Raw genomic sequence first — 127,247 nt, 5'->3', positions numbered from 1 at the left:
ATCTTTTATGCTTATTGTTAATTGTTTACTGTGTGTTTGTGTTGTTACTTGCGAGCGGAGCGCCAAGGCACATTCCTTGTATGTGCACATACTTGTCTTCTCAGATTCTCAGCCTGAAGAAGGGTCCCGACCCAAAATGTCAGCGATTCCATTTCTCCAGAGATGCTGCCCGACCCTCTGAGTTATTCCAGCATTTTGTGACTATCTCTGGAGAACATGGAACGGTGATGTTTCGGATTGCGACCCTTCTTCAGACAAGACTTAAGGGATCGGACAGGCTAGATGCAGGAAAAATGTTCCCGATGTTGGGGGAGTCCAGAACCAGGGGCCACAGTTTAAGAAAAAGGGGAGGCCATTTAAGACTGAGATGAGGAAAAACCTTTTCACCCAGAGAGTTGTGAATCTGTGGAATTCTCTGCCACAGAGGGCAGTGGAGGCCAATTCACTGGATGCTTTCAAGAGAGAGTTGGATATAGCTCTTAGGGCTAACGGATTCAAGGGATATGGGGAGAAGGCAGGAACGGGGTACTGATTGTGGATGATCAGCCATGATCATATTGAACGGCGGTGCTGGCTCGAAGGGCCGAATGGCCTCCTCCTGGACCCAATTTCTATGATTCTAAGACACTCTGCACCACAACACAAGAGGTCGACCAGCACTGCACCGTGGGAGCTAATCCCACCCCACCCACTGTCACCACCATTAGCACCCTCTCTACTCACATGCCTGGCCATCTCCCAAACCGCTGACCTTCAGACCCACCAGGGTACATGGAGCTACGCTAGAGTCACAGTGATACAGTGTGGAAACAGGCCCTTCGGCCCAACTCGCCCATACTGGCCAAAATGTCCCGACTACACTAGTCCCACCTGCCCGCGTTTGGTCTAAAGAAGGGTCTCGACCCAAAACGTCACCTATTCAGAGATACTGCCTGTCCCGCTGAGTTACTCCAGCTTTTTGTGTCTATCCTCCAAACTTGTCCTGTCTATGTACCTGTCTAACTGTTGCTTAAACGTTGGGATAGTCCCAGCCTCAACTACCTCCTCTGGCAGCTCGTTCCATACACCCACCACCCTCTGTGTGAAAAAGTTACCCCTCGGATTCCTATTAAATCTTTTCCCCCTCACCTTGAACCTGTGTCCTCTGGTCCTCGATTCCCCTACTCTGGGCAAGAGACTCTGTGCGTCTACCCGATCTGTTCTCATGCCAGCAGCGATCAACAGTCAAAAGCCACTCCCACAGGGAGCGAGGGAGAGGGGGGACGGGGAGAGTGGGGACAGGGAGAGGGGGGACGGGGAGAGGGGGGGACGGGGAGAGGGGGGACGGGGAGAGGGGGGACGGGGAGAGGGGGGACGGGGAGAGGGGGGACGGGGAGAGGGGGGACGGGGAGAGGGGGGACGGGGGACGGGGAGAGGGGGGACGGGGAGAGGGGGGACGGGGAGAGGGGGGACGGGGAGAGGGGGGACGGGGAGAGGGGGGACGGGGAGAGGGGGGACGGGGAGAGGGGGGACGGGGAGAGGGGGGACGGGGAGAGGGGGGACGGGGAGAGGGGGGACGGGGAGAGGGGGGACGGGGAGAGTGGGGACACAGAGTAGGGACAGGGGGAGTGGGGACAGGGGGAGTGGGGACAGGGGGAGTGGGGACAGGGGGAGTGGGGACAGGGGGAGTGGGGACAGGGGGAGTGGGGACAGGGGGAGTGGGGGCAGGGGGAGTGGGGACAGGGGGAGTGGGGACAGGGAGAGTGGGGGACAGGGAGAGTGGGGACAGGGAGAGTGGGGACAGGGAGAGTGGGGACACAGAGTAGGGACGGGGAGAGTGGGGACAGGGGGAGTGGGGACAGGGGGAGTGGGGACACAGAGTGGGGACGAAGAGAGTGGGGACGAAGAGAGTGGGGACAGGGGGAGTGGGGACAGGGAGAGTGGGGACAGGGAGAGTGGGGACAGGGGGAGTGGGGACACAGAGTGGGGACAGGGGGAGGGGGGACGGGGGGAGTGGGGACAGGGGGAGTGGGGACAGGGGGAGTGAGGACAGGGGGAGTGGGGACAGGGGGAGTGGGGACAGGGGGAGTGGGGACAGGGGGAGTGGGGACACAGAGTGGGGACACAGAGTGGGGACAGGGGGAGTGGGGACAGGGGGAGTGGGGACAGGGGGAGTGGGGACAGGGGGAGTGGGGACAGGGGGAGTGGGGACACAGAGTGGGGACACAGAGTGGGGACAGGGGGAGTTGGGACAGGGGGAGTGGGGACAGGGGGAGTGGGGACAGGGGAGTGGGGACAGGGGGAGTGGGGACAGGGGGAGTGGGGACAGGGGGAGTGGGGACAGGGGGAGTGGGGACAGGGGGAGTGGGGACAGGGGGAGTGGGGACAGGGGGAGTGGGGACAGGGGGAGTGGGGACAGGGGGAGTGGGGACAGGGGGAGTGGGGACACAGAGTGGGGCAGGGGGAGTGGGGACACAGAGTGGGGACAGGGGGAGTGGGGACAGGGGGAGTGGGGACAGGGGGAGTGGGGACAGGGGGAGTGGGGACACAGAGTGGGGACAGGGGGAGTGGGGACAGGGGGAGTGGGGACAGGGGGAGTTGGGACAGGGGGAGTGGGGACACAGAGTGGGGACAGGGGGAGTGGGGACAGGGGGAGTGGGGACAGGGGGAGTGGGGACAGGGGGAGTGGGGACAGGGGGAGTGGGGACAGGGGGAGTGGGGACAGGGGGAGTGGGGACAGGGGGAGTGGGGACAGGGGGAGTGGGGACAGGGGGAGTGGGGACAGGGGGAGTGGGGACAGGGGGAGTGGGGACACAGAGTGGGGACAGGGGGAGTGGGGACAGGGGGAGTGGGGACAGGGGGAGTGGGGACAGGGGGAGTGGGGACAGGGGGAGTGGGGACACAGAGTGGGGACAGGGGGAGTGGGGACAGGGGGAGTGGGGACAGGGGGAGTGGGGACAGGGGGAGTGGGGACACAGAGTGGGGCAGGGGGAGTGGGGACAGGGGGAGTGGGGACAGGGGGAGTGGGGACAGGGGGAGTGGGGACACAGAGTGGGGCAGGGGGAGTGGGGACACAGAGTGGGGACAGGGGGAGTGGGGACAGGGGGAGTGGGGACAGGGGGAGTGGGGACAGGGGGAGTGGGGACAGGGGGAGTGGGGACAGGGGGAGTGGGGACAGGGGGAGTGGGGACAGGGGGAGTGGGGACAGGGGGAGTGGGGACAGGGGGAGTGGGGACAGGGGGAGTGGGGACAGGGGGAGTGGGGACAGGGGGAGTGGGGACACAGAGTGGGGACAGGCGGAGTGGGGACAGGGGGAGTGGGGACAGGGGGAGTGGGGACAGGGGGAGTGGGGACACAGAGTGGGGACAGGGGGAGTGGGGACACAGAGTGGGGACACAGAGTGGGGACAGGGGGAGTGGGGACAGGGGGAGTGGGGACAGAGGGAGTGGGGACAGGGGGAGTGGGGACAGGGGGAGTGGGGACACAGAGTGGGGACACAGAGTGGGGACAGGGGGAGTGGGGACAGGGGGAGTGGGGACACAGAGTGGGGACGGGGAGAGTGGGGACGGGGAGAGTGGGGACGGGGGGAGTGGGGACAGGGGGAGTGGGGACACAGAGTGGGGACAGGGGGAGTGGGGACACAGAGTGGGGACGGGGAGAGTGGGGACAGGGGGAGTGGGGACAGGGGGAGTGGGGACAGGGGGAGTGGGGACAGGGGGAGTGGGGACACAGAGTGGGGACAGGGGGAGTGGGGACAGGGGGAGTGGGGACAGGGGGAGTGGGGACAGGGGGAGTGGGGACAGGGGGAGTGGGGACAGGGGGAGTGGGGACAGGGGGAGTGGGGACAGGGGGAGTGGGGACACAGAGTGGGGACAGGGGGAGTGGGGACAGGGGGAGTGGGGACAGGGGGAGTGGGGACAGGGGGAGTGGGGACAGGGGGAGTGGGGACACAGAGTGGGGACACAGAGTGGGGACAGGGGGAGTGGGGACACAGAGTGGGGACAGGGGGAGTGGGGGCAGGGGGAGTGGGGACAGGGGGAGTGGGGACAGGGGGAGTGGGGACAGGGGGAGTGGGGACAGGGGGAGTGGGGACAGGGGGAGTGGGGACAGGGGGAGTGGGGACAGGGGGAGTGGGGACACAGAGTGGGGACAGGGGGAGTGGGGACAGGGGGAGTGGGGACAGGGGGAGTGGGGACACAGAGTGGGGACGGGGGAGTGGGGACAGGGGGAGTGGGGACAGGGGGAGTGGGGACACAGAGTGGGGACGGGGAGAGTGGGGACAGGGGGAGTGGGGACACAGAGTGGGGACAGGGGGAGTGGGGACAGGGGGAGTGGGGACAGGGGGAGTGGGGACAGGGGGAGTGGGGACAGGGGGAGTGGGGACAGGGGGAGTGGGGACAGGGGGAGTGGGGACAGGGGGAGTGGGGACAGGGGGAGTGGGGACAGGGGGAGTGGGGACAGGGGGAGTGGGGACAGGGGGAGTGGGGACAGGGGGAGTGGGGACAGGGGGAGTGGGGACAGGGGGAGTGGGGACACAGAGTGGGGACAGGGGGAGTGGGGACAGGGGGAGTGGGGACAGGGGGAGTGGGGACAGGGGGAGTGGGGACAGGGGGAGTGGGGACAGGGGTAGTGGGGACAGGGGGAGTGGGGACAGGGGGAGTGGGGACAGGGGGAGTGGGGACACAGAGTGGGGACAGGGGGAGTGGGGACAGGGGGAGTGGGGACAGGGGGAGTGGGGACACGGAGTGGGGACACAGAGTTGGGACAGGGGGAGTGGGGACAGGGGGAGTGGGGACGGGGAGTGGGGACACAGAGTGGGGACGGGGAGAGTGGGGACAGGGAGAGTGGGGACACAGAGTGGGGACACAGAGTGGGGACACAGAGTGGGGACACAGAGTGGGGACACAGAGTGGGGACAGGGGGAGTGGGGACAGGGGGAGTGGGGACACAGAGTGGGGACAGGGGGAGTGGGGACAGGGGGAGTGGGGACAAGGGGAGCGGGGACAGGGGGAGCGGGGACAGGGGGAGCGAGGAGGGTCAGGTCAGATAGAGGAGAGGCGAGGGGTCAGGAGGTTAGAGGGGAGGGGAAATGAGGGTCGGAGAGAAGGGATGAGGGGGGTGGTCCGAAAGGGGGAGGGGAGCAGTCGGCATGTCAGAAGGGAAAGGGGGAGGGTCAGAGAGGAGAGGGGGAGGGTCGGAGAGAGTGGAGGGGGTGGGAGGGTGTCAGGATGTCAGAGGGGGAGGGAGCGTCAGAGAAAGTGGAGGGACAGAGAGGGGGGACAGGGAGAGAGCGAGAGGAGGGAGAGGATCAGAGAGGGACAGAGAGCGATGGGGGGGAAGAGAGAGAGAGGAGGGTGAGAGAGAGGGGAGGATGAGAGAGAGAGAGAGAGAGAGAGAGAGAGAGAGAGAGAGAGAGAGAGAGAGAGAGAGAGAGAGAGAGAGATGGGAGGGGCAGGTTGCAGTGTGGGTCAGGGTGTGGGTCAGGGTGTGGGTCAGGGTGTGGGTCAGGGTGTGGGTCAGGGTGTGGGACAGGGTGTGGGTCAGGGTGATGTGTGTGTCAGGGTGTGGGTCAGGGTGCGGTGTGGGTCAGGGTGCGGTGTGGGTCAGGGTGTATGGTCAGGGTGTGGTTTGGGTCAGTTTGTGGGTCAGGGTGGGGGTCAGGGTGTGGGGGTCAGGGTGTGGGTCAGGGTGGGGTTTGGGTCAGGGTGGGGGTCAGGGTGTGGGTCAGGGTGTGGGGGTCAGGGTGTGGGGGTCAGGGTGTGGGTCAGGGTGGGGGTCAGTGTGGGGGTCAGTGTGGGGGTCAGGGTGTGGGGGTCAGGGTGTGGGGGTCAGGGTGTGGGGGTCAGGGTGTGGGTCAGGGTGGGGTTTGGGTCAGGGTGTGGGTCAGAGTGCGGTGTGGGTCAGGGTGCAGTGTGGGTCAGGGTGCGGGTCAGGGTGCGGTGTGGGTCAGGGTGCGGTGTGGGTCAGGGTGCGGTGTGGGTCAGGGTGCGTTGTGGGTCAGGGTGTGTGGGTCAGGGTGTGTGGGTCAGGGTGTGGGGGTCAGGGTGGGGTGTGGGTCAGGGGGTGTGGGTCAGGGTGGGGTGTGGGTCAGGGTGGGGTGTGGGTCAGGGTGGGGTGTGGGTCAGGGTGGGGTGTGGGTCAGGGTGGGGTGTGGGTCAGGGTGGGGTGTGGGTCAGTGTGTGGTGTGGGTCAGGGTGTGGTGTGGGTCAGGGTGTGGTGTGGGTCAGGGTGTGGTGTGGGTCAGGGTGTGGGTCAGGGTGGGGTGTGGGTCAGGGTTTGGGTCAGGGTGGGGTGTGGGTCAGGGTGTGGTGTGGGTCAGGGTGCGGGTCAGGGTGCGGGTCAGTGTGCTGGTCAGTGTGCGGGTCAGTGTGCGGGTCAGTGTGCGGGTCAGTGTGTGGGTCAGTGTGTGGGGCAGTGTGTGGGTCAGTGTGCGGGGTGCTGAGCCAGTGCTGGCCCATTGACCACGCTGGGATGAGACACTGTCAGCTTGATGACCGGACCGGCCACCTCAGGGCAGCAACCTCCGCTGACCGTCACGTAATGGCCGCCTGCCCTTGCCCCACAGGGAGGGCTGTGAACGGTCACGACCCCCCCACCTCGCGGCCAGAGCGGGGACGGACAGCAGACTCACCGGGGGTTGTCAGAGAGGCGGAGGTAGCAGCGAACAACGTGTTTCAGCAGCCTGGCCGATGGCTCTTTGGACAACTGCAGCACCATCTTGCCCTGCATTGAATCCAATTGAATACATTATTGTCACGTTAGTTTAGTTTAGTTTAGAGATACAGCGCGGAAACAGGCCCTTCGGCCAACCGGGTCCGCGCCGACCAGCGATCCCCGCGTACTAACGCCCATTCCTTCTCTCCTGAGATGCTGCCTGACCTGCTGAGTTACTCCAGCATTTTGTGAATAAATACCTTCGATTTGTACCAGCATCTGCAGTTATTTTCTTATATCAACACTATCCTACACACACTAGGGGCAATTTTTACATTTACCAAAGACAATTAACCTACAAACCTGCACGTCTTTGGAGTGTGGGAGGAAACCGAAGATCTCGGAGAAACCCCACACAGGTCACGGGGAGAACGTACAAACTCCGTTCAGACGGCGCCCGTAGTCGGGATGGAACCCAGGTCTCCGGCGCTGCATTCGCTGTAAGGCAGCAACACTACCGCTGCGCCACCGTGACCGCCCATGTGACGACCCACAGAGAAATTCTTTGCTTGCATCCTGTGCTTCCCCCTCCCTCACTGCGCCCCCCCCCCCCACGCCGAGTCCCCCATTGTTCCCTCCCCCCCTCGGCAGCGGCGTCCTCACTCCCACGCATCCGTCCTCGTCCGGCGCCATCGTCGACCGCTGCACCGACCTCTCCACACACACACACGAGACAACACTGCATTTAGACTTCAGAGACACAGTGCAGCCACAGGCCCTTCGGCCCGCCCTGTCCGCGTCGACCAGGGATCCACGCACGTTCACACTATCCCACACGCATGCTAGGGGACAATTTATATTTATACCGAGCCAATTCATCTACAAACCTGCACGCGGAGGAAACCGGAGCGCGATCGGGAGAAAACAGCACCCGTAGTCAGAATCAAACCCGTGTCTCTGTCGCTGTGAGGCCGCACTCTGCCGCTGCACCACCAGGGGCCGCCCCTACACCAGGGGCCGGCGGAACCCAATGCACCCCACTCCCCCCACAGTAGTTACGGCCGTCATCACCAGAGGAGTTGAGGAGTCAAGTTAGGAACGGGGACGTACAACGAGATCTGGGTGTCCTAGTGCATCAGTCACTGAAAGGAAGCATGCAGGTACAGCAGGCAGTGAAGAAAGCCAATGGAATGTTGGCCTTCATAACAAGAGGAGTTGAGTATAGGAGCAAAGAGGTCCTTCTGCAGTTGTACAGGGCCCTAGTGAGACCGCACCTGGAGTACTGTGTGCAGTTTTGGCCTCCAAATTTGAGGAAGGATATTCTTGCTATTGAGGGCGTGCAGCGTAGGTTCACTAGGTTAATTCCCGGAATGGCGGGACTGTCATATGTTGAAAGACTGGAGCGACTAGGCTTGTATACACTGGAATTTAGAAGGATGAGAGGGGATCTTATCGAAACATATAAGGTCTCGACCCGAAACATCACCCATTCCTTCTCTCCCGAGATGCTGCCTGACCCGCTGAGTTACTCCAGCATTTTGTGAATAAATACCTTCGATTTGTACCAGCATCTGCAGTTATTTTCTTATACAACATGTTCCCGATGTTGGGGGAGTCCAGAACAAGGGGCCACAGTTTCAGAATAAGGGGTAGGCCATTTAGAACGGAGATGAGGAAAAACGGAGATGAGTTGTGAATCTGTGGAATTCTCTACCTCAGAAGGCAGTGGAGGCCAATTCTCTGGATGCTTTCAAGAGAGTTAGATAGAGCTCTTAATGATAGCGGAGTCAGGGGGTATGGGGAGAAAGCAGGAACGGGGTACTGATTGAGAATGATCAACCATGATCACAGTGAATGGCTGTGCTGGCTCGAAGGGCCGAATGGCCTCCTCCTGCACCTACTGTCTATATAGTAGTTAGTTTAGTTTAATTAGTTTCATTTATAGTCACGTGTTCAAGGTACAGTGAAAAGCTTTTATTGCCTGCTATTAAGGCAGCAGAAACTCTTCTTCAGATCTGAAACATCACCTAATCACCTTTCGATTTAGGTTTATTATTGTCACGTGTACCGAGGTACAGTGAAAAGCTTTGTTTTGTGTGCTATCCAAACAGATCAGATCATCTGAGCGGCACGGTGGCGCAGCGGTAGATTTGCTGCCTTACAGCGATTCCAGCGCCGCACACCCTGGTTCGATCCCGACTACAGATCCTGTCTGTACGGAGTTTGTACGTTCTCCCCGTGACCTGCGTGGGTTTTCTCTGAGATCTTCAGCTTCCTCCAGCACTCCAATGACGTGCGGGTTTGTAGGTTAATTGGCTTGGTGTATGTATAAATTGTCTGAAGAAGGGTCTCGACCCAAAACGTCACCCATTCCTTCTCTCCTGAGATGCTGCCTGACCTGCTGAGTTACTCCAGCATTTTGTGAATAAATACCTTCAATTTGTCCCAGCATCTGCCGTTCTTTTCTTATAAATTGCCCCGAGTGTGTGTAGGATTGTGTTAGTGTGCGGGGATCGCTGGTCGGCGCAGACACTGTGGGCCAAACTGAAACTATTCACCTTTAGGCTGAGGTTTATTATTATCACGTGTACCGAGGTACAGTGAATAACTTTGTTTTGCGTGCTATCCAAACAGATCAGATAATACTGTACATAAATACAATCAAGCCAAACTCAAGTACAGTAGATGGAGCAAAGGGAAGATACAGAGTGTATACACTAGTATACACTGGAATTTAGAAGGATGAGGGGGGATCTTATTGAAACATATAAGATAATTAGGGGATTGGACACATTAGAGGCAGGAAACATGTTCCCAATGTTGGGGGAGTCCAGAACAAGGGGCCACAGTTTAAGAATAAGGGGTAGGCCATTTAGAACGGAGATGAGGAAGAACTTTTTCAGTCAGAGTGGTGAAGGTGTGGAATTCTCTGCCTCAGAAGGCAGTGGAGGCCAATTCGTTGGATGCTTTCAAGAGAGAGCTGGATAGAGCTCTTAAGGATAGCGGAGTGAGAGGGTATGGGGAGAAGGCAGGAACGGGGTACTGATTGAGAGTGATCAGCCATGATCGCATTGAATGGCGGTGCTGGCTCGAAGGGCTGAATGGCCTCCTCCTGCACCTATTGTCTATTGTCTATGGGGGGTAGGGAAGGGATGTAAACGGAATTTAGTCAGAGGGTGGTAAATATGGAATTTATTGCCACAGACGGCTGTGGAGGCTGTGAATGGATATGTTTAAGGCAGGAACAGATTCTTGATTAGTGCGGGTGTCAGGGGTTATGGGGAGAAGGCAGGAGAATGGGGTTAGGAGGGAGAGATAGATCAGCCATGATTGAATGGCAGAGTAGACTTGATGGGCCGATTGGCCTTATTCTGCTCCTATCACGAGCTTCTCAGCATTGTAGAACAGCAGTTCTGGTAAATGAACCTTTTGGAAGAAATCCGAGAATAGCTCAAAGCAGAGTAAGGAAAATCAGGAGGTTGAATCCGAGAGATGCGAACACTGCAGCGAGAACGTCCAAGTACATGAATAAATTCAGACTTTGTTCATAGTGAGATGGACATATAATCAACATCTATATTTTAGACCAAATTGTCTTGGGATAAATATATCAGACTTTAGTAATGGGATTATTGAAGGGAATTAATGCACTTCAGAAGCAAGAAAACAACAACGTAACTTTAGGGGGGATCAGGGTGGCACAGCGGTAGAGTTGCCGCCTTACAGCAAATGCAGCGCCGGAGACCCGGGTTCCATTCCGACTACGGACGCCGTCTGTACGGAGTTTGTACGTTCTCCCCGTGACCTGCGTGGGTTTTCTCCGAGATCTTCGGTTTCCTCCCACACTCCAAAGACGTGCAGGTTTGTAGGTTAATTGGCTTGGTAAATGTAAAAATTGTCCCTGGTGGGTATAGGATAGTGTTAATGTGCGGGGATCGCTGGTCGGCGTGGACCCAATAGGCCAAAGGGGCCTGTTTCCGCGCTGTATCTCTAAACTAAACGAGGGCTACAGCGTGGAAAAAGGCCCTTCGGCCCAACTTGCCCACACCGGCCAACATGTCCCAGCTACATTACTTAGTTTAGTTTAGAGATTCAGGCTGCGCCGACCAGCGATCCCCGCACATTAACACTATCCTACACACTTTAGGGACAATTTTACACACATGCCAAGCCAATTACCCACGTACCTGCACGTCTTTGGAGTATGGGAGGAAACTGAAGATCTCGGAAAAAGGCACGCAGGTCACGGGGAGAACGTACAAACTCCGTACGGGGAGAACGTACAAACTCCAAACCTGTCCTATCCATGTACCTGTTCAACTGTTTAGAAACATAGAAACATAGAAAATAGGTGCAGGAGTAGGCCATTCGGCCCTTCGAGCCTGCACCGCCATTCAATATGATCATGGCTGATCATCCAACTCAGTATCCCGTACCTGCCTTCTCTCCATACCCCCTGATCCCTTTAGCCACAAGGGCCACATCTAACTCCCTCTTAAATATAGCCAATGAATTGGCCTCATTGTTTCTTAAACAATGGGATAGTCCCAGCCTCAACTACCTCCTCTGGCAGCTGGTTCCATACACCCACCACCCTCTGTGCGAAAAAGTTACCCCTCAGATCCCTATTAAATCTTTTCCCCCTCACCTTAAACCTATATTCTCTGGTCCTCAATTCACCTACTCTGGGCAAGAGATTCTGTGCATCTTCCCAATCTATTCCTCTCATGATTTTATATACCTCTAATTAAAGATATAATTAAAATAAATTATTTAAGAGAAGGGAGATAAAACTCTCAGGCATTTAATCAACAAAGTAAGAGTTTACTGAGCTGTAGAAGTTTCATTAGAGGCTACATTGTGCACAGGAGGATGTATTGAAGGTGTACTTAGAACCCGTGCTTATAAAAGCAGGCAGATCTCATTTCTGGATCATCGATTTTAAAAATTAAGATGACATGGAAGGGCATTTAGATAAATTCAAGGTAATTAGGCAAAGTCAGTTGAGTGGTTGGTCTGATTGGTAACTGAAGTCCCAAACTATTATTTCTGGTTCATTCATAAGTTCTAGGAGCAGAATCAAGCCACTCGGCAAATCGTATACTCCGCCATTCAATCACGGCTGATCTATCTCTCTCTCTCAACCCCATTCTCCTGCCTTCTCCCCATAACCCCCGACACCCATGCTAATTAAAAATCTCAAGAAAGGAGCGTGAGAGAGAAAGCGGGGAATTATAGACCATTTACCCTGACATCGGTGGTGGGGAAGATGCTGGAGTCAATTATTAAAGAGGTAATAACGGTGCATTTGGATAGCAGTAAAAGGATTGGTCCAAGTTAGCATGGATTTATGAAGGGGAAATCCTGCTTGACTAATCTTCTGGAATTTTTTGAGGATGTGACAAGTAAAATGGATGAAAAAGAGCCAGTGGATGTAGTGTATCTAGACTTTCAGAAAGCCTTTGATAAGGTCCACATGCGAGATTGGTGAGCAAAATTAGAGCACGATATTGGGGGTAGGGTATTGACATGGATAGAGAATTGGTTGGCAGACAGGAAGCAGTAGGAATAAACAGGTCCTTTTCAGAATGGCAGGCAGTGGCGAGTGGAGTGCCGCAAGGCTCGGTGCTGGGGCTGCAACTATTTACAATATATATTAGTGATTGGGATGATGGAATTAGAAGTAACACTAGCAAGTTTGCAGATGACACAAAGCTAGGTGGCAGTGTGAACTGCGAAGAGGATGTTAGGAGGTTGCAGGGTGACTTGGACAGGTTGAGTGAGTGGGCAGATGCATGATAATGTAGATAAATGTGTGGTTATCCACTGGCAGCAAAAACAAGGAGGCAGATTATTATCTCAATTGTGCCAAATTAGATAAAGGGGAGGTGCAACGAGACTTGGGTATCCTTGTACACCAGTCTAAGGGTGGACATTGTCAGAGTGAGGCCCAGCACAAATTGGAGGAACAGCACCTCATATTTCGCTTGGATCGTTTACACCCCAGCGGTATGAACATTGACTTCTCTAACTTCAGATAGTCCCTGCTTTCCCTCTCTATCCCCTCCCCCTTCCCAGTTCTCCCACTAGTCTTCCTGTCTCTGACTACATTCTATCTTTATCCCGCCCCCTCCCCTGACATCAGTCTGAAGAAGGGCCTCGACCCGAAACATCACCCATTCCTTCTCTCCCGACCCGAGATGCTGCCTGACCCGCTGTGTTACTCCAGCACTCTATGAAACGTCACCTATCCATGTTCTCCACAGATGCTGCCTGACCCGCTGAGTTACTCCAGCACTCTGTGAAACGTCACCTATCCATGTTCTCCATAGATGCTGCCTAACCCACTGAGTTACTCCAGCATTGTGTATTTACTGCCGGGGTGAGGTCTGCTGTACAATGTTATGAGGTTGAACGCAAAACAAAGCATTTTACTGTACCTCGGTACATGTGATAATAATGTACAATTGAATCATTGAGATCCACCACCCTCTGGCTGCTGTAAGAGTTGCATGGTTTTCACTGTCAGTACACGTGACATTTAAACACTCGTTACTGTGTTGAACTCACCAGGATCATGGCGACGTGAGAGAACCGTTCGTACGTTTGGCAGATGTAAGCCAGCCCAGTGTCGTCCAGCAGAATCTTCTGCAGGATAAACGTTGCAACCTAGGGTGTAGAGACAAGGAGGTTACCCCAATCAAGGTCACAAGTGATAGGCACAAGGTGATAGCGGAAAAGTTGGTGCGGTGTGTTTCCTGCAGGATGTGGGAAGACAGGGACGTCGCTGGAGCTTCTGGGAGCTACACCTGCAAGAACTGTGTCCAGGTGCAGCTCCTGAAGGGACGTGTGGTGGAGTTGGAGAGGCAGTTGGATGACCTCAGGGCCATCCGAGAATGCGAGAGTTTCCTCGACAGGACCTATTGTGAGGCTGTCACGCCAAGGGTCCAGGTCGAGCGAAGGTGGGAGACTGTTTCAGGGGGGAGTGGACGTGGACGTGGACTACAGGAGACCCCAGTGGCTGTGCCTATTGCAAATAGGTATACTCTCTTGGGAACTGTCGGGGCAGAAGACGTTTCCAGTCCGAGTGGCGGACCTGTTGGCAAGGATACTCGACAGGGGAGACCGAAGTCTGGAAGAGCCGTAGTGGTCGGTGACTCCATAGTCCGAGGGACGGACAGAAGATTCTGTGGCAGCAGGAGGGACTTGAGGATGGTCTGTTGCCTCCCTGGTGCCAGGGTTCAACACATCACAGACCGGCTTCAGAAAATCCTAGTGAGGGAAGGCGATCAACCTGAAGTCGTTGTGCACGTGGGCACGAATGACGTCGGGCGGAAGAGGAAGGAGGTGCTACAGCGGGAGTTTAGAGAGTTGGGAAAAGCACTGAGAAGTAGGACGTCGAAGGTAGTTATCTCTGGACTGCTACCGGTACCTCGTGCTGGTGAGGCCAGGAACAGAGAGATAGAGGGTATGAATTTATGGCTGAGGGGCTGGTGCAGAGAGCAGGGATTTAGATTTCTGGACCACTGGGATCTCTTCTGGGCTAGGGGTGACTTGTACAAAAGGGACGGGTTGCATCTTAACAGCAGGGGAACAAACATTCTGGCAGGCAGGTTTGCTAGTGTGACACCTGTGGCTTTAAACTAAGTAGTGGGGGGGAGGGGTTAACAAATTGTGAATATGAAGATGAGGTAAAAGGGAATACAGGAGATATTGCAAAAGACTCTCGGAAGAATGGGAACAGAAGTTCTAGAGCGGAAAAGAAATTAAGGGCAGGGCCAATTGTGAACGATGTGAGAGGGGAGGTAAATACAGAAGTTAAAGTGTTGTACTTAAATGCGCGTAGTATAAAAAATAAAGTGGATGAGCTTGAGGCTCAGTTAGTCATGGGCAAGTATGATGTTGTAGGGATCACTGAGACATGGCTACAAGAGGACCAGGGCTGGGAACTGAATATTCAGGGGTACACAACGTATAGAAAAGACAGACAGGTGGGCAGAGGGGGTGGGGTTGCTCTGATGGTAAGGAATGATATTCATTCCCTTGCAAGGGGTGACATAGAATCAGGAGATGTTGAATCAGTATGGATAGAAATGAGAAATTGTAAGGGTAAAAAGACCCTAATGGGAGTTATCTATAGGCCCCCAAACAGTAGCCTCGACATAGGGTGCAAGTTGAATCAGGAGATAAAATTGGCGTGTCAAAAATGTAATGCTACGGTGGTTATGGGAGATTTCAACATGCAGGTAGACTGGGAAAATCAGGTTGGAAATGGACCCCAGGAAAGAGAGTTTGTAGAGTGCCTTCGAGATGGATTCTTAGAACAGCTTGTACTGGAGCCTACCAGGGAGAAGGCAATTCTGGATTTAGTGTTGTGTAATGATCCTGATCTGATAAGGGGACTAGAGGTAAAAGAGCCATTAGGAGGCAGTGATCACAACATGATAAGTTTTACTCTGCAAATGGAAAGGCAGAAGGGAAAATCGGAAGTGTCGGTATTACAGTATAGCAAAGGGGATTACAGAGGCATGAGGCGGGAGCTGGCCAAAATTGATTGGAAGGAGGCCCTAGCAGGGAAGACGGTAGAACAGCAATGGCAGGTATTCCTGGGAATAATGCAGAGGTTGCAGGATCAATTTATTCCAAAGAGGTGGAAAGACTCTAAGGGGAGTAAGAGACACCTGTGGCTGACAAGGGAAGTCAGGGACAGCATAAAAATTAAGGAGAGGAAGTATAACATAGCAAAGAAGAGTGGGAAGACAGAGGATTGGGACTCTTTTAAAGAGCAACAAAAGTTAACTAAAAAGGCAATACGGGGAGAAAAGATGAGGTACGAGGGTAAACTAGCCAATAATATAAAGGATAGCAAAAGTTTTTTTAGGTACGTGAAGAGGAAAAAAATAGTCAAGGCAAATGTGGGTCCCTTGAAGACAGAAGCAGGGGAATTTATTATGGGGAACAAAGAAATGGCAGACGAGTTAAACCGTTACTTTGGATCTGTCTTCACTGAGGAAGATACACACAATCTCCCAAATGTTCTAGGGGCCGGAGAACCTAGGGTGATGGAGGAACTGAAGGAAATCCACATTAGGCAGGAAATGGTTTTGGGTAGACTGATGGGACTGAAGGCTGATAAATCCCCAGGGCCTGATGGTCTGCATCCCAGAGTACTTAAGGAGGTGGCTCTAGAAATAGTGGAAGCATTGGAGATCATTTTTCAATGTTCTATAGATTCAGGATCAGTTCCTGTGGATTGGAGGATAGCAAATGTTATCCCACTTTTTAAGAAAGGAGGGAGAGAGAAAACGGGTAATTATAGACCAGTTAGTCTGACATCAGTGGTGGGGAAGATGCTGGAGTCAATTATAAAAGACGAAATTGCTGAGCATTTGGATAGCAGTAACGGGATCATTCCGAGTCAGCATGGATTTACGAAGGGGAAATCATGCTTGACAAATCTACTGGAATTTTTTGAGGATGTAACTAGGAAAATTGACAAGGGAGAGTCAGTGGATGTGGTGTACCTCGACTTTCAGAAAGCCTTCGACAAGGTCCCACATAGGAGATTAGTGGGCAAAATTAGGGCACATGGTATTGGGGGTAGGGTACTGACATGGATAGAAAATTGGTTGACAGACAGAAAGCAAAGAGTGGGGATAAATGGGTCCCTTTCGGAATGGCAGGCAGTGACCAGTGGGGTACCGCAAGGTTCGGTGCTGGGACCCCAGCTATTTACGATAAACATTAATGACTTAGACGAAGGGATTAAAAGTACCATTAGCAAATTTGCAGATGATACTAAGTTGGGGGGTAGTGTGAATTGTGAGGAAGATGCAATAAGGCTGCAGGGTGACTTGGACAGGTTGTGTGAGTGGGCGGATACATGGCAGATGCAGTTTAATGTAGATAAGTGTGAGGTTATTCACTTTGGAAGTAAGAATAGAAAGGCAGATTATTATCTGAATGGTGTCAAGTTAGGAGGAGGGGGAGTTCAACGAGATCTGGGTGTCCTAGTGCATCAGTCAATGAAAGGAAGCATGCAGGTTCAGCAGGCAGTGAAGAAAGCCAATGGAATGTTGGCCTTCGTAACAAGAGGAGTTGAGTATAGGAGCAAAGAGGTCCTTCTACAGTTGTACCGGGCCCTGGTGAGACCGCACCTGGAGTACTGTGTGCAGTTTTGGTCTCCAAATTTGAGGAAGGATGTTCTTGCTATGGAGGGCGTGCAGCGTAGGTTCACTAGGTTAATTCCCGGAATGGCGGGACTGTCGTATGTTGAAAGGCTGGAGCGATTGGGCTTGTATAAACTGGAATTTAGAAGGATGAGGGGGGATCTTATTGAAACATATAAGATAATTAGGGGATTGGACACATTAGAGGCAGATAACATGTTCCCAATGTTGGGGGAGTCCAGAACAAGGGGCCACAGTTTGAGAATAAGGGGTAGGCCATTTAGAACGGAGATGAGGAAGAACTTTTTCAGTCAGAGGGTGGTGAAGGTGTGGAATTCTCTGCCTCAGAAGGCAGTGGAGGCCAGTTCGTTGGATGCTTTCAAGAGAGAGCTGGATAGAGCTCTTAAGGATAGCGGAGTGAGGGGGTATGGGGAGAAGGCAGGAACGGGGTACTGATTGAGAGTGATCAGCCATGATCGCATTGAATGGCGGTGCTGGCTCGAAGGGCTGAATGGCCTCCTCCTGCACCTATTGTCTATTGTCTATTGAGTAGGATTAGGACATTCGGCCCATCGTCTACTCCGCCATTCAATCATGGCTGATCTATTATTAAGGGGTTGGACACGTTAGAGGCAGGAAACATGTTCCCAATATTGGGGGAGTCCAGAACAAGGGGCCACAGTTTAAGAATAAGGGGTAGGCCATTTAGAACTGAGATGAGGAAAAAAAGTTTCAGTCAGAAAGTTGTGAATCTGTGGAATTCTCTGCCTCAGAAGGCAGTGGAGGCCAATTCTCTGAATGCATTCAAGAGAGAGCTAGATAGAGCTCTTAAGGATAGCGGAGTCAGGGGGTATGGGGAGAAGGCAGGAACGGGGTACTGATTGAGAATGATCAGCCATGATCACATTGAATGGCGGTGCTGGCTCGAAGGGCCGAATGGCCTCCTCCTGCACCTATTGTCTATTGTCTATCTCTCCCTCCAAACCTCATTCTCCTGCCTTCTCCCCATAACCCCTGATACCTGTACTTATCAAGAATCTATCTATCTCTATCAAAGATATCCACGGACTTAGCCTCCACAGCCGTCTGTGGCAATGAATCCCTCAGATTCACCACCCTCTGACTAAAGAAACACCTCCTCATCTCCTTCCTAAAGGAATGTCCTTTTATTCTGAGGCTGTGACCTCTGCTCCTAGACTCTCCCACTAGTGGAAACATCCTCTCCACATCTGCTGACATGGATAGAAAATTGGTTTGCAGACAGAAAGTAGAGTGGGGATAAATGGGTCCCTTTCGGAATGGCAGGCAGTGACTAGTGGGGTACCACAAGGCTCGGTGTTGGGACCGCAGCTATTTACAATATACATTAATGACTTGGATGAAGGGATTAAAAGTAACATCAGCAAATTTGCAGATGATACAAAGCTGGGTGGGAGTGTGAACTGTGAGGAAGATGCTATGAGGTTGCAGGGTGACTTGGACAGGTTGTGTGAGTGGGCGGATGCATGGCAGATGCAGTTTAATGTGGATAAGTGTGAGGTTATCCACTTTGGGGGTAAGAATAGGAAGGCAGATTATTATCTGAACGGAGTCAAGTTAGGAACAGGGGATGTACAACGAGATCTGGGTGTCCTAGTGCATCAGTCGCTGAAAGGAAGCATGCAGGTACAGCAGGCAGTGAAGAAAGCTAATGGAATGTTGGCCTTCATAACAAGAGGAGTTGAGTATAGGAGCAAAGAGGACCTTCTGCAGTTGTACAGGGCCCTAGTGAGACCGCACCTGGAGTACTGTGTGCAGTTTTGGTCTCCAAATTTGAGGAAGGATATTCTTGCTATTGAGGGCGTGCAGCGTAGGTTTACTAGGTTAATTCCCGGAATGGCTGGACTGTCGTATGTTGAAAGACTGGAGCGACTAGGCTTGTATACACTGGAATTTAGAAGAATGAGAGGAGATCTTATTGAAACATATTAGATTATTAAGGGGTTGGACACATTAGAGGCAGGAAACATGTTCCCAATGTTGGGGGAGTCCAGAACCAGGGGCCACAGTTTAAGAATAAGTGGTAGGCCATTTAAAACGGAGATGAGGAAAAACTTTTTCAGTCAGAGTTGTAAATCTGTGGAATTCTCTGCCTCAGAAGGCAGTGGAGGCCAATTCTCTGAATGCATTCAAGAGAGAGCTAGATAGAGCTCTTAAGGATAGCGGAGTCAGGGGGTATGGGGAGAAGGCAGGAACGGGGTACTGATTGAGAATGATCAGCCACGATCACATTGAATGGTGGTGCTGGCTCGAAGGGCCGAATGGCCTACTCCTGCACCTATTGTCTACTCTATCCAGGCCGCTCACTATTCTGTACGTTTCAATGAGGTCCCCCCTCATCCTTCTAAACTCCAGCGAGTACAGGCCCAGTGCCCACAAACGCTCATCATATGTTAACCCACTCATTCCTGAGATCATTCTCGTTTAACCCACCAGTTCAGTCACCATGGTTTGTTCCACACTACAAGAAGACCATAAGATCATAAGAATTGGAGCAGAATTGGTCCATTCAGCACAATCGAGTCTACTCCGCCATTTGATCATGGCAGATCTATCATTCCCCCTTAACCACATTCTCCTGCCTTCTCCCTGTAAACTTTTGACGGCCTTCATACGGAATAGAACCATCTTGTAGGATCCATTTATGTTTTGGCTAGCTACTGTTGACATATTATATTATTTTGTCTAGATATATCTTGCCGTATTATTTTGGACACGTGGGACTGGTCATTAGATGCACAGGGTGGTGTATATGTAAGGGCATAAGGGACAGGGAGTGCCAGGCACAGGGAGGGAGAGCATAGTTATCACCAGACCTGGACAGACCAACCACTGGATGTGTAGGAAATAAACTGCAGATGCTGGTTTAAATCGAATGTAGCCACAAAATGCTGGAGTAACTCAGCGGGTCAGGCAGCATCTCGGGAGAAGGGATGGGTGACGTTTCGGGTCGAGACCCTTCTTCAGACTGATGTCAGAACTAGAAGGTGTGCCCCTCGGGACCGCCCCCTCCCCTGACATCAGTCTGAAAAAGGGTCTCGACCCGAAAAGTCACCCATTCCTTCCCTCCCGAGATGCTGCCTGACCCACTGAGTTACTCCAGCACTCTGTGAAACGTCACCTATCCATGTTCTCCACAGATGCTGCCTGACCCGCTGAGTTACTCCAGCACTCTGTGAAACGTCACCTCCCCATGTTCTCCACAGATGCAGCCTGACCCGTTGAGTTACTCCAGCACTCTGTGAAACGTCACCTCTCCATGTTCTCCACAGATGCTGCCTGACCCCCTGAGTTACTCCAGCATTTTGTGTCTGCAGACTAATGACCGGACAGACCTGAGACCTGGGACCCAGACCAGGGACAGAGCAGCCAGCTGTGACTTGTATGCGAAATAAGTATAGCCTGGCATGTTCATCTCCTTGTTTGTACAACTACTTCAATAAACAACCAATTAAACTGGAAATAACGACTGGAAGATCTGTTCAGTTGGGTCTGCGTAAGACCACTCCGACTCCCTGTGTAGTAATGGCAATTGCAAAAGAAGTCACTGGAAAAGACGGAAAGTTGCCATTACCACCTGCACCACCAGATTCAAGAACAGCATCTTCCCCTGTTATCAGAAATTTGCATGGACCTCTCATGTAAGATCATATGACATAGGTGCAGAATTAGGCCACTCTGCCCATTGAGTCTGCTCTAACATTCGACCTTGGCTGATCTATTTTTCCCTCTCACCCTGCCTTCTCCCCGCAACCTTTGATACCCGTACCAATCGAGTAATGATCTGTACACCTCTTACCGTTTTAGACAGTTCACTGCCCGACTCCATGATCCGGAGGCAGAGAGGAATAATTTCTGTGGTCAAAAGGAAGTTGATGACTTCTTGTTCGTCTGTTTTTACCAGGGCTCCTGCAAAGGAGAGGATTAAAAACAGTGAGGCACGGTGGTGCAGAGGTCGAGTTGCTGTCCAACAGCGCCATAGACCCGGGTTCAATCCCGACTACGGGTGCTGTCTGTACAGAGTTTGTACGTTCTCCCCGTGACCCATTCAGCCCTTCGAGTCTACTCTACTTTTCAATCATAACTTCATAGGTCATAGGAGCAGAATTAGGCCATTCAGCCCATCGTCTACTCCATCATTCAATCAAGGTTGATCTGTCTCTCCCTCTCAACCGCATTCTACTGCCTTCTCCCCATAACCCCGAACTAATCAAGTTTCTGTCAATCTCCGCCTTAAAAATACCTAATGACGTCTGTGGCAATGAATTCCATAGAGTCATCGAGTGACACAGAGTGGAAACAGGCTCTTCGGCCCAACTCGCCCACGCCGACCAACAATGTCCCAGCTACACTAGTCCCACTTGCCTACGCTTGGTCCATATCCCTCCAAACCTGTCCTATCCATGTACCTGTCCAACTGTTTCTTAAACGATGGGATAGTCCCAGCCTCAACTACCTCCTCCGGCAGCTCGTTCCATACACCCACCACCCTCTGTGTGAAAACGTTACCCCTCGGATTCCTGTTAAATCTTTTCCCCTTCACCTTGATCCTATGTCCTCTGCTCCTCGATTCCCCTACTCTGGGCAAGAGACTCTGTGCATCTACCCGATCTATTCCTCTCATGATCTTGTACACCTCTATAAGATCTCCCCTCATCCTCCTGCGCTCCAGGGAATAGAGACCCAGCCTGCTCAACCTCTCCCTGTAGCTCACACCCTCTAGTCCTGGCTACATCCTCGTAAATCTTTTCTGAACCCTTTCAAGCTTCATGTTCAAAAACTCTACTCAAGTATCCCAAAGCTTATCACTTTCTGTGTGTATATACCGTTTAACTTCCTGTAGACCCATTGTACTTAATTTTAGATTGAGAACGACATGGTCGCAGGTGGGACTGACCCGGGATACAAGTGGGAACGACCCGGGATACAGGTGGGAACGACCCGGGCTACAGGTGGGAATGACCCAGGATACAGGTGGGACTGACCCGGGCTACAGGTGGGAATGACCCGGGATACAGATGGGACTGACCCGGGATACAGGTGGGACTGACCCGGGCTACAGGTGGGACTGACCCGGGATACAGGTGGGAACGACCTACAGGTGGGACTGACCCGGGCTACAGGTGGGACTGACCCGGGCTACAGGTGGGACTGACCCGGGCTACAGGTAGGAATGACGTGGGCTACAGGTAGGAATGACGTGGGCTACAGGTGGGAACGACCCGGGATACAGGTGGGAACGACCCGGGATACAGGTGGGAACGACCCGGGATACAGGTGAGAACGACCCGGGATACAGGTGGGAATGACCCGGGATACAGGTGGGAATGACCCGGGATACAGGTGGGAATGACCCGGGGTACAGGTGGGAATGACCCGGGATACAGGTGGGAATGACCCGGGATACAGGTGGGAACAGGCTACAGGTGGGAATAACCCGGGATACAGGTGGGAATGACCCGGGATACAGGTGGGAATGACCCGGGATACAGGTGGGAATGACCCGGGATACAGGTGTGAACGGACTCACCTATGACACCCAGGCTGGTGAGGCGCAGGTACTCGAAGGGTCTTGTTTTGCTCACAGTGTGCAAGAACGGATAGAGGAAGAGCGGGATGTGAGCCGCAAGAAACGCGGACCTGCAACACAACGAGAAAATCCATTAGCATCAAGCCCACACTGCAGGCTGAAAATAAACCAACCATCAGAAATGTCCACTGGAATACCAATAAACAGACACAGAGTAATAATAATAATAATAATAATACATTTAATTTATATAGCGCTTTTCAGGAAACTCAAAGACGCTTTACAGAGCAAACACGACATAAAAACAAACAAACAAAAGATTTATCCAGACGGAGAAGTGGCGAACAAACAGCGCCAGCGTCCTCTCACGTCAGGGTCCGGCGTAAATGGTTGACAATAAACAATAAACAGTAAATGGTTGACAATAAACAATAAAGAACACAAGACACACAATTACAATTTAACACAGACAACCATCACAGTGATTGCTCCAGGCACACCCTCACTGTGATGGAAGGCAAAGAAAAGTCTTATCTCCTCCTCTGGAGTACTGGAGTAACTCAGCGGGTCAGGCAGCATCTGTGGAGAACATGGATAGGTGACGTTTCACAGAGTGCTGGAGTAACTCAGCGGGTCAGGCAGCATCTGTGGAGAACATGGATAGGTGACGTTTCGGCTCCCTTCCGACCCAAAACGTCAACCTTTAGAGTGTGGAAACAGGCCCTTCGGCTCATCTAGTTCCTGCTGACAAGCAATGCTGACAAGTATACTAAGTACTTAGTGTTCTTCAGTCTGAAGAAGGGTCTCAACCCGAAACGTTACCCATTCCTTCTCTCCCGAGATGCTGCCTGACCCGCTGAGTTACTCCAGCATTTTGTGAACAAAAACCTGACAAGCACACTAGCATTACCCTACACGTTAGGGACAATTTACAACTTTTACTGAAGCCAATTTACAAACCCGCAATTCTTTGGAGTGTGGGTGGAAACCTGGAGTGTGGCACCTGGAGAAGGGAGAATGTGTAAACTCTGTACAAACAGCACCCGTACTCAGGATTGAACCCGCGTCACTAGCGCTACAAGGAAGTAACTCTACCGCTGCGCCACCGTGCAAACCTATCCACATTCCAGAGATACTGCCTGACCCGCTGAGTTACTCCAGCACTCTGTGAAACATCACCAATCCATGTTCTCCACAGAAGCTGCATGACCCGCTGAGTTACTCCAGCACTCTGTGAAACGTCACCTATCCATGTTCTCCACAGATGCTGCCTGACCCGCTGAGTTACTCCAGCACTCTGTGAAACGTCACCTATCCATGTTCCCCAGAGTTGCTGCCTGACCCGCTGAGTTACTCCAGCACTCTGTGTCTACCTTTGTGACTGAGGAAGTGCTTGCTTCTGCCATTACCTGGTTTCTGGGTGTGATGCCACACATTGTAACAAAGCGAGTGCATTACAAACACGGTTGGATTGGTGAGCTGTCAGGGTTGGTGGGTTGATGGAAGGGTAAATATTTACAATCTCCTGGGGGAAAAAACAAAAGGAATACAATGTTAATCAGACAAGTGGGGAGGAGCAAAGAACTATCTTAACCTACCTGATCTCCCAGTGGCTCAACACTTCAACTCCCCCTCCCATTCCCAATCTGACCTTCCTGTCCTGGGCCTCCTCCATTATCAGAGTGAGGCCCAGAAAAATTGGAGGAACAGCACCTCATATTTCGCTTGCGCAGCTTACACTCCAGCGGTATGAACATTGACTTCTCTAACTTCAGACAGTCCCTGCTTTCCCTCTCCATCCCCTCCCCCTTCCCAGTTCTCCCACTAGTCTAACTGTTTCCGACTACATTCTATCTTTGTCCCGCCCTCCCCTGACTCTCAGTCTGAAGAAGGGTCTCGACCCGAAACGTCACGACCCGAAACGTCACCCATTCCAACGTCACCCATTCTCTCCAGAGATGCTGCCTGACCCGCTGAGTTACTCCAGCACTTTGTGAAACGTCACCTATCCATGTTCTCCACAGATGCTGCCTGACCCACTGAGTTACTCCAGCACTCTGTGAAACGTCACCTATCCATGTTCTCCACAGATGCTGCCTGACCCACTGAGTTACTCCAGCACTCTGTGAAACGTCACCTATCCATGTTCTCCACAGATGCTGCCTGACCTGCTGAGTTACTCTACCTCCCAACCATCTGTAACAGGATCACGGCAGCTTGGTTGCACTACAGAGTTTCCAAATCAAAGCAAGTCTGCGCAGTTTGCCTCTCACAGGGGGCTTCCCCAAGTTTTGTTTTGTTTAGTTTAGAGATACAGCTCGAAACAGGCCCTTTGGCCCACCAAGTCCACACTGTTATTCCCTTATCATGTATCTGTACACGGTAAATGACTCGAATGTAATCATGTATTGTCTTTCTGCTGACTGGATAGCACGCAACAAAAGCTTTTCACCGTACAACAGACAACAGACAATAGGTGCAGGAGTAGGCCATTCGGCCCTTCGCGCCAGCACCGCCATTCAATGTGATCATGGCTGATCATCCACAATCAGTACCCCGTTCCTGCCTTGTCCCCATATCCCTTGACTCCGCTATCTTTAAGAGCTCTATCTAACTCTCTCTTGAAAACATCCAGTGAATTGGCCTCCACTGCCTTCTGAGGCAGAGAATTCCACAGATTCACAACTCTCTGGGTGAAAAAGTTCTTCCTCGTCTCCGTTCTGAATGGTCTACCCTTTATTCTTAAACTGTGGCCCCTGGTTCTGGATTCTTAAACTGTGGCCCCTGGTTCTGGATTCTTAAACTGTGGCCCCTGGTTCTGGATTCTTAAACTGTGGCCTCTGGTTCTGGATTCTTAAACTGTGGCCCCTGGTTCTGGATTCTTAAACTGTGGCCTCTGGTTCTGGATTCTTAAACTGTGGCCTCTGGTTCTGGATTCTTAAACAGTGGCCCCTGGTCCTGGATTCTTAAACTGTGGCCACTAGTTCTGGATTCTTAAACTGTGGCCCCTGGTTCACGTCGTTACAGGTGACAATAAACTAAACTGAACTAAACCATAGGTTTAAGGTGAAGGGGGGAAAGATTTCATAGGAATTTGAGAGTTAACTTTTTCACACAAAAGGTGGTGGGTGTATGGAACAAGCTGCCAGAGGAGGTAGTTGAGGCTGGGACTAAACAACCATCGATCACCCATTCACACTAGTTCTACGTTATCCCACTTTCCCACTCCCTGCAGACTAGGGGCATTTTGCAGAGGGCCAATTAACCTACAAACCTGCACGTCTTTGGAATGTGAGAGGAAACCTGAGCACCTGTAGGAAATCCACGTGGTCACAAGGAGAACGTACAAACTCCGCAGACAGTACCTGTAGCTAAAATCTAACCCGGGTCTCTGGCGCGGTGAGGCAGCAACTCTACTGGTGATGCCCAGATGCTCGATTCTTTAAGAATTTAAAGCATTTGGATAATGTTCAACAACTTCTCCTTTGACTCCTCCCACTTCCTCCAAACCAGAGGCGTAGCTATGGGCACTCGCATGGGCCCTAGCTACGCCTGCCTCTTTGTCGGGTACGTCGAACAATCCCTGTTCCAGACGTACACTGGCCCCATCCCCGAACTCTACCTCCGCTACATCGACGACTGCATTGGTGCTACCTCTTGCACCCATGCAGAACTCACTGACTTCATACACTTCACCTCCAATTTCCATCCTGCTCTTAAATATACCTGGACTATCTCTGACATCTCTCTCCCGTTTCTGGACCTCACCATCTCCATCACAGGAGACAGACTAGTGACGGACATTTACTACAAGCCCACCGACTCGCACAGCTATCTGGACTACACTTCTTCCCACCCGGTCCCTTGCAAAAAGTCTATCCCCTACTCCCAATTCCTCCGTCTACGCCGCATCTGCGCCCGGGATGAGGTGTTTCAGACTAGGGCTTCCGAGATGTCCTCGTTCTTCAGAAAACGGGGCTTCCCCTCCTCCATTATAGATGAGGCCCTCACTAGGGTCTCTTCTACATCCCGCAGCTCCGCTCTTGCTCCCCCTCCCCCCACTCGCAACAAGGACAGGATCCCCCTCGTTCTCACCTTCCACCCCACCAGCCAGCGGATCCAACATATCATCCACCAACATTTCCGTCACCTACAACGGGACCCCACCACTGGCCATATCTTCCCATCCCTTCCCCTCTCTGCGTTCCGCAGAGACCGTTTCCTCCGTAACTCCCTGGTCCACTCGTCCCTTCCTACCCAAACCACCCTAACCCCGAGCACTTTCCCTTGCAACCGCACGAGATGCAACACCTGTCCCTTTACCTCCCCCCTCAACTCCATCAAAGGACCCAAACAGTCTTTCCAGGTGAGACAGCGGTTCACCTGCACCTCCTCCAACCTCATCTATTGCATCCGCTGCTCTAGATGTCAACTTATTTATATCGGCGAAACCAAGCGCAGGCTCGGTGATCGCTTCGCTGAACACCTGCGCTCGGTCCGCATTAACGCAACTGATCTCCCGGTGACCCAGCACTTTAACTCCCCCTCCCATTCCCAGTCTGACCTCTCTGTCATGGGCCTCCTCCAGTGCCATAGTGAGGCCCGCCGGAAATTGGAGGAGCAGCACCTCATATTTCGCCTGGGCAGTTTGCAGCCCGGTGGTATGAACGTCGACTTCTCCAACTTCAGATAGCTCCTCTGTCCCTCCATTCCCCTTCTCCTTCCCAGATCTCCCTCTATCTTCCTGTCTCCACCTATATCCTTCCTTTGTCCCACCCCCGACATCAGTCTGAAGAAGGGTCTCGACCCGAAGCGTCACCCATTCCTTCTCTCCCGAGATGCTGCCTGACCTGCTGAGTTACTCCAGCATTTTGTGAATAAATGGATAATGTTCAAACTGCATTTAGGCTTATTAAACAGAAAATGAGATCAGCAGGCAACCAAGGCAATCAGACAGAAATCATTCATCACAGTTACACACTCGTGCCAACAAATGAAATGCACTAGCCCTTAAAAATCTCTTTACAACAACTTTTCACCATCACCCATGGCTTCCTACCATCAAGTTTGTGTCCAATTAGCTAAATCTCCTCGGATCCCACAGAATAGACACAAAATGCTGGAGTAACTGAGCGGCACAGGCAGCATCTCTGGAGAGAAGGAATGGGTAACGTTTCGGGTCGAGACCCTTCTTCAGACCCGACCCAACACGTCACCCAGCATTGTGCGCAGTTTTGGTCTCCCAATTTCAGGAAGGACATCCTTGCTATTGAGGCAGTGCAGCGTAGGTTCACCAGGTTAATCCCCGGGATAGCGGGCCTGTCATACGAGGACAGATTGGAAAGACTGGGCTTGTATTCACTGGAGTTTAGAAGGATGAGAGGGGATCTTATAGAGACCTATAAAATGCTAGATGCAGGAAAAACGTTCCCAATGTTGGGCGAGTCCAGAACCAGGGGCCACACAGTCTAAGAATAAAGGGGAGGCCATTTAAAACTGAGGTGAGAAGTAACTTTTTCACCCAGAGAGTTGTGAATCTGTGGAATTCTCTGCCACAGAAGGCAGTGGAGGCCAATCCACTGGATTAATTTAAAAGAGAGTTAGATAGAGCTCTTGGGGCTAGTGGAATCAAGGGATATGGGGAGAAGGCAGGCATGGGTTACTGATTGTTGATGATCAACCAAGATCACAATGGCGCTGCTGGCTCGAAGGGCCAAATGGCCTTCTCCTGCTCCTATTTTCTATGTTTTTATATTTGTATTCCTATCCAGAGATGCCGCCTGTCCCGCTGAGTTACTCCAGCATTTTGTGTCTGTCTTCGGTGTAGACCAGCATTTGCAGTTCCTTCCTGCATGCTGAATCCTATGGGATCTGACCTTTCAGACCAGCCTACCATGCAAGACCTCATCAACAACCTTTCTAAAGTCCAGTTAGGTATTGTGCACCGCCCAAGCAAAAGCTTGTCACTGTACCCGATGTTCCCCATGTTGGGGGAGTCCAGAACCAGGGGCCGCAATTTAAGAATAAGGGGTAGGCCATTTAGAACGGAGATGAGGAAAACCTTTTTCACTCAGAGAGTTGTGAATCTGTGAAATTCTCTGCCACAGAAGGCCAATTCACTGGATGCGTTCATAGAAACATAGAAAATAGGTGCAGGGGGAGGCCATTTGGCCCTTTGAGCCAGCACCGCCATTCATTGTGATCATGGCTGATCATCTACAATCAGTAACCTGTGCCTGCCTTCTCCTCATATCCCTTGATTCCACTAACCCCACTCTCTTTTAAATTCATCCAGTGAATTGGCCTCCACTGCCCTCTGTGGCAGAGAATTCCACAAATTCACAACTCTCTGGGTGAAAAAGTTTCTTCTCACCTCAGTTTTAAATGGCCTCCCCTTTATTCTTAGAATGTGAACCCTAGTTCTGGACAACCCCAACATTGGGAACATTTTTCCTGCATCTAGCTTGTCCAGTCCATTTTATAATTTTATACGTCTCTATAAGATCCCCTCTCATTCTTCTAAACTCCAGTGAATACAAGCCCAGTCTTTCCAATTTTTCATCATATGACAGTTCCGCCATCCCGGGGATTAACCTGGTGAACCTACGCTGCACTGCCTCAATAGCAAGGATGTCCTTCCTCAAATTAGGAGACCAAAACTGCACACAATACTCCAGGTGCGGTCTCACCAGGGCCCTATACAACTGCAGAAGGACCTTTTTACTCCTATACTCAAATCCTCTCAAGATGAAGGCCAACATGGCATTAGCTTTCTTCACTGGCTGCTTCGGGATATAAAACACCCTTGACTTGACTCTTGATTAATTTTCCTCTTAAGTGCACTCCCCACACTTCTTACACTGAGGGATTTGACTGATCTAGATGGCTTCAACCTAACGTATGCCTCCTTTTTCATGACCAGAACTACAATCATCCATCAAAGATAGACACAAAATGCTGGAGTAACTCAGCGGGTTAGACAGCATCTCTGGAGAAAAGGAATAGGTGACGTTTCTGGTCGAAAGAAGGGCCTCGACTCAGAATGTCATCTCTTCTTCCTCTCCAGAGATGGATGCTGCCTGACCCGCTGAGTTGCTCCAGCATTTTGTGTCTATCTTTGGTTTATCCAGCATCTGCAGTTCCTTCCTACAGATATCTTTCATCTAACATAAATGTCCTCCTCTTGCCCGCCTTGCAGAGTACAGCTCCTCCTTCATCGGCTCATCACACAGACAGTGATTAGTCAGAGGGTGGTGAATCTGTGGAATTCATTGGCACAGAGGGCTCTGGAGGCCAAGTCTATGGCTATTGTTAAGGAAGAGATAGATAGATTCTCAATTAGTACGGGTGTCAGGGGTTATGGGGAGAAGGCAGGAGAATGGGGTTGGGAGGGAAAGATAGATCAGCCATGATTGAATGCTGAATAGACTTGCTGGGCCGAATGGCCTAATTCTGCTCTTATCGCTAATATCTTGTATGTGTATCACTAATATCACTGCACATCTTGTATGTGTATGTGACAAATAAACTTGACTTAACTTGACTGAAAGAGTCATAGAGTGATAGTGTAGAAACAGGCCCTTCGGCCCAACTTGCCCACACTTACCCGAACATGCCCCAGCTACACTCGTCCCACCTGCCTGCATTCGGTCTGTATTACTCCAAACCTGTCCTATCCACCAACCTTCTGACACACAGTGTACAGGTGCTCCTCAGCTTACGATGGGGTTCCGCTCCGAGAAACCCATCGGAAACCGAAAGTATTGTAAGTGGGAATGCATTGTAATACACGCGATCACGTGGCCGGAAGCGAGCGGCGGCTCGCTACGGGTCGCTTTCGTTTGCACCTTTCCAAAGTCCAACTATCGCAAGTCGAACCATCATAAGTTAGGGGAGTACCTGTAGTTGAGACGTGGAGCTTTACCTGGAGCAGAGCAGCGATGGTTCCGAAGGAGTGCCAGAGCATAGGGGCCAGGTCAGGAACGGATTCCCGCTTCTTACTGAGTTCTAGCAAGGCATTCTCACGGGTCTCCGGGCTCGACAACTCATTGATCCACTGGTAGATCTTCTCGCGGTCCACCTGTGCCAGTGCAGTAACTGGCTGCGAGCAAGTCCAATAGAAAAAACAAACACTTCAACAGCATTCACCAGCTTAAGGCTGAAACTGCAATTAAACGAGGGGCATATAGATAAGGTAGACAGTCAGAACCTTTTCCCCCGGGATGGAAAAACCAAATACCAGAGGGCATAGGAAGCGAAAAGGAAAAGGTTTGAAGAGGGCAGGGCAGAAACGAGGTACTGATTGTGGATGATCAGCCATGATCACATTGAATGGCGGTGCTGGCTCGAAGGGCCGAATGGCCTACTCCTGCACCTATTGTCTATTGAAGGTAGACACAAAATGCTGGAGTTACTCAGCGGGTCAGGCAGCATCTCGGGAGAGAAGGAATGAGTGATGTTTCGGGTCGAGACCCTTCCTCAGACTTTTTGACTTCTACTCAAATCCTCTCGTTATGAAGTCCAACATGGCCATTAGTTTTCTTCACTGCCTGCTGTACCTGTAGTGAAGAAAGCTAATAGAGTGGATGGGCCGAATTTTAATTCCTATATATCATTTATGACCTTGTGACTCTCCCACTGGTGGAAACATTGCTCACAATACTCAAAATGCAGTCTGACCAGCGTTTTATAGAATCTCAGCATTACATCCCTGTTTTTGTATTCCAGTCCTCTTGATCAAAATGCTAGCATTAGACAATAGACAATAGGTGCAGGAATAGGCCATTTGGCCCCTCGAGCCAGCACCGCCATTCAATGTGATCATGGCTGATCATTCTCAATCAGTACCGAATGGCCTCCTCCTGCACCTATTGTCTATTGTTTATTATAGTACCCCATGCCTTCCTTCTCCCCATACCCCCAGTGAATTCCACAGATTTACAACTGACTGAAAACGTTTTTCCTCATCTCCGTTCCAAATGGCCGACCCCTTATTCTTAAACTGTGGCCCCTTGTTCTGGACTCCCCCGACATTGGGAACATGTTTTCTGCCTCTAACGTGTCCAACCCCTTAATAATCTTATACGTTTCGATAAGATCCCCTCTCATCCTTCTAAATTCCAGTGTACACAAGCCTAGTCGCTCCAGTCTTTCAACATACCACAGTCCCGCCATTCCGGGAATTAACCTAGTAAACCTACGCTGCACGCCCTCAATAGCAAGAATATCCTTCCTCAAATTTGGAGACCAAAACTGCACACAGTACTCCAGGTGCGGTCTTCCTTACTACCGATTCGCCTTGCAGATTAACTTTCTGGGAAACCTGCAGCAGCACTCGCGTTGGCCTTCATAACGAGAGGAGTTGAGTATAGGAGCAAAGATGTCCTTCTGCAGTTGTATAGGGCCCTGGTGAAACCGCACCTGGAGTATTGCGTGCAATTTTGGTTTCCTAATTTGAGGAAGGACGTCCTTGCTATTGAGGCCATGCAGCATAGTTTCACCAGGTTAATCCCCGGGATGGCGGGACTGACATATGAGGAAAGATTGGAAAGACTAGGCTTGTATTCACTGAAGTTTAGAAGGATGAGAGGGGATCTTATAGAGACGTATAAAATTATAAAAGGGCTGGACAAGCTAGATGCAGGAAAAATGTTCCCAATGTTGGGGGAGTCCAGAACAAGGGGGCCACAGTCATAGAATAAAGGGGAGACCATTTAAAACTGAGGTGAGAAGAACTTTTTCACCCAGAGAGTTGTGAATTTGTGGAATTCTCTGGCCGCAGAAGGCAGTGGAGGCCCAATCACCGGATGGATTTAAGAGAGAGTTAGATAGAGCTCTAGGGGCTAGTGGAATCAAAGGATATGGGGAGAAGGCAGGCACGGGTTACTGATTATGGATGATCAGCCATGATCACAATGAATGGCGGTGCTGGCTCGAAGGGCCGAATTCTTGCTATTGAGGGCGTGCAGCGTAGGTTTACTAGGTTAATTCCCGGAATGGCGGGACTGTCATATGTTGAAAGACTGGAGCGACTAGGCTTGTACACACTGGAATTTAGAAGGATGAGAGGGGATCTTATCGAAACGTATAAGATTATTAAGGGGTTGGACACGTTAGAGGCAGGAAACATGTTCCCAATGTTGGGGGAGTCCAGAACCAGGGGCCACACACAGTTTAAGAATAAGGGGTCGGCCATTTAGGACTGAGATGAGGAAAAACTTTTTCAGTTGTGAATCTGTGGAATTCTCTGCCTCAGAAGGCAGTGGAGGGCAATTCTCTGAATGCATTCAAGGGAGAGCTAGATAGAGCTCTTAAGGATAGAGGAGTCAGGGGGGTATGGGGAGAAGGGCAGGAACGGGGTACTGATTGTGGATGATCACAATGAATGGCATGGCGGTGCGTACAGGCTTGAAGGGCCGAATGGCCTACCTATTGTCTACGTTTCTATGTTAAGTCCCTCAGCGTCCACTCTTGCTCAGGGGCCTTGGGGCTCTGCCCGCTGCCCGCTGCCCGGGGGGGGAGGGGGGGGGGGGAACACTCACCGCTCCCGCCGCCAGGCTGTGCATCTTCCACCCGCCGCCTAGGCCTAGGCCCAAAAGCCCGGCGCCGCCCCCCCCCTCAACCCCTCCCACTATAATAATAAAAACCTTCACTCCCCAACAGTACGTGTGAGGATTCCACTAATAAATAAAAAAACCAAAAACAAAAATGCAGGACATATCTCATCCATCAATTCGCCAGGTTTTTGTTGTTTTTAAATGTTTCTGCAGGTTTCTGCTTACTAAAATGGCGCCGTGACATGCGACGGATGTTAGGGTCGAGTGCTCGATCTTGCTCTGCTCTCTATTATGATTAGCTCCTTCCCTTCCCTTAACCGCACATTTACACCACTTTCACCGACTGTAACCCTGAGTGGGGGGGAAATACAATAAAAATAAAGTATTTCCACTCAATATTCTGCCTTCTGAACCGCCTAAACCTTTGCTCTCTCATTCATTCATTCATCCCTCTCTCCCTCAAATGGGTAAAGAAGGTGATTTTTTATTTATTTTGCAATTAATTTTCCCCGGGGTTTATTAAAAATACAAAAGAAATACATTATTTCCACACAATCCGAGTTATTTTCTGTCGTCTGAACCGCCTAAACAACATTCCCACCCCGCATTTGCTCTCGCATCCTCCCTCAAATGGGGTAAAGAAGGTGATTTTTTTATTTATTTTGCAATTAATTTTCCCCGGGGATTATTAAAAATACAAAGAAATAAATTATTTCCACACAATCCGAGCTATATTCTGCCTTCTGAACCGCCTAAACCTTTGCTCTCTCATTCATCCATTCATTCATTCATCCCTCTCTCCCTCAAATGGGTAAAGAAGGTGATTTTTTATTTATTTTGCAATTAATTTTCCCCGGGGTTTATTTAAAATACAAAAGAAATAAATTATTTCCACACAATCCGAGCTATATTCTGCCTTCTGAACCGCCTAAACCTTTGCTCTCTCATTCATCCATTCATTCATTCATCCCTCTCTCCCTCAAATGGGTAAAGAAGGTGATTTTTTATTTATTTTGCAATTAATTTTCCCCGGGGTTTATTAAAAATACAAAAGAAATAAATTATTTCCACACAATCCGAGCTGTTTTCTGCCTTCTGAACCCTGCTTTGCCCTCTCACCCCCTTCAAATGGGGGGGGTAAAGAAGGTGAGTTTTTATTTATTTTGCAATTAGTTTTCCCCGGGGGTTATTTAAAATACAAAAGAAATAAATTATTTCCACACAATCCGAGTTATTTTCTGTCGTCTGAACCGCCTAAACAACATTCCCACCCCGCATTTGCTCTCGCATCCTCCCTCAAATGGGGGGTAAAGAAGGTGTTTTTATTTATTTTACAATTAATTTGCCCCGGGAGTTATTTAAAATACAAAAGAAATAAAGTATTTCCACACAATCCGAGCTGTTTTCTGCCTTCTGAACCGCCTAGACCTTTGCTCTCTCATCCCTCCATCCCTCTCTCCCTCAAATGGGTAAAGAAGGTGATTTAAAATTTTATTTTACAATTAATTTTCCCCGGGGGTTATTAAAAATACAAAAGAAATACATTATTTCCACACAATCCGAGCTATATTCTGCCTTCTGAACCGCCTAGACCTTTGACAATAGACAATAGACAATAGGTGCAGGAGTAGGCCATTCAGCCCTTCGAGCCTGTACGCACCGCCATTCAATGCGATCATGGCTGATCACTCTCAATCAGTACCCCGTTCCTGCCTTCTCCCCATACCCCCTCACTCCGCTATCCTTAAGAGCTCTATCCAGCTCTCTCTTGAAAGCATCCAACGAACTGGCCTCCACTGCCTTCTGAGGCAGAGAATTCCACACCTTCACCACCCTCTGACTGAAAAAGTTTTTCCTCATCTCCGTTCTAAATGGCCTACCCCTTATTCTCAAACTGTGGCCCCTTGTTCTGGACTCCCCCAACATTGGGAACATGTTATCTGCCTCTAATGTGTCCAATCCCCTAATTATCTTATATGTTTCAATAAGATCCCCCCTCATCCTTCTAAATTCCAGTGCTCTCTCATTCATCCATTCATTCATTCATCCCTCTCTCCCTCAAATGGGTAAAGAAGGTGATTTTTTATTTATTTTGCAATTAATTTTCCCCGGGGTTTATTAAAAATACAAAAGAAATACATTATTTCCACACAATCCGAGCTGTTTTCTGCCTTCTGAACCCTGCTTTGCCCTCTCACCCCCTTCAAATGGGGGGGGGGGGGGGTAAAGAAGGTGATTTTTAAATTTATTTTGCAATTAGTTTTCCCCGTGGGTTATTTAAAATACAAAAGAAATAAATTATTTCCACACAATCCGAGTTATTTTCTGTCGTCTGAACCGCCTAAACAACATTCCCACCCCGCATTTGCTCTCGCATCCTCCCTCAAATGGGGGGTAAAGAAGGTGTTTTTATTTATTTTACAATTAGTTTTCCCCGGGAGTTATTTAAAATACAAAAGAAATAAAGTATTTCCACACAATCCGAGCTGTTTTCTGCCTTCTGAACCGCCTAGACCTTTGCTCTCTCATCCCTCCATCCCTCTCTCCCTCAAATGGGTAAAGAAGGTGATTTAAAATTTTATTTTGCAATTAATTTTCCCCGGGGGTTATTAAAAATACAAAAGAAATACATTATTTCCACACAATCCGAGCTGTTTTCTGCCTTCTGAACCCTGCTTTGCCCTCTCACCCCCTTCAAATGGGGGGGGGGGGGTAAAGAAGGTGAGTTTTTATTTATTTTGCAATTAATTTGCCCCGGGGGATTATTTAAAATACAAAAGAAATAAAGTATTTCCACACAATCCGAGCTATATTCTGCCTTCTGAACCGCCTAGACCTTTGCCCTCTCACCCCTTCAATGGGTAAAGAAGGTGTGTTACTGATTTTGCTATTAACCTGCACGGGGGGAGGAGGGTTTATTTTATTTTATTTTATTTATTTCGGTGTGAATGTTGTATAAAGGTGAGGGGGGGAAGGTTGATAAATGTGTTGTGTTGTGGAGGCGAGTGTTGGGGGGGGGGAGGGAAATGGCGGCGGCGCCCGCCCGTTCGCCTCAGGCGGTTTTGGCGCCATTTCAGGCGGACAGCAGCGAGGGTTTATTTTTTGTTTTGGCCGTCGGGGTGGAGTCTGTGCGGGGGGTGTGAGGGCGGCCGGCGGGGACACGGAGGGGTTAATTTAACTAAAGGCGGGGATTGTGTACGCTCCCGGCGGCCCCGGCGCGGTGTCCGCTCCCGCCATTGCGCGGCAACGGAGGCGGTCGGAGAGGGAGAGGCCGGCGGGCGGGGGCGCGCTCCCGGTGAGTGTGTGTGTGTGTGGGGGGGTACGTGGGCGCGCTCCCGGTGATGGGGTGACAGGGACGCGCTCCCGGTGAGTGTGTGTGTGTGTGGGGGGTACGTGGGCGCGCTCCCGGTGAGGGGGTGACAGGGACGCGCTCCCGGTGTGTGGGAGGAGGGGTTACGTGGGCGCGCTCCCGGTGAGGGGGTGACGGGGACGCGCTCCCGGTGAGTGGGGTACTGGGGCGGAGGCGCGCTCCTGGTCAGTCTGTGTGTGTGGGGGGGGGGGGCGCGCTCCCGGTGAGAATGTGCGTGGGGGGACGCGCACCCGGTGAGAGTGTGTTGGGGGGGGGGGGGGGCGCGCTCCCGGTGAGAGTGTGTGTGTGGTGATGGTGGTGGGGCGCGCTCCCGGTGAGAGTGTGTGTGTGTGTGTGTGTGTGTGTGGTGGTGGTGGTGGTGGTGGGGGGGGGGGGGGCGCGCTCCCGGTCAGTGTGTGGGACGCGCTCCCGGTCAGTGTGGGGCGCGCTCCCGGTGAGGGTACGGGTATGTAGGTGCGCTCCCGGTCAGTGTTGGGGGGCGCACGCTCCCGGTGAGTGGAGGGAGGGAGGGGGGGGGGCGCGCGCGCGCTCCTGGTGAGTGGGGGGGACGCGCTCCTGTTGAGTGTGGGGGTGGCGGGGAGGGGAGACACAGTGGGCTGAGGCAGTGTGGGGTTAGGGGGGCTGAGGGAGGGATAGTGATGGGGAGGGGAGAGAAAGCGGGCTGAGGGGTAGATTGATGAGTGGAGAGGAGGGTGGCTGGAGAGGAGGGTGAGTGGGAGAATGATGAGGGGAGGGAGCTGGAAGGAGGAGGATGGGATAGTGGAGGGTGGAAGTCATTGTAGGGAGGGAGAGCGAGCTGAAGGTGAGGGGGATAGTGAGCGGGGTGAGGGGGATAGTGATGAGGGGGAGCTGAGAGGAAGGCGGGTGAGACTAGGTGGGGGGTGAGTAGGTGAGGGTTGTGAGGAGAGACTAGGTGCGGAGAGGGGAGCTGAGGGATTTAGGGCAGAGTTAGAGGATCGGTGGAAGTGAGGGTGTGGGATTAGGGGAAGAAGGAAGTGGGGGTGGGTGTAAGACAATAGACAATAGGTGCAGGAGGAGGCCATTCGGCCCTTCAAGCCAGCACCACCATTCAATGTGATGGGGAGAGGAGTGAAAGTGGGCTGAGGGGTAGATTGAGAGAGTGTGTGGGGGCGTACGTTCCCGGTGAGAGTGTGTGTGGGGGCGCGCATTCAATGTGATAAGGCTGATCATTCTCAATCAGTACCCCGTTCCTGCCTTCTCCCCATACCCCCTGACTCCGCTATCCTTAAGAGCCCTATCTAGCTCTCTCTTGAATGCATTCAGAGAATTGGCCTCCACTGCCTTCTGAGTAAGGGTAGCAGTCTGTGGCAGTGGAAGGGTAGGTGGGCTGTGGTGTTGAGCAGAGTACAGCTGAAGGTCTGTGATGGGAAGAGGGAAGATTTTGAGTGGGATGACTGAGCCACAAGGAATGATGGAGAATGCTGACATCTGGTACATGAGTGAGGGGCTCTGCTTGAGCCATCGTGTTGTCGTCTCATTGAAAGTTTTGCTGCGTTTTTTTTTTTGCTTCTGTGGCTGAGGGACAAAGGTAGATGGCCGAGATAGACACAAAGTGCTGGAGGCACTCAGCGGGTCTGGCAGCATCTCTGGAGAAAAAGGATAGATGACATTTCGGGTCGCAACCTTTCAAACTGAAAGTGGGGTGGGGGGAATAAACTGAAGTTGTGAGAGAGAGAGTGTTGTAGAACTGTCAGAGAGAATAGAGCTTCAAAGTAGGTAGACACAAAATGCTGGAGTAACTCAGAGGGTTAGGCAGCATCTCTGGAGAGAAGGAATAGGTGACGTTTCGGGTCGAGACCCTTCTTCGGACTGCTACTTTGTCTACCTACTTTGCAGAAATTCTCTCTCCGATGGGAGTTCTTCAAAGTAGGCATAACCTTGAGGTGATTTTCTTTACAGTAGGCATATGCTGCCTGCTCCGCTGAGTTACTCTGGCATTTTGTGTCCATCTTCAGTATAAACCAAGTCAAGTCAAGTCAAATTTATTTGTCACATACACGATGTGCAGTGAAATGAAAGTGGCAATGCCTGCGGGTTGTGCACAAAAAGAATTACAGTTACAGCATATAAATAAAGTTAATAAGTTACTATTAGTGTCGACAAAAATTTAGTCTCTGGGGTTATAAAAGTTGACAGTCCTGATGGCCTGTGGGAAGAAGCTCCGTCTCATCCTCTCCGTTTTCGCAGCGTGACAGCGGAGGCGTTTGCCTGATCGTAGCATCTGGAACAGTCCGTTACTGGGGTGGCAGGGGTCCCTCATGATCTTGCTTGCTCTGGATCTGCACCTCCTGATGTATAGGTCCTGCAGGGGGATGAGTGTAGTTCCCATGGTGCGTTCTGCCGAACGCACTACTCTGCAGGGCCATCCTGTCCTGGGCAGAGCTGTTCCCAAACTAGACTGTAATGTTGCCGGACAGGATGCTCTCTACAGCCCAAGAGTAGAAGCAATGAAGGATCCTCAGAGACACTCTGAATTTCCTCAATTGTCTAAGGTGGTAAAGGCGCTGCTTAGCCTTACCCACCAGTGCGGCAATGTGCGTTGCCCACGTCAGATCCTCTGTGATGCGGACTCCCAAGTATTTAAAACTGCTCACCCTATCCACAGTAGACCCATCTATCTCCAGTGGCGTGTACGTCCCTGGATGTTTAGCCCTTCTGAAGTCCACAATCAGCTCCTTTGTTTTAGTGACATTCAAGAGGAGGCTATTGTCCTGACACCAGAGTGCCAGATCAGCCACCTCCTCCCGGTAGGCCTTCTCATCGTTGTTGGAGATCCGGCCCACCACCACAGTGTCATCAGCAAACTTGATGATGGAGTTTGAGCTGAACCTGGCCCCACAGTCATGTGTGTACAGGGAGTACAGTAGGGGGCTAAGGACGCAGCCCTGGGGGGATCCTATGTTCAGGGTGAGGGAGCTAGATGTGTTCCCCCATCCTGACCACTTGGGGCCTGGCAGTGAGAAAGTCCAGGTCCCAGGCACACAGAGGGGTGCTAAGCCCCAGTTCCATCAGCTTCTCAACCAGTCTGCTGGGGACTATTGTGTTGAATGCTGAACTAAAGTCAATGAACAGCATCCTCACATAGCCCCCCTGGCTGTCCAGATGAGAGAGAGAGCGGTGTGTAGAACCTGGGAGACTGCATCATCCGTGGACCTGTTCGGACGGTATGCGAACTGTAGTGGGTCCATGTTGCGAGGAAGGAGGGCGCAGATGTGCTTCTTGACTAGCCTCTCAAAGCATTTCATGACAACCGAGGTGAGGGCCACCGGTCGGTAGTCATTTAAACACGCTGGAGAGGCATTCTTTGGCACCGGTACAATGATGGATCTTTTGAAGCATGCAGGGACCACGGACTTTGCCAAGGAGAGGTTGAATATTGTGGTGAGCACTGGAGCAAGCTGAGTAGCACAAGACTTTAGTACTCGCCCAGATATACCATCTGGGCCTCCAGCTTTCCTCGTGTTCACACGCGTCAGAGCCCACCTCACCTCATGCTTGGACACCGAGAATGTGTGCACATCCCCGGGGGTGGATCCCCCTCCAGCCTCGCTAGCCAGTGCCCCTTCGGTGCTGTTTTTAGACGGCGAGCTGGTGGTGTTACCCATCTCAAACCGTGCATAAAAAGAGTTCAGGTCATCAGCTAAGGAGGAGCCGGCACTTCCGGTTGAGGGGGTGCTGGACCTGTAGCTAGTTATTGTCCGTAGCCCCTGCCAAAGGCGCCTGGTGTCCTGCTGTTCCATCTGTGACTCCATCTTGTCCCGGTACCTCCTTTTTGCATCCTTCACTGCCTTTCGCAGTCGGTAGGACTCTCCCTTGTAGTTGTCCATGTTGCCGGATGCCAGGCCAGAGTTGTAAGCAGCGGTGCGAGCATTCAAGGCCATGCGAATAGATCTGTCCACCCAGGGTTTCTGGTTAGGGAAGATACTGACCCTTACCGTGGGGATGATGGTATCGGCTATTGTGGCAATGAAGTCCGTAACCGCTTCCGCAAACTCATTTACGTCTCTGGAACTTGCTTGGAACATGTTCCAGTCGACTTCGCTCAGTGCATCTTGCAGCATGGCCTCTGAATGGTCAGCCCACCGCTTTATATCCCTCGTCACTGTCGCTTCCCGTACTATCCGTTGTTTGTACTCCGGCAGCAGGAAAATGGCAGCGTGGTCAGATTTTCCAAAAGGAGGGAGAGAAACGGCCTTGTAGCCTTTCCTGAACGGCGTGTAGCAGTGGTCCAAAGTTCTTTCCCCCCTGGTGACACACGTGATGTGTTGGTAGAAGTTGGGCATGACCTTTTTGAGATTTCCCCTATTGAAGTCTCCAGCCACCAGCACAGCCGCATCAGGGTTCCCTCCCACACATTTTGTCTGCTTCACTGCAAAATCTCCTCAGGTATGCCTACTTTGAAGAATGCGTAGGAGAGAAACTGCAGATGCTGGTTTAAATAGAAGGTAGACACAAAATACTGGAGTAACTCAGCGGGTCAGGTAGCATCTCTGGAGAGAAAGAATGGGTGATGTTTTGAGTCGAGACCCTTCTTCAGACTGCTACTTTGTCTACCTACTTTGAAGAAATTCACCTCTCTCCGATGGGAGTTCAGCAACACACTTTCACACTGCTCGAGTTTATTCCCCCACAACCACCCCACTTTCATTTTGAAGAAAGGTTCTGACCAGAAACGTCAACTATTTTTCTCCAGAGATGCTGCAGAGAGTTACTCCAGCAATTTGTGTCTGTCTTCACAATAAACCAGCATTTGCAGTTACATAGAAACATGGACAATAGGTGCAGGAGTAGGCCATTCGGCCCTTCGAGCCAGCACCGCCATTCAATGTGATCATGGCTGATCATCCACAATCAGTACCCTGTTCCTGCCTTCTCCCCATTCCACTTAATTCCGCTAGCCCTAAGAGCTCTATCTAACTCTCTTTTGAATGCATCCAGTGAATCGGCTTCCACTGCCTTCTGCGGCAGAGAATTCCACAAATTCACAAATCAGTGAAAAGGTTTTTCCTCATCTCAGTTCTAAATTGCCTACCCCTTATTCTTAAACTATGGCCCCTGGTTCTGAACTCCTCCAACATCGGAAACATGTTTCCTGCATCTTGCGTGTCCAATCCCTTAACAATTTTATATGTTTCTATAAGATCCCCTCTCATCCTTCTAAATTAGGAGACCAAAACTGTACCCAATACTCCAGGTGTGGTCTCACCAGGGCCCTGTACAACTGCAGAAGGACCTCTTTGCTCCTATACTCAACTCCTTCCTACACACAAGTTAGATGGCTTTAACTAGTCAGTCTGTAATAAGAGGAATTGTGTAAATTGGTCGACACATATCAGATTGGATGCTCAGGATATTAGTGATGAAAACTGAACGTTCAGGCAGCGTCTTCCCCACTTGTTGGGTGAATGCAGATACAACTGATCAAGATATTCACAATCCCCACAGCAAAGCCGTCACAATGATGCCCCCCCCCCCCCCAGTTACTAACCTGAGTAGTAACCTGCTTTGGCTGCAGCATGTATCATTTAAAAAATATTCACGGCAGTGAGTTCAGTTTCGAGACACAGCATGGAAACAGGACCCTTGGCTCACTTTCATGCCGACCATCAATCACCCAGTCACACTAGTTCTATGTTATCCCACTTTTGCAACCACTCCCTACGCATTACAGGCAATTTACAGAGGTCAATTAACCTGTCTTTGGGATATGGGAGGAAACTGGAGTACCTGGTGGAAACCCATGCAGTCATAGGGAGAACGTGCAAACTCCACACAGACAGTGTAAGGATCGAAATTGGATCCCTGGCACTGAGCCTAGTTTATTCTGATTGGACTTCCCAACCCCTGACCATTTTCACCAAGGAGGACGGTGGGAATGTCAGGATCTTTTCCAACAAAAGCTTTTCATTGTACCTCAGTACACGTGACTAAGATAAACTCGGTACTCAGATAAACTAAAACTGAAGCTGATCTCCAAGTCACATTCCATTCTCATTTGGAAATGTATCATCGTTCTCTCAATATTACGGGGCCCAAATCTTGGAACCCCCTCCCCAATGGGCACTCCGGGAGCACTTTCACCAGAAGGATGGTTGCGGTTGAAGGTAGCTTAACGTTGCTTTCTTGAGGGCAACCAGGGATGGGGGCTATGTGCTAGCCTTGCTAGAGATACCCGGATCCCTACAAATGAGTTAAACTGGAAGGAGAAGTGGACCCAATGTTTCAGGCTGGTGACCTTCTATCAGAGTTGGGAAAAGTTAATGTTAAGCAAGGAAGAACAAGGGACGGAGTGGGACATTCTTTATGTGGGCTTTACCTTGTACTAGGCATTATCCCCTTAGCCTGTATCTCTGCACTTTGGATACTTTGAATGAAATCATGTATAGTATTTTTGCTGACTGGATAGCAGGCAACCAAAAAGCTTTTCACCGTACCTCGGTACACGTGACAATAATAAACTAAACGAAATGGTTGGATGATGTGAATTTGTGTCTTGCAAAATGATCTGCTTATTGAACTGGGTAATGAAGATGTTCATGGCAGAGGCAGGTCAGCACTTGCTCGTCTTTGTGTGTTGTTGACCTCAAATTGATTTTGGAGGAAGTGAGAGGTCAGTGTTCTTTTATTGAACAAAGTGCCAAGTGCTGGAGTAACTCAGCAGGTCAGGGAAGCAGAGTCGGGAGTTGAGCTGAGTAACAAAGCGGGTCAGGCAGCATCTCGGGAGAAAACGAATGCATGACGTTTCGGGTCGAGACCCTTCTTCAGACTGAAGAAGGGTCTCGACCCGAAACATCACGCATTCCTTCTCCAGAGATGCTGCCTGACCCGCTGAGTTACTCCAGCTTTTTGTGTCTACCTTCGATTCAAACCAGCATCTGCAGTTCTTCTCCTACACAAGTCAGGGAAGCATCTGCAATTGGAATGGATAGGTGATGTTTCGGGTTGGGACCTTTCTTTGGTCTGAAGAGAGAGCCGGGCCTAAAACATTGCCTGTCCATACCCCTCACAGATGCTGCCTGACCATCTGAGTTACTCCAGTTCTTCGTGTTCGGCTCAAGATTTCAGCTTCTGCACTTCCTGTTGTGTTTATTGTTGTTTTGCAACAAGGGTGGCACGGTGACGCAGCAGTAGAGTTGCTGCCTTACAGCGCTTGTAGCATCGGAGAGCCAGGTTCTATCCCGACTATGCATGCTGTCTGTACGGAGTTTGTACCTTCTCCCCTTGACCGCATGGGTTTTCTCCGAGATCGACTTGGCTTATATTCCCTGGAATTTAGAAGGATCTTATAGAAACATATAAAATTCTTAAGGGATTGGACAGGTTGGATGTTGGAAAAATGTTCCTGATGTTGGGGGAGTCCAGAACCAGGGATCATAGTTTTAAGAATATGGGGTAGGCCATTTAGGACTGAGATGAGGAAAAACTTTTTCACCCAGAGAGTTGGAATTCTCTGCCACAGAAGGCAGTGGAGGCCAATTCACTGGATGTATTCAAGAGAGAGTTAGATATAGCTCTCAGGGCTAATGGAATCGAGGGGATAAAGCAGGACAGGGTACTGATTCTGGATCATCAGCCATGATCATCTGGCTCGAAGGGCCAAATAGCCTACTCCTGCACCTATTTTCTATGTTTCCTCCCACACTCCCAAGATGTACAGGTATGTAGGTAAATTAGATTGGTATAATTGTAAATTGTCCCGTGTGTGTGTGTGATGGTGTGTGTGTGTGTGTGTGATGGGGTGTGTGTGTGTGATGGGGTGTGTGTGTGTGATGGGGTGTGTGTGTGTGATGGTGTGTGTGTGTGATGGTGTGTGTGTGATTGTGGGTGTGTGTGTGTGATGGTGTGTGTGTGTAGGATGGTGTTAATGTGCGGGGATCGCTGATCCTTGCGGACTCAGTGGGCCAAAGGGCCCGTTTCCGTACTGTATCACTAAACTAAACGTACAAGTTCTGCGTTACTGCTGAATGGCCACTTCCTCACTTTGGGAATAAAGTTGCCAGTGCACTATGATGAATTACTCGTGCGCCACATTATAACGTGTGTGTGTTTACTGTAAACCACTCTCACTGGATGCAGGTCAGTCCCAGCCTCTCCTGTAAGTGTACATGCGAACCATCTGCTTCAATGCAAAGCAAACCTCTGAGGTTAAAAAAAGTGGGAAGTCATGACTCTTTCTTGATATTTGTAGAACACTCAAGGCAGTGAAGTAGTTTTATTAAGTGGTACTTAATTGTCAATACAGATGCTCCTCGACTTACGATGCTTTGACTTACGATATTTCGACTTTACTCTGGTGCAAAAGCGATACACATTCAGAACGGTAGAGTTGCTGCCTTACAGAGAATGCAGCGCCGAAGACCCGGGTTCGATCCCGACTACGGGCGCTGTCTGTACGGAGTTTGTACGTTCTCCCCGTGACTGCGTGGGTTTTCTCCGAGATCTTCAGTTTCCTCCCACACTCCAACGATGTACAGGTTTATAGGTTAATTGGCTTGGTGTAAATGTAAAAATTGTTCCTAATGTGTATAGGATAGTGTTAATGTGTGGGGATCGCTGGTCGGCGCGGACCCAATGCGCCGAAAGGGCTTGATTCCACACTGTATCTCTAAACTAAACTAAATTAAACTAAACATTCAGTAGAAACCGTAGGTTAGGTGGCTATGATGTTTGGAAGGTTAGGTGTATTAAATGCATTTTCAACTTACGATATTTTTGATTTACAATGGGTTTATCGGAGTGTTCCCCCATCGTAAGTCGAGGAGCATCTCTAGTGCTTTATTTGTCACCTATGGAATTGCACAATGGAATTTATATTACACGTAGGCGCTGCCATTTTTTGGCGCCATTATTCAAAGTCCGGTCGGCCCGCGCGCTCGATGCACTGGAACAGTTCACACGATGTGACGTACCTCGCCTCGCCTGGCCATCTTTGTGTCCTGGGAGCGTCTCCTGCGGCCTACATGAAGACACTGTAGACATTACCCCGGTTCACCCTCCCACCGCCCCTGGCTCCTCTCAGGATATATAGGTGACTTCGCATTTAGCAAGATCTATCCACAATGTAATAGATAGTTTCAGTGCAGTCTCTTAAGTTTTGTTCCCTAAAGTCTGGTGGCTGGAACAGAACACGCCCTTCTAGCTGAGGGATAGTTTACGCTTTGCAAAGGATCTGATATCAGTTTCTTGTTTAAAAAAAAAATAATTTCATGAAGATTCCCTTCTGCTTCTAAAAAAGAAGAGTTCTGACCCGAAAGGTCGCCTATTTCTTCTCTCCAGAGATGCTGACAGACCCGCTGAATTACTCCAGCACTTTGTGTCTATATTTTGCTTTAAAAGACTTTGTGTTCTGTTATTTTCAAATATCTTAAGTCACAAATTTCTCTGTTTCCATATTCTCTTTAATATGTCCTTCTTCGGACCGAAGACGAGGCCTGACCCGAAACATTACCTATCCATTTTCTCTGGAGATGCTGCCTGACCTACTGAGTTACTCCAGCATTTATTGTTGTTGTAAATCAGCATCAGCAGTTCCTTGTGTCTATCAGCCATTTCCTCCCAATTGTCTGTGTCTGGTGCCATGAGAGTTGTGTCGATAATGATGAGAACCTTAATTGAAATGGCAGTGTCAACACTGGGTCGTAACGCCTATGTGACTCATGGGGATAAATAAGCATGAGAGGGCCAATGTTGGAGTAACTCAGCGGGTCAGGCATTTCTGGAGGAAAACGAATAGGTGACGTTTCGGGTTGAGACTTCTTCAAACTGAAAGCAAAGGTGGGGGTGGGCAGCGAGTGGGGCGGGTGTAATAAACTGGAGCAGTGAGAGAGGGAGTCAAGTGTGTTTTATTGTCATATGTCCCAGATAGAACAATTAAATTCTTACTTGCTGCAGCACAACAGAATATGTAGACATCGTACACTGTAAACATTAAGATAAACGAGAGCAGAACTGTCAGAGAGAGGAGGAGAACTTCTTCAGTCAACATTTCTTGAGGAGATTTTTGCAGTGGAGCAAACAATGGAGTAAGGAATGGCTCCGATATTGAATAAGACCCATGGCTGTTCTTCTGCCTCAACACCAATTTTCTTGACCCATGTCCATATCCCTTGATTCCTTCGAAAATCCAGACGTCTATCAGTCTCAGTTTGAATGAAATAAATGACTGGCTCTCCAGGTAGAAAATTCCAAAAGATTTTTCACCTTATTACTTATTCATTTTGAGACCATGACCCCAAGTACTGGACCCTTCAGCCAGGATTCACACCCTTTCCCTGCTTTCTCTACACTACCTGCCCCTCCGCCTCTTTTCGTATCATCCGCACATTTTGCCACAAAGCCTTCAATCCCCTCATCCAAATGCAGTGGTAAAATGGCCCCACATAATTTAGAAATCCACCTTGCCTCTTGTATTGAAACCCTCTCGTAATATGATCTATGTATATTTTCCATCCTTGCTGATTTTAAACTCACCAAAGAGTTCCAGTTAGGACTCTACTTAGTATCGTATGTGACTGAACAGGGTGGACGGAGTAGTTTAGGGATTGGTAGTCTCTGAGAGAGATTCAAGAATAGCAGATTTTTGAGTGGCGAGTTATTCTCGCTTCAGGTACTGTCACCGATAGCAAAATAAGTTGCCCCCCTGTCACTCCAAGGAGTAGTTCATTCACTCTTTCTCAAGTAGGTGGAATCAAGTTTGTGATTTGCACCTTTTGAAATCTGCATATATTATGGAAAAGTCCAGCAGAGAGTTTGCTTGAGTGTGGTATGGTGGCGCAGTGGTAAAGTTGCTGCCTTGCTTACTGCGCCAGAGACCCGGTTGCATCTTGACTATGGGTGCTGTGTGTATGGAGTTTGTACGTTCTCCCTGTGACCGAGTGGGTTTTAGCGGGTGCTCCGGTTTCCTCCCACACTCCAAAGACGTATAGGTTTTTAATTGGCATCTGTAAAATTGTAAATTGTTCCTAGTGTGTAGGATGGTGTTAGTGTACGAGGTGATCGCTGGACTTGATTGGCCGAAGGGTCTGTTTCCGCGCTGTATCTCTGAAGTCAGTGTTAAGGTTGATTTTAAGTTAATTGTTACGTTATTTGTGAAAACACTTGCTTTAGCAATGTGCAGGCCTGGTGTCCCCGTGAAGTTGACATAAGAATCAGTTATAGCGATTTAATGGTTCCAGTGGACAGAAATAGGAGCCTTATTAACTAATATATGTCACACTTGAGTTTACTGGTACTGTACAGAACCGTTTGTGACATGCTTGTTTCTGTAGGACATCATTGTTTTGTTGTGCATTAAGTTTGGAGATCAGGGTAGCAACCAGGTTTGGTTAAGGTTTGGTTTAGGGATACATCGCGGACACAGGCCCTCCGGCTAACCACGTTCGTGCTGACCAACGATCCCCGCACACTAACACTATCCTACACAAAATTTACAATTTTACCAAAGCAAATTGACCTACAAACTTGTACTTCTTTGTAGTGTGGGAGGAAACCGGAAATCTTGGAGAAAACTCGCGGAGGTGACAGGGAGAACGTACTAACTCCGTACAGGCGGCGCCCATAGTAAGGATTGAACCCGGGTCTCTGGGGCTGTGAGTCAGCAACTCTACCGCTGCGCCACCGTGCCGCCCCTTATGATGAGTTAATTAACCTAACCTTTTCCTTTAATCATGCTATTTGAGACGTATGTTTATCCTTTAACACAACCTGACTCCCAGGTTGTGTAATGCTGAAGTTTCCTCCAGGGTAATTAGTGTTTTGGAGGCTTATACTTTGTTGTCTGAGCAATACCTCTCTGTAGTATTCTGGTCCTTTGTGTTTAGTCGTGTGGGAGGAAACTGAAGATCTCGGAGAAAACCCACGCAGTCAAAGGTTCCAACGGTCAAAGGTCTTTTATTGTCATATGTACCACTTAAGGTACGGTGATATGCAAATTGCCAGACGAGGAAAAAAGCAACAAGACACACAACTACATCAAAGTTAACATAAACATCCACCACAGTGGATTCCCCACATTCCTCACTGTGATGGTAGGCAAAAAAGTCCAAGCTTCTTCCTCTTTATTCTCCTGGGGCAGTCGAACCATCCGTCGGGGCGGTGGAAGCTCCCGCGTCGGGGTGGTGGAAGCTCCCGTGTCGGGGCGGTGGAAGCTCCCGTGTTGGGGCGGTGGAAGCCCCCGTGTCGGGGCGGTGGAAGCCCCCGTGTCGGGGCGGTGGAAGCCCCCGTGTCGGGGCGGTGGAAGCTCCCGCGTCGGGGCGGTGGAAGCTCCCGCGTCGGGGCGGTGGAAGCTCCCGCGTCGGGGCGGTCGAAGCCCCCGCGTCGGGGCGGCGGAAGCTCCCGCGTCGGGGCGGTCGAAGCTCCCGCGGCTCGGAGTTCCTGAAGTCGGCCTCTGACCAGAGACCGCGGATTCCGTGACGTTTAAGTCTACAAGCACCCACGGTTGGAGCTCCAAGGTCGTTCCCCGGCAAAGTTATCGCGGGCTCCGTGATGTTAAAGTCCCGTAGGCTCGCCGCGGTGGAGCTCTCAAAAGTCTCGGTCTCCAGCAAAGGCCGCCAACTCCTCGATGTTAGGCGGACGGAGATGTGATACGGAAAAAAATCGCATCTCCATTGAGGTAAGGGATTAGAAAAAGTTTCCCCCAACCCTGGGAGAACATGCAGGCAGCACCCATAGTCAGGATCGAGTCAACACTCGTCCCTAGCGCTGTAAGGCAGCAACTCTACTGCTGCGCCACCTTGCTGCCTGGAAATATTTCCCATTGTAGAAGTCTTCACGTGACCTCCCATCAATCAACAAAGCCCGGAGGACACGGAACCAAAATCCCAAAGTTAATTTCAAAAGTTATTGACGGCCCGGTAGCGCAGCAGTAGACCGACTGCCTTACCGTGCCGGAGACCCGGGTTCCATCCTGACTACGGGCGCTATCTGTACGGAGTTTGTACGTTCTCCCCGTGACCTGCGTGGGCTTTCTCCGGGATCTTCAGTCCCCTCCCCCTCTAAAGACGTAGGTTAATTGGCTTGGTGTAAAATGTTAAAAAATTGTCCATGGTGTGTGTAGTGTCAATTTGTGCGGATTGCTGGTCGGTGCGGACTCGGTGGGCCGAATGGCCTGTTTCCTCGCTGTACCTCTAAAATAAACGTAATATTGGTATAGTTATAAGGTTCTTCAGAATTTAGTTTGGTGTACACAAGACCTCTTGAAACATGTCCCAGCTACAATAGTCCCACCTGCCTGTGTTTGGTCCATATCCCTCCAAACCTGTGCTATCCATGTACCTGTCCAACAGTTTCTTAAATGTGTCTCTATAGACAATAGGTGCAGGAGGAGGCCATTCGGCCCTTCGAGCCAGCACCGCCATTCAATGTGATCATGGCTGATCATTCTCAATCAGTACCCCGTTCCTGCCTTCTCCCAATACCCCCTGACTCCGCTATCCTTAAGAGCTCTATCTAGCGTCTTCACAGATGCTGCCTGATCTGTCTACCAATAACATTTTCTGGTTTTTTTTCAGAATTACAACATCTGTAATTTTTTGCTTTCAACTCGACTGTACACGTCTGTTGTACTGTTCCTTTACAGTGTGACTAATCACTGCAGAAAATCTATTATTATATTACTAAAACTCTCATCTTGTATGTATGCATGTTCCCAAAATTCAGCCAAAACGGTACACGATAGCGCAACAATTTTGGGCCCACCTTACTCGCCATTCGCCTGCATTTTAAAAGTAATTAACTTTATAAACTTTAATAAATGCGCGCCCTCCCCCGATCCCGGTGTGCCCCGTGCCTGACCTTCCTCCCATGGTGCAGGGCGGCGGCCGAGAGAAGGTCAAAGAAGATGGCCGCTGGCATGACGAACATGGGGCAGCACCTTGTGACCACTCTCCTGCTGCAGCCTCCGATATACCCTGGGATCTTGCTGTGCGCCTTTGGAGTAGGGCCCGCTGTCACAACGGGAACACAAAGGCTCCACGGGTCATGTTTCGTTCAAATTGTTGCGCTATCTTGTACAGTTTTGGCTGCTTTCTGCCCGACCAATTGTTCAAGCACTTTTGGTTGCAACATGTGCCATAATTTAGTTCAACGAAGAAACTGACAAGTTAGTAAAGAACCTTTAGTAACAACGGGAACCCAATGGGTCCACGGGCCGTCTAGTAATTTATAACAATCTTCCCTGCAGGTTTGTTGGTGGAGCTGACGACTGTTTGTGGGCCTGATAACTCCTTCAAGCAATGGCGTTTATAAAGGTTTATGGGCAGATTCGCATCCACAGCATACAGACCGGCACCACAAAATGGAGGGAGGGTAGCTTCGAAATCGTGGAGAAGGACAACAAAGCCCTTCTATTCGTGGTTTTCAAAGCTGGAGGTCCTGCCAAAATATTCCAGGTACTGTTACACCTTATATACCAGGCTTTACAATGCTGTTAACACAGAACATAGAGCAGTACAGCACAGGAATGAGTCCTTCGGCCCACAGTGTTGTACAGAACATGATGCCAAGTTAAATTGATCTCGTATGCCTGCACATGACCCACATCCTTTTATTCCCTGCACTTACTGTGCCTGTATAAAAGCCTCTTAAATGCCAGTATCGTATCTGCCTCCACCACCACCCCTGGCAGTGCATTCCAGGCCCTCACCTCTCACTGTGTATATATATATTTTAAACAACTTGCTCTGCACATTACAATAAACTTCCCCCTCTCGTCTTAAAGCTATGCCCTCTCGTGTTGGACATTTCCACCCTGGAACAAAGGATCTGACTGTCCGCCCTCTCATAATTTAAAAACTTTTATCAAGCCTTCCCTCAACCTTCGACATTCCTGGGAAACCAATCCCAAGTCTGTCCCTGAAGCTGAAACCTTCTAATCCAGGCAGCATCCCGATGAACCTCTCCAAAGCCTCCACATCTTTCCTGCAATGGGGAGCCCAGAACTGCACGCAATACTCCAAATCATTTGCTGAGCCATTTTTAAATTGTCTTCATCTTCTATAGCGTTAAAACCCATCCATGTGTATTTGGACTGTGAATCTCTGGTAATCTGTAATGAAATATTCCTTTCATTAATAAGGTGAGAGGGGAAAGATTTAGACAATAGGTGCAGGAGTAGGCCATTTGGCCCTTCGAGCCAGCCCCGCCATTCACTGTGATCATGGCTGATCATCCACGATCAGTGCCCCGTTCCTGCCTTCTCCCCATATCCCCTGACCGCTATCTTTAAGAGCTCTATCTAACTCTCTCTTGAAAGCATCCAGTGAATTGGCCTCCACTGCCTTCCGAGGCAGAGAATACCACAGATTCACAACTCTCTGGGTAAAAAACCTTTTCCTCATCTCCGTTCTAAATGGTCGACCCCTTATTCTTATCTTGGAGACAACCCCACAAACGTACAAACTCCGTACAGCCAGCACCCGTAGTCGGGATGGAACCCGGGTCTCAGGCGCCGCAAGTTCCGTAAGGCAGCAACTTTACTGCTGTGTCACCATGCCGACCTAAATAGGTTTAAGGTGAAGGGGAAACGATTTAATAGGATCTGAGAGGTAGCTTTTTAGAAACATAGAAAATAGGTGCAGGAGTAGGCCATTCGGCCCTTCGAGCCTGCACCCTTTCACACAAAGGGTGGTGGGTGTATGGAAGGTGTTCAGTTTAGTTTATTGTCACGTGTACTGAGGTACAGTGAAAAGCTTTTGTTGCGTGCTATTCAGTCAGCAGAAAGACAATACATGCGTACAATCGAGCCATTTATAGCTGCTAGTTGAGGCTGGGACTATCACAACGTTTAAGAAACAGACAGGCACATGGATGGGACGATGGAGGGATATGGGACAAACGCAGGCAGGTTGGACAAGTGTAGCTGGGACATGTTGGCCGGTGTGTCATGTTGGTAGGTACGCTAGTAGTCAGTTTGAAAAGTCCGGGAGCAGAGCAAGGACGCCCGTTGGCTGAGAAGAAAAGTAAGTGGCAATTGCAGTGGAAAAGGCAGATTAAAAAGAGCGCATAACCCCAGCTGGTCAGGACGGCAGCAGAGAAGTGAGATTGGTTGATCAATTAAAGCAGACGATTGGTAAATTGGCCATTTAAGTAATTTAGTGACTGATATAAGCAAGGCTTGCACAAGGGGTGCAGCCCTGTCCGGGTGCAGCCTTGTTGAGGGAAGTGCCCTGTGAGAAAAGTGCGAGTCTTTGGCGAGGAGGCTGAGGTGAGGAGGTTACGCTTGTTTTTTGAGCCGGAATTGTTTTTGACACCAAAGTGATGGCGCACAAGTTGGTGCAGTGTGTTTCCTGCAGGATGTGGGAAGGTAGAGACACTGCTGGAGCTTCTGGGAGCTACACCTCCAAGAACTGTGTCCAGGTGCAGCTCCTGAGTGGACATGTGGCAGAGTTGGAAAAGCAGCTGGTTGACCTCAGGGCCATCCGGGAATGCGGGAGTTTCCTGGACAGGACCTACTGTGAGGCTGTCACGCCAAGGGTCCAGGTCGAGCGAAGGTGGGAGACCGTTTCAGGGGGGAGCGAACGTGGACTACAGGAGACCCCGGTGGCTGTGCCTATTGCAAACAGGTACACCCTATTGGCAACTGTTGGGGCAGAAGACGCTTCCAGTCCGAGCGGCAGTCGCGTTGGCGGTTCTATCCCAGGCAAGGAAACTCGACCGGGGAGACCGAAGTCAGGAAGAGCCATAGTAGTCGGTGACTCCATTGTCCGAGGTACGGACAGTAGATTCTGTGGCGACAGGCGGGAGTCGAGGATGGTTTGTTGCCTCCCTGGTGCCAGGGTTCAAGACATCACGGGGCGGCTTCAGAACATCCTAGCGAGGGAAGGTGATCAACCGGAAGTAGTTGTGCATGTGGGCACAAACGACTTCGGGAGGAAGAGGAAGGAGATACTGCAGCGTGAGTTTAGAGAGTTAGGAAGAAGACTGAGAAGTAGGACGTCGAGGGTGGTTATCTCTGGACTGCTACCTGTACCTCGTGCTGGTGAGGGCAGGAACAGAGAGATCGGGGATATGAATGTATGGCTGAGGGGCTGGTGCAGGGAGCAGGGTTGGAGGAGAGGGTGCTGCACCAATGCAGGAGAGGTTTGGGCCCTACGGGTCCACTTGGTCTAATTTTTCAATAAATCTGTCTGCCTATGTCCTTACTGTTTTAAATTGTACCTTTATTTAGACATGTATTTGTTTTGTGGAAAGCACTTTGGGCTGCATTAAATTGCATGAAAAGTGCTATATAAAAATTGTTATTATTTATGTATAGTATTATCTGTTCTGTTTGGGTTGCATGCTAATCAAAGCATTTCTCTGTACCCGGCTGGGTACACGTGACTGTAATAAGCCTAAAACAAAGTTTTGCTTTGGCCGCCATTCTGTGAATGGCGTAACTCGGCGTGGACGGCAGTGTCTAATACCAGGCTCTTTCCTTCTGCTCCCCCTGCTGTGACCAGCTCAACCGTAACGTGAAGGTGGTGCAAGTCAGCCCCTCGACGAAGCAGCGCTGCCGCCTCTTGGTGACTCTGCAGGACAAGAGCAGCCTGATTATTGACCAGGCCCCCAACAACGATGCTCTGCTGCTGAAGGAATACCTGGAGGAACTGAGCCCCACCCGTGAGTGCCGTGTTCAACTACCACTTGCAAAGCCTCAAATGCCACCATCGTATCTACCTCCACCACCACTTGGATGGCGCAGCGGTAGAGTTGCTGCCTCACAGCGCCAGAGACCCGGGTTCAATCGTGACTACGGGTGCTTGTCTGTATAGAGTTTGTACGTTCTCCCCATGACCTGTACGGGTTTTCTCTGGGATCTCCGGTTTCCTCCCACACTCCAAAGATGTACAGGTTTGTAGGTTAATTGGCTTGGTATCATTGTAAATTGTCAATAGTGTGTCCAGGATAGTGTTAGTGTGCAGGGATCGCTGGTCAGTGCGGACTCGGTGGGCCGAAGGGCCTATTTCTGCTCTCTCCCACTCTGTATCTCTGAAAGGAAAACCACCTCTGGGATTCGCCACAGTTGCCTAGCACATCTCAAACCTAGCACATCTCAAACATCTAAAAAAAACTGCAGATGCTGGTTTAAATCGAAGGTAGGCACAAAATGCTGGAGTTACTCAGCGGGACAGGCAGCATCTCGGGAGAGAAGGAATGGGTGACGTTTCGGGTCGAGACCCTTCAGTCTCTGGGTGAAAAGGTTTTTCCTCATCTCAGTCCTAAATGGCCAACCCCTTATTGTTAAACTGTGACCACTGGTTCTGGACTCCCCCAACATCGGGAATATTTCTCCTGTGTCTAGCCTATCCAATCCATTTAAGAATTTTATGTTTCTATAAGATCCCCTCTCGTCCTTCTAAATTCCAGCGTATTGTCTTTCTGTTAACTGATTAGCACGCAACAAAAGCTTTTCACTCTACCTCGGTTTAAAGTGGAACCTGTTTATCTGTCGGTGCCATTGGCAAGCCATGGGCGCAGGGTCAGTCTGTACCTGGCGGGGCTTGGAGGGGGGAGCAGACAGTGAATCCTATCCCCCCCCCACTCCCGCGGTTAAATCACGGGGTGGGGGGTGGTGATGCCGGGACCAGGGGCAGCTCGGCCAGCATCCAACAGCACTTTTCCAGTCTTCTCTAGCAACGGACCGAAGGGGGGGGGGGAAGAGAGAGAGACGGTGGTCGGGGAACGTCTGTAGATCGGAATGCAGCAGAGAATGCACGGGGGGGGGGGGGGGGGGGGGCAGAGTCAATGAATGAATGAATACTTTATTGTCACCTGTAACAATTCACAGTGATATTCTTTGTTTTGCACACCCAAGGTATGCAAAGAGTCGACACTTAAAGGGCGCCGACAAAGTTACAAAGTATTCCATGCCGGGTCTTTAGTTTAGAGATACAGTGCGGAAACAGGCCCTTTCGGCACACCGGGTCCGCGCCGACCAGCGATCCCCGCACATTAACTTTACCCTATACCCACTAGGGACAATTTTTTTTTTTTTTTACATTTACCAAGCTAATTAACCTACAAACCTGTACGTCTTTGGAGTGTGGGAGGAAACCGAAGATCTCGGAGAAAACCGCAGGTCATGGGGAGAACGTACAGACAAGTAGTCGGGATCGAACCGGGGTCTCCAGCGCTGCATTCTCTGTAAGGCAGCAACTCTGCCGCTGCGCCACCGGTCCTCATTTGTTCTCCCCCTCCCCTCATAGCAGCCCCCCACGTCGGGTCTCCCTTCGTTCCCTGCAGTGCGTCCTCCAACTCCCATCCTCGACTGCCGGTGACCTCAACAACCCCTGACCTCTGGTGTTTCACTGTCAAGAGGTCCCAATTTACAGAGGGCCAATTGTGGCAGTGTCTACTTTATTCCTGTCCCCTGATTCAATGTTTGCAATTTTTTTGATATTATTTTGATGATAAATGTAAATTACGACCAACATTTGAAACTTTTAAATCTCTTTTGGAAATGGAGGTAAATTACCTTGTCCCTGTCGGCTCTGATACTCTTTTTTTTAAAATCCGCAAGATTAATAAAGGTTTCCCTTTTGAAATTTATATATGGTATTTGTTATATTTTAGACTTTGAGGTGTCTTCTACTTAGTACAGTTTTAATTACATTATTCCAACTTGTTTTCTGGATCTTGGAGATATGTTACATCTCCCTTTTAAAAATATTGGCATAAACGTTTAGCTATTTGTGAGCCCAATGGCAATAAACTGTTTTGCAATTAATTAAATATGTATAATCATGCATCTGTTATCATTTTCTTGGATAGGAAGACTTAGTTACAATCCAATAGGAAAAAAACTGCAGATGCTGGTTAAAATCGAAGGTAGACACACAATACTGGAATAACTCAGCGGGTCATGCAGCAGCATCTCGGGAGAGAAGGAATGGGTGATGTTTCAGGGTCTCGACCCGAAACGTCACCCATTCCTTCTCTCCCAAGATGCCTGACCCGCTGAGTTAATCCAGCATTGTGTGTGTACCTTGGTTACAATCCATCTGGATGAGGAGTAAGCTAGATTTTTATCCCATTGCAGACAGTGTGGTTCCCACCTTGGTGTCTTAACTTTGGTCCAGTGGTTTATATTATTCTGTATGACTGTTATTACTATGTTTGAGTTCTGTCTGATATACACTACTGCTTTTCAGGGGTAAAGACGCATCAAGGATCCAGCAACTTTGGGGGAAGGTTAGGAAGCCGGGTTATGTCAAAGGAATCTCACCGTCAGCTGTCTAATATAGAGAACCAGGTGGGTAACTATTGCCTGTTCTGTGAAATAGTGTGACTTTCAGGTGTTCTTCCAGCCTCTCAATCCAAGGCAGTGGGTGCTTTATAACTCAGTTCTCTACCTCTTTAGCAGATGGTCTTACATGGAACATTACAGCACAGGAACGGGCTCTTGAGCCCACATTATTTGTGTCGATCATGACGCCAACTTAAGCGAGTGTCAGGGGTTATCGGGAGAAGGTAGGTGAATGGGGTTAGGAGGGAGAGAGAGATCAGTCATGATTGAATGGCGGAACAGACTTTAGATTTCGAGATACGGCGCGGAAACGGCCCACCGTGCCGCCCAGCCCCTGCACATATTTTTTTAGATTTAGAGATACAGCGCGGAAACAGGCCTTCGGCCCACCGCATCCGTGCCGCCCAGCGATCCCTGCACATTAACACTATCCTACACCCACTAGGGACAATTTTTACATTTTACCCAGTCAATTAACCTACAAACCTGCACGTCTTTAGAGTGTGGGAGGAAACCGAAGATCTCTGAGAAAACCCAGGTCACGGGGAGAACGTACAAACTCCGTACAAATTCTGCTCCCATCACTTATGAACTGATCTCACGTAGAAATAAAGAACAGCAGATGCTGGTTCATACCAAAGATAGACACAAAGTACTGGAATAACTCAGTGGGTCAGGCAGCATCTCTGGAGAAAAAGATCTGATATTCTTTTTTAAAAATCAGCAAGGTTAATAAAGGTTTCCCTTTTGAAATTTTTATATATGGTATTTGTTATATTTTAGACTTTGAGGTGTCTTCTACTTAGTACAGTTTTAATTGCATTATTCCAACTTGTTTTCTGGATCTTGGAGATATGTTGTATCTCCCTTTTAAAAATATTGGCATAAGTGACTTCTCAGGTTGGAACCTTCAGACTGAAAGTCGGGTGGGGAGAGGAGCTGGAGGCCAGGTTCAGCCACAAATCACCGTTGCGTGGTAGGTCCATTGTTGGCTAGGGAAGGTGTGATCTCAAGAGAAACCAAGTGAAGAACTGCAGAACATCTGCTCTATTACCTGCATGTGCCTATTTAAAACCCTCTTAAGTGCCACTATCGTATCTGCCTCCACCACCACCCCTGGCAATGCATTCCAGGCCCCCACCACATTATGTGTTTTAAAAACAAAACCTTGCCTCACACATCACCATTAAACTTTTCCCCGCGCACCTAATAGCCATGTTCCCTAGTGTTGGACATTTCCACTCTGGGAAAGGTTCAAACTGTCAGCCCTATCAATGCCTATTATGTTTTTTATATACTCCTACAGTCTCCACTCAATCTTTGCTCCAATGCAAACAGTCCAAGTTCACCCCACTACTCCTTGTAGCCGAAACCCTCTAATAGAGGCAATATGTTCGGCAGAGATATTGTGGACCGAAGGGCCCGTTTTTGTACTCTTACTGTTCTATGAGATGAAAACCTGTGAATATTGGAATCTACTATTCGCCCCTTGGAGATCCTTGAAATGAAATAAGGAACTACAGATGATGGTTTACATTAAAAAAAGACACAAACTCAGCGAGTTAGGCAGCTTCTCTGAAGACCATGAATAGGTGGCATTTCACAGAGTGCTGGAGTAACTCAGCGGGTCAGGCAGCATCTGTGGAGAACATGGATAGGTGACATTTCACAGAGTGCTGGAGTAACTCAGCGGGTCAGGCAGCATCTGTGGAGAACATGGATAGGAGACGTTTCAGGTCGGAACCCTACTGTGGAGCAGATCATTTGGTCCCTGAGAGATCCTCATTTGATGATTGATTCAGGCTCTGACTTTTTTCTTGGAGCCTAGGAGGCTGAGGGGTGATCTTGTAGAAGTGTGTAAAATCATGAGAGGAATAGATAAGATAAATGCACAGTCTTTTTACCCAGGGTGGGGGAATCAAGTACCAGAGGACATGGGTTTACGGTCTTCTTCTTCTTATCCTGTCCACACATGTTAAATATTGTGTTTCAGCCAAAACTGAACACAACTCTTAGCAATGTCATTGTTCTATGCGAGGTCCTCAGCTTTGCATTTGTGCTCCAATAGAGAACATCTCAATAGGTGCTCCATAGTTTGTGGTTCAGTGCCACATATGCAGATGACGTCTTCAGTGTCGATATGACCCCACCTTTACGGGGAGGGGAGATTTAATAGGAACCTGAGGGGCAATGTTTTTACACAATGGGTTGTAGGTAAATGGAACAAACTGCTGAAGGCGTTAGTTGAGGCAGGTACTATCACACCGTTTAAAAAACATTTGGACAGGGTACATGGATGGAATAGGATATGGGCCAAACCCAGGCAGGTGGGGACTAGTGTAGATAGGCCTGGATAGAGTGGATGTGGAGAGGATGTTTCCACTAGTGGGAGTCTAGGACCAGAGGGCACAGCCTCAGAATAAAAGGACGCTCCTTAAGGAAGGAGATGAGGAATTTCTTTAGTCAGAGGGTAATGAATCTGGAGTTAATTGCTATAGAAGGCTGTGGGGGCCAAGCCAAAGATATTTTTAAGGCAGAGATGGATTTTTGATTAGCACGGGTGTCAGGGGTTGCGGGGGGAAGGCAGAAGAATGGGGTTAAGTGTGAAAGATAGATCAACCATGATTGAATGGCGGAGTAGACTTGATGGGCCGAATGGCCTAATTCTGCTCTTGGAACTTATGAATTTATGGAGATGGTGTATGTTGGTCGGCATGGGCAAGTTGTGCTAGATGGCCTTTTTTCACGGTGTACGACCATGATTATTCCTGCATTTGTAGATTCCCCTTTCTTCCTCAAAACTCAAGCTTCTGGTTTACAATGATTCTTCCAGACACCGGCACGACGGGATGAGACTCCAAACCGGAAAACCACGAGCACCCCCGGCCGATCGAGTTTCCAACATGGCTCTAGAGCTCTGCAAACAAGCAGCACCCCCGTCAGCAGGATGGGGACAGCTTCTCTCACGCTGCCCAGAGCAGTCAAGTCAGAGAACAGGTACGCAGGTTTTTTTGTTTAGTTTAGAGATACGGCGTGGAGACAGGCCCTTCGGCCCACTGAGTCCGTCCGCACTGACCAGCGATCCCCACACATCAACATTATCCCACACACACACACACACTACAGACAATTTATAATTTCACCGCAGCCAATTAACCGACAAACCTGTACGTCTGTGGAGTGTGGGAGGAAACCGGAGCACCCGGAGAAAACCCACGTAGGTCATGGGGAGAACATGCAAACTCTGTACGGGCAGCACCCGTAGTCAGGGTCGAACCCGGGTCTCTGGCGCTGTGAGGCAGCAACCATGATGCCGGTTGTTTACAGAAATATTATTTCCTCTGTACTTTACAATTTAACAAGAGGATGAGTTGTATCAGTCAAATCAATGCAAGATAGAAGAAAGCAAACTATTTCACATGGGCAGTCAAAGTATTCTTTTACTGCAGTAAAAGAAAGCTTATCAGCATTTAGATTTTTTTGTAATTTAGGGAAGGTGCTTCAGAACCATTTGATTATATGAATATAGATACAAAATGCTGGAGAAACTCAGTGGGTCAGGCAGCATCTGTGGAGAACATGGATAGGTGATGTTTCACAGATTGCTGGAGTAACTCAGCAGGTCAGACTGCATCTCTGGAGAACATGGATAAGTGACGTTTCACAGAGTGCTGGAGTAACAGCGGGTCAGGCAGCATCTCTGGATAACATGGATAGGTGACGTTTCACAGATTGCTGGAGTAACTCAGCGGGTCAGGCAGCATCTCTGGAGAACATGGATAGGTGACGTCTTGGGTCGAGATCCTTCTTCCAACTTGAAGATAAAAGATAGCAAGGTTTTAATAGCAGTCATTGTCCTCAACGTTCAGAACTAGCTTCCAGTTTGCCTTTCAGTTGAGATAGAAGTTGTACGTTATGTTAGAGACTGAAACAAAGTGGAGGTGAGAGAGATCTTGGGAGATTACGATAAACTAATGAGGAAGAGACTAGAGGAATGGGAATGATGCTAGGCTGGGACTCTACTCCTTGGTGTGCAAGAGGATGAGGGGTAATCTTATAGAGGTTTACAAAATCATGAGAAGAATAGCTCGGGTAGATGCAGAGTCTCTTGTCCAGAGTAGGTGAATCAAGGACCAGGTTTATGGTGAAGGGGAAAGGTTTAATAGGAATCTGAGGGGTAACATTTTTTACACACAAAGGGTGGTGGGTGTATGAAACGAGCTGCCGGGGGAAGTAGTTGAGGCAGGGACTATCACAGTGCTTAAGAAACATTTGGACAGGTGCATGGATAGGATAGGTTTGGAGTAGTATAGAAGGGGCATGAAGGGCCTGTTTCCAGGCTGTTTGACTGTGATCTAAGAGAAAATGAGGTTAAATTTGACATGAAGGTAGATGGAGTCCAGTTTTGTACATTGTGAATTCCTGGAGTGTATAACTACACACATTGTGCAGAACTAGTTGCTTCCTGGATTAGGTGATGATCAAACGTACATCTTTACAGAGATAATAGATACCGTAGATGATGGTGGTAGCAGAATTAGCTCGGGGCACTTCCCGTTTCCAGCCCCGCGATGTGGACGCTTCTGCTATGGGCAGACACAGAATGTGAATGTGGAACATCTGTACAATCTATGCCACACCTACTAAGATGTCCACTTCTTGGTCAACAATGCTGCCTGGAAGATCTAGCGGTGGCAAACGAGAAGGCTGTCCACTGTGCACGAGCCCGGCCCAACATTGGAAACATAGATGATGGACATGAAAGAAGACAACATCGATAATTCCAATATGAGAACAGTTTTAATGCGGAGCAAAGTAATATCTAATATCATTGGAACAGTAAAGTTTGGAACGATTTCAACTTTTGCTGTTTGAAGGATATCAAGGCGGTGGGAATATTTGAAGCATGTTGTGAATGTTAAATTACTTCCTGAATGAATCTGGGGCAACACAGTGATGTTGCTGCCTCGGCGCCAGAGACCCGGGTTCGATCCTGTCCTCGGGTGCTGTCTGTGTGGAGTCTGCACGTTCTCCCAGTCACCACGTGGGCTTCCTGGGGGTACTCCAGGGCCATTCTTTGGAAAGTGAACCAAAATGCCACACACGTGACCAGCCAGGCGTCATCGCATAAAGTAATAAATTAAAACATTCTTGTAAGAGATTAATATTATTCATTGCTATTTTCCTGCCTACAGAACTATGATGCGTGTCACAGAGTTTGTATGACAAAACTTATGAAAAAAGTGCTTCCACACACGTGACCAGTCATATTTGACCTCTGGCCTGAAACAAACATTGTCAGCATCTTTCTATGTACTAAAACTCTTGTTTGTTTGTTCCTGAACTACAGCCAAAACGGTACACGATAGCGCGACAATTTTAGGCCCACCTTACTCACCGTCGTCCCTTTGGTGCTAATGGAAGAAGTTTCAGTGAAATTGGTGTTATATTTTTAAAGTTATTCACATTTTAAAGTTTAAATCTATCTCCTAAAAGGAGGGAGGGGGGATAAGGGGGATGGACAGGTGCAGGGGAGTAGGGAGGAAGAGGGGAGGGGGAGGGAGGAGAGGGTGCTGCACCAATGCATGAGAGGTTTGGGCACAACGGGTCCACTTGTTTCGTAACATATAAAAATTTCACTTGATAAACTTCGACAAATATAAGTCATATATATAGTATAAAACAATATACCTGTAATACTTTCAGAATTAGAAGAAGAGATGAATTCCACAATTTGTCCTATTTTTGGTCACACACGTGACTAAGAATGGGCCTCCAGTTTCCTCCCACATCCCAAACACATGTGGGTTTGTAGGTGAATTGGTTTCTGTAAATTGCCCCTAGTTTGTAGGGAGTGGGATAACATGATGCTAATGTGAACAGGTGATGGATGGTCGGCATGGAGTTTATTGCAGAATATCATATTAGGATAGGATTGGAATCCACTGTCATCAAAGTAAATGGTAAACTTGCAGTTGGGGGTGGCACGGTGGCGCAGCGGTAAAGTTGCTGCCACACAGCGCCAGAGATCCGGGTTCGAGCCTGACTTCGGGTGCTGTCTGTACGGAGTTTGTACGTTCTCCCCGTGACCTGCGTGGGTTTTCTCCGAGATCTCCAGTTTTCTCCCACGCTCCTAAGACGTACAGGTTTGTAGGCTAATTGGCTTGGTAAAATTGTAAGTTGTTCCCAGTGTGTGTAGGATAATGTTAGTGTTCAGGGATCACTGGGCACCGTGGGCCGAGAGGGCCTGTTTCCACACTGTATCTCTGAACTAAACTAATCTGTGTTTTTATTTTTACAGTCTATTTAATCCATGATTTTTTTTCATTTTATTGTGGAATATCATATTCATATAATGCATACTATAGGATAGGAGTCTACTGTCATCAAAGTACAGCAGCTCCTCGACTTACGAAGGGATTAACCCATTGTAAATCGAAAATATCTTGTCGAAAATGCATTTAATATACCTAACCTACCGAACATCATAGCCTAACCTACCAAACAAACATCATAGCCACCTAACCTACCGAACATCATAGCCACCTAACCTACCAAACATCATAGCCACCTAACCTACCAAACATCATAGCCACCTAACCTACCAAACATCATAGCCACCTAACCTACCAAACAAACATCATAGCCACCTAACCTACCAAACAAACATCATAGCCACCTAACCTACCTAACATCATAGCTACGTAACTTACCAAACAAACATCATAGCCACCTAACCTACCGAACATCATAGCCACCTAACCTACCGAACATCATAGCCATCTAACCTACCAAACATCATAGCCACCTAACCGACCGAACATCATAGCCATCTAACCTACCAAACATCATAGCCACCTAACCTACCGAACATCATAGCCATCTAACCTACCGAACATCATAGCCACCTAACCTACCCAACATCATAGCCACCTAACCTACCGAACATCATAGCCACCTAACCTACCGAACATCATAGCCACCTAACCTACCGAACATCATAGCCACCTAACCTACCGAACATCATAGCCATCTAACCTACCCAACATCATAGCCATGGCAGCTCCCAATCATGGCTGGCTGGGAGCTGTGGCTCGCTGCTGTTGCCCAGCATCACCAGAGAGTATCGTACCGCATAAGACACTGCCACTCTGAGCAGCGGACAGGTCTGCGAGCCCGAAAGATCAAAATTCAAAGTACGGTTTCTACTGAATGTGTATCGCTTTTGCACCATCGTAAAGTCGAAATATCGTAAGTCGAGGAGCATCTGTAAATGGCAAACTTGCATATGAATCCTGTGAAATCTGACATGTAACATTTGCCTAATGCAGCAGCTTCTAGAATCAAGACTCTTGTGCAAGCTGGCGATTTGCTGTATGTAGTTCCTGGCATCTTCCTTCTGAACATTTGACAGAGAATCACCAGAACGTTATCAGAACTCCAGAACATAGATTAGGGGGTTGTGTGCTTGAAGGTTATTTGATCAGGTTGGGAGAAACATCTTCAGTTTCAGAAGCCTGTGACAAGAAGACAACCTCTTGATCAGAGTCGGGCCATTCAGGAATGGCCTCCAGTTCTGAAGCCGTTCGGAGTTGATTTTAATTTTTAATTTCTGATACGCCTCCAAATGTTGTGTGTGTGCACCATCGTCATTAGCATCTTTGGTTTACTTATCCTGTCACTATTGTTATTAAAGGATTGAGAAGAGAAAGAGGATGCTTTCCCCAGACCTGGAACTGACTGAAGATTATCCCAAAGAGAACGATTCTTCCAGGTTAGTATCAGCGGAAACTCTGGAGATACATGGATATGCAAGGAATAGGGTAGATGCACAGAGTCTTTCACCGAGTTTAATTCAGATATACAGCACAGAAACGGGCCTTTCGGCCCACCTAGTCCGTGCCAACAATCGATCACCCCTTACACTGGCCCTATCCACCCAAACACTAGGGACCATTCACAATTGTACCGAAGCCAATTAACCTACAAACCTGCACATCTTTTGAGTGTGGGAGGAAACCGGAGAAAACTCACGCAGGTCTCAGGGAGAACTAACAAACTCTACAGAAAGCACCCATAGTCAGGATCGAACCTGGGTCTCTGGCGCTGTGAGGCCGCAACTCTGCCACTGCGTCGCCCTTTGGTAGCAGAACTAAAAACCAGAAGACATGGGTTTAAGGTGAGAGAAGAAAGAATCAATATGAATCTGAAGGGCAATTCTTTTCACACAGGGTAGTGGGTATACACCGATCAGTCAAAACATTATGACCTGACGAGCCAAAACATTATGCCCACCTGCCTAATATGCTGTTGGTCCACCGTGTGCAGCCCCATACGCAGTAGGGTGCGATGCACTGTGTATTGTGACACATTCCTCCCGTGACCACCATTAACATTTTCTGTGACTTGTGCCACAGTCGAACTTCTGTCGGTTCGGACCAGACGCGATAGCCTTCGTTGCCCTCGCGCATCGATGAGCCTTGGGCGCCCAACACCCTGTCTGTCGCCGGTTTGTGGTTTGTCCCTCCTCGGACCACTGTCGGTCGGTACTCACCACTGCTGACCGGGAGCACCCCACAAGCATTGCCGTTTCAGAGATGCTCTGACCCAGTCGTCTGGCCATAACGATTGGCCCTTGTCAAAGTCGCTCAGGTCTTTACTCCTGCCCATTTTTCCTGCATCCAACACATCAACTTCAAGAACTGACTGTTCACTTGCTGCCTAATATATCCCACCCCTTGATAGGTGCCATTGTAAAAAGATCATCAATGTTATTCACTTCGCCTGTCAGTGGTCATAATGTTTTGGCTGATCGGTGTATGAAATGAGCTGCCAGAGGAGGGACCAGAGGCAGGTACTATAACATTTACAAAACATTTGGACAGGTGCATGGACAGGAAAGGTTTAGAGGGTAATGGCCAAACGTGGGCAGGTGGGACTAGTATAGATGGGACAGCTCAGATGGCACGGGCAAGTTAGGCCAAAGGTCTTGTTTCCATGCTGTATGACTCTATAGCAGGGAATGGAGAGAGATAGGTTATGTTCAGGCGGATAAGAGTTGGTCTTAACATCATTTTCAGAGCAGACATTGTGGGCTGAAGGGCCTGATACTGTGCTGCCCTGTGTTCTATATTGAGATTAAATCTTAGCAAGATTTGAGGTGTGGCGGTAGAGTTGCTGCCTTGCAGCGCCAGAGTTCTGGGTTCGATCCTAACTGCAGGTGCTGTCTGTACAGAGTTTGTACGTTCTCCCCGTGACCCGCGTGGGATTTCCCCGGGTGCTCCAGCTTCCTCCCACATTCCAAAAACATGCAGGTTTATATGTTGATTGGCCGTCTGTAAATTGACTGGTGTGCAGGCTAGACTAGTATAGTGGTGATCATTGGTCGGCAAGGGCTCCTTGGGCCGAAGGGTTTGCTTCCACGCTGTTTTCCTAAAACTAAAACTAACGAGACTGGAATGGAACCAAGTTAGAGCTAAATGCATTGAGGTTGTTTTAGACTGGCTGGTAAAGAGCAAGAGGAAAAGGAAGTGAGTCAAGAGAGGACTGGAATACAAAAACAGGGATATAATGCTGAGGCTCTAAAAGGCGCTGGTTAGACCACATTTGGACTGTTGGCAGCAATTCTGGGCCCCATATCTGAGGAAGGATGTGCTGGCACTGGAGGTGTCACCAGATAAACCACCAGAGGAGGTTTATTAGAATGATCCCTGGAATGAGTGGGTTAGCGTTTGACAGCACTGTACTCACTAGACATTAGAAGGATGAGGGGGGACCTCATTGAAACGTACAGAATAGTGAAAGGCCTGGATGTGGAGAGGATGTTTCCACTAGTGGGAGCATCTAGGACTAGAGGTCTTAGCCTCAGGATTAAAGGACATTCTTTTAGAAAGGAGACAAGAAGGAATTTTGTTGGTCAGAGGGTGGTGAATCTGTGGAATTCATTGCCACAGAAGGCTGTGGAAGTTGTCAATGGATATTTTTAAGTCAGAGCTCGATAGATTCTTGATTAATAGTCAATTTTATTTGTCACATACACATAAATGTGCAGTGAAATGAAAGATTACCCACAGTCCAACAATAAGAGCAATAAAAATAAGCAATGACACACACAATCATAAACCAACACCAAACAAAAAGAAACATCCATCACAGTGAGTCTCCTCCAGTCACCTCCTCGCTGTGATCGAAGGCCAGAATGTATTTTCTCTTCCCCTGCCGTCTTCTCCCGCGGTCAGGCTGTTGAAGTTGCCACGTTCCAGGCCGCGCCGGACGGTGAAAGGTCCGCAGCGGGCCGAGCCAAGCCCCGCGACTTGGGGCGGGCGAAGACGCTGCCGCTGCACGTCGGGGCGGTTGTGGCTCCCGACATTGAAGCCCCCGCCGGGCGGAGAAAAATCCTATTTCAGGCCGCGCCGGACGGTGAAAGGTCTGTGGCGGGCCGACCCAAGCCCCGCGATTCGGGGCGGGCGAAGACGCTGCCGCTGCCGGAGCTCCCGATGTCGGCCCCCCACCCAGGGGCCAGCGAGCTTCCGATATCCACGCGGCCCGCGGCCGGAGCCTCTGAAGGCGAGTCGCAGCCGCACTCGCAGCGCCACCACCGTCTCCGAAGGCAGCCAGCTCCACAGATGGAGAGTCCAGTCTGCGGGCTCTGCGAACCAGAGGCCCAGGTGGTCCCAGGTGGAGACCGCCAGCTCCAGGTGTTTGGCCGATGGTAGGCCGCAGCGTGAACGGAGACACCGCCCAGATAACAAAGGTCTGGTCTCCGTTCAGAAGAGACAATTTTACAGTCCCCCCACATAGTACACAACCACAAAAAACACTACATCACATCTAAACACTACAATTAAGACAAAAAAACAACAAAAAAGACAAACGGACTGCAGGCAAGCCGCAGCTGCTAGGGCAGTGCAGGCGCACGAGTACGGGTGTCAGGGGTTACAGGGAGAAGGCAGGAGAGTGGGGTTGAGAGGGAAAGATAGATCAGCCATGATTGAATGGCGGAACAGACTTGATGGTCTGAGTGGCCTAATCCTGCTCTGATCTCTTTTGAACTCTAAAGGTGGTCTGCGGTTGGCAGTTAGCAGAGTCCAAGGAGTGGATGCTTTGGGTATTTAGAAGGGGCTGACGTAGGTATATTAAAAATGGATTTTTTTACAGACCTAAATCTTCTATTGTTCTAGCAATAACCAGGCCACTGGAGATTCTGCTCGTAAATTCCTGAGCAGCTGCCGTGAAAAGCAAGTCGGCCTGAAACAGGCTGAGGAGAACAGGATTTCCGGTAGGTTACTCTCTCCTTTAGAAACAAATCTTGAAATTGGTCCATGACATCTTCATTGAGTGTTCTCCCGCTCCTACCACTTGTGAGGGTGAGGCTGAGCAAGATTCCTGAGGTTTAAAGTACAATTTGTTCCAGCTGCTGCTTATTCCTCAAGAATTAACTTAGGAAAAATAAAAGTAGAAAAGCAGGTACTATCACAACGTTTAAGAAACATTTATACAGGCAAGAACAGGAAAGCAGACTATTATCTGAATGGTGGTCGATTAGGAGAAGGGGAGATGCAACGAGACCTGGGTGTCGTGGTACACCAGTCATTGAAAATAGGCATGCAGGTGCAGCAGGCAGTGAAGAAAGCGAATGGTATGTTGGCATTCATAGCGAGGGGATTTGAGTATAGGAGCAGGGAGGTTCTGCTGCAGTTGTACAGGGCATTGGTGAGACCACACCTGGAGTATTGCGTACAGTTTTGGTCTCCTAATCTGAGGAAAGACATTCTTGCCATAGAGGGAGTACAGAGAAGGTTCACCAGATTGATTCCTGGGATGGCAAGACTTTCATATGAAGAAAGACTGGATAGACTCGGCTTGTACTCGCTGGAATTTAGAAGATTGAGGGGGGATCTTATAGAAACTTACAAAATTCTTAAGGGATTGGACAGGCTAGATGCAGGAAGATTGTTCCCGATGTTGGGGAAGTCCAGAACAAGGGGTCACAGTTTAAGGATAAGGGGGAAGTCTTTTCGGACCGAGATGAGAACGTTTTTTTTCACACAGAGAGTGGTGAATCTGAGGAATTCTCTGCCACAGAAGGTAGTTGAGGCCAGTTCATTGGCTATATTTAAGAGGGAGTTAGATGTGGCCCTTGTGGCTAAAGGGATCAGGGGGTATGGAGAGAAGGCAGGTACAGGATACTGAGTTGGATGATCAGCCATGATCATATTGAATGGCAGTGCGTACAGGCTCGAAGGGCCGATTGGCCTACTCCTGCACCTATTTTCTATGTTACATGGATGGGATGGGTTTAGAGAGATGGACAAATGTAACTCAGCGGGTCAGGCAGCATCTCTGGAGAAAAGGAATAGGTAAGGGCGGCACGGTGACGCAGCGGTAGAGTTGCTGCCTTACAGCGAATGCAGCGCCGGAGATTCAGGTTCCATCCCGACAACGGGTGCTGTCTGTACGGAGTTTGTACGTTCTCCCAGTGATCTGCGTAGGTTTTCTCCAAGATCTTCGGTTTCTTCCCACACTCCAGACATACAGGTTTGTAGGTTAATTAGCTTGGTAAATGTAAAAATTGTCCCTAGTGGGTATAGGATAGTGTTAATGTGCGGGGATCGCTATTCAGAGCGGACCTGGTGGGCCGAAAGGGTCTGTTTCCGCACTGTATCTGTAAACTAAACGTTTCGGGTTGGAACCCTTTGTCAGGCTAAAAGATAGAGGTGAGGTGGGGGGAAAACTGGAGTCGAGAGCACCTAGATGACCCCAGGAAGGGTGGAGTCCATAATGGCCCATTGTTGGCTGGAGAAGGCGAAGGAGACTGGTTCTCTACAGATGCTGCCTGACCTGCTGAACATTATCAATATCGTTCATTTTTCTGTTCAAATAGATACTGCACTGATCATAAGAGAAAGGAGCAGAATTAGGCCATTCAGCCCATCAAGTCATTCTGCCATTCAATCATGGCTGATGTAGCTTACCCTCCTAACCCCATTCTCCTGCCTTCTCCCCGTAACCCCTAACACCCGTACTTATTAAGAATCTATCTATCTCTGCCTTAAAAATACCCACTGACGGCCTCCACAGCCTTCTGTGGCAAAGAATTCCACAGATTCACCGCCCTCTGACTAAAGATGACTGGAGTGGGGTTTGGGGAGAGATATTCAGAACACCTATTGTTTCCTCATCGTATTACATTCTTCAGATTCTAAAGCTGCAGTCCATGTTGGAGGTGAAGATTCCTCCACTGGAGCCAAGCTCTGCACTTTAACACTTTCCCTACTCTTTGCAGGTGTGATGCCACTCCAGTCCTTCTATGGGACCAGATCATCTTCCAAGGATTACACCCCAGGGAACGTCTTTTTGGACAGGTGAGCCGAGCTGTGAGGTTCTGCTACTTGCGTCCCGTCACGTTGCAGTTGTAAAAGACGTTGGTGAGACCGCATTTAGAAAATTGTGTTCAGTTCTGGACATCGTGTGATAGGAAAGATATTGTCAAGCTTGAAAGGGTTCAGAAAAGATTTACGAGGATGGTGCCAGGACTAGAGGGTATGAGCTACAGGGAGAGGTTGAGCAGGCTGGGTCTCTATTCCATGGAGCGCAGGAGGATATGGGGTGATCTTACAGAGGCGTACAAAATCATGAGAGGAATAGATCGGGTAGATGCATAGAGTCTCTTGCCCAGAGTAGGGGAATCGAGGACCAGAGGACATAGGTTCAAGGTGAAGGGGAAAAGATTTAACAGGAATCCGAGGGGTAACTTTTTCACACAGAGGGTGGTGGGTGTATGGAACGAGCTGCCGGAGAAGGTAGTTGAGGCTGGGACTATCCCATCGTTTAAGAAACAATTAGACAGGTACATGGATAGGACAGATTTGGAGGGTTATGGACCAAGCGCAGGCAAATGGGACTAGGGTAGCTGGGACATTGCTGGCCGGTGTGGGCAAGTTGGGCCGAAGGGCCTGTCCGCACTGTGTCACTCTGACTCATATCTCCATTTTCTGCTTTGCTGTGTTGCCACTGGGTTTACCAAAGAGGCTGTAGCCATCGTCATAGAGTCTTACAGTGTGGAAACAGGCCCTTTGGCCCAACTTACCCACGCCGTCCCATCTGTCCTATCTACACTAGTGCCACCTGCCTGCGTTTGGCCCATATTGCTCCAAACCTATCCAAATGTTTATTAAATGTTGTGATAGTACCTGTCTCAACTAACTTCCAGCAGCTCATTCCATATACCCACCAAAAAAAAAATTGCCCCTTGGGTTCCTATTAAATCTCTCCCCCCCCCCCCCCCCCCCTCGTTAAACCTATGCCCCTCTGGTTCTTGATTCCTTTACTCTGGTTAAAAGACACTGTGAATTCATCCTATCTATTCCTCTCATGATCTTACATACCTTGATAAGATCACCCCTTAGCCTCCTGTGCTCCAAGGAATAAAGTCCTAGCCTGTTCAACCTCTCGGAGGTAGACACACAATGCTGCAGTAACTCAGCGGGTCCCGCCCCCTCCAAAGCCAATGGAATGTTGGCCTTCATAACAAGAGGAGTTGAGTATAGGAGCAAAGAGGTCCTTCTGCAGTTGTACAGGGCCCTAGTGAGACCGCACCTGGAGTGCAGTTTTGGTCTCCAAATTTGAGGAAGGATATTCTTGCTATTGAAGGCGTGCAGCGTAGGTTTACTAGGTTAATTCCCGGAATGGCAGGACTGTCGTATGTTGAAAGACTGGAGCGACTAGGCATGTATATGCTGGAATTTAGAAGGATGAGAGGGGATCTTATCGAAACATATAAGATTATTAAGGGTTTGGACATATTAGAGGCAGGAAACAATGTTGGGGAGTCCAGAACCAGGAGCCACAGTTTAAGAATAAGGGGTAGGCCATTTAGAACGGAGTGAGGAAAAACTTTTTCAGTCAGAGAGTTATGAATCTGTGGAATTCTCTGCCTCAGAAGGCAGTGGAGGCCAAGTCTCTGGATGCATTCAAGAGAGAGCTAGATAGAGCTCTTAAGGATAGCGGAGTCAGGGGGTATGGGGAGAAGGCAGGAACGGGGTACTGATTGAGAATGATCAGCCATGATCACATTGCATGATGATGCTGGCTCGAAGGGCCGAATGGCCTACTCCTGCACCTATCGTCTATTGTCTCCCTTGACATCAGTCTGACGAAGGGTCTCGACCTGAAACGTCAACCATTCCTTCTCTCCCGAGGTGCTGCCTGACCCGCTGAGTTACTCCAGCATTTTGTGTCTACCTTCGATTTTAACCAACATCTGCAGTTTTTTTCCCACACTGGGAATGAAATGTCTTCCTCTCCGTGCCGAGTCTTAAGTATTTCATCTGTTTTCTATCAGCAGGTCCGGACACTCTGGTCAGGCTCCCTCGGCAAAGAGGAACCTGGGGTTTTTGCCTCAGCCCACGCCCCAGTCAGTGAAGAAGCTACGTCCAAACCAAGATTACACTGGATGGAATAGACCTAGACTGCCCCACCCGACACAGCTCCCACAGCAGCTTCAGGGGTAAGCAGCCAGGCAGCTGCCTGGATAACCACAGGAGTCCGGGCCAAGCAGCGGCCGATGGGCCGAATGGCCTAATTCTACTACTGTAACTTGTGGAAGCCAAGTCGATGGATATTTTTACGGTGGAGATTGCCAAATTCTTGATCAGTATGGGGAGAAGGCAAGAGAATGGGGTTGAGAGGGAGAGACTCTTGTAGCTTCTTCCTGATGGTAGTGGCAAGATGAGAGCGTGGCCAGGGTGGTGTGGGTCTTAAATGCTGGCTATCTTTTTGAGGCAGCGCCTTCAAAGATCCTTTCGATGATGGGGAGGTCAGTACCCGCGATGGACTTGGCATCATGTGGGCACACATCTGCTTCTCACTAGTTTATTGTCACGTGTACCGAGGTACAGTGAAAAGCTTTTGTTGCGTGCTAACCAGCGGAAAAACAATACACGATTACATTCGAGCCATTTAGTGTATAGACTGCGGTATACTGATTAGTATGTCGTGTCTATAGTCTGATTAATCGGATTTGCCTGCTTTGGTCGACAGGTTTTCGAACCTTGGCAACACCTGCTACATGAATGCCATCCTGCAGTCCCTGTTCTCACTTCAGTCTCTGGCCATGGATCTACTGAAGCAAAGTATCCCGTGGAAGAAAATCCCAGCAAATGCGCTGCTGAAGTAAGTATCTCAAAGTTAGTTGTACGGCACGGAAGCAGGCCCTTCGGCCCAACTCCTCCCTGCCAACCAACATGTCATTAAGTTGTGAATTAATTTGTATTGTCTGAAGCATTAAAATGTTAAAAGTTCACAGATTTGTCCAAAAAAATGGGCGTCACGGTGGCGCAGCGGTAGAGTTGCTGCCTTACAGCGCCAGAGACCCAGGTTCAATCCTGACTAACGGTGCAATCTGCAGGCATGTGAATTTTCCGCATTTCCGCGGATTTCCACGTTTTTAAAAGCCATTTCCGCGCTTTTTGCATGATTTCCGCGTTTTTCACTTTGCCAAATAAACAGAGAAGGCAAGATAGAGAGAGCTAGATAGAGCTCTTAAGGATAGCGGAGTCAGGGGGTATGGGGAGAAGGCAGGAACGGGGTACTGATTGAGAATGATCAGCCATGATCACATTGAATGGCGGTGCTGGCTCGAAGGGCCGAATGGCCTCCTCCTGCACCTATTGTCTATTGTCTAAATCGGATTGGTAAAAAAAAAGAAGAAAAAATTGCCAATGCATAGACTTGTAATGAACACTAGGGTTCTGCTAGAGGTCGCTAGGGGTTCCGTGAGAAATCCCCCCCCCCCCCCCCCCCCCCCCAACGCCCTGGAAGTCTCCTCGGAAATGTGGCACCTAGGCTGGGCAGGGCAGCCAATCTCAACCTCATCGGGACTTCCATGGCCGATCAGTGGGTTGAATTTGCAACCTGCAGCTGGGCCTCTCACGTTGTTGGATTCAAGACCAACAGTTTAGTTTAGAGATACAGCGCGGAAACAAGTTTACAAACCCAAGCCAATTGACCTAGGAACCTGCAGCTTCTTTGGTGTGTGGGGGGGAAACCAAAGATCTCGGTGAAAACCCACGCGGTCACGGGGAGAACGTACAAACTCCGTACTGACAGCACCAGTAGTCAGAATCGAACCCAGGCGCTGTGAGGCAGCAACTCTACCGCTGCGCCACCCAACAGTCATTAGTCGAGCTCTAATTAAACTAAATAATGCTGCAATATCTGTTCAGAAGTAGTCCTGTAAAGAGGTGTTTTCATGCCTTTTTTGTTTCGCTTAGTATATTGTCATATGTACCAATTTTTCTTCGTTTTAATTTAGAGATACAGCAGGGAAACAGGGTCTTAAGCCCAACGAGTCGGCGCCGACCAGTGATTCCCGTGCACCAACACTCCTACACACACGAAGAACGGTTTACAATTGTTACCAAGCCAAGTCAATTAGCCTACAAATCTGCATGTTTTTGGAGTGTGGGAGGAGTCCACGCAGGTCACGGGGAGAAGGTACAAACTCCGCAAAGACAGCACCCGTGGTCAGGATGGAACCCGGGTCTCTGGTGCTGTGAGGCAGCAACTCTACCGCTGCACCACTGTTGTGGGGAGAGTGTAAACTGCTTAACTGCTTGATTGTAATCACGTATTGCCTTTCCGCTGACTGGTTAGCACGCAGCAAATCAACTTTCACTGTAGAACCAGGGGCCACAGTCTTAAGAATAAAGGGGAGGCCATTTAAAACTGAGGTGAGAAGAAACGTTTCCACCCAGAGAGTTGTGAATTTGTGGAATTCTCTGCCATAAAGGGCAGCGGAGGCCAATTTACTGGATGAATTTAAGAGAGAGTTAGATATAGCTTTTGGAGCTAGCGGAATCAAGGGATATGGGGAGAAGGCTGGCATGGGTTACTGATTGTGGATGATCAGCCATGATCACAATGAATGGCGGTGCTGACTCGAAGGGCCGAATGGCCTCCTGCACCTATTTTCTATGTACCTTGGTACACGTGACGATAAATGAAACTGCAACTGGAAGTATTGCGGGCCAGTGTCTCCTCTGACCCTCGTGTGTGTGTGTGTTGGCAGGCGCTTCGCCCATCTCCTGGCCAAGAAGGATAACTGCAGCCCGGAGGTGAAGAAAGAGCTGTTGAAGAAGGTGAAGAGCTCCATCTCGGCCACCGCAGAGAGGTTCTCGGGATACGTGCAGAATGTAAGGAGCACCACGGGTCAGGGTCAGTAGAACGGGGCTGTTTAACCAGCGTCTGCTTCCTGTCATTGGTAATCTTGGTCAAGCAAACACAGAGTGACAGTGCCGGAGTAACTCAGCGGGTCAGGCAGCATCTGTGGAGAACATGGATAGGTGACGCTTCACAGAGTGCTGGAGTAACTCAGCGGGTCAGGCAGCATCTGTGGAGAACATGGATAGGTGACGTTTCACAGAGTGCTGGAGTAACTCAGCGGGTCAGGCAGCATCTGTGGAGAACATGGATAGGTGACGTTTCATAGAGTGCTGGAGTAACTCAGCGGGTCAGGCAACATCTGTGGAGAACATGGATAGGTGACGTTTCATAGAGTGCTGGAGTAACTCAGCGGGTCAGGCAGCATCTCTACAGGACATGGATAGGGCAGGTTTTGGGACGGGAACCTTCTTCGGATCCTTTGAAATACAAGGTGGTGATTGCCTTGAATCTGATATCCGTGGAGATGCTGCAGTAAACCAGCCTGTCATAAGAGGGGGCTGTTGTGTGCAGAGTCCCAGTGTTCAACACAGTGTTTAGTTTACAGATACAGGGTGGAAACAGGCCCACCGATCCCTCGCCGATCAGCGATTACCCCGCACACTAGCACTATCCTAGACGCCAGTGACCATTTACAATTATACCATGTGAATTAAGTTACAAACCTGCACGCCTTTGGAGTGTGGGGGGAAACTGGAGCACCCGGAGAAAACCTACAGGGAGAAGGTACAATCTCCGTACAGACAGCACCCGTAGTCAGGATCAAGTCCGAGTCTCTGGCGTTGTGAGGCAGCAGCTGTACTGCTGCGCCACTGTGCCACCCTCCTGCATCAAGTTCTCTCAAGATCTTAACCTATTCAGGTCAAACTTTTAAAGTGGAACTAACCACAAAAAATGCACATTAATGTTTTATCCTTGGGTGCATATACCGGAATAAAATGGTGGTCACTGTTTTAAAGTAAGGAGTCCGCTAAAGTTAGAGCAAGACAAAATGTTTTCTCTCAAAGGCGTCTTGAGACTTTGGAATTCTCTTCCTCAAAGATGGAAGAAAAGTCTTTCATAGGTCATCTTGAACATGGAGCAGGTTCAGTAGTACTGCTGCCCGGATTAGAGAGTTTCAGCTACAGGGAGAGGTTGGATAGATTTGGATTTGTTTTCTCTGGAATGTTGGAGGATGAGGGGCAACTTTACCGCTGCGCCACCGTGCTGCCCTGAGCAATGTGCCAAGCAATGTCGTTTCCTTGTGTAGGAAGGAACTGCAGATGCTGGTTTAAACCAAAGATAGTCACAAAGTGCTGGAGTAACTCAGCGGGATAAGCAGCATTTCTGGAGAGAAGGTAGACACAAAATGCTGGAGCAACTCAGCGGGTCAGTCAGCATCTCTGGAGAGAAGGAATGGGTGATGTTTCGGGTCCAGAACCCTCTTCTGATGTCGGGGGGTGGAAAAAGATAGAATGTAGTCAGGGACAGGAAGACTGGTGGGAGAACTAGGAAGGGGGAGGGGATATGGAGAGAGAGGGAAAGCAGGGACTAACTGAAGTTAGAGAAGTCAATGTTCATACCGCTGGGGTATAAACTGCCCAAGCGAAATATGAGGTGCTGTTCCTCCAATTTGCACTGGGCCTCTGACAATGGAGGAGGCCCAGGACAGAAAGGTCAGATTGGGAATGGGAGGGGGAATTGCAGTGCTGAGCCATTCTATCTTTATGGACTACATTCTATCTCTGTCCCGCCCACTCCCCTGACATCAGTCTGAAGAAGGGTCTCGACCTGAAACGTCACCCATTACTTCTCTCCCGAGATGTTGCCTGAACCGCTGAGTTTCTCCAGCATTTTGTGTCTACCCTCCATTTAAACCAGCATCTGCAGTTTTTTTCCTACTCTGGAGAGAAGGAATGGGTGACGTTTCTGCCGGATCGAGACAAGAAGGGTCTTGACCTGAAAAAGGTCACCCATTGTTTCCTTGTGTTCCTATTCCTGACTCAATGCCGCTTCGCTCTCTCTCTCTCTCTCTCTCTCTCCCTCCCCCGACTGACCATTGCAGGATGCCCACGAGTTCCTGAGCCAGTGCCTGGACCAGCTGAAGGAGGACATGGAGAAGCTGAACAAGACGTGGAAGAACGAGCCTGCTACGGGCGAGGAGGGTGCGGCTGGGCGAGGCTGTGATGAGGACGGGGCGGCCAAGGTCTACGCCTGCCCCATCATCTGCAACGTGGAGTTTGAGGTCCTGCACACCATCGACTGCAAAACGTACGTTGGTCACGACACCTCATCATAGAGTGTAGGGAGGAACTGTAGGTGCTGGGTTAAATCAAAGATGGACACAAAATGCTGGAGTGTGTGTGTGGATGTGTATATATGCATGTGTATATATGTATATGTGTGTGTGTGTGTATATGTAAATACGTGTGTGTATGTGTATATATGTATGTGTATATGTCTATGTATATATGTGTGTGTATATGTGTGTATATGTAAATACGTATGTGTATATGTGTATATATATATATGTGTGCGTGTGTATATATATGTGTGTATATGTATATACATGTGTGTATGTATATATATGTGTGTGTAAATATGTATATATATATGTGTGTGTGTGTGTGTATATATGTGTGTGTATATATATATATGTGTGTATGTATATATGGTGTATTTTAAATATTTATATATTATATATATGTTATATACAGCGATCTGCCAAAATATTATGACCACTGACAGACGAAGTGAATAACATTGATTATCTTGTTGCAATGGCACCTGTCAAGGGGTGGGATATATTAGGCAGCAAGTGAACAGTCAGCTCTTGAAGTTGACGTGTTGGATGCAGGAGAAATGGGCAGGAGTAAAGACCTGAGGGACTTTGACAAGGGCCAAATTGTTATGGGCCAGACGACTGGGTCAGAGCATCTCTCAGTGGTGGGTACCTACCGACAGTGGTCCAAGGAGGGATAAACCCACAAACCGGCGACAGGCAGGGTGTTGGGCGCCCAAGGCGCATCGATGCGCGAGGGCAACGAAGGCTATCCCGTCTGGTCCGAACCGACAGAAGGTCGACTGTGGCACAAGTCACAGAAAATGTTAATGGTGGTGACGGGAGGAATGTGTCACAACACACAGTGCATCGCACCCTGCTGCGTATGGGGCTGCACACGGAGGACCAACAGCATATTGGGCAGGTGGGCATAATGTTTTGGCTGATCGGTGTGTATTATGTGCCCTCGTTGCAGGTGTTCAGAAAGCGTCACAAAGAGGGAACAGTTCAACGATCTCTCCATCGACATCCCGCGGCGGAAGAAGCAGCTACCGCCCAGATCGATCCAGGACTCGCTCGATCTCTTCTTCAGGGTGCGTCTTCCTGGCCTTTCTCTCAGCCGTTATGTGTGCATGAATGAGGGCGTTAAACATAGAAAATAGGTGCAGGAGGAGGCCATGCGGCCCTTCGAGCCAGCACCATTCATTGTGATCATGGCTGATCATCCACAATCAGTAACCCGTGTCTGCTTTCTTCCCATTTCCCTTGATTCCACTAGCCCCCAGAGCTCTATCTAACTCTCTTTTAAATTCATCCAGTGAATTGGCCTCCACTGCCCTCTGTGGCAGAGAATTCCACAAATTCACAACTCTCTGGGTGAAAATGTTTCTTCTCACCTCAGTTTTAAATGACCTCCCCTTTATTCTCAGAATGTGGACCCTGGTTCTGGACTCCTAAACATTGGGAACATTTTTCCTGCATCTAGTCCAGTCCTTTCATAATTTTATACGTCTCTATAAGATCCCCTCTCATCCTTCTAAACTCCAGTGAATACAAGCCCATTTAATCTTCCAAGGAGCTTGACAGGAGATGTGGGAGATGTGGGGCAGGTGGAGGCGGCAGGAAATCGGGCGGCTCAGCGGTAGAGTTGCATGTTACAAACCTGCACGTCTTTGGATTGTGGGAGGAAACCGGAGCGCCTGGAGAAAACCCACGTGGTCACAGGGAGAACGTACAAACTCCAAACAGACAGCAATTCTATTGTGCTGCCCTAGTTGGCTATCTTGTTTTTTAAAGAAAGACAAAAGTACTGTAGTATAAGAAAATAACTGCAGATGCTGGTACAAATCGAAGGTATTTATTCACAAAATGCTGGAGTAACTCAGCAGGTCAGGCAGCATCTCAGGAAAGTACTGTAGTAGCTTAGCAGGACAAGCAGTATCTGAAGAACATGGATTGGTGACGTTTTGAGTTATTCTTGTTGCATTTGTTCGAGGTGAAGGGGTATTTTGGAACCGCCCCTCCTATTTCCACCCCTGGTGCCTATCTGGATGAGCGGTACAGAGAGGCTGGGGAAGTTGGACACTGCTGACTGATTTCTCTTTTGCTTCAGGCTGAAGAAATTGAATACTCCTGCGAGAAATGCAATGGGAAAAATGCAGTTGTGACCCACAAGTTCAGCAGGCTGCCCAGGTCAGTAGCTGAGTTTAGTTTACTTTTAGTTTAGAGATACGCCGAGGAAACCCCCAGGCCCTTCGGCCCACCGGGTCCACTCCATCCAGCGATCCCCGCACATAAACACTATCCTACACGTACTAGGGACAATTTTTAAATTTATACCAAGCCAATTGACCTACACATCTTTGTATTGTGCAAGGAACCCGAAGATAGAAACATAGAAAATAGGTGCAGGAGGAGGCCATTTGGCCCTTCGAGCCAGCACCGCCATTCATTGTGATCATGGTTGATCATCCATAATCAATAACCCGTGCCTGCCTTCTCCCCATATCCCTTGATTCCGCTAGCCCGTAGAGCTCTATCTAACTCTCTTTTAAATTGATCTAGTGAATTGCCTTCTGTGGCAGAGAATTCCACAAATTCACAACTCTGGGTGAAAAAGTTTCTTCTCACCTCAGTTTTAAATGGCCTCCCCTTTATTCTCAGACTGTGGCCCCTGGTTCTTGACTCCCCCAACATTGGGAACATTTTTCTTGTTCTCTGATAAAACACACGCAAGTCATAGGAAGAACGTGCAAACTGCGTACAGACAGCACCCGTACTCGGGATGGAGTGCGGGTCTCCAACGCTGTAAGGCGGCGACATTCTTGACGATACTTCTCTTCCCTTCATGCGCTTGCTAATTAAATTCGTTCATAGAATCGTTCGGCAGGCAGGCGAGCAAACAAACTCTTTGGCCCAATTTCACAAGGATGTTGCCAGGACCTGAGTGCCTGAGCTTATCGGGAGAGGATGAGCAGGCTAGGACTTTATTCCTTGGAGCACAGGAGGATGAGGGGTGAACTTAGAGGTGTACAAAATCGTGAGGGGAATAGATTGTGGAGTTTCTTGCCAGAGTCGGGGAATCGTGAACCAGAGAATGTCGGTTTATGGTGATGGCGGGGAAGATTTAATAGGAACCTGAGGGGTACCTTTTTTACGTAAAGGGTGGTGGGTGTATGGAACGAGCTGCCGGAGGAGGTAGACACAAAATGCTGGAGCAACTCAGCGGGTCAGGCAGCATCTCGGGAGAGAAGGAATGGGTGAGACCCTTCCTCAGACTGCCTACTGCCGGAGGAGGTAGTTGGGGCAGGTACATGGCTAGGGTGGATTTGGAGGGATAAGGGCGAAACGCAGGCAGGTGGGACTAGTGTAGATGGGGCATGTTGGTCGGTGTGGGCAGGTGGGACTAGTGTAGATGGGGCATGTTGGTCGGTGTGGGCAGGTGGGACTAGTGTAGATGGGGCATGTTGGTCGGTGTGGGCATGTGGGACTAGTGTAGATGGGGCATGTTGGTCAGTGTGCGCAGGTGGGACTAGTGTAGATGGGGCATGTTGGTCGGTGTGGGCAGGTGGGACTAGTGTAGATGGGGCATGTTGGTCGGTGTGGGCAGGTGGGACTAGTGTAGATGGGGCATGTTGGTCGGTGTGGGCAGGTGGGACTAGTGTAGATGGGGCATGTTGGTCGGTGTGGGCAGGTGGGACTAGTGTAGATGGGGCATGTTGGCCGGTGTTGGGCTGATGGGCCTGTTTCCACACTGTATGACTCTTAAAGTCATGTATTGCCTGCTAAGTTTTGTAACAGCTGGTTTCATCTACCTGTGTTTGGCACTCAACCCACTACACCTTCTCTGTTCATGCAGCTGATCTTTACCGTTGTACTCTTCAGTGAAGGTTCCCTAAGCACCTTGTACCATATAAGGTCATCAGTGATGGGGGCAGAATTATGCCAATTGCCCATCATGTCTACTCCTCCATTCAATCATGGCTGATCTATCTCTCCCTCCCAACCCCATTCTGCTGCCTTCTCCCCATAACCCCTGACACCCGTACTAATAAATTTTTTACCTATCTCTGCCTTAAAAATATCCATTGATTTGGCCTCCACAGCTGTCTGGCAAAGAATCCCACAGATTCACTACCCTCTGACTAAAGAAATTCCTCCTCATCTCCTTCCTAAAGGAACGTCCTTTAATTCTGACGCTGTGCCCTCTGGTCCTAGACTCTCCCACTAGTGGAAACATCCTCTCCACATCCACTCTATCCAGGCCACTCACTATTCTGTACGTTTCAATGAGGTCCCCTCCTCATCATTTTAAACTCCAGCGAGTACAGGCCCAGTGCCTGTACTCAAACGCTCATCATAGGTTATCCCACTCATTCCTGTTCGCATCACCCTCTCTGCATGAAGAAACTGCCCCTTGCGTCTCTCTTAAATCTTTCCCCTCTCATCTCAAAACAGCGACCTCTGGTTCTGGACTCCTCTACCCTGGGGGAGAAAAACACAGCCACCATGCACTTTATCTATGACACTGATGATTATGCACACCTCCTCTCCAATCTCCTAAGCTCCCGAGCCCCTCATTATGCCCCTGAGACCTGGCAACATCCTGGTGAATTCTTTCAGCTTGGTATCCTTCTTGACTTTTATAAATTGTCCCTGGTGTGTAGGATAGTGTTAGTGTGCGGGGAGATCGCTGGTCAGCGCGGACTCGATGGGCCAAAGGGCTTGTTTCCACGCTGTATCTCTAATGTCTAATATCTAAATATCTTCATCATGGGCCCTGCCCCTCGATATCGTGCTTCCCCTAAAGCTCTCCACATGCAATGAGGGTCCCCTTGTAGAGAAGGATGGGGGTTTAATGTGTACAGATTGCATGTTTTTTTGCGTGGTGAGCCTGCTTTACTTAGAATTGCTAGCTGAAGTACCACAGGTTGTTTTGCAGAACTGCAGAGAGTGTTGTGACTAAAGGAGAGAGGGCTGATGCCAAGTAGTGCTGCTGAGAGCAACAAGTCTGTCCTGGACAATAAGAACCAGTGCAGAAATGTGCTGATTGTGTGATTAGCTGGACCCGTGACCACTCGTGTATAAATATACTGGCGGGGCACAGAATAATGGAGTGGGAGCGGGCAAGTATGTGACCGTAGTCGCAGTGACTCTCCCTCCCCCACTGGCGTGATAAAGTTGTGTCTTTACTATGAGCATCAGTGTGTGACGGTGTTTGATATTTCAGGACGCGGGCGGGCTTTACCCTGGTTCTACTAACAGACCGGCTTCTTCTTGCAGGGTCCTCATCCTCCACCTGAAACGGTACAGTTTTAACGTGCAGCTGTCTCTGAACAACAAGCTCGGTCAGCAGGTGATCATCCCCAAATACCTGGCCCTCGCTGCCCACTGCACTGAGACTACCCGGCAGCCCCATGCACTGGCCTGGAACACGCAGGGTCCGATGTAAGTAAAAGAACCATACTGCATAATGACTCAGTGGGTCAGGCGACATCTGTGGAGAAATGTGTAGGAAGGAACTGCAGATGCAGGTTTAAACCAAAGATAGGCGGCACTGGCGCAGCGGGTAGAGCTGCTGACTGACAGCGCCAGGGACCCGGGGTCGATCCTGACTATGTGTGCTGTCTGTCTTGTATACGCTGGAATCTAGAAGGATGAGAAGAGATCTTATCGAAACGTATAAGATTATTAAGGGGTTGGAAACATTAGAGGCAGGAAACATGTTCCCAATGTTGGGGGAGTCCAGAACCAGGGGCCACAGTTTAAGAATAAGGGGTAGGCCATTTAGAACTGAGATGAGGAAAAACTTTTTCAGTCAGAGAGTTGTGAATCTGTGGAATTCTCTGCCTCAGAAGGCAGTGGAGGCCAATTCTCTGAATGCATTCAAGAGAGAGCTGGATAGGGCTCTTAAGGATAGCGGAGTCAGGGGGTATGGGGAGAAGGCAGGAACGGGGTACTGATTGAGAATCATCAGCCATGATCATATTGAATGGTGGTGCTGGCTCGAAGGGATAAATAGCCTCCTCCTGCACCTATTTTCTATGTTTTGTGCAGTCTCTAACCTGGTTTTGTCATTACTGTTTGCATTTCGCAGTTCACGGCCACTGAAAACCTCTCAGTCGGTGAACTCTACAGTGGTCCAGTCTACACTGGGGAGGTAAGTATACAGGACTTGGTCTCACTGTAGTGCAATCCAGGGGGGGGGGGAAGGGGGGATTGATCATTGGAACCCACTGGGGTAGAGGAGATCAAGGTCGGGGAACTGGGAAAATAGGGAGGGGGGGTAAGGTTGGGCTTAGGAGAATTATCCCAGGAATGAGTGGGTTAACATATGATGAGCGTTTGTGGGCACTGGGCCTGTACTCGCTGGAGTTTAGAAGGATGAGGGGGGACCTCATTGAAACGTACAGAATAGTGAGCGGCCTGGATAGAGTGGATGTGGAGAGGATGTTTCCACTAGTGGGAGAGTCTAGGACCAGAGGGCACAGCCTCGGAATTAAAGGATGTTCATTTAGAAAGGAATAAGGACGAATTTCTTTAGTCAGAGGGTGGTGAATCTGTGGGATTCTTTGACACAGACGGTTGTGGAGGCCACAAGTCAGTGGATATTCTTAAGGCAGAGATAGATAGATAGATTCTTGATTAGTGCGGGTGTCAGGGGTTACGGTGAAAAGGCAGGAGAATGGGGTTAGGAGGGAGAGATAGATCAGCCATGATTGAATGGCGGAGTAGACTTGATGGGCCAAATGGCCTAATGCTGCTCCTATACTTATGCCCTGCTTGGGTTTTCTGTGGCATCTTCGGTTTCCTGCCACACTGCAAAGACGTGCAGGTTTGTAGGTTAAGTGGCTTGGTATAAATGTAAAATTGTCCCTAGTCTGTGTGTGGTGGTGTTAATGTGCGGGGATCACTTTGTCAGTGCGGACTCGGTGGGCCGAAGGGCTTGTTTCTGTGGTATCTCTAAACTAAATCAGAGCCGGCACCAATGACTCGGGAAAGGTGGAGCCCACAATGGTCCATTGTTGGCTGTGGAAGGGGTGATAGTGAAGGGGTACGGAGAGTGCAACTAGCAAGACGACCAGGTCGGTGGGGGGATGCAAGGGAATTTCAAGTAGCATCCTGGTGAATCTCCTCTGTCATTGTTGCCCGCAGGAAGTACTGCTTCAAGTCGTCGATCGTCATCCAGGACTCGGACAGTGAGGATGAGCATGTGAAGCGGGCCATGATGATCAGCAGACAGATGAATGACCAGGTTCACCAAGAGAGACAACAGGAGGACGAGGAAATACAGCTGGTGAGGCTGGCTACCCGAGCACTGGTGGTTTAGGCTTACAAGATGGCCACTGTTTGCGTGCTAGCTTTAATTCGTAGGAAGGAACTGCAGATACTGGTTTAAACCGAAGATGAGGTTGTTGCTGGGGTTGTTTTCCCTGGAGCAGAGAAGGCTGAGAGGGGACATGATCGAGGTGTACAAGATCATGAGGGGCATAGATAAGGTAGATGGCGGGGAACTTCTTCCACTGGTGGAAGGTTCAACAACGAGGGGACATAGATACAGGGTAAGGGGAGGGAGGTTTCGGGGGGATGTGAGAAAGAACTTTTTCACCCAGAGGGTGGTTGGAGTCTGGAACTCACTGCCTGGGGTGGTGGTGGAGGCGGGAACACTCACAACGTTTAAGAGGCATTTGGATGGGCACTTGAAATGCTACAACATTCAGGGCTACGGTACAAATGCGGGAAAATGGGATTAAAATTAGACTGTTTGGTAACGGGCGGCGCGGACACGATGGGCCGAAGGGCCTCTTTCTGTGCTGTAGGACTCTATGACTATGAACACAAAAAGCTGGAGTAACTCAGCGGGACGGGCAGCATCGCTGGAGAGAAGGAATGGGTGACGTTTCGGGTCTGAAGAAAGGTCTCAATCCGAAAGGTCACAGTTTCCTTCTCTCCTGAGATGCTGCCTATCCCCCTGACTTACTCCAGCTTATCACTAACGTTAGTTTAGTTTGGAGATATAGCGTGAAAACAGGACCTTCGGCCAACCGAGTCTGCACCGACCAGCGATCCCCGCACATTAGAAACATAGAAAATAGGTGCAGCAGGAGGCCATTTGGCCCTGCGAGCCAGCATCACCATTCATGCTGATCATCCACAATCAGTAACCCGTGCCTGCTTTCTCCCCACATCCCTTGATTCCGCTAGCCCCGAGAGCTCTACCGAACTCTCTTTTAAATTCATCCAGTGAATTGACCTCCACTGCCCTCTATAGCAGAGGATTCCACAAATTCACAACTCTTTGGGTGAAAAAGTGTTTTCTCATCTCAGTTTTAAATGGCCTCCCCTTTATTCCTAGACTGTGTGGCCCCTGGATCTGGACTCCCCCATTGGGAACATTTTTCCTGCATCTAGCTTGTCCAATCCTTTTATAATTTTATATGTTTCTCAAGTCAAGTCAAGTTTATTTGTCATATACAGATAAATGCGCAGATCTATAACATCCCCTCCCATCCTTCTAAATTCCAGTGAATATAAGCCCAGTCTTTCCAATCTTTCCTCATATGACAGTCCCGCTATCCGACATTAACACAATCCTACACACACTTAGACAATTTACACTTATACCAAACTCTACCGCTGCGCCACCGTGCCGCTGCGCCACCGTGGCGCCCATCACTGAAGCAGATCTACAATCATATTACAATCGCTCCACACTCTTAATTTTCTATTCCTACAACAACAATTCTTACTTTAACTATGATCTGGCTTTACCTTTCACGAGACGTTATTCCCTTATCATGTATCTGTACAGTTTGTAGGGGGCATGGCACACCTGACCATAAGGACAGCAAGGTCCGGCCAGACCATTTCACACATCACTGTCCTTTATGGTCATGTGTGCATACCACCTACAAACAGCATAGCAGTAAAACTCAGTTTATCTTTGTGTTACCAAGCCAATTGAACTACAAATCCGTACATCTTTGGAGTGTGGGAGGAAACCGGAGCACCTGGTGGAAACCCACGCAGGTCACGGGGAGAACGTACAAACTCTGTACAGACAGCACCCGTAGTCAGGATGGAACCCGGGAGTCTGGCGCTGTGAGGCAGCAACTCTACCGCTGCGCCACCATGACTGCATGGGTTTCTTCTCACTCTCTAAAGACGTGCAGGTTTGTTGGTTAATTGGCTTCTGTAAATTGTTCCTATTGTGTAGGATGGAACTAGTGAAAGGATGATTGTTGCTCTGTGTGGACTTGGTGGGCAAAGGGCCTGTTTCAACGCTGCATCTCTAAACTAAACTGGCTACTGAGGGAATGGCCACTAAATGTAAAGGGATATGACTTGATCTTGTTGCTTTTGTGCCAACTGGGCAAATATTTAGTTTAATTTAGAGATACAGCACGAAACAGGTCCTTCGGCCCACCGTGACCGTATTGACCAGCGATCCCCATACACTAGCACTATTCTATACACACGGGATAATTTACAGAAGCCAATCAACCTACAAACCTGTACGTCTTGGGTGTGTGTGGAACCGGAGCACCCGGAGAGAACCCACGGGGAGAACACACAAACTCCGTACAGACAGCACCTGTAGTTAGGATCAAGCCCGGGTCTCCGGCACTGTGAGGCAGCAACTGTACCGCTGTACCACCTGCTCCGGTTTCTTCCGACACTGCAAAGACATGCAGGTTTGTAGGTTAATTGGCTTGTGTGAATTGTCCCTAGTACGTAGGATAGAACTAGTGGAAAGGGCGATTGCTGCTCGGCACGGACTCAGTGGGACAAAGCAGGGCCTGTTTCTGTGCTCTTACCGCAGCCAATTAACGGACAAACCTGCACGTCTTTGGAGTGTGGGAGGAAACCGGAGCTCCCAGAGAAAGCCCACACGGTCACGGGGAGAACGTACAAACCCCGTACAGACAGCACCCGTGGTCAGGATGGAACCCGGGTATCTGGCGCTGTGAGGCAACTAACGCTGCGCGCAGGTAGGTTTTTAATTGTCACGTGTACAGAGGTACAGTGAAAAGCTTTGCGATATGATCAGATAAATCTAGGGATAAGAGCACAAATACAAATCAAGTCAAATGACAATAATACTTTATTAGCCAAGTATGTTTTGCAACATACGAGGAACTTCATTTGCCAAACAGTCATAACAATAAAAAGCAACAGAACACACAAAATACATTTTAACATTAACATCCCCCACAGTGACTCCTCCACATTCCTCACTGTGATGGAAGGCAAAAAAAAGTTCAATCTCTTCCCTTCTTTGTCCTCCAGCGGTCGGGGCCTCTAACCTTCTGTTGACGGGACGATCTTGACTCCCGTAGCCTCTGCACCACCGTGCGGTCTTGTTTAAATGTGCTGCTTGTCTCCCGGCCAGGCTCTCAAGGCTAGCAAGCAGGAGATGGAACTCCCGGCCACGACTCTGGTGCTGGACTCGTCCTTCGACAAGATGAGTGAAGACGAGTTGTTGGCCGCCGTGCTGGAGATTAGTAAGCAGGAGACGTCACAGAGCCTGGGCAGGGCCGAGGGCGAGGAGCAGCAGAAGCCCAGCAGTAGCCCCGACACCGGCTTCGGGGACGACGAGGCCCAGGAGTTATTGGAACAGCATGAAGTGGCGGAGGTGGACGTGTCCAGAAACACCATGGATACAGGTGGGTCACCAGAGTCATCGAGTGGAAACAGGTCCAACTTGCCCACACCGGCCAACATGTCCCAGCTACACTTGTCCCACCTCCCTGCGCTTGCCCCATATTTCTCCAAACCTATCCTATCCTTGTACTTGTCGGGCTGTTTCTTAAATGTTGGGATAGCCCCTGCTTCAACTACCTCCTCTGGCAGCTCGTTCCTTACACCCACCACCCTTTTCTGTGAAATTATTACCCCTCAGATTCCTATTAAATCTTTTTCCCTCTGTCCTCTGGTCCTCGATTCCCCTACTTTGGCCAAGAGACTCTGTGCATCTATCTGATCTATTCCTCTCATGATTTTATACACCTCTATGACCAGGGTGTAAGTGGTGCTTGATTATGGTGGCTGCTTTCACGAGGCAGCGTGAAGTGTAGATGGAGTCGATGGTGGGGAGTGTGGTGTGTGTGATGGACTGGGCTATATCTACAATGGTGGGGAGTGTGGTGTGTGTGATGGACTGGGCTATATCTACAATGGTGGGGAGTGGTGTGTGTGACGGACTGGGCTACATCTACAATGGTGGGGAGTGTGGTGTGTGTGATGGACTGGGCTATATCTACAATGGTGGGGAGTGAGGTGTGTGTGTGTGGGCTACATCTACAATGGTGGGGAGTGTGGTGTGTGATGGACTGGGCTGCATCTACAATGGTGGGGAGTGTGGTGTGTGTGACGGACTGGGCTACATCTACAATGGTGGGGAGTGTGGTGTGTGTGACGGACTGGGCTACCTCCACAACTCTGCAGTCTCTTGCAGCCTTGAGCAGAGCTGTTCCCAAACCAAGCTGTGATGCAACCTCACGGTATGCTTTCTTCTCGGCCCTGACAAACCCCCTTTCAGTCTCTTTCAATCTTTTGAACAGACCCTGTTGAAGCCACAAAGGACTTTGATGAGAATAAGGAGAATAAAACTCCAGAGGGTGCCCAGGGCGAGATGGAGTGGATGCAGCAGTATGAGTTGGACAGGGAGCGAGAGGAGCAGGAGTTGCAACAGGCTCTGGCACAGAGTCTGCAGGAGCAGGTTAGTCCCACACTGTTGATGTATATGTATCCTCTTTATATGAGAGAGAGAGTGTTTTATTGTCATATGTCCCAGATAGAACAGTGAAATTCTTACGTGCTGCAGCACAACATAGTACACTGTAAACATTGTACAATGTAAATCATAATAATAATAGTCTATTGTAGTTGAGAGCTTATTGGAGGTTGTAGTGTTTAATAGCCTGATGGCTGTAGGCAAGAAGCTGTTCCTGAACCTGGAGGTTACAGTTTTCAGGCTCTTGTACCTTCTTCCCCATGGCAGGGGTGAAATAGACAATAGACAATAGACAATAGGTGCAGGAGTAGGCCATTCAGCCCTTCGAGCCAGCACCGCCATTCAATGCGATCATGGCTGATCACTATCAATCAGTACCCCGTTCCTGCCTTCTCCCCATACCCCCTCACTCCGCTATCCTTAAGAGCTCTATCCAGCTCTCTCTTGAAAGCATCCAACGAACTGGCCTCCACTGCCTTCTGAGGCAGAGAATTCCACACCTTCACCACCCTCTGACTGAAAAAGTTCTTCCTCATCTCCGTTCTAAATGGCCTACCCCTTATTCTCAAACTGTGGCCCCTTGTTCTGGACTCCCCCAACATTGGGAACATGTTATCTGCCTCTAATGTGTCCAATCCCCTAATTATCTTATATGTTTCAATAAGATCCCCCCTCATCCTTCTAAATTCCAGTGTATACAAGCCCAATCGCTCCAGCCTTTCAACATACGACAGTCCCGCCATTCCGGGAATTAATCTAGTGAACCTACGCTGCACGCCCTCCATAGCAAGAATATCCTTCCTCAAATTTGGAGACCAAAACTGCACACAGTACTCCAGGTGCGGTCTCACCAGGGCCCGGTACAACTGTAGAAGGACCTCTTTGCTCCTATACTCAACTCCTCTTGTTACGAAGGCCAACATTCCATTGGCTTTCTTCACTGCCTGCTGTACCTGCATGCTTCCTTTCATTGACTGATGCACTAGGACACCCAGATCTCGTTGAACTCCCCCTCCTCCTAACTTGACACCATTCAGATAATAATCTGCCTTTCTATTCTTACTTCCAAAGTGAATAACCTCACACTTATCTACATTAAACTGCATCTGCCATGTATCCGCCCACTCACACAACCTGTCCAGGTCACCCTGCAGCCTTATTGCATCTTCCTCACAATTCACACTACCCCCCAACTTAGTATCATCTGCAATGAGTGTGTGGCCAGGACGGTGTGGGTCTCTGATGCTGGCTGCCTTTTCGAGGCAGCGACTTCGATAAATCCCTTCGATGGTGGGGAGGTCAGAGCCGGTGATGGGCTGGGCATGTTTAGTTTACAAAATGTCGGAAGCAACTGCAGATGCTGCTTTAAACCGGAGATAGACACAAAAAGCTGGAGTAACTCGAGGCAGTATCTCTGGAGAAAAGGAATAGAAACATAGAATATATGTGCAGGAGGTGGCCCTTCGAGCCAGCACCTCCATTCAATCTGATCATCCACAATCAGTACCCCGTTCCTACTTTTTCCCCATATCCCTTGATTCCCCCGCACTCTATCACTATCCAACACACGCTAGGGTCGATTGACAATTATACCAAGCCTATTATCCTACAGACCTGTACGTTTTTGGGATGTGGGAGGAAACCGGAGCACCCAGAGATAACCCACGAAGGTCACAGGGAGAACGTACAAACTCCGTACAGACAGCACCCGTAGTTAGGATGGAACCCGGGTCTCTGGCGCTGTGAGGCAGAAACTCTACCGCTGCGCCACAGTATCGCTCCTATTATAGTTATAATATTTATCATAGTTTCAGCATCTAGGTGTGCTTGTGTGCGTTTATTGTGGTTTAGTGTAAAGAATAGCATTTCTAACAGCACATGGTGGCGCAGCGGTAGAGCCACTGCCTTACAACGTCAGAGACCCAGGTTCGATCCTGACTACGGGTGCTGTCTACGGAGTTTTTACGTTCTCCCTGTGACTGCGTGGGTTTTCTCCGGGTGCTCTGGTTTCCGCCCGCAGTCCAAAGATGTGGAGGTTTGTAGGCTAATTGGCTTCGGTAAAATGGTAAATTGTCCCTGGTGTGTGTAGGATAGTGTTAGTGTGCGGGGATCGCTGGTCGGCGCGAACTCGGAGGGCCGAAGGGCCTGTTTCTGCGCTGTATCTATAAACTATTTCTCTGGATGCTTTCAAGAGAGAGTTAGATAGAGTTCTTAAAGAAAGCGGAGTCAAGGGACATGGGGAGAAGGCAGGAACGGGGCACTGATTGTGGATGATCAGCCATGATCACATTGAATGGCGGTGCTGGCTCGAAGGGCCGACTGGCCTACTCCTGCACCTATTGTCTATTGACTATTGTCTAAACTAAAAAAGCACAGCATTCCATCAGCATTGCTAGTGCAGTCTATGGAGCCTGAGCCATGGTCTCTGCCACCTACTATGTGGCTAATGTGTGAATGTTGGAGACAGGGTCATTACTAAAAGGTCTCTCTCTCTCTCCCTCTCTCTCTCTGACTGCTCAGGAGACTCTGGAGATGAAGGAAGATGATGACTTAAAACGAGCAACAGAATTGAGCATCCAAGGTAAGGCTCCATCACCGTAGACATTACATGATAGTGAAGTAGGGTTGCCAACTGTCTCGCTCCCAAATACGGGACAAGGTGACGTCACCACCCCACGTGACCTCACCCAGCCAGCGGCCACGTGCTCCCACTCCACCAATGGCGGCTGCAGGGCCGGGAGGCGGCGCCCGGGCCTACAGCGGCCACCGGGCCTACAGTGTTCGGACTTGCAGCGGCCCCTGGGCCTACAGTGTCATAGAAACATAGAAAATAGGTGCAGGAGTAGGCCATTCAGCCCTTCGAGCCTGCACCGCCATTCAATATGATCATGGCTGATCATCCAGCTCAGTAACCTGTACCTGCCTTCTCTCCATACCCCCTGATCCCTTTAGCCACAAGGGCCACATCTAACTCCCTCTTAAATATAGCCAATGAACTGGCCTCAACTACCTTCTGTGGCAGATAATTCCACAGACTCACCACTCTCTGTGTGAAGAAATGTTTTCTCATCTCGGTCCTAAAAGACTTCCCCCTTATCCTTAAGCTGTGACCCCTGGTTCTGGTGTCTGGGTCTAAAGCACACCCGGGCCTAATACGGGACAAGGGCGGACCGGTACGGGACAAACAAATTTAGCCCAAAATATATAAAGGATGTCCCGGCTAATACGGGACAGTTGGCGACCCTATACTGAAGTAATATTCAGGGAAGGAACAATGGAGGACCCGGCGTGGGGGGATCCACCATGAGGAGGGCAGGGGAGACAAAGGGCGACCTAGCGCGGGGGTGTACTTTGTAAGCGCCCTTTATGGGCGACTATTTGCATACCTTGGGTATGCAAGCAAAGAATTTCACTGTGACTTGTTACCTGTGACAATAAAGTATTCGTTCATTCATTCATTTAATATTCTGATTACTTTGTTTATCTGATCGCATTGTCGTGTAGCTAAATATAGAAGCTAAATATAGAAATAGAAAAATATGTGCCGGAGTAGGCCATTCAGCCCTTCGGGTCAGCACCACCATTCAACATGGCTGATCATCTAAAATCAGTACCCCATTCCTGCTTTTTCCCCAAATCAGTCGCTTGATTCCGTTAGCCCTGAGCGAAATCTAACTCTCTCTTGAATACATCCAGTGAATTGGCCCCCACTGCCTTCTGTAGCAGAGAATTCCACAGATTCACAACTCTCTGGGTGAAAAGGTTTTTCCTCATCTCAGTCCTAAATGGCCTACCCTTATTCTTAAACTGTGACCCCCCCCTGGTTCTGGACTCCCCCAACATGGGAAACATTTTTCCTGCATCTAGCCTGTCCAATCCCTTAAGAACGTTATATGTTTCTATAAAATCCCCTCTCATCCTTCTAAATTCCAGTGAAGACAAGCCCAGTCGACCCACTCTTTCATCATAGGCCCCCAAACAGTAGCCTCGACATAGGGTGCAAGTTGAATCAGGAGATAAAATTGGCGTGTCACAAATGTAATGCTACGGTGGTTATGGGAGATTTCAACATGCAGGTAGACTGGGAAAATCAGGTTGGAAATGGACCCCAGGAAAGAGAGTTTGTAGAGTGCCTTCGAGATGGATTCTTAGAACAGCTTGTACTGGAGCCTACCAGGGAGAAGGCAATTCTGGATTTAGTGTTGTGTAATGATCCTGATCTGATAAGGGGACTAGAGGTAAAAGAGCCATTAGGAGGCAGTGATCACAACATGATAAGTTTTACTCTGCAAATGGAAAGGCAGAAGGGAAAATCGGAAATGTCGGTATTACAGTATAGCAAAGGGGATTACAGAGGCATGAGGCAGGAGCTGGCCAAAATTGACTGGAAGGAGGCCCTAGCAGGGAAGACGGTAGAACAGCAATGGCAGGTATTCCTGGGAATAATGCAGAGGTTGCAGGATCAATTTATTCCAAAGAGGTGGAAAGACTAAGGGGAGTAAGAGACACCTGTGGCTGACAAGGGAAGTCAGGGACAGCATAAAAATTAAGGAGAGGAAGTATAACATAGCAAAGAAGAGTGGGAAGACAGAGGATTGGGACTCTTTTAAAGAGCAACAAAAGTTAACTAAAAAGGCAATACGGGGAGAAAAGATGAGGTACGAGGGTAAACTAGCCAATAATATAAAGGAGGATAGCAAAAGTTTTTTTAGGTACGTGAAGAGGAAAAAAATAGTCACGGCAAATGTGGGTCCCTTGAAGACAGAAGCAGGGGAATTTATTATGGGGAACAAAGAAATGGCAGACGAGTTAAACCGTTACTTTGGATCTGTCTTCACTGAGGAAGATACACACAATCTCCCAAATGTTCTTGGGGCCGGAGAACCTAGGGTGATGGAGGAACTGAAGGAAATCCACATTAGGCAGGAAATGGTTTTGGGTAGACTGATGGGACTGAAGGCCGATAAATCCCCAGGGCCTGATGGTCTGCATCCCAGGGTACTTAAGGAGGTGGCTCTAGAAATAGTGGAAGCATTGGAGATCATTTTTCAATGTTCTATAGATTCAGGATCAGTTCCTGTGGATTGGAGGATAGCAAATGTTATCCCACTTTTTAAGAAAGGAGGGAGAGAGAAAACGGGTAATTATAGACCAGTTAGTCTGACATCATATCATATCATATCATATACAGCCGGAAACAGGCCTTTTCGGCCCACCAAATCCGTGCCGCCCAGCGATCCCCGTACATTAACACTATCCTACACCCACTAGGGACAATTTTTATTTATTTTTTACATTTACCCAGCCAATTAACCTACATACCTGTACGTCTTTGGAGTGGTGGGGAAGATGCTGGAGTCAATTATAAAAGACGAAATTGCTGAGCATTTGGATAGCAGTAACAGGATCATTCCGAGTCAGCATGGATTTACGAAGGGGAAATCATGCTTGACAAATCTACTGGAATTTTTTGAGGATGTAACTAGGAAAATTGACAGGGGAGAGTCAGTGGATGTGGTGTACCTCGACTTTCAGAAAGCCTTCGACAAGGTCCCACATAGGAGATTAGTGGGCAAAATTAGGGCACATGGTATTGGGGGTAGGGTACTGACATGGATAGAAAATTGGTTGACAGACAGAAAGCAAAGAGTGGGGATAAATCGGTCCCTTTCGGAATGGCAGGCAGTGACCAGTGGGGTACCGCAAGGTTCGGTGCTGGGACCCCAGCTATTTACGATATACATTAATGACTTAGACGAAGGGATTAAAAGTACCATTAACAAATTTGCAGATGATACTAAGCTGGGGGGTAGTGTGAATTGTGAGGAAGATGCAATAAGGCTGCAGGGTGACTTGGACAGATTATGTGAGTGGGCGGATACATGGCAGATGCAGTTTAATGTAGATAAGTGTGAGGTTATTCACTTTGGAAGTAAGAATAGAAAGGCAGATTATTATCTGAATGGTGTCAAGTTAGGAGGAGGGGGAGTTCAACGAGATCTGGGTGTCCTAGTGCATCAGTCAATGAAAGGAAGCATGCAGGTACAGCAGGCAGTGAAGAAAGCCAATGGAATGTTGGCCTTCGTAACAAGAGGAGTTGAGTATAGGAGCAAAGAGGTCCTTCTACAGTTGTACCGGGCCCTGGTGAGACCGCACCTGGAGTACTGTGTGCAGTTTTGGTCTCCAAATTTAAGGAAGGATATTCTTGCTATGGAGGGTGTGCAGCGTAGGTTCACTAGGTTAATTCCCGGAATGGCGGGACTGTCGTATGTTGAAAGGCTGGAGCGATTGGGCTTGTATACACTGGAATTTAGAAGGATGAGGGGGGATCTTATTGAAACATATAAGATAATTAGGGGATTGGACACATTAGAGGCAGGAAACATGTTCCCAATGTTGGGGGAGTCCAGAACAAGGGGCCACAGTTTAAGAATAAGGGGTAGGCCATTTAGAACGGAGATGAGGAAGAACTTTTTCAGTCAGAGTGGTGAAGGTGTGGAATTCTCTGCCTCAGAAGGCAGTGGAGGCCAGTTCGTTGGATGCTTTCAAGAGAGAGCTGGATAGAGCTCTTAAGGATAGCGGAGTGAGGGGGTATGGGGAGAAGGCAGGAACGGGGTACTGATTGAGAGTGATCAGCCATGATCGCATTGAATGGCGGTGCTGGCTCGAAGGGCTGAATGGCCTACTCCTGCACCTATTGTCTATTGTCTATTGTCTATTATCATACGACAGTCCCGCCATCCTGTGAATTAACCTGGTGAACCCGGTTAGGGCGGCACGGTGGCGCAGCGGTAGAGTTGCTGCCTTACAGCGAAGGCAGCGCCGGAGACTCAGGTTTGATCCTGACTACGGGAGCTGTATTTACGGAGTTTGTACGTTCTCCCCGTGACCTGCGTGGGTTTTCTCCGAGATCTTCGGTTTCCTCCCACACTCCAAAGACGTACAGGTATGTAGGTTAATTGGCTGGGCAAATGTTTTTTTTTAAATTGTCCCTAGTGTGTGAAGGATAGTATTAATGTGCGGGGATCGCTGGGCGGCACGGACCCGGTGGGCCGAAGGGCCTGTTTCCGCGCTGTATCTCTAAAAAAAAAAACACGCTGCACTCCCTCAATAGCAAGAATATGACAATAATCTCACTGATGTGTATGCAGAAACAGAATCTCACTGTACCTTGGTACGCGTGATAATAAAGGAACCATAATAAGGATTATTCGTGTAGGTCCACAAGCAAAGTGCTGGCAGACCTCAGGGGGTCAGGCAGTGTTGTAGGGTCTTGTAATCATTCATTGTAAAATGGTAACTTAGTTCAGTTTCAGTGTTCAGTTTAGTTTATTGTCCCGTGTACCGAGGTACGGTGAAATGCTTTTGCTGCGTGCTATCCAGCCATCAGAAAGACAATACATGATTACAATCGAACCATTTTCAAGAGAGAGTTAGATTTAGCTCTTAGGGCTAAGGGAATCAAGGGGTATGGGGAAAAAGCCAGAACGGGGCACTATTTGGATGATCAGCCATGATCATATTGAATGGCGGTGCTGGCTCGAAAGGCTGAATGGCCTCCTCCTGCACCTATTTTCCATGTTTCAATTTACAGTGTATAGATACATGATAAGGGAATAACATTTAGTGCAAGGTAAAGCCAGCAAAGTCCGATCGATAGACATAGAAGAAGGGGGCGTGGCTGTGTTCTGCAGCTGCGGCTCACCGGCAGTCTCTCTGTCTTTTTTTTGTTTTTTAGCTATTGTCATCGTTTAATGTATGTTTTGTTCTATTTTTAACTCTGTATATGTGGGGGGGGGTGGGGGAAACCTTTTTTCAAATCTCCTCCTCAACGGAGATGCGACCTTTACCGTGTCGTATCTCCATTCGCGCTACGGCCTAACATCGTGGAGTTGGCGGCCTCCAGCTGGGATCGACCTTGAAGACTCCGGTCGCAGGGCCTGGACTTACCATCTCGGAGGCTTCGGCCGTGGGCCCTGCAGACCGCAACATCGGGAGTTCGCAGGTCCCTGGCTGGCGACCGGTTTTTGGGAGCTCCAGCCGTAGCAGCTTCGACCGCCCCGAAGCGCGAGGTACGATCGACCCGCTCGCAGCCCCTTCATCGCCCTGCGTGGCTCGGCCGCAGCACTTTCCATCGCCCGGTGGGGGCTCAGGACCTTCATCGGCCTGCTTGGCTCGGCCCTGGGACTTACCATCGCCCGGTGGGGGCTCAGGACCTTCATCGGCATGCTCGGCTCGGCCCTGGGACTTTCCATCGCCCGGTGGGGGCTTCAAAAAGTTGGGAGCCTCGATCACCTCGTGGCACCACGGGAGAAGAAATCAGGAGGAGATAAGACTTTGCCTTCCATCACAGTGAGGGTGTGCCTAGAGCAATCACTGTGATGGCTGTTTGTGTAAAAATTGTACCTGTGTGTCCTGTGCTTTTTGCTGTCTACTGCCGGACCCTGACGTGAGAGGACGCTGGCGTTGTTTATTCGCCGCTTCTCCGTTAGGATAGTTTGTCTGTTTGTTTTTATATTATGATTGTTTATGTAAAGCGCTTTGAGCACCTGGTAAGGCGCTATATAAAATAAATGCTTGTTATTATTATTATTATTATAACATGCTGGAGTAGCTCAGCGGGACAGGCAGCATCTCAGGAGAGAAGGGATGGGCGACGTTTTGGGTCGAGACCCTTCTTCAGATTAGAGTCCGGGGAAAGGGAGACGAGAGATACAGACGGTGACGTAGAGAGATATGGAACAAATGAATGGGGAAAATGCAAAAATGTAACAACGATAAAGGAAACAGGCCATTGTTAGCTGTTTGCTGGGTGAGAATGAGAAGCTGGTGCGACCTGGGTGGGGGTAGGATGGAGAGAGACGTCCCCTGACATTCTAGCCTTAGAGGGAGTACAGAGAAGGTTCACCAGATTGATCCCTGGGATGGCAGGACTTTTATATGAGGAAAGACTGGATAGACTGGGCTTGTACTCGCTGGAATTTAGAAGACTGAGGGGGGATCTTATAGAAACATATAAAATTCTTAAGAGGTTGGAGAGGCTAGATGCGGGAAGATTGTTCCCGATGTTGGGGAAGTCCAGAACCAGGGGTCACAGCATAAGGATAAGGGGGAAGTCTTTTAGGACCGAGATGAGAAAACATTTCTTCACACAGAGAGTGGTGAATCTGTGGAATTCTCTGCCACAGAAGGTAGTTGAGGCCAGTTCATTGGCTATATTTAAGAGGGAGTTAGATGTGGCCCTTGTGGTTAAAGGGATCAGGGGGTATGGAGAGAAGGCAGGTACGGGATACTGAGTTGGATGATCAGCCATGATCATATTGAATGGCGGTGCAGGCTCGAAGGGCCGAATGGCCTACTCCTGCACCTATTTTCTATGTTTCTATGATAGTCTGAGGGTTACCAATGAGGTAAATAGGACTGCTCTCTGGTTGCAGTGGGATGATTCAGTTGCTTGACTTCTGTGCTTGCAGAGTTCAATAGCTCATTCGGAGAGCTCATGGGTTCAGATGAAGACTCTGGCAATGAAGAAGTCCTGGACATGGATTACAGTGAAGCTGAAGCTGAAGAGCTGAAGAGGAATGCGGAGGTGAGCGGGTAGAGCTGGGCATCGGATGGCAACAGGGGAGGGAGGGAGGGAGGGTGACACAAAGTGCTGCAGTAACTCAGCGGGTCAGGCAGCAACTCAGGCAACAGCACGGTGGCGCAGCGGTAGAGTTGCTGCCTTACAGCGAATGCAGCGCCGGAGACTCGGGTTCCATCCCGACTACGGGCGCCCTCTGTACGTAGTTTGTACGTTCTCCCCGTGACCCGCATTGGTTTTCTCCGAGATCTTCGGTTTCCTCCCACACTCCAAAGACGTACAGGTTTGTAGGTTAATTGACTGGGTAAATGTAAAAATCCCCCAAAAATTGACCCTAATGTGTTAGTGTGCGGGGATCGCTGGGCGGCGCGGACTCGGTGGGCCGAAGGGCCTGTTTCCGCGCTGTATCTCTAAAATCTAAAAAAAAACTTTTTTTTTAAAAAAGAAGAAGGAAAGTGTGACTTTTTGGGTCGAGACCCTTCTTCAAGTCTGGCCACAGCACTCGGCCAATCCCATTCGATCTTGCTGATAGTGAACAGGTCTGGCATTGCACACCTGCAGTACGGTGGCGCAGTGGCAGAGTTGCTACCTCACAGCGTCAGAGACCCGAGTACAATCCCAACTATGGCTGCTGTCTGTATGTTCTCCCCGTGACCTGTGTGGTTTCCTCGAGATCTTCGGTGTCCTCCCGCTCTCCAAAGACGTACAGGTTTGTAGATTAATAGACTTGGGTAAAAATTGTAAATTGTCCCTAGTGTGTAGGATGGGGATCGCTGGTCGGCGTGGACTCAGTGGGACAATTTACAATTGTACTGAAGCCAATTAACCTACAGACTTGTACGTCCTTGGAGGGTGGGGAAAAAACGAAGATCTTGGAGAGTGCCCGTACGGACAGCACCTGTAGTCGGGATCGAACCCTGGTCTCTGGCACTGTGGGGGCAGCAGCTCTACCCGCTGCGCTGCCCTGATGGGATTTGGTATTGTTGTTACAAAGTCTTACTCAAGTGCATTTAGACAATAGACAATAGGTGCAGGAGGAAGCTATTCGGCCCTTCGCGCCAGCACCGCCATTCACTGTGATCATGGCTGATCATCCACAATCAGTACCCCGTTCCTGCCTTCTCCCCATACCCCCTGACTCCGCTATCTTTAAGAGCTCTATCTAACTCTCTCTTGAAAGCATCCAGAGAATTGGCCTCCACTGCCTTCTGAGGCAAAGAATTCCACAGATTCACAACTATGGGTGAAAAAGTTCTTCCTCATCTTCTAAATGACTTCCCCTTATTCTTAATCCGTGGCCCCTGGTTCTGGATTTAGTGGATTGGCAGTCTAGAGGCAGAGCTGCAATAGTGCGGCAAGTTGGCAGAGTTGCCGCCTTGGAGCGCTGGAGCCCCGAGTGCTGTCTGTACGGAGTTTGTACGTTCTCCGCGTGACTGTGTGGGTTTTCTCCGGGATCGCCGTTTTCCACCCCACACTCCAAAGACGTGCAATTGGAGGAACAGCACCTCATATTTCGCTTGGCTCGTTTACACCCCAGTGGTATGAACACTGACTTCCCTAACTTCAGATAGTCCCTGCTTTCCCTCTCTATCCCCTCCCCTTCCCAGTTCTCCCACCAGCATTCCTGTCTCCGACTGCATCCTACCTTTGTCCCAGCCCCTCCCCTGACATCAGTCTGGAGAAGGGTCTCGACCCGAAAGGTCACCCATTCCTTCTCTCCACAGATGCTGCCTGACCCGCTGAGTTACTCCAGCATTTTGTGTCCACCTTTGATTTAAACCAGCATCTGCAGTTTTCTTTCCCACAGGTTTGTAGGTTAGTTGGCTTGGTGTATGTGTAAATTGTCCCTAGTGTGTGTAGGATAGTGTTAGTGTGCAGGGATCGCTGGTCGGTGCGGACTGGTGGGCCGGAGGGCCTGTTTTCACGCTGGATCTCTAAACTAAACTAATAAACTAGACTAAAGTTGCCCCATTTACAGTTTGATATCGTTAACTGACTGCTTGCTTCCTGTTCTTGCAGACTGGCGAACTCGCTCACTCCTACCGATTGATCAGTGTGGTCAGTCACATTGGCAACTCCTCTTCCTCTGGTAGGTACCAACCGCCTAACCTGTAACCAGGATATGAATGTCATGGCCCAGTGGGCAGCATGCCTGCTTCTGATGCCCAAACTGAGAGTTCATATCACACTCCAGACACATGACCACAAGTTATCAGGCAACTGAACCATCCTAAAACATAGAAAGAAGGATTAGGTGACGTTTTGGGTCGAGACCCTTCTTCAGACTGAAGATGGGTCTCGACCCGAAACGTCACCTATTTCTTCTCTCCCGAGGTGCTGCCTGACCCGCTGAGTTACTGCAGCATTTTGTGTCTACCTTCGATTTATACCAGCATTTCTTTCATACATTAAAACATAGACAATAGATGCAGGAGGAGGCCATTTGGCCCATCCCCCCAGCACCGCCATTCAATATGATCATGGCTGATCATCTAAAATCAATACCCCGTTCCTGCCCTCTCCCCATGTCCCTTGATTCCTTTAGCCCTAAGAGCTAAATCTAACTCTCTTGAAAACATCCAGTAAATTGGCCTCTACTGCCTTCTGTGGCAGAGAATTCCACAGATTCACAACTCTCCGGGTGAAGAAGTTTTTCCTCATCTCAGTCCTAAATGGCCTACCCCTTATTCTACCACAACCAGAGAACAGTGCTGAACTACTATCTACTTCATTGGTGACCCTCGGACTATCCTTGATCGGACCTTGCTGGCTTTACCTTGCACGAAACGTTATTCCTTATGTATCTAGACACTGTAAATGGCTCGATTGTAATCATGTATTGTCTTTCTGCTGACTGAACAGCAGGCAACAAAAGCTTTTCACTGTACACGTGACAATAAAACGAACTGAAGGGGTAGGGTACTGAGGGAGCTTAGTGGAATTCATTGCCACAGGCGGCTGTGGAGGCCAAGTCAATGGATATTTTTTAAGGCAGAGTGATAGATGCTTGATTAGAACGGGTGTCAGGTTATGGGGAGAAGGCAGGACAATGGGGTTAGGAGGGAGAGATAGATCGGCCATGGTTGAATGGTGGAGTAGACTTGATGGACAGCATGGCCTAATTCTGCTCCTATCACATGAACTTAGCACCAGGAGGGCACCCTTACACAGGTGTGGAACCAAATCCCGTGACACTTTTGAAGAATGGCGATGATTTAAGGTGTTTAGTTTATTGTCGCATATGCTGAGGTACAATAAAAAACCTTTGCTTGCTAACCAGTCACCGTAAAGACATTGCATGGTTACAATCGAGCCGTCCACAGTGTACAGATACAGGATAAAGGAAATAACATTTAGTGGGAGGTAAAGTCTAATCAAAGATAGTCCGAGGGTCTCCAGTGAGGTAGATGGGAGGTCAGGACCGCTCTCTAGTTGGTGAGAGGACGGTTCAGTTGCCTGATAACAGCCGGGAAGAAACTGCCCCTGAATCTGGAGGTGTGCGTTTTCACACTTCTGTACCTCTTGCCCGATGGGAGAGGGGAGAAGAGGGAGTGGCCGGGGTGAGACTGGTCCTTGATTATGCTGCTGGCCTTGCCGAGGCAGCGTGAGGTGTAGATGGAGTCGGTGGGAGGGAGGTTGGTTTGTGTGATGGTCTGAGCTGCGTCCACAATTCTCTGCAATTTCTTGCAATCTTCATAAGTGGTAGGAGCAGAATTATGCCTTTTGGCCCATTAAATCTACTCTGCCATTTAATCATGGCTGATCTATCCTTCTCTCTTACCCCCATTTTCCTGCCTTCTCCCCAAAACCCATGACACCCTTTTTCCCAAACCATGCTGTGATGCATCAAGATAAAATCTATTGCTATCTAATCTCAGTTTAGTTTAGAGATACAGCGTGGAAACAGGCCCTTCGCCCTACCGAGTCCATGCCAATCAGCGATACCCGCACAGTAACATTGTCCTACACACATTAGGGACAATTTACATTTATACCAAGCCAATTAACCTACAAACCTGCGCATCTTTGGAGTGTGGGAGGAAACCGAAGATCTCGGAGGGCGGGGGCGGGACCCCATGCAGGTCACGGGGAGAACGTACAAACTCCGCACAGACAGCACCCGTAGTCGGGATCGAACCCGGGTCTCTGGCACTGAAAACTCTGTAAGACAGCAATTCTACCGCTGCGCCAATGAACCGCCCATTATTTTGAGCGGCACGGTGGCGCAGCAGTAGAGTTGCTGCCTTGCAGCGAATGCAGCGCCCTAGACCCGTGTTCGATCCCGACTACGGGTGCTGTCTGTGCGGAGTTTGTACGTTCTCCCCGTGATCTGCGTGGGGGTTCCCCCTCCTCTCCGAGATCTTCGGTTTCCTCCCACACTCCAAAGACGCACAGGTTTGTAGGTAAATTGGCTTGGTAAATGTAAAAAATGTCCCTGGTGTGTGTGGGATAGTGTTAGTGTGCGGGGATCGCTGGTCGGCGCGGACACTGTGGGCCGAAAGAGCCTGTTTCCGCGCTGTATCTCTAAACTAAACTAAAATAGGCTGATCAAATTTTGTAACCTTCTGGCGATTGTTTATCTTGTGAAGGACACTACATCAGTGATGTCTTCGACATAAAGAAGCAGAGCTGGCTGACGTACAACGATCTGGAGGTGTCGCGGACGGTGGAGGGCACAGTACAGGCAGACCGTGACAAGAGCGGCTACATATTTTTCTACATGCACAAGTAAGAACTGAACGAGATCCTGCCCCGCTGCCTGAGACATAGACATGCTGGTCTCTTTTAGGTTTTAGCCTGGGAGAAAAGGTGGCGCAGTGGTAGTATAAGATAAAGTACAGTTGGGGCCCGTTGCAGGTGTGGGTTAGTGAGGCCCGGAGCTGTGGGAGAGTTGCTGCCTTACAGCGAATGCAGCGCCGGAGACCCAGGTTCCATCCCAACTACGGGCGCCGTCTCTATAGAGTTTGTACGTTCTCCCCGTGACCTGCGTGGGTTTTCTCCCAGATCGGTTTCCTCCCACACTTCAAAGACCATTAAGCCTACTCTGTTGTTCAATCATGGCTGATCTATCCTTCCCTCTTACCCCCATTCCCCTGCCCCCTCCCCATTCCCCTGCCCCATTCCCCTGCCTTCATCCCCATTCCCCTGCCTTCTCCCCATTCCCCTGCCTTCTCCCCATTCCCCTGCCTTCTCCCCATTCTCCTGCCTTCTCCCCATAACCCCTGACAACCTTGTTCCCAAACCATGCTGTGATGCATCGTGATAAAATCTAATGCTATCTAATCTCAGTTTAGTTTAGAGATACAGCGTGGGAACAGGCCCTTCGGCCCACCGAGTCCATGCCAATCAGCGGTACCCGCAGAGGTTTGTAGGTTAATTGGCTTGGTAAATGTAAAAACATTGTCCCTAGTGGGTGTAGGATAGTGTTAGTGTGCGGGGATCGCTGGTCGGTGTGGTCCCGGTGGGCCGACAGGGCCTGTTTCCGCGCTGTATCTCTAAACTAAACTAAACACCGTGGAAACAGGCCCTTCGGCCCAGTGAGTTCAGTTTAAACGGGTTCAGAGGGATATTGGCCAAACACTGGCTGGTGGAACGAGTGTAGATGGGGCATGTTGGTGGGAATGGGCAAGTTGGGCTGAAGGGCCTGTCTCCACGATGTGTGACTCTACCGCTTGTCATTGTGCCACCATGACAGATGCAGTGAGTGAAAGATCAGTCTGAGCTTGAATTTAGTTTATTGTCACAGTGAAAAGCTTTTGTCGCGCGTTAACCAGTCAGCGGATTGACTATATATGATTATAATCGAGCCGTCCACAGTGAACAGATACAGGATAAAGGACATAACGTCCAGTGCATGGTAAAGCATGATTAAAGATAGTCCGTGGGGCACCAATGTGGTTGATAACAGTCAAGCACTGCTCTCTGGGTGTGGCAGGATGATTTAATTGCCTGATAACAGCTGGAAAGAAACTGTCCCTGATCACCCATACAACAGTCCTTTCACACACACTTGGGACAATTTACAGAAGTTAAATTAACCTACAAATTCAATTAAGCTAACCAGTACCCAGTCATATAAGAAAACAACTGCAGATGCTGGTACAAATCGAAGGTATTTATTCACAAAATGCTGGAGTAACTCAGCAGGTCAGGCAGCATCTCAGGAGAGAAGGAATGGGTGACGTTTCGGGTCGAGACCCTTCTTCAGACTGGTCCCAGTCATTATCACCTTCTCCATGGCCAATAACAGACTGTTGTGGGCTCCACCTTGATCATCGTTCAGAAGTGATAGGAGTAGAATTAGGCCATTCAGCCCATCACACAACTCTTAACGCAGCGGATCAGGCAGCATCACTGGACAGGTGACGTTTCGGGTCGGGACCCTTCTTCAGAACATACAATTCCCCACTCTCCAATGTGAGCTGACCACCTCAAACTCCAACCAAACCCTCACCCCTCAAAACCCCTCCCTCGACCCCTACCTCGATGCACACCCACGTGGGGCATGTTTCCACACTGTTTCTCAAACTAAAAGAGAGGTTAAGCTTGGGGAGAGGTTGATCAGGCTGGGTCTCTATTCCATGGAGCGCAGGAGGATGAGGGGTGATCTTATAGATGTGTACAAAATCATGAGAGGAATAGATCGGGTAGATGCACAGTCTCTTGCCCAGAGTAGGGGAATCGACTAGAGGACATAGGTTTAAGGTATTCGATAGAGCTCGAGGTGTTAGCGGAATCAGGTGGTATGGGGAGAAGGCAGGCACGGGTTGCTGATTGTGGATGATCAGCCATGATCACAATGAATGGCCAAATGGCCTCCTCCTGCACCTATTTTCAATGTTTCTATGAAGGGGAAAAGATTTTATAGGGATCTGAATGGAGCTGCCTCGAAGGGTTGAATGGCCTACTCCTGCACCCATTTTCAAAGTTTCCATGTTTCTTCTTTCCCTTTTACAGGGAGATACTGGAGGAGTTGGTGGAGGCAGAGAGAAGTCCGCAGCCGAGTGGTTTGGACTGCAACAGGCCTGTGCTACAGCCCCTGTGAGAGAGGCCACACACTACAGCACCCCGTTACTCCAACCAGGGGCCGACCCTCGTTTACAGTCCGTCCCGACGGGGGGGAGGGAGAGGAAATACCTCTGTCAATACTGACAGGTCGTTGTCAGAATGCAGTAGTCAGTGGGTGCGTGCCTCTCTGCTCGTTTGGAAACGGGAATCGGTGCTGGAGTTCAACGTCACATCCCCCGGCTGTGAGCTCATTCCTCTCGACCGCCTGCCAGCCCCAGAGCTCTCTCTCGCACACACACGCGCGCACACATACACACAACACGCGCACACATACACACACACACAGATACACACACACACACAGATACACACACACACAGATACACACACACACACAGATACACACACAGATACACACACACACAGATACACACAGACACAGACACACACACACACACACAGATACACACACACAGATACACACACACACATGCACACATACAGATACACATACACGCACGCACACACACACACAGATACACACACAGATACACACACATACACGCACGCACACACAAGGATCCTGGTGCCAATCTGTCACTATTTCCAACAAATTCCCCGGGGAATTCAAGGTGGAATATTGAACGGCTGGACTGATCAGACACTGGTGGGGGACGGGTGTTTTATATGTTTTTTTTAAAGTAAGAAATATATAATATATGAATCTAAATTTGCTGTTCTTGCCCTGAAGTGGTCTGTGTGTGTGTGTGTGTGTGTGGTACGTGGGAGTGGGCCCTGAGACGGAGGCCTGGGTCACACACAGTTGCTTTAAACACTCTGCGTTTTCCCTTAGAAGACGTTCAGACTGTAGTGGGGAAACGGGGATTTTGGACTCCTCTTTTGTATAGTTGAGTTGTAACATGTCACGGTTTTCCTGAAGGCCGTAGCAGTAACACTGTATTTCCACCTTTCCAGTAAGTGGGGTGTCGTGTTCTTCTCTCGTTTAGGGAATGGAGAGGCAGGTCTGAGTGTTTTGGATCCAAGGGTAGGTCCGGTCGCCGTTGCCTCCGTGCTCTGAGCGGACCACCTGCCACACCCTAGGTACACACAACAAGCTGGAGTATCTCAGCGGGTCGGGCAGCATGTCAGGAGAGAAGGAATGGGCCACGTTTCAGGTCCAGACGTCACCCATTCCTTCTCTCCCGACCCGCTGAGATACTCCAGCTTTTTGTGTCTACCTTCGATTTAAACCGGCATCCACAGTTTTTTTTTTTCCTGCTACGCCCTCCCGCCCACCCTCCCACTCTTTTTTTTTTAGTTCGGGCAGCTGCGAGTTTTCCACAGGAGGTGGATTTCCCGAATGAAAATGCGTAGTCTGTGATCAGTGCAGCCGCCCCAGCAGTGTGTGGGATCAGAATCTTCACCCGACAACAGACCGGCTTAGGTGCCCTTACTTGTCTCTGACCAGCTCCTGGTTTAGGACGCATCTGTTATTAATTGTGCGTCGGCCTTATTGAGATTTTTGTGCAGTGACTTTGAACGGGTGCGGAGAAGGCCTCTGGTTTCCAGGGCACCGTTTCACGCCTCACTTTACCTTCCGCCCTCCTTGAGCTCCATGCGTCGCCTGGCCCACGACCTCTCCTCCTCCTCCTCCTCCCTCTCGTCTCCTTTCCTTTTCTGCCGTCTGGAAACGGCCCGTGGAATCAGCTCGGTAACCGAGGGTGGGAGGGCTGTAAATACGGACTCCACCAGACTACGATCTACACCGATTGTAGTGTCTGTCTCACCCAGCTCAGCGGGCAAGGAGCAAACGGGGGGCCTTGGAAGCGAACGCTTGTAACGTCCGTCCCCCACACGCTTTGTGTGTTCAAACAGTCGGCTGTTGCCAGTTCTCTGTGTGTTAGATATCCCAGCAAGTCTCGCCTCCTGCTGGGATCAGGGTTCCCTGAGAGTATCGGGATTCCCGAGCTGCTGCCGTTAAAGTTGAACGGTCTCTGCGACTGGCCTGCGGTCAGGGGCAGTTTCTGGAGATCAAATCTCTGGGATCAGCCGACACGCTGCCCTCTACCTCTTGCCTCGACGGCCTGCTGACCTTGTCTTCTGTTGGCCGAGACAGTGATTGTCCTTGTGTGCACCTCCCGTGGGCGCTCTCTGCCCCCCCACGTCCCCGTGCAGACCCCGAGCTGTGAGTGCGCGGTACTGGAGAACCCACCCACCCACCACAAGCTGTCCTGCTGCTCTCCTCATCATTCCCTCCTCCTCACCTCCCTCCCTCCACCCGGAGATGTTTAGAAATGTTCGACAGATGTTTAAACAAACAGAAGGAAAAACAAACGTTCACTTAAATCCACGTCTAATTTATGTATTAATTAATTAAAATAAAGTGCAGGAAGAAACCTACACCATTCAGCTTCAGTTATGTTTATAGGGAAGGCCAATAATGTTATTGAGATGGACACAAAATGCTGGAGTAACTCTGGGCCAGGCAGCACTTTGTGTCTATTTTTGGTACAAGCCAGCATCTGCAGTTCCTTATTTCTGCTGTCAGATGGTGACCTGTTGATCGACAGGCTAATTAATCAAACTGATCATTACTGGAGAAGTAGACGTATAAAGTCCTTGCGTTGTGTTTTGCAGGTTTAATTCCATGTCCAGCAGGTGTTGCTGCTTAACCCCGTGGAAGGTCCCTGTGTCACTTGTGTCCAATAGACAATAGGTGCAGGAGTAGGCCATTTGGCCCTTCGTTCCAGGCCCTCATGGCATGAGGATGGGTTTCTGTCGTCTGGTATCATGAGGTCATAAGGAACAGGAGCAGAATTAGGCCATTCGACCCATCGAGTCTACTCCGCCATTCAATCATGGCTGATCTATCTCCGTCCTAACCCCATTCTCCTGCCTTCTCCCCATAACCTCTGACACCCGTACTAATCGAGTGTCCTGTCTGAGGGGGGGATAGGGATTCAATTGGGTTCTCAGGGCTTCTTCACTGGCCCCCATCTACAGCTCAAACCTGCATCTCCACCAGTCCTTATCTACAGCTCAAACCTGTCTCTTCTCTGCCCCCAATCTACAGATTAACCCTGTCTCTTCTCCAGCCCCCATTTACAGATTAAACCTGTCTCTTCTCCAGCCCCCCATTTACAGCGCATACCGGCCTCTGAAGAAAGGTCCCGGCTTGAATCGTCACCCTCCTTTATCTCCAGAGATAGTGTTTGACCAGCTGGGTAATCCCAGCAATTTGTGTCTACTTCTCTCCACCAAAAGCCTACTTCCACAAACACTCTGCATTCCTCACCTCCATTTCAGCCACCCAACGTATTGACTTGCATGTCATGTTTGGGAGTGAGCCTATGAGGCAGTGATGGACATTGTGTTATTCCAACCTGGTTACCTTGAGTAGAGAACGTGCTGGAGAAACTCAGCGGGTCAGGCAGCATCTCTGGAGAACATGGGTAGGTCATGTTTCCGGTCGGAACCCTTCTTCCGACTAAAGAAGGGTTCCGACCCTAAACGTCACTGATCCTTCTCCAGAGATGCAGCCTGACCTGCTGAGTTACTCTGTTTTGTGTCTATCTTCAGTATCAACCATCATCTATCTGCAGTTCCTCCCTACACTGGTTTACTTGAGGTTAGATCTATCTTTCCCTCCCATCTCTCCATACCAACTCTCCCAACAGTCTGTGGCCCCTCACTAATGGAGGCTTCCGATATCTCCCTTCCTCTTCCCTCTGCACTCCACATCCCTTGCGTCGAATCGACCTATCTTCACCAGTTTCATTAACACTGATCGGTCAAGGTTTTGTCTAGGTCATTAATAAGACAGTAATGTAGGCTGAAAATACACACAATGCTGGAGTAATTCAGTGAGGTCAGACAGCATGTGTACGAAGGAACTGCAGATGCTGGTTGAAAGGAAAAGGGTCTCGACCCGAAACGTCACCCATTCCTTCTCCCCAGAGATGCTGCCTGTCCTGCTGAGTTACTCCAGCATTTTGTGCCTATCTTCGGGTCAGACAACATCTCTGGAGAAAAGGAACAGGTTGACTTTTTGTGTCGAGACCCTTTCTCGGAGATGCTGCCTGACCGGCTGAGTTACTCCAGCACCTTGCGTCTATCTTTGGTATAAACCAGCATCTGCAGTTCTTTGTTTCCACACTCCACCTGAGTTCCCAGCCTCGTGGATTTCTGAAGGGCTAATTTTCTGAATATTTAGTTGGGTTTTTTTTTAGGGTTCCTGATTCCAGCCCAGCTGCCAATTCAACAATGTTGGGTCTCCAATGTGACTGCGTGTGTGTGTGTGCGCGTGTATATATATAAGATATAAATATATATATCCAGATATTTATGTGTGTAAATGATACCAATGTTTTTGTGTCTGGTCAGACCCGACATTGTGTGGAAGTGACATTTCTTTTTGATACCAGGGTTCAGATCACCAACCACCCTACATAGGTTTGGTCTGTACGGTGGATGTGAAACGGTCGCCCTTCAAGTGCGGCTGGGAACAGCACTGCCTGTATTTAAGGTTTTGTTTCTGTGTTTTAGCAGATGAGTTTTGCCTGTGACAATTGCTGCCGCTGTCCCTGTGATCATTTTCTTAAAAACGGCCCCTGATTCGTGACAATAAAACTCATGATTCTGTTTTTGGTTTTTTTTAAACTCAGTTGTTTGGGCTCTTGTTCTTTGCTCTTTTTCAAATGAAATACAAGCCTTTTGGTCCAAAGAGATCGTTCCACCAGAGTTTAGTTGCACTCTGAGGTAAGACACAAAAAGCTGCAGTAACTCAGCGGGTCAGGCGGCATCTGTGGAGAACATGGATAGGTGACGTTTCACAGAGTGCTGGAGTAACTCAGCGGGTCAGGCAGCATCTGTGGAGAACATGGATTGGTGACGTTTCACAGAGTGCTGGAGTAACTCAGCGGGCCAGGAAGCATCTCTGGAGGGAAGGAATGGGTGACGTTTCGGGTCGAGACCCTCCTTCAGACTGATGTCGGGAGGGGGCGGTACAGAGATAAAATAATTGGAGACAGTAAGACTGGGAGGGGGAGGGGATGGAGAGGGAAAGCAAGGGCTACTTGAAGTTGGAGAAGTCAATGTTCACATCGCTGGGGTGTAAACTACCCAAGTGAAATATGAGGTGCCGTTCCTCCAATTTGCGCTGGGCCTCACTGACAGTGGAGGAGACCCAGGACAGAAAGGTCAGAGTGGGAATGGGAGGGGGCGTTAAAGTGTTTAACAACCGGGAGATCAGGTAGGTTTAGGTGGACTGAGCGGAGGTGTTCAGTGAAACGATCGCCAAGCCTGCGCTTGGTCTCGCTGATAGTTCCACTCCACCCTGTTTAAAAGATAGCGCAGCAGTCGAGCTGCTGCACCACAGCGCCAGAGACCCGGGTTCAATCCTAACTACGGCTGTTGTCGGAGTTTGTACGTTCTCCCTGTGTCCGCATGGGTTTTCTCCGGGTGCCCTGATTTCCTCCCACATTAAGGCGGCAGCGTGGTGCAGCGGTAGAGTTGCTGCCTTGCAGCGCCAGAGACCCGGGTTCGATCCCGACAACGGGTGCTGCCTGAACAGAGTTTGTACATTCTCCCCGTGATCCCCGTAGGTTTTCTCTTGAGATCTTCGCTTTCCTTCCACACTCCAAAGACGTGCAGGTTTGCCGCTAATGTTGCGGAACTCTCGTTGGAGAAAGGGGAACCTCTTTGGCTTCCAAGATGGCGCCCAACCCAGGCGACTATTTGCGTGTGGGCCACAGAAGCAGACCTACAATCATATTACAATCGCTCCACGCTCTTGAATCTCTATTCCTACAGCAACATTTCTTGCAACCATGAAACGATATTCCCTTATGTTCCTATACACTAGGGTTGTCAACTTCCTCACTCCCAAATACGGGACAAGGTGATGTCACGGCTCCGCGCCCCACGTGACCTCAACCAGCCAGCGGGCACGTGCTCCCGCTCCACCAATGGCGGCTGCGCAACCTCCGTCAGGCGGCCTCCGGGCCTCCACTGTCCGGGACTTCAGCGGCTCCTGGGCCTACAGTGTCCGGGCCTACAGCGCCCCCTGGGCTTACAGTGTCTGGGCATACAGCGTCCGGGCCTACAGCGCCCCCTGGGCCTACAGTGTCTGGGCCTAATACGGGACAAAACCAATTTAGCCCAAAATACGGGATGTCCTGGCTAATACGGGACAGTTGGCAACCTGTAAACATCGTGTATTGTCTTTCCGCTGACTGGATAGAACGCAACAAAAAAGCTTTTCACTACCTCGGTACACGGGACAATAAACTGAACTGATCTTACCAGGCAACCTCAATGGTCCTTTATTGTCACGTGTACCGAGCTACAGTGAAATTTGATTTGCCATACAGTCATACAAAAGAAAAGCAACAAGATACAAAACTACTTAAAGATTAAACATGGACTTTAGCAGCCACCACAGCAGCGTGTGAGAATCCCCAGGGTACCCAGCATAAGCGGATCCCCACAGCCATCAGTTCAAAGTCCGGGCCACACGCACGCTGATTCACCGTGATGTAGGGTTGCCAACTGTCCCGTATTAGCCGGGACACCCCGTATTTTGGGCGAAATTGGTTTGTCCCGTATGGTACCGCCCTTGTCCCCTATCAGGCCCGGGGGCCATTGTAGGCCCAGACACTGCTGGCCCGGACGCTTTAAGTCCTGACACTCGGTTTCCGACATTTTAGCTGCGGACAGTGTAGGCCCAGACAGTGTAGGCCCGGACAGTGGAGGCCCGGAGGCCCGGGCGCTGCCTGTCGGAGATTGCATGGCAACCTGCCTCCCGGCCGGGCGGCCACTGTTGGTGAAGTGGGAGCACGTGGCCGCTGGCTGGGTGAGATCACCTGGGGTGCGGGGCGGTGACATCACCTTGCCCCTATTTGGGAGCGAGGAAGTTGTCAACCATACAGTGATGTGACCAGAGTTGTATCGGCCGCTGTCACTCCTTCTGCAGTCCCTGTCCGCCCGAACAGTCAGAGAGCCGTCCACACTCGCCCTAGACTCCGTGATGTCCTCACGGAGCCATGTCCCCGCAAACACCGAGATCACCGCGCTCATAGCACTCCCTCCGAGTCCCCACCAGTGCATGCAGCACGGCCATCTTGTTTTTCGGCGACCTCACGTTCCCTACTGTGATTGGAAGGCAAATAACATACCTTCTTTCCTCCTTTTCCCCCGCGGTCGGGGCGATCGAAACTCCCTCGATCGGGGCGGTCGAAGCTCCTGCGGTTGGAGCTCCCGAAGTCTTCCCCTAACAGGGACTGCTTGCTCCACGATGTTACTGCTGCAGTGCGAACGGGGATACAATACAGAAACAGTTGCATCTCCATCGAGGGAAGAGATTAGAAAAATGTTTCCCCCACCCCCCCCCCCCCCACCCTCCACCCTCCACAAAATACAAAAAACTAAAGATACACTAAAACTTACAAATAAAAACAGACTAAAAACAACAAAAGAAGGAAGGGCCGAGACAGGGTGAAGGTGAGGCTGCCATGCACGGCGCCACACATTTGTGTGTATCTCCAGCCCAGAGACAATAGGCAATAGGTGCAGCAGTAGGCCATTCGGCCCTTCGTATACGGTACGATTAGGGTTGCCAATTGTCCCGTATTAGACGGGACATCCCGTATTTTGGGCTAAATTGGTTTGCCCCACATGGGACAGCCCTTGTCCCGTATTAGGCCCGGGGCGCGCTGTAGGCCCGGACGCTGTAGGCCCGGATGCCGTAGGTCCCGACACTTTAGGTTTCTGACATTTTAGCTCTGGACAGTCTAGGCCTGGAGGCCCGGGCGCCGCCTAACGGAGGTTGCATAGCAACCCGCCTCCCGGCCTGGGCGACCGCCATTGGTGAAGCGGGAGCACGTGGCCACTGGCTGGGTGAGGTCACCTTGTCCCGTGTTTCGGAGTGAGGAGGTTGAGCACCCCTTGGTACGACAGGACTTTATATATCCCAGGAGGAAAATTGGTCTGCCGACAGTCATAAAAACACAAGATACATGAAATATGAAATTAAAGTGACGAGAGGAAAGTGTAGGATTGGGGATGTGCAAAGACTGGGGGGGGGGGAGTCAGTCTACCCCACGACAGAAGGGGTAGGAGTTGTACAGTTGGTCAGCATAGACAAGCCAGGCCGAAGGGCCTGTTTCCATGCTGTATGACTACTACCCCACCAAGGGTGGCATGGTGGTGCAGCGGGTAGAGCTGCTGCCTCACATCGCCAGAGACCCGGGTTCGATCCTGACTACGGGTGCTGTCTGTGCGAAGTTTGCAAGTTCTCCCCGTGACCTGCGTGGGTTTTCTCCAGGCGCTCCGGTTTCCTCCCACACTCCAAAGACGTCCAGGTTTGTAGGTTAATTGTAAATTAAATGTGTGTAGGATAGTGTTAGTGTGCGAGGATCGCTGGTCAGCACGGACTCGATGGGCCGAAGCACCTGTTTCCGTGCTGTATCTCTAAACTAAAGATAGACACAAAATGCTGGAGTAACTCAGCGGGTCAGGCAGCATCTCTGGAGAGAAGGAATGGGTGACGTTTCGGGTCGAGACCCTTCTTCAGACGCGTAACTAAACACTAAAAATAAATCGGGGGTTATTACAAGCTCATAAGTGATAGGAGCAGAATTAGGCCATTCGGCCCTTCAAGTCTACTCTGCCAAACGATCATAGAAACAGAAAATAGGTGCAGGAGGAGGCCATTCGGCCCTTCGAGCCAGAACCGCCATTCATTGTGATCATGGCTGGTCATCCACAATCAGTAACCCGTGCCTGCCTTCTCCCCATATCCCTTGATTCCACTAGAGCTCTATCTAACTCTCTTTTAAATTCATCCAGTGAATTGGCCTCCACTGCCCTCTATGGCAGAGAATTACACAAATTCACAACTCTCTGGGTGAAAAAGTTTTTTCCTCACCTCAGCTTTAAATGGCCTCCCCTTTATTCTTAGACTGTGTGGCCCCTGGTTCTGGACTCCCACAACATTGGGAACATTTTTCCTGCATCTAGCTTGTCCAGACCTTTTATAATTTTATACGTCTCTATAAGATCCCCTCTCATCCTTCTAAACTCCAGTGAATACAAGCCCAGTCTGTCCAACCTTTCCTCATATGACAGTCCCGCCATCCTGGGGATTAACCTGGTGAACCCACGCTGCACTGCCTCAATAGCAAGGATGTCCTTCCTTCTTCAGATGCAAAACTAAACTGAACACTAAAAATAAATCCAGGGTTATTATAAGGTCATAAGCGATAGAAGCAGAATTAGGTCATTCGGCCCATCCAGTCTACTCCCACCAATCGTGGCCGATCTATCTCTCTCTCCTAACCGCATTCTCCTGCCTTCTCCCCATAACCCCTGACACCCGCACTAATCAAAAATCTGTCTCTGCATTAATATATCCACTGACTTGGCCTCCATTCACCACCCTCAGATTCACCACCTCTGACTAAAGAAATTCCTCCTCATCTCCTTTCTGAAGCTATGAGGCCGTGACCTTGATGTGCAGGAAGGAACTGCAGATGCTGCTTTACACTGAAAGTTGACACAAAATGCTGGAGTAACTCAGCGGGACAGGCAGCATCTCTGGAGAGAAGGAATAGGTGACGTTTTGGATCGAGACTCTTCAGACCTTGATTCATAGAAACATAGAAAATAGGTGCAGGAGTAGGCCATTCGGCCCTAATTCTTGATCAGTGCTGGTGTCAGGGGTTATGGGGAGAAGGCAGGAGAATGGGGTTAGGAGGGAGAGATAGATCAGCCGTGATTGAATGGCGGAGTAGACTCGATGGAGAGGAATTATAAGATTCACCACCCTCTGACTGTTTGTTTGTTTCCGTGATGTATCTCCGCCCCCGACCCTGCCCCGCCCCCGCCCTGCCCCGCCCCCGCCCCGACCCGCCCCTGCCCCGCCCCTGCCCCGCCCCTGCCCCCGCCCCCGCCCCGACCCGCCCCTGCCCCGCCCCTGCCCCGCCCCCGCCCCTGCCCCGCCCCGCCCCTGCCCCGCCCCCGCCCCGCCCCGCCCCGCCCCCGCCCCCGCCCTGCCCCTGCCCCGCCCCGCCCCGCCCCTGCCCCTGCCCCTGCCCCGCCCCTGCCTCGCCCCGCCCCGCCCCCGCCCCTGCCCCTGCCCCGCCCCTGCCTCGCCACGCCCCGCCCCGCCCCGCTCTGCTCCACACCTGTCAGTGACGGTGAACCCCACAGGTTGACCGTTGCTGCCGTCTGTGTCCGGGCGGAACCGCGGCCCCCGGAACCTTTGTTCGGGGCGATGGGGATCCGGGGAGCGGCGGCGGCGGCGACACACGGGGAGCGGGCGGGAGGCAGGTGAGTCCCGGCATCCGGCGCGGCGCTCCCTCACTCCCCCGGCGGCGCTCCCTCACTCCCCGCCCCCCTGCGGCGCTCCCTCACTCCCCGCGGCGCTCCCTCACTCCCCGCCCCCCCCGCGGCGCTCCCTCACTCCCCCCCTCCCCCCACTGCCCACCTCCCCCACTGCCCACCTCCCCCACTGCCCACCTCCCCCACTGTTCCCCCTCCCCCACTGTTCCCCCTCCCCCCACTGTTCCCCCTCCCCCCACTGTTCCCCCTCCCCCCACTGCCCACCTCCCCCACTGTTCCCCCTCCCCCACTGTTCCCCCTCCCCCCACTGTTCCCCCTCCCCCACTGTTCCCCCTCCCCCCACTGCCCACCTCCCCCACTGTTCCCCCTCCCCCACTGTTCCCCCTCCCCCACTGTTCCCCCTCCCCCACTGCCCCCCCTCCCCCACTGTTCCCCTCCCCCACTGTTCCCCCCTCCCCCACTGCCCCCCCCTCCCCCACTGCCCCCCCTCCCCCACTGCCCCCCCTCCCCCACTGTTCCACCTCCCCCCACTGTTCCCCCTCCCCCACTGTTCCCCCTCCCCCACTGTTCCCCCTCCCCCACTGTTCCCCCTCCCCCCACTGCCCACCTCCCCCACTGTTCCCCCTCCCCCCACTGTTCCCCCTCCCCCCACTGTTCCCCCTCCCCCCACTGCCCACCTCCCCCCACTGTTCCCCCTCCCCCACTGTTCCCCCTCCCCCACTGTTCCCCCTCCCCCACTGTTCCCCCTCCCCCACTGTTCCCCCTCCCCCACTGTTCCCCCTCCCCCCACTGCCCACCTCCCCCCACTGCCCACCTCCCCCACTGTTCCCCCTCCCCCCACTGTTCCCCCTCCCCCCACTGCCCACCTCCCCCACTGTTCCCCCTCCCCCCTCTGCCCACCCTCCCCCACTGTTCCCCTCCCCCACTGTTCCCCCTCCCCCCACTGTTCCCCCTCCCCCCACTGTTCCCCCTCCCCCCACTGTTCCCCCTCCCCCCACTGTTCCCCCTCCCCCCACTGTTCCCCCTCCCCCCACTGTTCCCCCTCCCCCCACTGCCCCCCCTCCCCCCACTGCCCACCTCCCCCACTGTTCCCCCTCCCCCCACTGCCCACCTCCCCCACTGTTCCCCCTCCCCCACTGTTCCCCCTCCCCCCACTGTTCCCCCTCCCCCACTGTTCCCCCTCCCCCACTGTTCCCCCTCCCCCCACTGCCCACCTCCCCCACTGTTCCCCCTCCCCCACTGTTCCCTCTCCCCCCACTGCCCACCTCCCCCACTGTTCCCCCTCCCCCACTGTTCCCTCTCCCCCCACTGCCCACCTCCCCCACTGTTCCCCCTCCCCCACTGTTCCCCCTCCCCCACTGTTCCCCCTCCCCCCACTGCCCCCCTCCCCCCACTGCCCACCTCCCCCCACTGCCCACCTCCCCCACTGTTCCCCCTCCCCCACTGTTCCCCCTCCCCCACTGTTCCCCCTCCCCCCACTGCCCACCTCCCCCCACTGCCCACCTCCCCCACTGTTCCCCCTCCCCCACTGTTCCCCCTCCCCCCACTGCCCCCCCTCCCCCCACTGCCCCCCTCCCCCCACTGCCCACCTCCCCCACTGTTCCCGCTCCCCCACTGTTCCCCCTCCCCCACTGTTCCCCCTCCCCCCACTGCCCACCTCCCCCCACTGCCCATCTCCCCCACTGTTCCCCCTCCCCCACTGTTCCCACTGCCCACCTCCCCCACTGTTCCCCCTCCCCCACTGTTCCCCCTCCCCCCACTGCCCACCTCCCCCACTGTTCCCCCTCCCCCCACTGCCCACCTCCCCCACTGTTCCCCTCCCCCACTGTTCCCCCTCCCCCCACTGCCCACCTCCCCCACTGTTCCCCCTCCCCCCACTGCCCCCCCCACTGCCACTCCCTCCCCTCACTACCCACCTCCCGCACTGTTCCCCCTCCCCCCACTGCCCCCCCCCACTGCCCCCCCCCATTCTCCCCCACTGCCCCATTCTCTCCCACCCCACTGCCCCCCCCCCCCTCTGGAGCATTGTTTAACAACACTGACCGCTCCGCCCCCCCTCCCTCCCACTGTCCCCCTCCCCACTGCCCCCCCATTCTCCCCCACTGCCCCATTCTCTTCCCCCCTCTGCCCCCTACCCCCCCGGAGCATTGTAACACAGCACTGACCGCTCTGCCCTGTCCCGTGTGTGCAGGTACCCAGTGGTCTCTCTCTGTGCGGCCCCCCTGTTCCGTGCTGGTGTTGGAGCTACTGCAGTCGGCCTTCACCCCAGGGTCTGGCGACTCTCCCCGAGGCAGGCAGTGTGCGACCGGATCCGTCTGAAGGGGGCCAGACCCCACAACCCCCCCGTCCGTCCGTCCGTCACGCCATGAGCCGCTGAAGACCACCCAGGATGCCTGTGTCCGACTTCATCTCGGCCCTGAAGGACAACCCGTACTTCGGTGCGGGTTTCGGGCTGGTGGGGGTGGGCACCGCGCTGGCTCTGGCCCGCAAGGGGGCACAGTTTGGAATGGTGGCGTTCCGCCGGCACTGCATGGTCACCCTGGAGGTGACCAGTCGAGACAAGAGCTACCACTGGCTGCTCAACTGGATCACGCAGCGAGCTCGACGGGCCCAGCACCTCAGCGTGGAGACCTCCTACCACCAGCACGAGAGTGGCAAGATCTCCACAACCTTCGACTTTATCCCCAGCCCCGGGAACCACTACGTCTGGTCAGTGGCGCGAGCGATAGCAGCAGAATTACGCACTGGGCAGCGGGTGTAAGAAGCAACTGCAGATGCTGGTTTACACTGACGATAGACACAAAGTGCTGGAGTAACTCAGCAGGTCAGGCAGCATCTGTGGTGAACATGGATAGGTGACGTTTCACAGAGTGCTGGAGTAATTCAGCGGGTCAGGCAGCATCTGTGGAGAACATGGATAGGTGACGCTGCAGGTCGAGACCCTTCTTCAGAGTGAAGAATGGTCTCGACCCGAAATGTCCCCCATTCCTTGCCTCCAGAGATGCTGCCTGATCCGCTGAGTTACTTAGATTTAGAGATTCAGCGCGGAAACAGGCCCTTCGGCCCACTGAGTCCGCGCCGACCAGGGATCCCCGCACACTAACACTATCCTACACACACTAGAGACAATTTTTCTACAATCAATTAACCTACAAACCTGTACGTCTTTGGAGTGTGGGAGGAAACCGAAGATCTCGGTGAAAACCCACGCAGGTCACGGGGGAGAACGTACAGACGGCGCCCGTAGTCGGGATGGAACCCGGGTCTCCGGTGCTGCATTCGCTGTAAGGTGGCAACTCCACCACTGCGCCACCGTGCCGCTATCTCCAGCACTCTGTGAAACGTCACCTATCCATGTTCTCCACAGATGCTGCCTGATCCTCTGAGTTACTCCAGCTTTTTGTGTCTATCTTAGGTGCTGGTCAGGCTGCATTTGGAGTAACTGTGGGCAAATTCTGGGCCCCATATGAGGAAGGATGTGCTGGCTCTGGAGAGGGTCCAGAGGAGGTTTACGAGAATGATCCCAGGAATGAGTGGGTTACACCGATGAGCCAAAACATTATGACCACTGACAGGTGAAGTGAATAACATTGATGATCTTGTTACAATGGCACCTGTCAAGGGGTGGGATATATTAGGCAGCAAGTGAACAGTCAGTTCATGAAGTTGATGTGTTGGATGCAGGAGAAATGGGCAGGAGTAAAGACCTGAGCGACTTTGACAAGGGCCAAATTGTTATGGCCAGACGACTGGGTCAGAGCATCTGTGAAACGGCAAGGCTTGTGGGGTGCTCCCGGTCAGCAGTGGTGAGTACCGACCGACAGTGGTCCGAGGAGGGACAAACCACAAACCGGCGACAGGCAGGGTGTTGGGCGCCCAAGGCTCATCGATGCGCGAGGGCAACGAAGGCTATCCCGTCTGGTCCGAACCGACAGAAGGTCGACTGTGGCACAAGTCACAGAAAATTCAAGATTCAAGAGATTCAAGATTCAAGATAGCTTTATTTGTCATCCAATATTGGATGAAATTCAGTCACCCACAGTCCAACAATAAAAGCATTAAATAGGCATTAAAATTACACAACCCCAAAAACACACAAAAAAAGAACCATCCATCAAAGAACCATCCATGACAGTGAGTCTCCTCCTCCTCCAGTCCTCTCTCTCCTCACTGTGATGGAAGGCCACAATGTCTTTCCCTTCTCCTGCTGTCTTCTCCCGCAGTCAGGTTGTTGTGGTTGCAGGCCGCGCCGGACGGTCCGCAGCGGGCCAAGCCCAAGGCGAGTCTCAGCCGCTCCCGCAGCCTCCGAAGACGGCCGGCTCCGCCGATGATAAGTCCGATCCGGGCGGGCGAACACGCTGCTGCTGTTGCTGCACGTCGGGGCGGTCGTGGCTCCCGACATTGAAGCCCCCGCCCAGCAGAGAAAAATCCCGCTGCATATTTTAGGCCGCGCCGGACGGTGAAATGTCCGCGACCCAAGCCCCAGCGGATGAACCCGCTGCCGCTGCCGGAGCTCCCGATGTCGGCATCCACGCGGCCCGAGCCTAAGGCGAGTCGCAGCCGCTCCCGCAGCCGCTCCCGCAGCCTCCGAGGACGGCCGGCTCCGGTGATGGTAAGTCTGGTCCGCAGGCTCTGCGAACCAGAGCCCTGGAGGCCGCCAGCTCCAGGAGTTGGGCCGATGGTAGGCCGCAGCAGGAACGGAGACAACACCCAGAAAACAAAGGTCGGGTCTCCGTTCGGAAGGGACACCTATTTACGATTTTATAGTTCCCCCCCTCCCCCCCACATACACACATAGTACACAAACACAAAAACACCACATCACAACTACAATTAAGACAAAAAAACAACAAAAACACAAAGACAAATGGACCGCAGGTAAGCCGCAGCTGCTATGGCAGCGCCGCCATAATGTTAATGATGGTCACGGGAGGATTGTGTCACAATACACTGTGCATCGCACCCTGCTGCGTATGGGGCTGCACACGGAGGACGCAGGTGGGCATAATGTTTTGGCTCATCAGGTCATCATGTTTTGGCTGATCGGTGTATGATGGCCGTTTGTGGGCACTGGGCCTGTACTCGCTGGAGTTTAGAAGGATGAGGGGGGACCTCATTGAAATGTACAGAATAGTGAGCGGCCTGGATAGAGTGGATGTGGAGAGGATGTTTCCACTGGTGGGAGAGTCTAGGACCAGAGGGCACAGCCTCAGAATTAAAGGGCGCTCTTTTAGAAATGAGTTGAGATCTTCGGTTTCCTCCCACACTCCAAAGATGTACAGGTTTGTAGGTTAATTGGTTTTGTATACTTGGTGTAGGTGTAAATTGTCCCTAGTGTGTGTAGGATAGTGTTAATGTGCGGGGATCACTGGTCGGTGCGGACTCGGTGGGCCGAAGGGCTTGTTTCCAGGCTGTATCTTTAAACTAAACTACACACTGTACAGTTTAGTTTAGTTTAGAGATACAGCGCGGAAACAAGCCCTTTCGGCCCACCGAGTCCGCACCGACCAGTGATCCCCGCACATTAACACTATCCTACACACACTAGGGACAATTTTTACATTTACCAAGCCAATTAACCTACAAACCTGCATGTCTTTGGAGCTGGGACGTGTTGGCCGGTGTGGGCAAGTTGGGCCAAAGGGCCTGATTCCACACTGTATTACTCTATGAGTATATGAGGGAGGAAACCGGAGCACCCGGAGAAAACCCACGCAAGTCACGGGGAGAACGTACAAAATCCGTACAGACAGCACCCGTAGTCGGGATGGAACCCGGGTCTCCGGCGCTGTGAGGCAGCAGCTCTACCCTCTGCGCCAACGTGCCGCCAGACTTTGATTATGTTGGCTGCTTTTCTGTGGCAGCGTGGAGTGATGGAGTGGTGGTGGGGAGTCTGGTCGGTTTAAAACAAATAGTCAGGCATCGGCTCAGGTTTATTGTTGCCACGTGTTACCGAGGTACAGGGAAAAGCTTTGTTCTGCAGCTGTCCAAACGGACCAGTTAATACCCTACAAAAATACAATCAAGTCAAACTCAAGTCCAATAGGTAGAGCAAAGGGGAAGATACAGAGTGCAGAATATAGTGCGCAGCATTGTGTGTTGTGAGGGTGGGTGGGTCACACGGGAGGTGAGTGTACAATGCCGAGCGATGAGTGAGTGTGAGTGTGCCATCGCAGGTACAACAGCAAGTGGCTGCGTGTGGAGAGGAACCGGGAGAAGCAGATGATCGACCTGCACACGGGCACCCCGTGGGAAACAGTCACCGTGACCTCGCTGGGCACCGACCGACAGCTGTTCCACCAGATCCTCACTGAAGGTCAGTGCCTCTCGTCTACAACCCCCCACCCAGACGCACACAGTTACAAACATAGACACCAGGTGTAGGAGGAGGCCACTCGGCCCTTCCAGCCTGCACCGACATTCAATATGATCATTGCTGATCATCCGGTGGCGCGGCGGTAGAGTTGCCGCCTCACAGCGAATGCAGCGCCGGAGACTCAGGTTCGATCCTGACTACGGGCGCTGTCTGTACGGAGTTTGTACGTTCTCCCTGTGACCTCCGTGGGTTTTCTCCGAGATCTTCGGTTTCCTCCCACACTCCAAAGACGTACAGGTTTGTAGGTTAATTGACTGGGTAAATGTAAAAATCCCAAACAAATTGTCCCTAATGTGTTAGATGCAGGAAAAATGTTCCCAATGTTGGGGGAGTCCAGAACCAGGGGCCACAGTCTAAGAATAAAGGGGAAGCCATTTAAAACTGAGGTGAGAAGGAACCTTTTCACCCAGAGAGTTGTGAATCTGTTGAATTCTCTGCCACAGAAGGCACTGGAAGCCAATTCTCCCCCCTCTCTCCCCCCCTCTCTCTTTCTCCCCCCCCCTCTCTCTCTCTCCCCCCTCTCTCTCTCTCCCCCTCTCTCTCTCTCCCCCTCTCTCTCTCTCCCCCCTTCTCTCTCGCTCCCCCTCTCTTTCTCCCACTCCCTCTCTCCCCACTCCCTCTCTCCCCACTCCCTCTCTTGTCTCTCCCCCTCCCTCTCTCCCCTCCCTCTCTCCCCCTCCCTCTCTCCCCCTCCCACTCTCCCCCTCCCACTCTCCCCCCTCCCTCTCTCCCCCCTCCCTCTCTCCCCCCTCCCTCTCTCCCCCCTCCCTCTCTCCCCCCTCCCTCTCCCCCCTCCCTCTCTCCCCCCTCCCTCTCTCCCCCCTCCCTCTCTCCCCCCTCCCTCTCTCCCCCCTCCCTCTCTCCCCCCTCCCTCTCTCCCCCCTCCCTCTCTCCCCCTCCCACTCTCCCCCTCCCACTCTCCCCCTCCCACTCTCCCCCTCCCACTCTCCCCCCTCCCTCTCTCCCCCTCCCTCTCTCCCCCTCCCTCTCTCCTCCCTCCCTCTCTCCCCCCTCCCTCTCTCCCCCCCTCCCTCTCTCCCCCCTCCCTCTCTCCCCCCTCCCTCTCTCCCCCTCCCTCTCTCCCCCCTCCCTCTCTCCCCCCTCCCTCTCTCCCCCCTCCCTCTCTCCCCCCCTCTCTCCCCCTCCCTCTCTCCCCCTCCCTCTCTCCCCCCTCCCTCTCTCCCCCCTCCCACTCTCCCCCTTCCCACTCTCCCACCTCCCACCCTCCCCCCTCCCTCTCTCCCCCTCCCTCTCTCCCCCCTCCCTCTCTCCCCCCTCCCTCTCTCCCCCCTCCCTCTCTCCCCCCTCCCTCTCTCTCCCCCCTCCCTCTCTCTCCCCCCTCCTTCTCTCCCCCCTCCTTCTCTCCCCCCTCCCTCTCTCCCCCCCTCCCTCTCTCCCCCCCTCTCTCCCCCCTCCCTCTCTCCCCCCTCCTTCTCTCCCCCCTCCCTCTCTCCCCCCTCCCTCTCTCCCCCCCTCTCTCCCCCCTCCCTCTCTCCCCCCTCCTTCTCTCCCCACTCCCTCTCCCCCCCCCCCCCCCCGTTTAAATATTTGTTTCCATATTCTGTTGTGCTGCTGTAAAGAATTTAATTGTTCTATCTGGGACATTTGACAATAAAACACTCTTGTCTCTCTCTCTCTCCCCCCCCCCCCCATCTCCCACTTCCTCCTCTCTCTCCCCCCTCTCTCTCTCTCCCCTCTCTCTCTCCCCCCCCACTCTCTCCCCCCCTCTCTCTCCCCCTCCCCCCCCCTCTCTCTCCCCCTCCCCCCCCTCTCCCTCCCCTCTCTCTCTCCCCTCTCTCTCCCCTCCCTCTCTGTCCCCCCTCTCTGTCCCCCTTCTCTGTCCCCCCAGCCCGGGAGCTGGCCCTGAAGCAGCAGGAGGGTAAGACGGTGATGTACACGGCGGTGGGCTCGGAGTGGCGCCTCTTTGGTTTCCCGCGGAGACGGCGGCCGCTCAGCTCGGTGGTGCTGGACGGAGGCGTCGCCGAGAAGATCGTGGAAGATGTCAAGGACTTCATCAGCAACCCCAAGTGGTACACGGACCGAGGTGAGGGGCGGCGAGACCACGGCCATCAGGCACCGGGACACCCCACTTACACACGGGGTCGGGCAGCATCTGTGGAGAACGTGGATGGGTGACGTTTCACAGAGTGCTGGAGTAACTCAGCGGGTCAGGCAGCATCTGTGGAGAACAAGGATAGGTGACGTTTTGGGTCGGGACCAAAGATACTAGAGGAGCAAGATGAACCACTCCCTTGAAATCGCGTATACTGAAGTGTAGGACGCGAAGGAGCGTAACATCGGCCATTTTAGTTGGCAAACCCCACCGTTCGCTCTGCCTCTCGCAGTGTTGTGGGGGAACAGTGTGTGTGATGATACCATTAAAATGCAGAATATATCTCATCTATCAATTCACAGATTTTTGCTATTTTTCTTTTAAAATTTAGAAGGATGAGAGGAGATCTCATCGAAACGTATAAGATTATTAAGGGGTTTTGACACGTTAGAGGCAGGAAACATGTTCCCAATGTTGGGGGAGTCCAGAACCAGGGGCCACAGTTTAAGAATAAGGGGTAGGTCATTTAGAACTGAGACGAGGAAAAACGTTTTCAGTCAGAGAGTTGTGAATCTGTGGAATTCTCTGCCTCAGAAGGCAGTGGAGGCCAATTCTCTGAATGCATTCAAGAGAGAGCTGGATAGAGCTCTTAAGGATAGCGGAGTCAGGGGGTATGGGGAGAAGGCAGGAACGGGGTACTGATTGAGAATGATCAGCCATGAGCACATTGAATGGCGGTGCTGGCTCGAAGGGCCGAATGGCCTCCTGCACCCATTGTCTGTTGTCTAAAATGTTTCTGCAATTTTCTGCCGACTAAAATGGCCGCCGTGACCTACTACGGTTTTTAGGGTCGAATGGTCTATCTTGCTTCGTAATGATCAGTATTGATGATTTTCTTCCTGTCTTTCCCCCCTCCCCCCCGTGTCCTTTAATCTTTCCCCAGGGATTCCTTACCGACGTGGCTACCTCCTGTACGGACCACCCGGATGCGGGAAGAGCAGTTTCATGTGAGTACCTCGGGGCTGTGGGGGAGGGGGGAACGAGGACCCCACTCATCTCCGCCCAACAACCAAACTTATCTGCATGTTACTGTGGAGCTGCCTCCAGCAGGCACGGTAATGCAGCGGGTAGTGCTGCTGCCTCACAGCGCCAGAGACCCGGGTTCCATCCCGACTACAATAGACAATAGGTGCAGGAGGAGGCCATTCGGCCCTTCGAGCCTGTACGCACCGCCATTCAATGTGATCATGGCTGATCATTCTCAATCAGTACCCCGTTCCTGCTTTCTCCCCATACCCCCTGACTCCGCTATCCTTAAGAGCTCTATCTAGCTCTCTCTTGAATGTATTCAGAGAATTGGCCTCCACTGCCTTCTGAGGCAAAGAATTCCACAGATTCACAACTCTCTGACTAAAAACGTTTTTCCTCATCTCTGTTCTAAATGTCCTACCCCTTATTCTTAAACTGTGGCCCCTGGTTCTGGACTTCCCCAACATTGGGAACATGTTTCCTGCCTCTAACGTGTCCAACCCCTTAATAATCTTATACGTTTCGATAAGATCTCCTCTCATCCTTCTAAATTCCAGTCGCTCCAGTCTTTCAACATATGACAGTCCCGCCATTCCGGGAATTAACCTAGTAAACCTACGCTGCACGCCCTCAATAGCCTCAATACGTGCGCTGTCTGTACGGAGTTTGTACGTTCTCCCCCGTGACCTGCGTGGGTTTTCTTCCGGGCGCTCCGGTTTCCTCCCACCCTCCAAAGACGTACAAGTCTTGGACGTTAATTGACTTGGTATAAGTGTAAAATTGTCCCTAGTGCGTGTCGGGATAGCGTTCGTGTGCAGGGCGATCGCTGATCGGACTGTGAAGAGTTTAGTTTAAGTTAGGCACAAAATGCTGGAGTAACTCAGTGGGTCGGGCAGCATCTCGGGAGAGAAGGAATGGTGACGTTTCGGGTCGGGACCTTTTCTCAGACTTTAGTTGAGTTTAATTTAGAGATACAGCAGGAAAACGGGTCCCTTTGGCCACCGAGTCCGTGCCGACCAGCGATCACCTGTTCACACTGATAAAATCGCCACCTCCACAGCACCAGTGACCTGGGTTTGATCCTGACTATGGGTGCTGTCTGCACGGAGTTTGTACGTTCTCCCGTGACCATGTGGGTTTTTCTCCGGGTGCTCCGGTTTCCTCCCACATTGTAAAAGCTTACAAGTTTGTAGGTTTTTATTTCACCAAATGCTGGAGTAACTCAGCAGGTCAGGCAGCATCTCAGGAGGGAAGGAATGGGTGACGTTTCGGGTCGAGACCTCTTCTTCAGACCCTTCTTCAAGTTTGTAGGTTAATCGGCCCTTTGTAAATTCCCCCCCAAGAGTGGATGAGAAAGGTGGGATAACTAATGTAGGACTGACGTGAACGGGGGATCGCTGGTCATCATGGACCCGGTGGGCCGAAGGGCCTGTTTCCGCACTGTTTCTAAAACTAAATTGAATTGAACTAAAGTACACTTGTTCATAAGTAATGAAGAGCAGATTTTGGCCATCCCGCCCATCAAGTCTACTCCTATTGACTGATCAATAGAAAAACAGAAAATAGGTGCAGGGGGGAGGCCATTCGAGCCTTCGAGCCCAGGCACCGCCATTCATTGTGATCATGGCTGATCATTCACACTCAGTAACCCGTGCCTGCCTTGCTCCCCATATCCCCTTGATTCCACTAGCCCCTAGAGCACTATCTAACTCTCTCTTAAATCCATCCAGTGAATCTGCCTCCACTGCCTCTGTGGCAGAGAATCCCACACATTCACAACCCTCTGGGTGGAAAAGTTTCTTCTCACCTTAGTTTTTAAATGGCCTCCCCTTTATTCTTTCCCTCTCAACCCCATTCTCCTGCCTTCTCTTCGTAACCTTTGCCGCGCTGGTTCGATGTTATCCCACTTTCTCATCCACTGCCCGCATACCAGGGACGGTTTTACAGAATGCCAACTAACCCACAGACCACAGACCCACAGGGCAGGTGTACTCCAGGGTAAGGCATCGCTGTGTCTGCAGTGGCCCACATTCCCACCACCTGCCCGCCCTCTGACTATCCCACATTAGGCAGGAAATGGTTTGGGTAGACTTGAT

General features: G+C 50.6%; 3 protein-coding genes across 5 annotated transcripts; 2 read left to right on the top strand and 1 right to left on the bottom strand.

The window, feature by feature from the left end:
- Positions 1 to 6,606: 6,606 nt before the first annotated feature.
- Positions 6,607 to 32,968, bottom strand: cnot9 (CCR4-NOT transcription complex subunit 9). Its single transcript, XM_078404350.1, has 7 exons — positions 32,913 to 32,968; positions 30,296 to 30,472; positions 23,781 to 23,896; positions 22,372 to 22,481; positions 20,641 to 20,750; positions 13,204 to 13,302; positions 6,607 to 6,702 (listed from the first exon to the last, which is right to left on the bottom strand). The coding sequence occupies exons 1-7, from the start codon at positions 32,934 to 32,936 to the stop codon at positions 6,607 to 6,609; spliced, it is 732 nt and encodes a 243-aa protein (XP_078260476.1). The 5' UTR covers positions 32,937 to 32,968.
- Positions 32,969 to 36,118: 3,150 nt separating this feature from the next.
- On the top strand, positions 36,119 to 106,511 carry usp37 (ubiquitin specific peptidase 37). Of its 3 annotated transcripts, none has more exons than XM_078404349.1 (24): positions 36,119 to 36,222; positions 50,498 to 50,705; positions 53,757 to 53,916; positions 56,448 to 56,548; positions 59,376 to 59,539; positions 64,239 to 64,316; positions 67,723 to 67,820; positions 69,828 to 69,906; positions 71,889 to 72,050; positions 72,584 to 72,715; positions 74,613 to 74,736; positions 76,809 to 77,014; positions 78,001 to 78,118; positions 79,138 to 79,217; positions 82,308 to 82,472; positions 83,122 to 83,184; positions 84,180 to 84,321; positions 87,418 to 87,691; positions 88,589 to 88,746; positions 91,282 to 91,342; positions 98,235 to 98,350; positions 100,364 to 100,433; positions 102,934 to 103,072; positions 105,302 to 106,511. In XM_078404349.1, exons 2-24 carry the CDS (start codon positions 50,550 to 50,552, stop codon positions 105,387 to 105,389), a joined length of 2,934 nt encoding a protein of 977 aa, XP_078260475.1. In that variant the 5' UTR covers positions 36,119 to 36,222; positions 50,498 to 50,549; the 3' UTR covers positions 105,390 to 106,511. The 3 variants fall into 3 exon arrangements, with proteins under 3 accessions (XP_078260475.1, XP_078260473.1, XP_078260474.1); XM_078404347.1 differs by having other exon boundaries at positions 71,886 to 72,050; XM_078404348.1 differs by lacking the exon at positions 36,119 to 36,222 and adding an exon at positions 36,386 to 36,399 and having other exon boundaries at positions 71,886 to 72,050.
- Positions 106,512 to 115,636: 9,125 nt separating this feature from the next.
- On the top strand, positions 115,637 to 125,354 carry bcs1l (BCS1 ubiquinol-cytochrome c reductase complex chaperone). Its single transcript, XM_078404345.1, has 5 exons — positions 115,637 to 115,681; positions 117,885 to 118,402; positions 121,870 to 122,009; positions 123,919 to 124,113; positions 125,066 to 125,354. Exons 2-5 carry the CDS (start codon positions 118,083 to 118,085, stop codon positions 125,131 to 125,133), a joined length of 723 nt encoding a protein of 240 aa, XP_078260471.1. The 5' UTR covers positions 115,637 to 115,681; positions 117,885 to 118,082; the 3' UTR covers positions 125,134 to 125,354.
- The last annotated feature ends 1,893 nt before the right edge of the window (positions 125,355 to 127,247 follow it).

This window comes from Rhinoraja longicauda, chromosome 8 (genome assembly GCF_053455715.1).
Source record: "Rhinoraja longicauda isolate Sanriku21f chromosome 8, sRhiLon1.1, whole genome shotgun sequence".
Lineage (NCBI taxonomy): Eukaryota > Metazoa > Chordata > Chondrichthyes > Rajiformes > Arhynchobatidae > Rhinoraja > Rhinoraja longicauda.
This window is presented reverse-complemented; position numbering and strand designations above follow the sequence as displayed.

What these genes read in the sequence shown, in the direction of transcription:
- cnot9 (XM_078404350.1), bottom strand. Translation starts at nt 32,936, where the DNA reads ATGCACAGCCTGGCGGCGGGAGCG. An exon ending in GCATCACACCCAGAAACCAG is followed by an intron (nt 22,482 to 23,780) that starts GTAATGGCAGAA and finishes GTTGTGTTGCAG; the next exon opens with GTCCGCGTTTCTTGCGGCTC. An exon ending in CTCACGTCGCCATGATCCTG is followed by an intron (nt 6,703 to 13,203) that starts GTGAGTTCAACA and finishes GATTCAATGCAG; the next exon opens with GGCAAGATGGTGCTGCAGTT.
- usp37 (XM_078404347.1), top strand. Translation starts at nt 50,550, where the DNA reads ATGGCGTTTATAAAGGTTTATGGGCAGATTCGCATCCACAGCATACAG. An exon ending in AAAGAGAACGATTCTTCCAG is followed by an intron (nt 64,317 to 67,722) that starts GTTAGTATCAGC and finishes CTATTGTTCTAG; the next exon opens with CAATAACCAGGCCACTGGAG. An exon ending in AACAGAATTGAGCATCCAAG is followed by an intron (nt 91,343 to 98,234) that starts GTAAGGCTCCAT and finishes CTGTGCTTGCAG; the next exon opens with AGTTCAATAGCTCATTCGGA.
- bcs1l (XM_078404345.1), top strand. Translation starts at nt 118,083, where the DNA reads ATGCCTGTGTCCGACTTCATCTCGGCCCTGAAGGACAACCCGTACTTC. An exon ending in CCACCAGATCCTCACTGAAG is followed by an intron (nt 122,010 to 123,918) that starts GTCAGTGCCTCT and finishes CTGTCCCCCCAG; the next exon opens with CCCGGGAGCTGGCCCTGAAG. An exon ending in CAAGTGGTACACGGACCGAG is followed by an intron (nt 124,114 to 125,065) that starts GTGAGGGGCGGC and finishes ATCTTTCCCCAG; the next exon opens with GGATTCCTTACCGACGTGGC.